This window comes from Primulina eburnea, chromosome 4, assembly GCF_022965805.1.
Source record: "Primulina eburnea isolate SZY01 chromosome 4, ASM2296580v1, whole genome shotgun sequence".
Taxonomy (NCBI): Eukaryota; Viridiplantae; Streptophyta; class Magnoliopsida; order Lamiales; family Gesneriaceae; genus Primulina; species Primulina eburnea.
Window position 1 is genome coordinate 10,320,678 of NC_133104.1, and position 144,179 is coordinate 10,464,856.

The 144,179-nt window shown below is 36.6% G+C and overlaps 3 protein-coding genes, 1 long non-coding RNA gene and 1 other non-coding gene across 7 annotated transcripts; 3 read left to right on the top strand and 2 right to left on the bottom strand.

Annotated features, from left to right (window-relative positions):
- The first annotated feature begins 30,541 nt into the window (after nucleotides 1-30,541).
- On the top strand, nucleotides 30,542-45,270 carry LOC140830875 (polyadenylate-binding protein-interacting protein 9-like). Its single transcript, XM_073194411.1, has 10 exons — nucleotides 30,542-31,265; nucleotides 33,661-33,771; nucleotides 33,856-33,900; nucleotides 35,543-35,615; nucleotides 35,699-35,811; nucleotides 36,233-36,292; nucleotides 36,547-36,594; nucleotides 36,681-36,749; nucleotides 44,880-44,941; nucleotides 45,013-45,270. Exons 1-10 carry the CDS (start codon nucleotides 30,939-30,941, stop codon nucleotides 45,059-45,061), a joined length of 957 nt encoding a protein of 318 aa, XP_073050512.1. The 5' UTR covers nucleotides 30,542-30,938; the 3' UTR covers nucleotides 45,062-45,270.
- Nucleotides 45,271-46,235: 965 nt separating this feature from the next.
- On the bottom strand, nucleotides 46,236-48,498 carry LOC140830876 (uncharacterized). Of its 2 annotated transcripts, XM_073194412.1 has the most exons (3): nucleotides 47,681-48,498; nucleotides 46,792-46,909; nucleotides 46,236-46,703 (listed from the first exon to the last, which is right to left on the bottom strand). In XM_073194412.1, the coding sequence occupies exons 1-3, from the start codon at nucleotides 48,382-48,384 to the stop codon at nucleotides 46,488-46,490; spliced, it is 1,038 nt and encodes a 345-aa protein (XP_073050513.1). In that variant the 5' UTR covers nucleotides 48,385-48,498; the 3' UTR covers nucleotides 46,236-46,487. The 2 variants fall into 2 exon arrangements, with proteins under 2 accessions (XP_073050513.1, XP_073050514.1); XM_073194413.1 differs by lacking the exons at nucleotides 46,236-46,703; nucleotides 46,792-46,909 and adding an exon at nucleotides 46,930-47,470.
- Nucleotides 48,499-76,297: 27,799 nt separating this feature from the next.
- On the bottom strand, nucleotides 76,298-84,992 carry LOC140829776 (uncharacterized). Its single transcript, XR_012117524.1, has 2 exons — nucleotides 84,662-84,992; nucleotides 76,298-76,760 (listed from the first exon to the last, which is right to left on the bottom strand). It is a non-coding gene; the product is annotated as an uncharacterized lncRNA (long non-coding RNA).
- Nucleotides 84,993-90,375: 5,383 nt separating this feature from the next.
- Nucleotides 90,376-92,253, top strand: LOC140830877 (uncharacterized). Of its 2 annotated transcripts, none has more exons than XM_073194414.1 (4): nucleotides 90,376-90,481; nucleotides 91,392-91,497; nucleotides 91,738-91,814; nucleotides 91,981-92,253. In XM_073194414.1, exons 2-4 carry the CDS (start codon nucleotides 91,397-91,399, stop codon nucleotides 92,118-92,120), a joined length of 318 nt encoding a protein of 105 aa, XP_073050515.1. In that variant the 5' UTR covers nucleotides 90,376-90,481; nucleotides 91,392-91,396; the 3' UTR covers nucleotides 92,121-92,253. The 2 variants fall into 2 exon arrangements, with proteins under 2 accessions (XP_073050515.1, XP_073050516.1); XM_073194415.1 differs by lacking the exon at nucleotides 90,376-90,481 and adding an exon at nucleotides 90,609-90,719.
- Nucleotides 92,254-138,476: 46,223 nt separating this feature from the next.
- On the top strand, nucleotides 138,477-138,583 carry LOC140831285 (small nucleolar RNA R71). Its single transcript, XR_012117856.1, has one exon. It is a non-coding gene; the product is annotated as a small nucleolar RNA R71 (small nucleolar RNA).
- Nucleotides 138,584-144,179: the final 5,596 nt, after the last annotated feature.

Here is a 144,179-nt window from a genome sequence, read left to right on the forward strand (position 1 = left end):
GGAAAAGGCCCCAGGACCTCGACAATCGTATTTCCACGGTGGAGCCTGGTGCACACCCCATTGGGTCATGTGGAGCTGAAGACTGATAAGTCGACCGGAGGGTAAAAGTTAGTCACTTTCATGGATAAAGTTAGTCACTTTCATTAAGAAGAAACATTTTGAAAAACTACGGTCCAAAGATGAAAGAAGGTCTTTCAAGAAGAAGAAATATCAAGATTGCTTATTGATGAGGAAAGAAAAAACAAATGGGCTTTACTAAGACTCAGAATAATCCAGTTCAGAAACCTCATCAAGTGAAAGCGACGATAAGAAGGTCCAATGTCATCAAGCCGGTCACAACAGCTTGAAATGGTCACGCAAAAAGCCAAGTATAACTGGACATTACTCTGTGAAAGGTAAATCTAGTTGTTATTACAATTGCTGATCGGTTCAAAAGAGATACAGTTTGGAACTGAAAAATGAATGGCCTAAACAACATTCATAGAGAGAGAGAGAGAACACAATGCACGTCATCTGGTTTTGCACATAACTGCACCATATTGGGAACACACAATGGATAGTCTGTTCATATAATTCAAGAATGAGTACCAAAAGGGTTAATCCATTCAGGACCCAACTAGTCTTGTACCCAAGTCTTATTTTGATTATTACAAGTACAAAAGAAGAATATTAAATATTCTAACTGATTTTTGGACAATGGGTGTTCGAGGCCATGATCAGTGACATTAAACTATTGTAAGAAGTAACTAATTACAAAATACCAAAAATCACATTTCGTGATAATTCTAAAGGTAAGGCCGTTGGTAAGGGTAAGATTATCCTTGGCAAAGTAATAATTAATGTTGTATCATTAGTTGAAAATATTTACTATAACTTGATTAGCATAAGTCAATTACGTGACAATGGATATTCAGTTGAGTTTCAAAAACATACTTGCACTGTAAATTTAAAAACGGTGGTATCATGGCTAACCGATCTAAGAGATCAGAACAATTATAAAGTTAGCTGGAATGATGACAATCTACTACAAGTTTCATAGCTTTTCGTAGTGATAAAAACTGGTTTTGAAACGGATTAATCATCTAAACTTCAAATTTGTTGCTAATCTCAGTAAACAAAAATTAGTATCAGGATTGCCCAACATTTACTTTACTAATATAAAGTCTGTTATGCATGTCAGTTAAGTAAATAAGTCTGATCAACATTTAAAAATAAAGGAAGAACCTCAACGACTAGAAATCTTGAACTCCTGCACATAGAACTATTTGGTCCAATACATGTGATGAGCCTAGGGGGAAAGAAATACACACTGATGATTGTTGATGATTTTAAAGCTTTACATGAGTGATATTCCTCATTTCCAAATATCAAACCGTTAACCAGCTAATCAAACTCTTGAGGAGATTACAAATTGAGAAAACATCTGTAGTGGATAGGATAGAGAATGATCGAGAATTGAGTTTACAAACATACTTCTGGGGATACCCGAAGTATAAGGTCACCTAAAATTGTACAAATGTGGGTATCTAAAGGACTGATAAGGCTTTGACCCAAATAGATTGGGTACCAGTTACTAAAACTTGTGCTTGCAGGAACAGGAGAAGAAAGCCAAGATAAGTAGATGTACATGGTATCTGGACAGTGGATGTTCCAGACATATGACTGAACAAAAGAGTCTACTTTTAGAAATAATGAGTTGTACTGGACCAAAGATAACTTTTGGGAACAACTCAAAAGGTAAAACCGTGGGTAAGGGTAAGATTATCCATGGTAATATTACTATAAATGATTTGCTCGTGATTGAAAATCTTTGTTACAATTTAATCAGTATTAGTCAACTGTGTGATAATGGTTACTCAGTAGCTTTTCCGAAGCACACCTGCATAGTTCAAGATGCCAATGAGTCTATAGTATTAACCGGAATAAGAGAAGGCAACTCCTACAAAGTATCATGGAACAAATATCATGTTAATGTTCCTACGTGTTTAGTTGCCTCCCTTGGTGATAAACATTGGCTATGGCACAAGAGATTAAATCACCTTAAATTCAAGTTTATCAATAATCTCAAGAAGCATAACATAGTTGATGGTTTACCTGATATTAATTTTGTTAAGAATCATGTATGTTCTGCACGTAAACTCGGCAAACAAGTGAGATCTAGATTCAAGAATAAATGTAATAAATCAACATCAAAATGTTTGGAATTATTGCATATGGATTTGTTTTGTCTAATCCCTATCATGAGCTTAGGGGGGATGAAGTATAATCTTGTTGTTGTTGATGACTTTTCTAGATTTACGTGGGTAATATTTCTTGCTGGAAAAGATCAAACCAGTGGCCTCCTGATCAAGCTTCTGAAAAAGATTCAAAATGAAAAATCAGTTTTTGTCATTAAAATCAGAAGTGATCAGAGCACTGAATTTACTAACAAAATTCTTGAGTTATATTTGGATGAACAGGGTATTCATCATGAATATTCAGCTACCAGAACGCCTAAACAAAATGGAGTAGTTGAGAAGAGAAACAGAACTCTTAAAGAAGCTGCTAGAACAATTCTAGCAGATGCAGACATCTCTCAGCGCTTCTGGGCAGAAGCAATCAACACAGCATGTCATACACAAAACAAAACCATGATCAACAAGAGGCACAATCAGACCCCATATGAGATATCGAAAGGGAGTAAGCCTAATGTATCATATTTTCATGTGTTTGGTTGCATATGTTTTGTGCATAATAATCATAAAAATTATTTGTTTGCATTTGATTCAAAATCAGATGCTAGACTATTCCTTGGATATTTAGTAGTAAGCAAAGCATATAGAGTTTTCAATAATAGAACTCTTAACTCTTAAGATAGCAGTGCTCCTAGAATTTCTAACTTGTCAAATCTAAGTAACAGAATAGACAGAATTCATCTGGAACTGGATAGTGAAGATAATGCAGAACCAAGTGTCAAAGATGCTCAAAATCCAGAACCAGACTTTCCTCTGGTGGAACCAATTGTTCAGATAGAGGATGCACCAGAACCAGCAGCTAACATTCCAGAACTTGCTACTGCTTTAGCTGAGCATGATCCAAATCCAGTAAATCAGGACGAAATTTCTTTAAACCCTTATGTTTGGAGAAAATATCACCCTCCATCTTTGGTTATTGTAAATCCAGCAGCTCCATTAAGAACCAGAAGGCAAATGATAAATGAATATATGCATACTGTTTTTATTTCTCAGGATGAACCAAAGAAAATTGAAGAAGCTCTTCTGGATCCCAGTTGGATTGAAGCTATGCAAGAAGAGCTGAATCAATTTAAAAGATGTGTTGTTTCTTGTACCTAGACCATCTCATCAAGCAGTTATTGGAACTCGGTGGATATTTATAAACAAGCTAAATGAAGAAGTTACTGTGGTTAGAAATAAAGCAAGACTGGTGGCTCAAGGTTTCAGACAAGAAGAATGGATATACTATGATGAAACCTATGCACCAATAGCAAAGCTTGAAGCAATCAGAATACTCTTAGCCTTTGCAGCTTTCAAGAACTTCAAAGTTTATCAGATGGATGTAAAAAGTGCCTTCCTAAATGGTCTACTGCAAAAAGAAGTCTACGTCGAACAACCCCCAGGTTTTATTGAACATTTCTTGCCGCATCATATTTTTAAATTACACAAAGCCGTGTATGGTCTGAAACAGGCACCTACGGCCTGGTATGACACTCTCTCACAATTTCTTATGAATCATGATTTTACCATTGGCACAGACAAGACTTTATTCACATTAGTTAAGAATAAGCACATTCTGTTAGTACAGATTTATGTTGATGACTTTATCTTTGGGTCAACTAACTCCAAATTATGTGAAAAATTTGCTAAGATAATGCAGGAACAATTCGAAATGAGCATGATGGGAGAATTGACATTCTTCCTAGGACTGCAGATCAAGCAACTCAATATAGGGATCTTCATAAATCAGGCTAAGTACACAAAGGAACTACTGAAAAAATTTGGCATGGAAACATGCTCTGCTGCTTCCACACCAATGAGCTCATTTACTAAACTTGATAAAGATGAAAAGGAATTTCAGTAGAGAAAACTCAATATCGTGGTCTAAGTGGCTCATTAGTATATCTTACTGCCAGTAGACCTGATATTATGTTTGCTATTTGTATTTTTGCAAGATTTCAGTCTAACCCTAATCAATCGCATTATATTGCTGCTAAAATAATTCTGAAATATTTGAAGGGTACGAAAAATGTCGGCCTATGGTATCCCAATGATTCATCTTTCAATCTTATTGGATATTCAGATGCTGACTATGCAGGTTTCAAACTGGATAGAAAAAGCACCAGTGGTTTTTGTCAATTTCCTGGTGATATGCTGATCTCCTGGTTCAGTAAAAAGCAGACTTCCATAGCCACATCTACTACAAAAGCAGAATATCTTGCTGCTGGAAGTTGCTGCTCTCAATTACTTTGGATGCAACAACAACTTAAGGATTATGGAGTTCAAGCCTCTGAATCACCAATTTTCTGTGACAATACCAGTGCTATATCAATTACACACAATCCAGTGCTTCAATCCAGAACGAAGCACATTGATATCAAACATCATTTTATTAGAGATCATGTGCAGAAGGGCATTAGTTTGGACTATGTCCCTACTGATCAACAAGCAGCAGATATCTTTACAAAGCCTCTGTCTGAGAATAAGTTTTCTTATTTCGTAATGTTCTTGATTTAATTGATTTATCGTAACTACTGATTACTATCTTCTATTTATTTTTTGTTATAATTTGACAAAATAAAATATTTCATTCATGATATGTTATAATAGATAAGCAATTACAATTGTTGATATCAACAGTACTGAGATTTACAGAGGAAACCCTAACTAGAAGCTACTGGAATCACCCACTCTCTTCGCATTATCATGGTTTGTGAAAGGGATGATTCTGCAGCTTAGCCCTTATTTTAGAATAATCTAACTGATTATTCAGATTACAGGTCAAGGAATTTCTTCCAAGGCTTCATCTCTTGGAGAATGATATCTTCAAACATCTTCTTACGAGACGTCGGAAGTTGTCTCTGGAGCTCCTCTGCTGCATCCGACTCAGGAGAAGACTCAGATGAATTACTTGCACTATCCATTTGTTAAGTGACTAAATTGATTTTATTTGTGTGTTTTCAGGTATTTATATTCATTCTCGGGGAAGTCGAAAATCCTAGTGACTGTTCATGTCCTGCACGAATTTCAAGAGTCATATGTCATTCCCTCAGATCTCGAATTTTTGTTTTTAATATTTTTTTATTTGCATTAATTTAGGGGAAATATTTTATTGACTGATATTTTTCTGCCTTGTCAAAAAACAGAAGGAGATGTGTCTTTTCGAAAAAACAATGTGTCTATTGGTTTTCATAAAGATGCTGGATATATTTCAGTACTTTATGACTTTTAGTAGATATTATCATAAAACGACAAACCTTCTTCTAATTTTTTTTGTAACCGCTAAGGACAACCCGCCTTTTCATTGTTTTTCATAATTTATAAAATCATTGGCTTATCTGACATTCACTGTTCAACTTTTCAATTATCTCAACCGTAAACATATTGACACGTGTCCATGTTTACACAGACGGTTGTACATTTTGTATATTAACTGCCTCTTCTCTCTCATTTCAACCTTTATGATTTCAGATTATTGCATACTAGCTATTGCTTTTTCTCGCATTTCTCTACTGCAGAATCTACTTCGAATCCATCTTATTTGCAGAAATGGCTGGAGCTTATACTCTCAACGCTTACCAAGTTAACTTTGCATCAGTTCTGACCATCAAGGATGAGAATCTTGTTAAGATGTTCAAGGCCATTGAGAAATCTGGTCTTAGAAAATTTCTGGAAGCTCCTGCTATCATTTACAAGACTGTCCTCCTGGACTTTTATGCTAAAGCGACCGTTGAGGATGGGAAGATCATTTACTCACAGGGAGGTGCATCCATAACCATTGATGCTGCACTTCTGGGGTCAACTTTATTTCTTCCATTTTCAGGTACTTTTGATGGTTCGAATATTTCTAAGGAGGCGATGTCCATTACCCTTACAACATTCTCAGCTTCTGGAGAGGAACTCTCTCCCTCTTGCTTCAAGAATCTTTTGAAGATATAATACCAAGTACTCGCGGACATTGTGGCAAAGGCGCTTCTGGTCAAGGCTGGTACTTTTGATAAGATGACCAAAGAAAAAGTTCAAGTGATGATCGTCATCACTTCTGAAGCCAAAGTGGATTGGAGTCGTTTTCTGTTCAAAATAATGAAGGATATGATTGTGAGGAAAGGTAATGGTTTTGCTGTTCAGATCAACTTGATGTTCAAGAATGCTGGTTTTCCTTTGACTTCTAAAAAAGATGGTTCATTTGTCACAATGGCCGAAGCTGATAATGTACTTGCTTTAAGGCCGAAGCCAACTGTGGCTGAATTTGTCGCCCTAAAGAAGGAGATTGGCAATGCTCAAATTGAGGCTCAAGCTCCTCAGAAGAAAATCAAGAGGAAGAGAGTAGTTGTTTGACTGATTCAGACAAAATTATTTCGGAAGAGTCTGATGCTCGGCTCAGGGTAAGTCCTACTGAAGTGGGTGCGTACAAAAGTTGTACTGTAATAGCCAAATTTTTTTAGTGATACATTCTGGAAACAGAAGAAGGGGAGAGGTAGAAGATTTCATCTTCGAACTTCCATAAACAACCACTGTCTATTGCATGCTGTTGTATTGTTTTCATCCTCATATCATCATATCGTTTCCGCACTTATTATTGTGATCTACTGAATATTTATTCGAACAAGATAAACTATAATCTCTAACATGATTGTAGCACACTTTGCAAAACGTCCAACAAAGGAATGAGTTCATGCACCCCCCCCTCTAAACTCGATATCGATCCCCAACATCTATATTGAACAATATCATGATTTTATTATTCATATTCATCTTAGTCATGTATAAAAATTGGATAAGATGTATGGCTGGAAACAAGTACATCATAAACGGTATGACACCTTAACTAAATTCTTGCTCGAACATGACTTTGTAATTGTAAGAATCGATTAAACATTATTTAGGTTTACTAAAGGTGATTATTCATTATTTATGCAAATATATGTTGATAATATTATATTTGGATCCACTAATCCTAAATTATGTGAGCGATTATCTAAGATTATGAAGAACATTTTGAAATGAGTATGATGAAAGAATTGACATTCTTCCTCATATTACAAGTGAAGCAGCTTGAAACATGCATCTTCATCAATCAGGCCATATATACGAAAGGCCTACTAAAGAAATTGTGCATGGAAAATTTGCAGTTGATGTCGCACCAATGAGCTCATCAATCAAACTTGACAAAGATAAAGGAGAAATTTCAGTTGATTTCACTATGTATAGAGAATTAATTGGTTCACTTTTGTATCTGATTACTAGCCGACCAGACATTATGTTCGCGATTTGTTTATGAAATGATCGGTTAGAAGGTGATAAATGTTTAGAAGGGGGTGTTGAATAAACACTCACGGATTATATATATTTTTCGAAGATTGGGTTCAGTTTAGTGACAAACTGACACTCGGAATCTCGTTAGTCGATAACAATCAGTTGAACTGAAAAACAGTTGCGGAAGTAAATTGTGGGGACCCAGACGCTAATCGTGTTCTTAATCATCATTTGGACTAATTAATCAATTATAAAACAGGGTCTAATTTTTTTTTAAAAAAATGCGGAACGTAGTGAAATAAAACATATATATACATCTCAGTATATAAAAGTACAAATCCTGTATTACATACATTTATTCAACTAAGGTTTAACAGCTAATGTCAAGTGTCCAACCCTATCTCTAATCCAAGTCCGGAGCCTCCACTCTAATCACGATCTATCTCTTCATCTTCGTGACCCTGAACCCGTCCCACCTGTTGTCATGTACACATACAGACAAGACAACAGTTGGATAATTCCGGTGAGAATATAATCCCAGTATAAATCAACGAAACATGCAATCATATAAACAAATATAAAGCATGTAATAGGTAACAGCATTATGTATCAAAATCTGAAACATCATCAATTACAGACTGTCGACAATGCTGGTAACTCTAAAATTCAAACTAGACTCAATCCTAGCCTAGGGATCCCAGTTTCCAGATGTTGGTATTACTATATCGACCAACAGTAATAGAAAAGACTCCAGTTCTATCCACGTCGATATAGTATCGATCATCAGTAATAGAAGAAGCTCTGATTCTATCCACATCAGTAATAGAAGAAACTCCGATTATATCCACATCGATATGACATCGATCATCAGTAATAGAAGAAGTTATAATTCTATCCACATCGATACGGTACCGATCACCAGTAATAGAAAAAGCTCTAATTCTATCCACATCGATAACCAATCCTCTGGTGAGAGACTATGACACTATTGCCAATACACTATCTTATGACATCGTGCAATGTGCCCGTGGCGATCCCGCCACTATCAGGCACTTCTGTCATAAGATTACTCTTCCAATACCTGCTATCTATAAATCAAGAGAACAAGTACATCAATCAAATCAATGCAAATATCAATGCAATAAAGTAAAGTATGTGATTTAGGGAAACTCAAGTCTAAACCGACTCAAGTTGATCTCCCAATACCACATTGACTTATACCTTTATCTTCTCGCTCTGACGAAGACGAAGTCCTGAATTCAACTCTGTCCATTCTCAATCTGGTAATAACAATACCGAACAGACACAATATCAATATATTTCTCAATTCAGAACCTGTTCTGATCAATACTCAAATCAAAACATAATCTGATCAATGCCAATCGACATATGGTATCACAATACAATCTCAACCAATACCAAATCTGATCAATATCAATTTAATGATGTTTTGACGGCATAAAAATACAGTCTCAAAAATCCCGTCGGTCCCAACATCACAGATATAATACCAGAACTCATAATCAGTATCAGTTCAACTCATAATCTCAATAACAATACACATCTGATATGAAATCTTAGTCAAATCGACTCCAAAAATCATAACAATTACATAACCAGTCTGTTCTTCAATCTGACTTTGATTCTATGATGTCTAATATGACAAGAATATCATATATGAATCCTATTCAATTCTGACAATATCATAATTTCAAATCATGTCCAAACGTAACAAAACTTACGTCCAGTTGTAGCTGTCGTCGCTAGAAACACAATACCGTTCTCGGATTCAAAATCGAACGGATGGATTCTGCACAAGTCCCGCGCATATGCACCGGGCATTCTATCCGAACTCCTCAAGGTTTATCCTTTCGCGCATATGCGCGACATATCTCGCGCATATGCGCGAGAGGTTCTGTCTCGCACAACATTTACTCACGCATATGCGCGCCTTCTGCCGCGCATGTGCGCCGAACTCTCTGCCCTTCTCGCGCATATGCGTCGTTCACGACGCGCATATGCACCGAGCACTTCACTAGGCTACTGGACACCTCGCGCATATGCGCGCCCTCACGCCGCGCATATGCGCGGGGTCTTCTGCCCACTCCGCGCATAACTCCCGCATGTGCGCGAGCACACCTCCTTACACATACATTTTGCGTCTTTTCTCACCTTTTCCGGTCTAATTCTTTTTGTCTATAATTACCTTGCTTAATCAAGAAATCATCCCAGATTAATCTCAGATTACGGCAATCAAATTCTTGGGCCTTACATAAACTGACCGAGAGATAGAATAACTAATTGAAATAAAATGCACATGTTTTGTTTCTGGATGTTCTGAGAATAAAATAACTCATACGTCACCCTTTCTATCACGAAGATAGGATTTTCACTTAAAGACTTTGATCGAATACAAAAGTTTTACTGACCCACTTCAATTTGGACTTAACACTGCCAAAACTGAAACTCTTAGTTCACAAAAACTTTTACAGTGCGTGACTGGATTTAACACGACTGAATGAATCTAACAATGATTTCAAAGTGCTAAAAAGCTCGTAAATATAGCCTTGATTGCTACTGATATATCTGATAAGAGTGAGCTTTTGATATTTGAATATGAGTAGTGATTTTAGCAGCGTAACAGCAAGCTTGAATAGAATAGTTGTTCGTGTTGTTTATTTTCAGCTGCCCTCTTCACCTATTTATAGGCTTCCCTCTCAACGGTAATATTAAATAATATTTGAATCCATATATTCGTTGATTGTCACGTTAATATTCTCTGACATTTGTACACCGTAGATTCTGAAATGCAGCGTTCCACTCCGAGTTACAGTCTGCTTGTACTATTGTCGGTTGAATGTCCTTTTCAACTGATGACGTGTTGTAGTAGCTTGTGTGGTATCGACTGAATATATCGACTAATTGGTTTACGACTGATCAGTCAGTTGACTTGAAAATTCAGTTTCGCTCAACTGATCAGTTTCCAACTGATCAGTCAGTTGTAAATTCAGTTCAGCTGATATCAGTTGCCTTTAATATTATGCACATTAATCTTCAGTTAGGCAACTGATAGTTGATTTGCGAAGCCTGGTTACTTGATCAGTTAGTCCAATAAATTTGATGCTTAGTTTGTCAAATCACTGAAATTTAGTTTCCAACAATTTCCCTCTTTTTGGTGATTGACAAAACTTGGAACTTAATAAACTGATCATCTGAAGTAAAGAGAATACTTTAAAACATTGTAGATAAAATAATTTTTCTAGTGTACAGATTCGTACAAAGAAAACAAAAATATCCTTCAACTAATAACTGAGTTGTTCTTCAGTTCTGATCCTCTCTTATTCATTCATCAATCTAACTGCTTCCCCCTTTTTGTCAAGCACATTGACTTTTCGAGATAAAATCGTAACATCAGCTGCAATATCTTTGACGGCAGAAAATACAGTGGTTTGCAGCAAGTCGATTTTCTTTGAAACAGATGTCTCCATAGATTCTACTCGTTTGTTGATCAAGTCTTGAGTTAGGGAGAGACTCTCAGCTAAGACTCTGTTCTTTTTAAGTTCATCGATTGTAGAAGAGATAAAGGTCACAGCAGTTTGAATTGACTTCAGTTTCCCTGAATTGAATTCACTTGAGGATTTTAGCTTCAGAGAGTGAGCAAGTTGAGTGTTTTGAATTTCCCTGATTTATGTCATTATCTTTGACATGTTGTTTTGAATGTCCTGAATCTCTTCAAGTACTAAGTCCATTTCTGAGGATGAATGAGGAGAAACAGGTCCAGATGGCCCTGGTTCTTGTTCCTTGGTAGTTTGATCAAAGACCACCAAATTCCTGTCAGAAACTTCCGTTTCAACATGTATCTGCTCTTGTAGATTCTGGGGAGGAGAATAGATAGTAGGAGGATCCAATGAAGAAGATGGTTTTTCAGTTTGTTGAACTATTGGTACATCAGTTTGCATATTTTCAGTTGAAACTGAGTTCAGTTGAGCCTCGTCTGTAGAACTAAGAACTGCCTATTCAGTCACAACCACCGACTGAACTGGTTCATTAAATGCTTCAAAATTAGCCATTTCGGCTTGTTCTTCAGTAGCTTCGGTTTGAAAATCTGCTGGTTTTTCAGTTGATGCAACATCTTCAGTTGTTCTAACTGTTTCAAGCTGAATGTCAGTCGTAACTAACTCGATGACCTCATCTAGATTTTGCCAATGTCAATTCAGCTTCAGAGTAAAGCTGTGGATTATCAGTAGGAGGTGTAGAAATTGGTGATGTTGGAGCAATTGAAGTTGAAGGAACAGTTGTTTTTTGAGAAGAAGTAGCAACGTTCTGAGGAGATTCTTGAACTGAATCTTCAGTTGAGAAATCTTGAGTGGATGCTGGGATGATCAAATCTTGATCCATTTCCCAATGTTTGATCTCCGTTTGTAGTTCGATAAGATCCGTTTCCAGTTGAGCATACACTGCTTTGTCATTGAATGTGATTGGACTGGTCGGATCAAAGTTTTGCCACAGCTTAGCAACTAACTTCTGTAGTCTCTGTACTCCTCACAAGATCGAAGAAATACTTCTTCATTTCAAGAACTTGAGTAATGGTCGATGCCTTTACTGTCTTCATCACCAATTTTTCAAGATCAATAAACCTCCTCAGTTTGGATTTCTTCTGAAGTTCTTTGGCAAAGACATGACTCCTGAATCTGACCCATTCATCAAAAATTTTGATCTTCTCTGCTGAAAATTCATTAATCTCCTGCCAAATGAGATCAATGTGTGTCTGTATAGCATTTGTAGGTCTGGGCTCTTCTTGAATCTTTTATTTGCTCTTTGGATCAGTCAGGATATGTGGAATGCTCAATCCTAAAGTAGTTGAATCGATACCTTCTCTGATCACTACTCCTTTTGGTCTGAAAAAAGGTAAAGGACTATATCCGGATATTTTGATAAGGGGAGCCGTAACTCCAACAAGCTTCTTCTTGTCACTAGATTCAGTGACTTTTTTCCGTGGCAGAATCTTGGATAAAGGTAACTGATCCTCAGTTGAGGGTTCAGTTGGGATTGCTTTCAAAGGGAGAGCCTTGATGGGCTGTTGAGTTTCTGATACAATCACCCTATCAGTTGGGATAGTGCCAACTATTGCAGTAGGTTTGATCTTCAAAGTCCGTGGTTTTTTGATGATCTTTGGAGATGGAGTCTTCTCAGATTCAGATTCAGTTACAATCAACTTGCATTTGATTGTATTTTTCTGAACAGCTTTCTTCTTTTGGACTGATTTGGGAGCTTGTTCAGTCTCAATCTCCTTCTTGATCTTCAAGAATTTTTCTGGAGACATTTCCAACTTTGATTTTGGTGGCTGAACGTTTTTGGCATTGAATATTTTCAGTTTTGATGATCTCTCTGAATCATCAGCCACCAGTCCTTTGACTTTCATCAAATAACTCAGCTTTACTGCGAATCCTTTGGACTGCTTGGTTGATTGAAACATATTCCTCAAGATATTGAAGATAAGGTGCTTCCAGTTCAGTCTTCGACCAGCCATAATAACAATAATGGCCTTAAATTTCTCCAAGGTTAGTGCAGCAAATCATGCCTTTGCTAATAGCCTCTTGGCTACAACATCAGCCAGCAACTGAACTTCTGGCTTCAGTTCCTTCTTTGGATCGGAAACTTTTATTTTTCGTCCATCAATAGAAAGTAGAGTTTGCATATCTTCGACATCAGATGCCTTTACTTCAGCAATGTTTGCTAGCCAATCAGAAGGCAATAAGAACCGTTCTCCAAAGATTCTTCAGAAATGGTTAACAACTGACCATTGACAGTAGTAATGATGTTTCCATCAGAATTGACATACCCATTTGAGTAGAAATCATGAAGTTCCTTCGGGTAGATTTCCTGAGAAGATTGTCCCCGAAACGTCCTCAAACCAGCTGCTTCCAATTTTAGAAATACGTTCTTGATATCTGCCTCGTTGATTGATAGAACTGATTCAAAATCAATAGCCAGAGCATTCAAAATGTGTGCTGGAATTTGATTTTCCGTTTTTGAGAATACGAAAACTTGAAAGTTTGCAAGATATAAGTTCTGAGTATGAATTTGCTCTGAAAATTGATATTCGCGTAAGAAAGAACTGAATTGGGGCCGGAAAAGTACATATGTAGGTGATTGTTCAATTTCTAGACATGTTTCAGTCCACGAAAAATTTGAATTTAAAACGTGTGTATGTGTGCTGCAAGCGTGTGTACAATTTCAAATTGTTCAAAAGAGGCCACGTTTTAAAGATGCTATTTAGCAAGTAAAAAACAGCTACATCACTTGATTTGGAATACAATGTGGTTAATTAGTTAACTTATGCGAGAAGATTAGTAAAATAATCAGCTGAACGATCAGTTGTGAAACTGTGTCTTTTCAGTTGAGGATTTACTAACTGCTGTCTTCTCAGTTAACCTTTTAAAACCTATTTCCCCTTAATAAATGCATATATAAATTACGAGAATTCAAGCATGATATAAAATGACTAATTAAAGTAAATTTGATGTTTACTAGGTTAATCGTCTGTCGTAATGATTTCGTCCTTTCAGCTTCCTTAACCCTGGGCTATAAATGAGAATAGCTCGGTTAGTCTCAATCATATTATCCAAAATTATAATGGCAGGTGCAAGTAACTCGAAGACTCCTGATATGACCGAAGCATTTAAGGACTCAGCTTTGGAGAAAAGAAAGACTGCTATGGAAGATGAAGTCTTCCACAAAATTCTCCGATACTGGGAAGAGCTTCAAGAACTCCAGTTCCTCCAGGAGTGTGGAGCGGCTACCATCCCCAAACTGGTGGCAAAAATAAAGAAATATCGGCAACGCTTGCACGTTGCTGATTAGCTGGACATCTCCGCAGATGAAGGTGTCTACCTACTAATGTTCCAGAAGGAAAGGAAGATCCTAGAACAAATTGCTGAATCAGATAGCTTCCTTAAGACTTCCACCGGAGTTTTAACCAATTGGTTGGCCAAGTGGAGGTCTGCTGTTGAGGAAAAATATTTCACTGTACTCCGTGTTTATTTCTTTAAATGAATAAAATGTTTATCAAGTTTATCTTTGTCTTTTATCTTCCTGCAAGAGTTAATCTCAACAGTTTATAAGTAAATCACGAACTGAACATAATAGCTGACAAATAACAAACTGACAAGCTGACGTAAGTTAAAAATTAAGAATTGATAGATGACACAAATTAATTAATAACTGATATATTAACAGTAAAACAGATTAGGATAAATCAATTAATTCAAGTATATTGCGAAAGTAAGAAAACTTGGTCTCGGGAAATGGTTTGGTGAAGATGTCAGCTGCTTGTTGTTCAGTTGAGACATATTCCAGTTTTATGTCCTTCTTCAAGGCATGATATCTGATAAAGTGATGCCTGACATCTATGTGCTTGGTCCTTGAGTGAAAAACTGGGTTGTAGGTAATAGCAAGCGTGCTTGTATTGTCACAAATTATGGGCGATTCTTTGGCAATAACTCCATAGTCTTTCATTAGTTGCTGAATCCATAGCAGTTGAGCACACCAACTCTCAGCAGCAAGATATTCCGCTTCAGTTGTGGAAGTAGCAATGGATTTCCGCTTCTTGCTGAACCAAGAGATTAGTCTGTATCCTAGAAATTGACATGATCCACTTGTACTTTTACGATAAGCTTACATCCTGCATAATCTGCATTTGAATATCCAACTAGATTGACAGAGGAGTCTTTAGAATATCATAACCCAACATTTTGAGTTCCCTTCAGATATTTTAAAATACGTTTGGCAGCTGAAAAATGTGATTGCTTAGGGTTTGCTTGAAATCTTGCACACATACAGACAACAAATACAATATCAGGACGACTAGCAGTTAGGTAAAATAATGAACCTATTAAACCTCTGTAAAGTGTCGCCTCAACTGATATTCTCCTTGATCAGTGTCCAGTTTAATTGATGAACTCATGGGAGTACTTGTAGCTCCATGCCAAATTTCTTCAGCAACTCCTTCGTGTATTTAGTCTGACTGATAAAAATGCCTGTCTCGAGTTGCTTTACTTGTAGTCCAAGAAAAAATGTTGGTTCACCCCCCATGTTCATATCAAATTTATCCTGCATCAACTTAGCAAATTTCTCGCATAATATGGGGTTAGTTGACCCAAATATAATGTCATCAACATATATTTGAACAAGTAAAATGTGATCATTCTTTGAAAATTTGAATAATTTCTTATCAACTGATCCAACAGAAAAATCGTGATCAGTTAGAAATTTTGAAAGAGTTTCATACCAAGCTCTTGGAGCTTGTTTAAGACCATATAAGGCTTTGTTCAAATGGTAGACATGATCAGGAAAATGATGATTGATGAAACCTGGAGGTTGTTAAACATAGATTTCTTCTTGAAACTGACCATTCAGGAATGCACTATTTACATCCATCTGGTAGACTTTGAAATTCTTGAATGATGCATAGGCAAGGAATATTATGATATCTTTCAGTCTCTCAACTCGTGCATATGTTTCATCATAGTCAATTACTTCTTCTTGCCTTTATCCTTGTGCTACCAGTCTCGCCTTGTTGCGCACAACTGAACCATCTTCGTTCAGTTTATTCCTGTACACCCATTTTGTACCTATAACAGTTTTGAAACTGGTCTTGGAACTAGGTTCCAGACATTGTTATGGGTAAACTAATTCAACTCCTCTTGCATTGCATTTGTCCAGTTTGGATCAGCAAGAGCTTCATCAGTTTGCTTCGGTTCCAATTGCGATACAAAAGCTGAATGAATAAATAAATGGAGCATTTGATTTCTTGTTCTTACCGGGTCAGATGGATTACCTATCACCAATTCTGAAGGATGTGATTTCTTCCATCTAAGTTCATCGTTTGTTGCTTATGTATCAGCAACTACTTCTGTAGGCAACTGAATGTTTTCAGTTTCAGTTGGAGCTGTTTCAGTTGGTAACTGAATATCATTTCTTTGCTCTACCAACTGACTTTCAAGAACTACTTACTGTTTACTGTTCAACTGATTGATCCACAATTTCATGTTCAAGTGTTTGAAGGATGTTTCGATTGATATGATTTTCTTCTTCGTGATCATCCTCCAAACTCATATATGTAAATCGATCAACTAGATCAACTGGATCAGTTGGCTTATCAGTTAGTACAGTTTCATCAAAAACAACATGTATAGACTCTTCAACTTTTAGTGTGCTCTTGTTAAAAACTCTATAATCTTTGCTGACTGAAGAGTATCCCAGAAGTATTCCCTCTGCAGATTTAGCATCAAAGGCTTTTCAATTATTTTTTGCCATTTTCTAGAATAAAACATCTGCAGGCGAATATTTTGAAGTAAGAAACCACACTTTTTCTTCCATTCCAGATCTCATATGGAGCTTTCAAATGATTTTTATTAATCATCAATTTGTTCTGAGTATAACACGCAGTGTTTACTGCCTCTGCCCAAAACCTTTGAGAAATACCATAATCAGCAAGCATTGTTCTAGCAGCTTCTTTAAGGGTCCGATTTCTCCTCTCAGCTACACCATTTTGCTGAGGAGTTCTAGCTGCTGAGAGCTCATGCTTAATTCCTGCATTTTCTAAAAAAATTGAAAGAATTTGATTGATGAATTCAGTTCCTCGATCAGATCTGATTCTATCAATTCCAACTGATTTTTTATTTAATAGTATTTTGAAAAGCTTGATCAGTTGTGTAGGAGTTTGGTCTTTGGATTTGAGAAAAATAACCCGAGTAAATCTTGAAAAATCATCCACAACCACCAAGGTGTATTTCATTCCCCCTAAGCTCATGACCGGTATTGGACCAAAGAGATCCATATGTAACAGCTCTAAGCATTGGGAAGAAGATTTACGGTCTTTGTTTTTAAAAGAAGATTTTGCTTGTTTACCAAACTGACATGCTGAACAAATTTTATCTTTAGTAAAATCTATTTTGGGCAAACTAGTGACAAGATCGTGATTACTCAGATATACAATAGATTTAAAGTTCAGGTGGTTTAATCTCTTATGCCACAACAAGTTTTTAAAAGATTTGAAGCAATAAAACATACTGGTGCATAAGGTTGATCATTCCAACTGACTTTGTAAGTGTTTTCACACCGTTTGCCAGTTAGGATGACCTCATCAGTTGCGTCTCTGACTGAACAAGAATGTTTGTCAAACTGAACAGAGAATCCATTATCGCATAACTGGCTGATGCTAATCAGATTATACTTGAGATTCTCAACTAATAAAACATCATTAATGATAAAGTTACCATGGATAAGCTTACCCTTACCCACAGTTTTACCTTTGGAATTATCTCCAAAACTGATGGTTGGTCCAGTGTACTTGATCAGTTGAGATAACAAGTTTGCATCTCCCATCATATATCGTGAGCATCCACTATCCAAGTACCAGATTGATTCCTTGTTTGTACCTGTTACCTGCAATCACACACAAGATTTAATTTTGGTAACCATTTCTATTTGGGTCCAAAACTGATCAGTCCTTTAGGAATTCAGACTTGGATTAGTCTGACTGACTGTCCAGTTGCTGTATTCCAGACGGTCTTTCTCGATTTGTGTGTGCTTGGTGTGTAGTGTGCAGATGAGACAACATGTGATTTGGCTTTGTTCAAATGATTGTTCAGCCGATATCTTTTCTGAACTGGCTTGTTGTTATAGTAATTGGAGTAGTCATTTGAATAATTTCTGCTGAATCTTTTTGACGACTGACTGCGTGAGTCAGCTAAAACTTTTGGGCTTTAACCAATACCATATCTTCTAGCCTTGTTCATACTTACAGTAGGCTGTTCAACCAGTTTACTCGGCTCAGTTTGTTCTTGTACCACAACTGATTTGACAAAGTAAATGTATTTCCCTTTATCCATATTCAGTTTTGGTAGAGTATCATTGGAAGACATTTCATCTTGTTTACTGAACCCTAAACCAGTTTTATCAGTAACTGATTTCTGTGAGTTCTATATTTCAGTTAATGCAGCAGATGATTTGTTCCAAGCCTGAATAAGCTCAGTTTGCTTTGAAATTTCAAGCATCAATCTGAATCATTGATTGATTCTTGCTTCTTTAAGCATTGAGCTCAGCAATCTCCCCTTTTAGACTCAACACATCAACTGATTCATCAGTTTTAGTTTTATTGTTTATGGGATCAGTTTGCTTTTCTCTGACCTTTTCAAAAGACAAGGCAAGCTTGTGGTACTCATTAACCATGTCATGAAAAATTGAAATGAGTTCTTCTCTAGTGAAATCAGTTGAGCTCGAAGTCAAATACCTGTTGACTGCTTGGCTCCACTTCTGTATCACCAGCCATTAGACACTTCACTTCTTCTTCACCATCACTGGAACTGCATGAGGTTTCTAGCTCAGACTCTTTGCTGTCAGTTCTGCCCATTTAGATTTACTTTCTTCAGCTAAGAGCACCTCATGCTTCTTCCTGAAAGACTTCTTGTCATCCTTGGATCTCCTTTTGTGTTCATATGACTTCTTCCTTCTTTCAGTCGAGCCTTGACTGTCCTTCTTAGGTTTGGGACAGTCAGAAATGAAGTGACCAGGTCTGCCACAGTTGTAGCAAGCATTTGATTCCTCTTTAGAATTGTTTCTCTGCTAATGCTTCTGGAAGTTCCCTTGATTTTTCCTCATAAACCTTCCAAATTTTTTGATGAACAATCACATAGCATCATTGCTCAGTTGATCAGCAACCTTCTCGACTGAACCAGTTGGTTCTGTTCAGACAGCAGCTAAGGCAGTTGTGGCTGCTGGAGTAGAAGGTTCTCCTTCTCGAGTTTGCAGCTCAAACTCATAGGCCTTCAGATCAGAAAATAGGTCATGAAGCTCAACCTTGTTTAGATCATTGGACTCCCTCATTGCCATGGTCTTAATGTCCCACTCCCTGGGAAGACCTCTGATCACTTTTAATACAACTTCTTTGTTGGTATACACTTTTCCAAGTACATTTAGCTCATTGATGATACAACTGACTCTTTCATCATACTCATGCATCGATTCTCCAGCTCTCATCTTGATGTTGTCAAACTTCTGAACAACAACAGAAAGTTTGTTCTCTTTGGTTTGTTCATTTCCTTCATAAAGCTGGATCAGTTTTTCCCAAATCTCTTTATCTGTCTTACACATTTTGACTTTTCTGAAAGTTATTTTATCCAGCGTTTTGTACAGTATATCCTTTGCCACATTATCCAAATTTGTTTTTCTTTTATCCTCAGCACTCCACTCATCTATGGGCTTTTCAATTCTATGAGGTGCCCCATCGGTGATTGCAACTGATGTGTTGGTTTTCGATATTTTCATCGGACCTTCAGTAATGACATATCACATGTCATCATCTTGTGCAGCTAAGTGAGCTTGCATCCTAATTTTCCATTCATCGAAGTCTTCTTTGGAGAACATAGGGATTTTATTGAAATATTCCATGATAATCAGTTTGAGTAGAAATATTTTGAGACGAGATACAACCGCTGTGATACCACTTGAAAAGATCGGTTAGAAGGTGATAAGTGTTTACAAGGGGGGTTGAATAAACACTCATAGATTATATATATTTTTCGAAGATTGGGTTCAGTTTAGTGACAAACTGACACCCGGTATCTCGTCAGTCGATAACAATCAGTTGAACTGAAAAATTGTTGCGGAAGTAAATTGAATGAGAGATAGAATAACTGACTGAAAATAATAACTGAAATAAAATGCACACAGTTTTTTTCTGGATGTTCGGAGAATAGAATAAGTCCTACGTCACCCCTTCTATCACAAAGATAGGATTTTCACTTAAAGACTTTGATCAAATACAAAAGTTGTATTGACCCACTTCAGTTTGGACTTAACACTGCCAAAACAGAAACTCTTAGTTCACGAAAAACTTTTACAGTGCGTGACTGAATTTAACACGACTGAATGAATCTAACAATGATTTCAAAGTGCTAACAAGCTCGTAAATATAGCCTTGATTGCTACTGATATATCTGATAAGAGTGAGCTTTTGATATTTGAATATGAGTAGTGATTTTAGCAGCGTAACAACAATCTTGAATAGAATAGTTGTTCGCGTTGTTTATTCTCAGCTGTCATCTTCACCTATTTATAGGCTTCCCTCTCAACGGTAATATTAAATAATATTTGAATCCATATATCCGTTGATTGCCACGTCAATATTCTCTGACATTCGTACACTATAGATTCTGAAATGCGGCGTTCCACTCCGAGTTGAAGTCTTCTTTGTACTATTGTCGATTGAATGTCCTTTTCAATTGATGACGTGTTGCAATAGCTTGTGTGCTCTCGACTGAATATATCGAATGATTGGTTTACGACTGATCAGTCAATTGACTTGAAAATTCAGTTTCATTCAACTGATCAGTCAGTTGTAAATTCAGTTTAGGTGATATCAGTTGCCTTTAATAATATGCACATTAATCTTCAGTTAGGCAACTGATAGTTGATTTGCGAAGCCTGGTTACTTGATAAGTTAGTCCAATAAATTCGATGTTTAGTTTGTCAAATCACTGAAATTTAGTTTCCAACAGTTTATGTGCTCGTTTTCAAGCTAATCTAATGTGATATCATTAAACAAAAACTAAATGTATTCTTAAAATCTTAAAGGCACTCAAAATTTGGGTATTTGGTATCTTAAAAACTCAAGTATTAACACTCTTGGATATTTGGATGCAGATTGTAACATGAAACAAAAAAAAACAAGCGCCTCATGTCAATTCTTGGGAAATAGATTGATATCTTGATTCGGAAAAAAACAAACCTCAATTGCCACATCAACGGCTGAAGAAGAATATCTAGCTGCTGAAAGTTGTTGTGCACAACTACGTTGGATTCAACATCATTTTAAAGATTATGGAATTTCAAGCCGTTGAGTCTCGGATTTTTTGTGATAATACAAGTGACATAGCAATTACCTATGATCTTGTCCTACACTTTTGGACTAAACACATTGACATAAGACATCATTCCATTCGAGATTATGTATTAAATAAGGATATCCAGTTAGAATACATCTCGATCGACAATCAAGCCGCTGATATCTTCACCAAACTGTCACTATGCGCTAAGTTCTTTTATTTTAAAAATATATTTGGCTTAGTTGATTTAAATTAATTCATACATTTAGGGGGAACAAAAGTCAAGTTTGTAACACAAATTTTAGAAAGTACACATTTTTTACCGATATGGTTAGAAAATGAGAAAATTTAACATTATAATATGCTACGACCGCTTCTCTCTAAATCATAGCAATCCATTTTTTGACGGTCCGACTTTTAGCATGCCAAATAATAAATAGTTTTAATTATTTTATGTTTGATTGAACAATTATTATCCATATTTTATATTGATTTAATTTATTTTTTTTAATAAGTAAACAACCAAAAACCACTTTTTGACTTTTAAAATTTAAAAAATTCACCAATGAAAAACAGACATATGGACTGTCTTGTCTCTAAAATAAGATTGTATGTGTATAATATCTGTTTACCATTTCAAAATTTTTGATTCTCAGCAAACCTTTTGCATTCCTTAGCTTTCTGCATTCTCCATGTGCTCTTTGTTTCATAATCATTCTTTGCAGAAAATTCAAGTCATTTTTTCAAACATCAATAATGACTACCTTCTCACAAAACGCTCTTGTTGTTAACTTTGATTCCATCCTAGTCATGAAGGACGAATCTATGGTGAACATGTTCACAATGCTTGAGGCAACTAGCCTGAAAAAGTTTTTAGGCTATAGTTCTCAATACTCAGAGACTAAGTTGAAGGATCTTTTTGAGACAGCCAAAATGCAACACAATTTAGTCATCTCTTAGTCTAAGGAACCAACATCACTATCACCTAGAAGTTGTTTGTAGAAATATTTGATCTATCAACGATTGTCATCATATCCTTCTCAACTATTCCAGAGGGTAATTATGATAATTGGAAGGTAGAATTCTCACTATCCGCCTCTCCGCTATCTGATCCTACACAGTCAAAAGAAATATATGAAGGTGGACTATCGGATGCTGGCAGATATCGTGGCCAAATTGTTGCTGGCCAAAGCAGGCGCATTTGACAAGAAAACTACATAAATATTTCATTTCATGTCCACTGTCACGTCAAATTTGGTCGTTAATTGGTCTGACATTCTTTTCAACATCTTCACAACTATGGTGAAAAAAGAAGATCAGTACCAAGGATTTGCTATTCCACAATGTTATGTCTTGGAGCAGTGAAAGTGAAGGTCGTGGATGCTATGAAGCTCCACAAAGAAAAATTGTTTGATTGTGTTACAGTGGAATCATATCATTTGAAGAACAAACCCACTGGAGTTGAATTGTTGGAGGTCAAGAAAGAAAGGCTTCAGGATGAACAAAAGAAAGTTTCAAGCCATTCAGGACACTGACAAAACAGACAAAGAAGAAGCTAGTGTTGTCCTCATAATTATATTATGAAGAAAAAACCCACGGACAATCCAAAAACAAAGAAGATCAAACTAATCAAGCATGTCTCGGAACTGTTGCTACCAACACCGATCCCATTCATTCCCATTTCTAGCTTGAAGGGTATTAGGCTGGTTGAACCTAAAATTATCGCCAACTAGTCTGGACTGCCTCTCATTGATCCCAAGGCCAAAAGAAAGGATATCCTGGTCAAAGAACCCAATTTATCATCAAATTGACCATGGAAAAGGGCAGATTAAATTGCAAAGGAATGAATGCTAAACTTTGACAAATGGGTGAAACGGAGCACCATTGTTTTGATCGATACAATTTGACAGACCAAGACTTAGAAAGAAGTGGTCGTTCTATAGCTGAAGATGCTCAAGTGGTCAGAAACAAACATTATCTCCGAAGCTCTTCAGCAGTGAGATTCCATTGAATTGAAAGTTAAGGAAAGTATCTTACGATATTTAATTCAAAAAAGAAGGGAAATTTTCATTGTCAATTTTCTAATAGCACAAGATGACACATCTGTGATAAGTCAGCTCGAAATGGATAACACTATCACTATCCATGATTGTGAAGGTTAAAAGACATGATCTTCAACTTCTGGAGGTTAAAAAAATGTTTCTTTTTTCTATGACAGAAGAAAGTCAAACCAATCAATAGCCAGCCTTTGAGACAATCCCAGAAGTTTATGAAAAAATCATAGTCGTTGCTAAGAAGTTCAAGTAGTTGTCAAAGAATGTCAAGTTGCAACAAAGTCAATTCCATTCGCTGCTCAAGCTTAACTGAGATGACTGAGTAGAACCTGGCCGAGAGCTCAGAAGCTCAAATGATTTTGAAAACATTATTAAACATCAATTTCTAGATGAATATTTGAAAAAAACGGAGAATCCTGCATGTGTTTCTCCTACATCTCCTGGTCAAACTCATACAAATCTCTTAGAGATTCCACTAATATCTGTGGATGGATTTGTCCAATCTCTGTCACAACTTGAGCTTGAACAAAATAAAATGGAACCCTCTTCTCCAATGATTAAATATTTTACTACCACAAGAGAGGAAAATCATCTTGAAAAAGAATCACATTTGTAATCTCCCACAAAAACTTCAGCCGGTGATCAAACATTTGAAGACCTCAATGCTTCAACCACACTTTCTGCCTGGCAAAAAAATTGTTATCTTCTTCTGACAGCCTGGCTCAAATGAAGTGGCTGATCCACAGTCTGAAGACTTGAAAATTCCTGTTGCTGACATGACCGCTGATCCTCAAGCTGGTCATTCATCCATTCCAATTTTCCAACATCTGCCTTTTCAATCGGAGTCTCCAATTTTTGAAGAAGAATCTCATTCTGATCTAAATTTGATTATCTTTTCAGAATTTTACTACAATTCTTAAAAATTTCTGTTCGATCAAGTCTGCCCTCAGAGAAGGACCTCTCCAAAATAGTCAACAATGTCGAAATCAAGTTGTTTGCTCATTCTGTGACATTTGAAAATTTTGCACAGACATAATGCATGATCTGGTATCTTTATAAAAGAGCTGCAGACTCTTCACAACCGATCTATCTCTTGTAAAATGTCAGTCTGAATCTTTGGACCTTACCTTGTCAGGATATATCACCATATCCCTACAAGCAATAGGGGCCCAACTAGATCACATCTAGACCACTATTGACAGCCAGTTGCAAGAAATCTTGGTATATGTGCAAAATGGTGATGCCAAAAAAGGTGAAGTATAAGACTATAAAAAATGTGAAGAACAGAAAAGACGAGGAGAAATGGCTAAATTTGAAAAAGATAGGAGGAGGTCAGAAAAAAAGAGAAAAAAAAAGAGGAAGTGGCAGTGGCGATGGCAGACAATTAGTAAAATAAAGGGAATATTTTTTTTGTAATAATTTTTCAAATTTACTCACTATAATCAATAAAAGACCATTCATCTTTCTAATCTACATCGATTAATAACTGATCTTACATGTTTACAACTTAGTTTTGTCATCACAAAAGAGAGAGAAATTATTAGAATATTTTCTGTGCACTTAAGTTTTGGTGATTGACACAATAAACAATATCAACGTGTTTCAAAATCCAACTGCTCATTTTTATTGCAATACAGGTTTTTCAAACCGATGGATTTCTTCAAGCCATTTCAAGATTTCAAGTTGTTCGCTTTAGAAATCAAACCGTTGGACTTTATTGAACTTCAGTTGCTGACATCTTCCGACAAATAACCGATCCAAAATATTGAATGGAGTGCATGACTTCAAACCATTGTTTTCAACCGCATTACAAAAAGGCAAGTATTGAGGATTCCTAAAGGGATGGTGCATTTCTAGCTGCTCAGATAAAAGCTCAATCTAGAAAGAATACATAGAACACTACCAACTTCTGAAATGACAGAAAGTCACTCTATTTGGATATGACATGTCAGCTTTATCAAATGTATGAACTTGAAATAAAGAGAGCATTAATGAGTATTTAATGATAAGTACAGAGTATGTCCATATTATCGGAAATATTATAGATGGACGCTAAAAAGAGATTTTGACCGTTGAAGCACTATGCTATAACTATGCAGTGTATCTCAAAGAAGACGACTACTGTGGGGACCCGGTCGCTAATCAAGTTCTTAATCATCTTTGGGACTAATTAATCAATTATAAACAGGGTCTAATTTTTTTTTTTTAAAATGCGGAACGTAGTGAAATTAAAACATATATACATATCAGTATATAAAATACAAGTCCTATATTACAACACATTTATTCAAACTAGGGTTTGACAACTACTATCAAGTGTTCAACCCTATCTCTAGTCCAAGTCCGGTGCCACCACTCTAATCACGATCTCTCTCTTCATCTCCTGGACCCTGATCCTGTCCCACCTGTTGTCAAGTACACATACAGACAAGACAACAGCCGGATAAACCGGTGAGAATATACTCCCAGTATAAATCAACGAAACATGCAATCATATAAACACTATAAAGCATGTAATCAGGTAACAGATATATGCAACAAAGTCTGAAACATAATCAATATCCAACTGTCGACAATACTTGTAGCTACATCATTCAGACTAGACTCAGTCCTAGTCTAGGGATCCCGATTCCAGAAGTTGGCATGCGTATATCGACTAGCAGTAATAGAAAAGACTCCAGTTCTATCCACGCCGATATGGTATCAATACCAATTCACCAGATAACAGTTACAATCTATAACTCATATCCAATACAATCCGTAATCCAATCACAATTCAAATCTGTCTAATATAAATCAATATACCCTAAAAATTCATAACCATTCCATAATCAGTCCGTTTCTCAATCTGACTTCGATTCTACGATGTCTAACATGTCCAGAACATCATATATGAATCCTATTAAATTCTGACAATAGCATAATTTCAAAGCATGTCAAAACGTAGCAAAACTTACGTCAAAGTGTAGTCTACGTCAATAGGATTACAGTACTGAAGTCGGATTACAATTTGGACGGACGGATTTCTCAGAAAAGGCGTAAGGATTTTCGGTGAACTTCCACTGACCCCTTTTCTCGATTCTTACCTTTCTTTTTCTGAATTATGAGGGATTTATGTATATATATATCAAATGGTTCGGTTGAAGAAACGTGGCATCATTTCACATATTTCGGTCGGCGCTCGGGCGGTAATAAACTACCGCTCGAGCGCGGCAGTTTCTGTCCAACTCCTTTTCTGGTTGCACATTGGCGCTCGGGCGGTCACAATCTACCGCCCGGGCGCCACAGTCTCTGCCCGAAGCATTTTCCTACAGAACATTGGCGTTCGGGCGGTCGTAACCTACCGCTCGGGCGCCACTACTTCTGTCCAAAACTTACACAAGTTATATGAACTCTTATTTCGTGTCCCGATTAATCCTTTCGTAATCATATCAAATTATAAATCAATAATTACCGATTACTAGGATTAAATTTCCGGGCATTACAACTACAAAAACTATTTCAAATCCTTGAAGATCACAAGAAAATAAGAGTTTGCATATTTAAGATTTTTATGCACATTTAAGATTTCTATTTTCTGAGTGCTTCACCAAAGCATATTCATATCAGAATATATCAGATTTACATGGATCGATCTGTTCCACCTCAACCAAGTTAAGTTATCGTAAAGCTAACTGTTGGGTCATCATTATTATTCGTTGTGTTGTTTAATGAACCGAGAGTTATTAAATATTCAAGCCTTGTAAAGCGATCATTAAGAGTTTCAGTCTAGGCAGTGCGATAATTTATAACTAAAGTGAGCTGTTACAAGACATTGTAAAGTCAATGTATTTTAGTGGAAACATTCTTAAGTGGAAGAATAGGTAATATAGGAGTTTTATCTACGATCGTCCATAAAAAAATTTTGTGTCCTTTACCGACACAATTTCACCTCTCTGCTCATTAATATTTTCAGATTGTTTCTTGCCACTGAGAAGTTTCAATTTTCAACTGTCACTGTATATACACACATTAATTTTAAATTTAATTGGGTTAATTATCTATGATTATTAAATTTGTTTGCATTGTTCCCTCTTAATATTAGTGGTCTTATTTAAAAATAAGCATATCTTACATATTTTCTCATTCAACTGAAGTCCATAAAAAAAGCGTTGAGTTCACCAACAGTCAACAGATGTTTGTTCTATTAGAAGGCGGCCGATAGCTCGGGCGAGAGATTTCTTTGTTTGTATATTTATAAGACTTAACATGGTTTAAAGTAGAGATGTTTGTGTCTTTTCATCTACGTCTCTCACTCAGAGGTATTTATCTTTGAGTGATAATATAGACAAAATAATGTCATGATATAATTTTTAAAATCCCAAAATATCTCTATTTATTTTTTAGCCCCTTATTTTTTTAATGAAAAATTAAATTTAAATAAAAAAATAGAAAATTATTAAAAATAAAATAATAATTTTATTTTAAATTTTATTTTTATAATAATACTTATATAAAAAAATCGACTACATATGTACTTAAAGCGTGCACACGTAGCTTGTATAAATTAAATTCCCACGTATTTCATACAATCGAAATATATATCATTTAATAGCATTTCTTTAAATAATTTAAAAACTCTGCCACAATATTATATTATTTATTAAACAATAAATACAAATTTATTAACTCTGCCTATCAATATTATATTATTTATTAAACAATAAATAAAAAATTTATTTTTTCAAATAAATATTGAAAATCCGAAGACAAAAAAAATCTTCAATAAAAACTGAAATATTACAAATATATACAAACTATTAATATCTGCTAAATATACCTCACAGCAAGAAACTCATGCTCGGGTGAGTATCACATATAACTCATATATATGTGTACATATAAGATTATTTTGTGTTACATTTGAAGTATTTATTATCTTATGATGTTGTCGAAATATTAATTATTAAATTATCAATATATATATATCAACTTATATAAAAATGTGACAGATTAACATGATTTAACGATATTAGATAGGAGGACCCGATGTACTTTAGACTAACTCATGTATGTGTGTGTGTTTTTATATATATATATATATATATATATATATATATATATATATATATATATATATATATATATATATATATATATATATATATATATATCACTCCAATTACTATTTGTATTGAATATATCAATTCATTTAATTCAATTTTGAGTTTAATTAATTTTTATATTAATTCAAATGTAATTTATGTATTATATTTTTTTTTTATTTTTTTACTCAAATTGAAACTAAAATCTATCGAAAACATAAATTATATTATAAACTTTGCATTGATTATATCAATCAATTTAATTAAAAACAGTATAAATAAATTTAAAATACAAATGAATTCAATATTTTGTAGCACTCATGAGGTAAATCATTCAAAAATACATTTTGCTATTTTAAGTAATTTCCTGCTCAAATTACTTACTAAAAAGAAATACAATATTTAATTATTTTATTTAATTTTTCTAAAAATAAAATTGGTCGAGTGTTAAAATTTATCACTAACAAGGTTTTCTAATGGACATTAAATTACCATTTAATAATCATAATTTTTTTTTTTATCCCAAATGCATATTATTTCGAAATTACCTTAATTTGAAAGAAGTAATGCATTGTAGTTTTCTTCCAAAAATATATGTACATTGTATATCTTGAATTGTTTTCTTAAAAATTCAAATAAGAGAGCATAAGAAAATTAAAAGAGATAGATTCAAAAGAATTTCAAATGGACATTAAATTACTCTCAATAAACATGTATATTTTCCTCAATAATCAGAAATGTTTAACACCCAATGCATGCAATTCGAGATTTCCATAATTTGAGAGAATTAATGTATGATATAATTTTTTCAAAAGTATCCAATGCATAATTTTTGTCCATTGGGATGTCTTATTTGAATTTTAAATTATAAATAATGCAATATTGCATATTTTATTAGAAATCAATTTTATTCTATTTATCTTACTAAATTTATCAACTCCAAAATTGAATTTTGAAATGATTACTCTTTTCAGCATCATATATGAGTTGAATACTTCCACCATGTAATGTTCGTTTAAATTTAGATTTGTTCGTTGTTATGAATTACCTACATATAGAAACAATAAGAGATTAAGTTTGAAATCTGTCGTTCATTATCGAGAAGTACAAAATATTATTCTTCTGTTTGTACAAAATTTTAATTATTACGTATTACTAATGTGATAATTTTCTTTATTACAAAGTTCACAGACACATGATAACATAAAATGTCCGGTAATAGAAATGATTAAACCAATTCTAAAGAAAGTACACATCTTATTAGAAGTCATTTTATAAAATTTATTGACATTGTTTTGAAATCTACATAATAAATGTTAATAAAATAATTTTTCTGATTTATACATAATTTACTCATGATCACATGTTTTATTTTTCTTTTGGAATAATAGGCTGTTGTTTATATTATGAAGTGATTTTGTAAAAAAAATCACAACCCATTTGGATAAAGTTATTGATGAAACAATTATTATTATCATTCAAATGTGTTAAACACGTGGCGTGTCACAAAATTGTTTGTGAATGTGGATTTAGACGAAATTACTAAATTTTTTAAAAAGTATATCTCATTACTTTTATTGAATGCGATTTAAAAATATTTTTTTTATCAAATGTTAAAAAATAATAATATATAGATTCTCGAAAATTAAAGAATTAAATATGTATTAAAGTTGATGGTCGACATCAATACACTAAACACGATAAGCATTATTGCATTGCCTTAGGGTAAAACAATATAAAATTCTGATATATGATAGTGATTATTAGCCAAAAAAATTAATCGACATGAGTTGTATTTAAAAAAGTTTTTTAAAATTAACAAAAAATAGTTTTTATTTTTAATTTTATAATTATTTTTTAATTTGAATATCTATTTATTTTTCATTAATTTTTAATAATAATATCTTATATATCGTACAGGTTAAATATTTGTATTTATTAACAAAACAGTTTATAAAAATAATTCTCAATTTAAATATTATATTTTAAATTTTGAACAGTTATATAATAACAACATATGGTAGAAAAGCCAAAGCCAAGCCACCTGTTGGCTCCTCCAATGCACCTACACTCGAAATCACTGCCACTTGTGTTGTTTTTCTGTTCGAAAAACCATTGAAAATTCTTGCATTCTTATTCTTAACCTTCTGCCTCACTCTTGCTTTCGTTTCTGTCGTTTTACACCAAATGGGATTACGTACATACTAGTAAATTACGGGAACCCACCAAAGATTGTACATAGAGATTACTCAAATATGAAAGAGAGGGCCATTTGTTGTTTTATGCATTTAATTCTGTATCGGTATAAAGATTAAGTTTTTGCATTGAGGGATAACGATATCATAAAAAGCTGGGTGCTTTCTATTAATCTATTCTTTTTATTCAAAGTTTTGGGCTTGTTTAGTGTGTTTTTTTGGCCATTTCGATTTTCCAGTTGTAGAGATGGATTCCCTTTCTGCTGTTGTTGAGCCTTCATCACCCAAAAAAACCATGGCTGATGATGCAAAAAATGTTGAAGATAATGCTGACACAAACGTTAATGAGTCTGGGGAAACTGAAAACGTTGAGGACTCTGTTTTGAGTGCCAATGCTGATCAGAAATCAGAACTGGAAATTAAAGAAATGGTTGATATGTTGAAGGAACTGAAGCTGAATCCCTTGGCTGAGGAGTTCTTTCCTTCTTACTTTTATCATGGTTCCACGGAGGCTATCTCTGTTGTGCCATCTGATTATGGTTTGGGATATCATGGTTCCTCAAACAATAGAAGGGTAAAAAATCAATGCTGTGTTGAATTGATTTTTATGGTGGTCTTTGTTTAATTATTTGACGTTTCAATGATGATTTATAATCTGTTTTGGTTGTTAATGCAATTTTTTGTTGGAGTCTTTTCAGGTTTTATTGTTTGTGGACTTGATATTAGATCTGTGGAGAATTGCTTGCTGGCTTTTATGACAGTGAGATGAGAGTGATAAGACCTCAATTGGGAATCTTTGCCTCATTTAGTCCTTGATTGTCACGATGGTTGTTTTTTATACTGATGTATCTGTCTTGTTATGTGTTTAACCACACTTGTACGTGGAATTTTCATGATCTGATGTATCTATCAATTTATTTGGTAGTCGAGATGATTCTATAATAATAAATGGTTTAAATCGAAATTTTTTGTTGATGGGTAAAATTTGATGTTTTGTCAAGCGAAATTTGAGGATTGATCATCTCTTCCCGTGCATAAATGTTAAAATATTTTTTTATGCTGTACCTTTTTGGCTGTTAGAATGGTTCAAGTGCTTGAACGATTCACTCTGATGTCATATCGCATAAATATATTGAATTAAATCAGGATCCATGCTTTTTGTCGTTAATTGGATTTTCAACAGTTCGGTACTTCGGTTGTAGAAGTATGATTTTTTAAGATTTTGACGGTTTACAAAGATGATCTGTTGACGTTCTCTTTGCTAGATGGATTACATATTCCAGTTTGTCGTCATAGCATTTAAGTTCAGTTTGTTTTGGCGCTGAAATTCGATATTATTACCAACGGTTGTGCGTTTGACTATTTTACGTCGTTAACTCCTTTGCTGGTTTTTGTTTTTTTTGTAACGAATTATCAAAACGACCAACTTGTCGTCATGCGAATTAATAACAGATCCAAATACTTTTCGAATGAAGAATCTTTGCCAAATGTTTATATCTTCTTAAGACCTCAATTGTGAATCTTTGCCTCATTTAGTCCTTGATTGTCAGGATGGTTGTTTTTTATACTGATGTTTCTGTCTTGTTATGTGTTTATCCACACTTGTACGCGGAATTTTCATGATATGATGTATCTATCAATTTATTTGTTAGTCGAGATGATTCTATAATAATAAATGGTTTAAATCGAAAATTTTTATTGATGGGTAAAATCTGATGTTTTGTCAAGCGAAATTTGAGGATTGATCACCTCTTCCCGTGCATAAATGTTAAAATGTTTTTTCATGCTTTACCTTTTTGGCGGTTGGAATGGTTTAAGTGCTTGAACGATTCATTCTGATGTCATATTGCTTAAATATATTGAATTAAATCCCAATCCATGCTTTTTGTCGTTAATTGAATTTTCAACAGTTCGGTACTTAGGTTGTAGAAGTATGATTTTTTAAGATTTTGATGGTTTACAAAGATGATCAGTTGACGTTCTCTTTGCTAGATGGATTACAGATTCCAGTTTGTCGTCATAGCATTTAAGTTCAGTTTGTTTTGGCGCTGAAATTCGATATTATTACTAACGGTTGTGCGTTTGACTATTTTACGTCGTTAACTCCTTTGCTGGTTTTTGTTTTTTTTTTTTGTAACGAATAATCAAAACGACCAACTTGTCATCATGCGAATTAATAACAGATCCAAATACTTTTCGAATGAAGAATCTTTGCCAAATGTTTATATCTTCTTATGACGAACAATTTAATTCTATTAGCGACGCTCACATGGTTACCTACTTTGACACTTGAATAATGGGTCTTATTTTGCGCAGTGTTCTAAATGGCTTTGTCTAATGCGGTTCGAGGCTATCCGGCGGGCGAGGTGGGCGAGCAGGCGGCCGAGGCGATCATTATTTTAAAATCTTAATCAACTGTCAAAGTCAAATAATTTTTAAAACCAGTCAAAGTCAATCAATTTAAAAAATTCGAAATATAATAAAAACACATCTCAATCTCTTTTGTATTTCCTTTTGGTTTCGAGTATCCTCCACCATCAGCTACCACCTGCCTCAGAACGCCTCCAGCCGCTGCAGCCATCAGCCATCACCTTAATTATCTAGTTAGTTTGCATTCATATATTTATTTGCACTTATCTAGATCGTATTATATTGTATGGATTTATGCATAGACATTATTTAATTATATATATTACATAAAAAAATGATAATTATTTGTAATTACATTACATGATTATATATTTTATGAAAAATTGCTAAAAAAATTCAAACGCCTCGGCACAGTGACCGTGCCGCCACCGCCTCCCTCCATTTACAACATTGATTTTGCGTTACTATCATTGTACTGCGATCTGATTGGACTCCTCAGTACTTAGTTTTTATATGCCAAATGTCATTCCTTCCGTTTGGTTGGAATTCTCATACGTTTAGCTTTACTCAGTTATTGACTCCATGTACTGTGTTTTCAGAGAAGAAACTACCACAACCACAGTCGGAGGAGGATGAGTGGCAGAGCATTTAGAGCTCAAAGAGAAGATAACATTAGGCGCACAGTCTATGTATCGGACATTGATCACAATGTGAGTAAAGATTATAAATTTATCTATCCATTCTATAATCTTAGAAATGACATTGGGACCTTTTTTTTCGTTTTTTTAAATAAGATAACCGAGGAGCGGCTTGCTGCCTTATTCAGTGGTTATGGACAAGTAAGTAACTCTTCCACGAGATAATTTATTTGAATTGTAAAGTTGAAAGCTAGCTAATTACTTCCTTATACATACAATTTTAGGATTGCATTTCTCTTAGATCGTGATATTTGAAGTCTTTTGGTTCTGAATTCTTGTGATTTAAAAGGCAGAGATACAAACACTCATTTATTGTTACAAAATGAGATTCCTTGTTTTAAACTAATTAGTGGGTTGACACTGGAGAATCGTGATTCATCTAGGCTCATTAACGAGGAATACTGATTTTTTGTTGGGGGGAATCTAGCGGTTCCTCAAATAGGAAGTTTCTAGCGAGTGAGATACCCCGTTAATTATTTTCTGTCTTCTTTACTACTAGTACTTCCACAATAGAGATAAATATGCATTTTAACATGTTTCTAAAATTTGTGTTTGTCTACCAAGTACCATCTAATTCTTAACATGTGTGGTTACTTTTGCATCTGATCAAAACTACCGACAATGCCTTCACTTGGTTATGGCTGCCTCAAAAGAGGGAAATAGCGACCACTTTCTTATAAACAATTTGTTTTAGGCACAAATGCCAATTAGTATCTTTCTATTGGGAATGCAAGATGACTTGCAAGATGACTTGAATTGGGTTACAGTTCTTCAGACTTATCAAGTGGAACACTTTCACGCAATTACAGTCATAATCTTCCTAAAAATGGATTGTATTTCATTCACATTTGATGGATCCGAATTCCTCCCTCACTTGAAACCATGAAATAAAAAAAAAGCATGTAAAAAAGTGTAGTATGAACCTTAGTGTCCTTCACTACATTTTTATAACTCCTTATCCTGACCTCTATAGAAATATTTATGTTTTCAAAATAGTTTCTTTTGCAGAATGCGATGAGCTGACCTCTATAGAAATATTTATGTTTTCAAAATAGTTTCTTTTGCAGAATGCGATGATTATTTTTCTACCACAATTTATTATAAAACACCCAGATTTTAGATTGTCAATAATATGATTGACAAACCGGTATGTGGGTCAGGAGCACGTCTTATGCTATGGGAAGCAATGGGGCTAGTTTCTTTGACCTTGAATGAACCTTCTTTGCACAGGATAATTCGCTAAACTCTTAATACAAACTAGCATATATAGCACATGCAATGTATGTATCATATGGTACATGTAATTTTAAATGAGTCACTGAACTTTTAAATTCACACATTTACATAATGGGTTCAACAATCATCCTAATAAAAAGCCTATTAATACAATCCTACATGTTTTTATGTCTTAAAACCTGAATGGGAAATTAGATTATTTATTCAGATGGTTTTTGGGCTTCCATTGTAGCAGAATCACAAAATCATACAATTTACGAATTTCATTTAAATTTTATACCTTTTGAAAATTATGCTAGAATTCATAATCTTATCTATATATGGGAATTTTTAGTCCCTACTGTGAACCATAGTCATGATCTAGTCGTATACAAACACGAAAGCTAGAAGGTGACAAGGAAGAGAAATAATTTAATGACACCCTTCAATCTAATATATACTAATATACAGTAATAGATGAAGAATCTATAGTGCAACTACAGGTTGTTGATTATCAAGTTGGTGACTTTGATAATTGTTTCTTCATGTGGTTTTACTGACTTGGCAGGTTGTTGATTGCCGAGTTTGTGGTGATCCACATTCCCGGCTTCGCTTTGCCTTCGTGGAGTTTTTGAACGATTGTAGGTCTTTTTTTTTTCTCACACTACTTGCTTGGTCAATTTCTATTATGCTAATTGGATCACACCTGAATTAATGTGAACAGATTCTGCTAGATCTGCTCTTCATCTCAACGGGACACTCTTAGGTTTCTCTCGTGTGAAGGTCTTGCCTTCTAAAACTGCTATTCTTCCCGTGAACCCAACATTCCTTCCCAGGGTAAGATCAAATTACTCAATATATTTCTCATTGCAATCGTTTGTCCCAATGCTCAAGCTCACGAGAGTCTGCAGAGTCATTAGTTTTATACTTTAACACACCCACGTGCATGTAAGACGGAGACTAGAATATATTCCTGGAAAAATTACATAAGGTGTATCTATGCAACTTGGTGAAGTACCAGGCAACAAAGACCAACTTAAGAAAATATGGGATTTAGTGCTCCAGCTATCTTGAACTTTTGCCCTCTTGGCTTTGGAATAATAGGTTAAACTGTTTTTACTAGAGGCTCAAACTCCTCAGAGGCAACGCAATCAATATTTATGTTTTTTAATTTATTTTCCCTCTAATCACACACACAGACACACATATATATATATATTTATTTGACATATTAACTGTAATTTTATCCAATATATAGTCAGAGGATGAACGTGACATGTGCATGAGGACAGTGTACTGCACAAATATTGATAAGAAGGTATGCGTACTGCAACGTGATTACTTCAATTCTGTACTTGGTGACATATGATGAATAAATTGATAACACTCCCATGTGGGTACTATATAGGTTTGTCTTTAACCAATCGCAATGTGAATTTTCTTAAGCCTTTTTTCTGGATTATCCTCAAGTGTTCACCTGTGAACAATCAAACCTTGTCATCTTGTTCCCCTCGTGGATAATTAAAAGTTAATTTTTTTAACAATGTCTTGTTATATGACTCATATGGGCAGGTCTCTCAACTTTACGTCAAGAATTTCTTTGAAGCAAGATGTGGAGAGGTATGGCTGAAAGTTTAAGCTTGGGTTGGTTTTGCAAGTTTTTAGATTGGAAGTATTCTGTGACTTGAAGAATATTGTATCTGTAGGTTTCTCGAATGAGGCTCTTGGGGGATCACACACATTCAACTCGGATTGCTTTTGTCGAATTCTTCATGGTATGTTACTTTCATGTCTTGATTTTGCGTGGCTATGTTATTAGGCTTCTTGTTTCCATTCAGGAATTTCATTGTCTTTTCCGAGGTTCTTTATGGTCATAAATAGGCTTATGAATATGGAAAATAACTTCACCATACATTAAGTTTATTTATTGCCTCTAGTCTAGTCATAGACTCTTCTGTCCGATCTAGTTGTTTATCACTCATTGAATCGTAAATAAACTCTGATATCAGATTTTTATTTTATTTTTTTTAAAAGGATCAACGGTCAAATACTTATTTTAGTAAAAATTACCTTTTATTTGTTCCGAGAACTCCAACTACTTCTATTTTATAAAAATATCCATATCTCTACTTATATTAAAGTTGAGCAAAGGAGACTGACAATTTCTTCCGTTGGTATGGTCTTCAATTAAATGACGACATTGCCCTTTTTTTTGTGTTCTGGCCCTTATATTGATACAAAGTTAAATTACCAACTCTTTTACTAAAATTAACTCAACTAAAAAACACTAATAAAAAACCGAATGTTCAAGCGTGCAACACGTGCAACGTGACTCTAACATATCTAAAGCAAGAGACCGTAAAGGATGTCAAGGGTTCACCTATTTCTTTTCCAAAAATACCTCGAACTAACCACAATATCATTATCAATGTCTCTAAAAGACGAAAACAAAATTTAGAGCACAAAAAGAAGAATAAAGTAAACTTAAAAAAAGTAACAACACAAAAATTTATTCAAATATATAAATACATCTAACAGGTATTCAAGAACACTAGCATTAATCATATACTAGTAGATGATTTATTAATGAACCTTATTCTGGATTTTTAATTTAATTTTTTTCCTTGTCTCTTTACCTTAATATTCTAAGACTAAGATATTAAGAACTAATCAGTTGGTAACTGTGAGAGCTGAAATGCCACAAAGTGCTTGAATTTTCTGAGACAAAGTTCAAGGTGACAAATTGAAACGATATAAAGGGGCAGTGGAGATCAAATGTTTTAAAAACTTCATTGATTTTCAAAAGATTTTTTCCTAGTTATTTTCTGTTTTAGACACTCGGTAATTAACTTTTCGAATAAGAATAGAACACAGAGAATTTAGATTGGAACGTTTCAGACAGTGTGCCACTGCTCAAACTAAATTTAAGAACTTATTTGTAAACAACGTTTGGTAAAATATACGAGTTTTGATGAGCGTGGTAATGTAAAGATATGAGGTAAAAACAATAAGGAGACCAAAAGGTAATGAATGTCTGAAGGTGATGTAATCCTTCTTAAACTCGTTTCTTCTGCTCAGAAGGAAAATACCAAGTGACTTTGATCTAAACCAATATCCAGAGCCTCTACCATGGGTAACTTCACACCAATAAATCTCCAATCTTCTGGCACTACATTTATGCCACAACCTTGGGGTGATTACTCTAAATCATTCTAAATACTTCTAATAGAAATGCTTACCCATCTTTTGTGTATTTGAAATCAATTATAACTACTAACAGAAATGCTTATTTGATATGGATTGTATTTGATAGTCATTTGATTTTGTTCCTCTAAACAAATTGAAATTTGAAACCATGGATCTCCAACAATCCAAACTATTGAACAATATGACAGACAATATTAGGAGAAATAATTTTCTTATTTTTTTAAAGTCATGGATTAATATACTTTATATAGATTAAAGGAGTAAAATCAAATCCCTCTAAATCTGGGAAATATTCTATCATACTAATAATTTAGAATCCTAGTTCAAAATTGCTATCAAATCCTAACTACTTCGACACAAAAACGCCCTAGAGTGATTTCTTTAACTTGCACACCTTTGGTCTAAATTGATCAGTAAATCTAGGTGGTGGTTCCATGTATATTTCCTCTTCTAGAGCACATTTGAAAAGGCGTTCTTCACGTCTGGTTGATTTAGTGGCCAATCAAGATTAGCAGCAGCAGAGAGAATAACCGAACTGTATCGAGTTTGGCCACTGGAGAGAAAGTTTCTGTGTAGGCAACTCAAAATGTTTGGGTGAAGCCTTGCAACCAAGCGTGCTTTACACCATTCTAGAGATTCATCAGGGTGGTTTTATTTCGGGGAAAATTATACCCTATAACAGAATTCCCACTTGGTAGGTCAGTCGCCTCCCAGGTAGAGGTTTTTCTCTAGAGCTCTCTCCTCATAATCGCCTCTCTCCATTCAATGATCTCTAGACTCTAGAGCTTCCTGTACATTCTTAGGAATACTGAAGGCATCTAACTGAGAGACAAACGAACAATAGGAGGATGGCGATTTTTTATAAGAGATAAAGTTTGAGATTGGGTGTATTGTGCATGACCGGGTACCTTTTCTAAAGGCAGTGAGAAGATCACTGTTGTTTTCAGGAGTGGTCGAGGCATCATTCTGAGTTTCAAAATCCAGTCCACGAGTTGACTCATGGCATTGTTGAATGAGAGAGTCTCCCCCTTTCTTTGCATCTTTCTTCCTTGTATTAACCAACCCTTAAAATTGTTTCTCACATGTCTCTATTGTTATGTCGGATTGATTAAAGTTTGAAATTTCGTAGTTTTCTAGTTCTATATTAAAATCAGGCTCGGTTAAGTGGTCATCTTCACTATCTTTAGACTCTCACTAAAGATGAGGCATGTAGAAGGACTTGCCTTCAACGAATGTTACATCCGTGGAGATAAAAAAAAATTGGTAATAGGGTCAAAACACTTATAACCCCGTCGGTTTGCTGGATACCCGACGAAGATACATTTTCGTGCCTTTGGCTCCAATTTCGAGGTACCAGGATCAAAGTTATGAACAAATGCTAGACTGACAAAAATTTTCAGAGGGATTTTAGTGAGAAGACGTGTATTGGAAATTTTTTTTTGGAAAATATTCAAGGGGATTGAAAATTCAAAATTCTAGATGGTAGTCTATTTGTCAAATAGGTGGCTGTTAGAACTGCTCTTCTCCAAAGATACTTAGGCAATTTAGTTTCAAAACTAATTGCTCGAGCAATTTCAAGGATATGTCTGTTTTTTCGTTTAGCCACACCATTTTGTTGAAGTGTATGGGGACATGAGCTTTGGTGAATGATCCTTTGCTCTTGAAAAAACTTGCCTAGTATATTATTAAAGTATTCCCGCCCATTATCACTCCGAAATTTTTTGATCCTAGTGTGGAATTGAGTATGAATCATTTGGAAGAATTTTGAAATGTGACCCCTACATCACATTTATATTTCAAAAGGAAAACCTAAGTCAGACGTGAATGATTATCAATGAAAGACAAACTACCGTTTATCAGTAAGTGTTATTACTTTGCAGCGGTCCCAAACGTCACTATAAATCATTGTAAATAGCGTGGACTTTTTATAAGGTTGAGATGATGTGTGGCTAACTCACAATATTCACAATACATAGTAGAAATATTTTTACTGGGGAATTTTTTTTTTCAAATAAGTAAAGTTTGGATGACCTAACCAACTGTGCCATAATAAAATATCATCAACACTTGAGTAGGAAGCAGAATTGAGACACTTGTCAGGATCACGTCTGCCAAGGAAAGAGTTGGCAGCAAGGATGTAAAGGCTGCCATCATGTTTAGCATTGCCAATCATCGTACCCGAGGCCAGGTCCTGAAATTCACAATGAGAGGACAAAAATGTGACTCGACACATAAGATTAAGGATGAGTTTAGTGATTGACAATAAATTAGTCGATAGAGGGGGAACATATAACACATATGTAAGATTCAAAGAAGAGGAAATAACAACAGTTCCTTTACCTGCAACAGACGCAACAGAGCCATCGACAAGTTTAACTTTCTGGTTTCCTGCACACAGGATATACGAGAAGAACACTTGCGATGAACATGTCATATGATCTGTTGCTCCGGAATCTAGAATCTAGCCGCTGTTAGTGGTTGAATTAGCAATATTTCCACAAAGATGAATACCTGTCTGGGCCAAGGAATATGAGGGCTTGGATTTATCACGTCTAGAATAAAACAATTGGAATAGTTGCTCTAACTAAGCCTTGGTGAAGGGAAGGAAATCTCAGGAGGATGAGGGAATTCCAAAATCTTCACCACCTGCTTGAAGACTCGACCACCAACATTCAATCTGTTGGTGCCAAATGTTTTCTTAAGATGGGCTGGTTTCCCATGTATTCTCTAGCAGGTTTCTATAGTGTTCCATGACTTTTTGCACCTCTCGCAAAATGATCTCCCATCAGAACCCGTCTCTCGACTCACAAAGGCTGAACCTTCAGACTCCATGGTGTGTTCAGAATGTTTCTGCATCACTTGGCGTCGAGTTTCTTCATGTCTGATCTCGGAAAACACCACCCGAAGGTTAGGCAGAGATTTGCGCCCAAGTACACGTCCTCGAACCTCATCTAGATCCTTGTTTAATCCCGCAAGGAAGACAAACATCCTGTGTCGGTCTAGTTTTGCCTTGTAGCGGGTGCAGTCCTTGCTACTCTTCCACTCATCTGCATCGATAATGTCCAATTCTTGCCATAGAACTATCAACTTGTTATAGTAAGTTGTGGCGTCTTTCTTACCTTGTTGCATTTGCCATACCCGAGTATTTATCTCGTACAGTTGAGAGTAGTTTTCAGAATTGGAGTAGGTTTCTCGGACAGCCTCCCAAACCTCGTGAGCCGTGGGTAAGAACATGAATGGTTTACCGATTGCTGGTTCCATCGAGTTGATCTACCATGCCGTGACCAATGAATTCTCAGAACGTCACTGCTTATATCTCGAGTCAGTCGAACCCGAGACTTTCACTTCGCTGTTCACGAGTCCTAGCTTTCCTTTCCCATCAATCACAAGTCGTTCTGATTGTACCCACTCCAAACAATTCTTCTCGTTCAATTTGTAGATCGTTATCTGAACAGAAGAATCTGGGGGTGTGACATGCGATTTGGTTCCGCCGTCTGGTTCCGCCGTCACTGCTTGAACTGGTGCCTTCCCTACTAGAACCAGCACAGACCATGGCTGATTTGAAATTCATGGCCGATTCTAAACTAGACACTCCGATACCATATAGAACAATATGGCAGACAACATAAGGAGAAATAATTCTCTTATTTCTTTTTCTTTAAAGTATGGATTAGTACACTTTATATAGATCAAAAGACTAAATCAAATCCCACTAAATCTGGGAAATATTCTATCATACTAATAATATAGGATCCTAGTTCAAAATTGAGCCCATCAAATCCTAACTACTTCGACACAAACACGTCCTAAGTCTTGACGTTTAGTGCAGCTCAAAAGAATGTGGTTTAGATAGTTGATAGATTAAATGCGTTACCTCAAATACGTAAACATAACTCTGAAAAACTTCAGCTTTTTGTAGTACGAATAAGCCTCGTTTATCAATGTTCAAAAATCAACTTGGGTTTGTTGATTCATTTGTCGTTCTTTGCTATAGAGGAGATGTAATATTTTGGCATTGTGAACATTACTATTTTGTAGAGTTTGTTATTGTCCTTCAGCAATAAATTATTATCCCAAAAACTAAAACTTTATCCTTCGAACATGCTAGAGAAAATGTGCATACAGTGCGTTTTCCCCCACCCCATTTTATTTGATTACTCCTGTACTCTAAGATCTACCTCACCATGGTATCTTTGGACTTCTCTAAGCCATTATGCATGTGTAGAAAAAAGATAGAAAAGAACTAGGATTTCTTATTGGTTCAAGGATAACAACGCAAAAGTAAATAGGAATGGCAGAGAGCAATTCAACGACTAATTTAGGCAATAATCTGAACAAAACAATGCATAACCTTTCTAACTAACCTGATTTATTGTAGTTTCCTAATCGTTCTAACAGCAGTCCCTTAATTATCACCATAAAATAACAATCAGTACCTTGATTATCAATGCACCCTCTCAAGATGGTGCAAAGATATCAAATATCAATCATACCCAACTTGCTAACTTGAAGCTCAAATGATTGTCTCGTCAATCTCTTCAAATGGGAATGAAAGAAGTACAAATGTTCCCTACTTCAAGTTTCTTCTTAACAAAATGTTTGTCAATCACAAACATATTTAGTCCCTTCTTTACAAAATGTTATCAATCACGAGCATATTTTGTCCGGTCATGGAAATGGGATCGTGTGCTATATTGATAACCATTTTTTTGTCACAGTACAATCTCATAAGGAGAGTAGAAGACTAATTGACCATTTAGGCTCTTCTAGAACCCTGTCACCCAAGTACTTCACACACTCTTTGAGCTACAGAACGAAATTCAGCTTCTGCACTACTTTTAGCAACCATATATTTTTTTTTGCTTCTCAATGTAGTTAGATTACCAAAACAAGCATGTAGTATCTGGATGTTGATTTCCTATCAATGATTGAACGTGACCAATCTTCATCATTATAAACTTATTCTTGAAAAACAGTCCTTTCTGTGGAGTTGCTTTGCGGCTTCAAAGTGTTCGTCACTGGTAGAATGCATAAACTAACTTAGCATACTTAGAACAAAAGCTATAGCTAGTCGAGTATGAGATTTAAGAATCAGCTTCACATCTAACCTTCGATACTTATCAGTATCCGCATGAACTCTATCTTGTGTCTCCAAGTTTTACATTTGCTTCTATTAGAGTGTCAGTTGGTTCACACCCGCTCGTACTAGTTTCTTTTAATAGTTCCAAGATGTACTGTTGTTGTGACATTACTATATCTCTACTTGACTTTTCAATTTCCATAGAATATCTTGTTACCGATTCAAGATAGCTGGACCGAACCAAAAAAGATAGGCCCATCATCAAAATATGTTTATACTAGTAAGAATAAGGAAGGTCTATATGAAGGAGAGAAATAAATCTGGAGAGTGAGACATTAATTAGTTATTCCATTCATTATATTTTATCTGAGGTTTTACTAGCTTTGGCTCTTGAGGGTTGCTTGTACATGGGGAAACTGTGGGTCATCAATTTCCATTTCAGCACAAGTACATTTCAGTCAAAATTATTTGTTTCCTTGCTCTGTTTTTGTGTTCTTTTCAGCCATATTAATATAACATATCTCAAATCCTCTCATCCTTGATCTCAAACTCCTTGGATAAACTTTGCTTCAATCAGTTTATTTCCTCAGTATCATCTCCTGTTAGAAGTATATCTTCTAACTAATTGATCAAGGTTGAGGTCTTGTCCTTGTTATAGACCTATGTAAATAGAGTGTAATCGGCCTGCCATTGACGGTATGTCAGTATCCTTGACTCTTCACGTACTTTGTGAACCTCTCAATAGAGGCTCTAGGTGACTGTTCAACACCATAGAGTGATCGTTTGTTTACATACCTTGGATCCACACTTGTGAGAAAGACCAGGTGGTCCCTGTATGTAGACTTCCTCTTCAAGATTTCCACTGAGGAAAGCATTCTTTACATCTTAAAAGATTCAAAGTCAAAGACCAGTCAAGTTTTGCAGCAGTTGACAAGAGAACATGAATCATGTTTAGTTTTGGCACCGGAGAAAAAGTCTCAGAATAAACCACTCCATAAGTTTGTGTATAGCTAGCAACCGGTCAAGCATTGTATCTTTCTAAGGACCAATCAGAGTCATATTCCATGGTGGATGCTGATTTATGGCCAACAACTTTTTGTTCTGATAGATCAACATTCTCCCAAGGCCCTTCTCAAGAGCTCCCATCTTGTCAGAAATAGCTTCTTCCCATTTACAAATAGTTAGAGCTTTCTTCATATTATTCTGACACTCGTGAGATGAAAGCACGAAAAAGGGCTGATACATTGTTATAAGAGATCAAGTTGGACAGAGCATGTCTGACACATGACCTAGGGTCCTTTCCTGTGAGCAATTGGAAAATCATCTTGACTTGACTAATTTGACTCGCATTTCCAGTGGAATATTCATATTACGATCCAAACTTTTTAGACTCTCTGTGGTTCTTCTATTCTTTAACAAAAAGGCAGTCCCTCTTTGTAATTTCAAGAAAGTAATTTATTTTCCTTTCTGTTTTGGTTTATTCATGTAAGATGTATGTTCTACCACAGTAAACCATCCGTTTGATATTAATATTTTTCGAGGCAAGATGGATCTGTAAACACGTACATGAATGGAGTTTACAGGTCTAACAAAATCGATACTTTCCACAATTTTGCAGGCTGACAGTGCAATTTTGGCCCTCGACTGTTGCGGTGAAATTCTTGGAACCAAACGTATTCGGTAAGTACATAATGTTATCGCTACTTCCTATTCAGGTGGACAGATTTTCACGAAATCTAATCATCTTTCAGGGTCAGTCCTTCAAAGACGCCTGTGAGGCCAGAACTTCCCCAACCCTGAAGTGCAGTCAGTGATCCCCAACTTTATCTGAGTTATCCCTTTTCTCGAAACTGAAATATTACTCTCCGAGTACTTTGACTAAGTTTATGCTGGGATGGTCCCATTCTTACATGCCTTTATTCGACTTGATTGATACCAAATACTAGCCAACTTCAGTGCTATGAAACTTGGTCCTGGTTTGCTAACTCTCTTTTACATATCACCCTGTGATTTTTACTGTCTCGAGCAACCCAGATAAATGCATCGGTATATAAAATTTTCAATAAACGAAAGCATAATTTTATAATCATATGGGTACACAAAATTTTCGGAAAAAAGGACTTATTTTCAGTTCTTGGATCCCAAAAGTGCTTGTATATTTAAATATTTTTATTCATTACTAATGTAATTAGAAGTCAAATTATAAAAAAATATTATAATTTTTTTAATAACATATATCATTTTCTATACAATTATTTCAGCACAATCCTTTTTTCCCCTCAAAAACACCATCCAATTCCCAATATGGTTCAAGTTATTGGATTATGTAATATAAATAGAGTAGACATGAATTCTATATAGAGCTTTATATTCAAGTCCTGTTAAAATAATTTGTGATTTTCAAGATTAGTCATATCCTAGAAAATTTATTACCACAACTACAGTTATTTCACGTGGGCGAATGTAACCTGAAATACTCATAGAACATCCACCAAAGAATGAGAATAAAATAGTAACAAGTTTATTTGCATCTTTCACTAAATATATATTGCCAAATTCTGTAAGTTCGATTTCGATATGCCTATCAAAATTGGTATCAGAGCCATAGCAATTCATGGACGAGTATCTCATTAATTCTTCATGGCGAGGGAGAGAGTTTCTTGGTCTTGGCTTATTAGCTTATGTCGCTTACTATATCCAAAACATCACAAACTGAACCTTCCTCTCTCAATAAGAGATTCAAGAGGTTATTCGTAACAATTTCCAGTCTTCAACAATACATATCACACAAATACTTAAAACATTCTTCAAATCAAATATTCGTTTTTTAAAATGATTATCGGAGCTACGAGCTCCGAAATGATACCGCATAAGGATGCAAGCGTCATCGGAATGATTGGGCGTAATACTTTAAAAAGTGTTCTGAGTGAATTATTTAAAGCACTATTATTTTTAGGGTCAGGACCAGTGAACAGGTGAGGCATGCATCATTTGGCATTCATTGGTCGATTGTTTTACCTGACACGCTCGCGCAACACATGATTGCAAAACAAATATATTGTTATACAGTACGTTAAGCAAATAAATTACAATTAGAAACCTTTTTAATGTCTCACTTTAATCATTAAAAAAAGTCACCATTGAATCCGTAACAATTAGCCAATGCAACCATTTTCCCTCATGTAACTACACGTACATACTTCAATCGAATAAGTTCTACAGAGTCTCAGGATACAATTCTACTAAGACTAATCGTTTCCTTCAATAATCGAGTGGCGCAATTCTTGATTTTCTCAGGCACAACCAAGTCTTGAGGACTTAACTCCATGGCATACGCAATGAGGACCCTCATCGCAACATGCAGATGTAAGTTGTCAATATGTTTTCGGAAAATCTGACTTTCGTGCTTGCACGACTTTCTAATTGTACACTTTTGGCAAACCTAAGAGGAGCAGGGCACTTAACGATCATACTCGATAACAAACAACAGACAATACACAAAAAAACCATTGCAAAGTTAGGACAGTCACCTCATGTTCTGGAATTTCGAAGAACTTTCGCAATGCCTTAGCAGCAAAGACAGTCTTGCTCTCAAGACATGGACACCCAAAAAGAGCCAACTCCTTGAGATCACTGGCGGACAACCATCTGGCATATCGACTTACAAGATCAGAGTGGAGCTAGTGGTGGGCTGGCAGGGCACCGTCCCATCTTAAATTCTTTTATATGTTCAAGTATTTTTATGTACTAAATATATAATTTCGCCTCCCTTCCCTTCCCCTCCCTCCACCCCATTGAAATTCATATCCTGCTATTGCTCAAGATGATGGAATTATAGCAAGAAAATCAAGGGAGTTTAACGTTAAGGCATTAGTCATTTACATTTCCTCCCATTTTGGGAAAATAATTCGATCGCAGACGACATAAAACACAACAAGTACTCAAACAAGAATTTTCAGGCAGTAATGAGTGTTACTATGATCTTTCATTATTCCTCAACAAAACATCTATTCTTTGCAGCACATACACGTACTGCACTTAGAGAACTCACACAAGCACAAGATTTCGATCATCTAACATATTTTTAACAATGCTACCAAAGTTTAGCAGAAATTACTGGGGAAATTGATACAAACTCAAAACACACCTAACGTTGATATTCAAAGTTTCTTTGGCAGACCAAGGCTGGTGCAGAGATTGCCAATATCCCTAATAAAAAGACAGATGATCATATATGTTTCAGAATAAGCTAGAAGACTCACTCCATCACTAACTTGCAAGAATCTTCCCCCTTGATCTAGCTTTTGGGTTGAGTTAGGTCCAAATTCCAATCTTAACATAGGAGGGACTCAGGATATTTATCCAACCGATGTGAGATAATTAACACAAATAAACGAGACATACTAAACGAATTCTTACTTGGCAATCTCGTGGTGATCTTTTGCAAACTTTAACGCTGCAAACCTCAAGAAACCACGACCATAACCATCCTCAAATAGAGCAACATCAAAATTATATTTGTGCATTAAATTCGCATCCTTTAAATACCCTTCGTTGTACAAATGATGCGCCAATGTTTGCATGTCAAGGGAAAGCCCTCTGTGATTTCTCGAGTCGTCCACTTGCTCCACCAAATTTATCTCCTTTTTCACACTCGCATCAGCAAAAAGAGCCCACAAAGGAATTGGCTTACCGTCGCCTTTTTCAAAATTCAGCTTCAAAGCATCCTGATCGCGTCGTCCTTTTTCCTTGCTCAAACTTTTCACCTCCTCCTCTAAAGTTTTCAGCTTTCCCACTACCTCTGCCTTCTCAGCTTCACATGGGGACTCGCTCCCGCTAATTTCAGTAGGTTCCGACATCCCTACGCATTCTTTGAAGTAAACGCTCAATGGTTTCAAAGATTCTTGGCTCTTCTTTTTTGGGGGTTCTGATCCCCGGGGCTTAAAGTGGGCCGAAAAGGAAAAGGGCACACATAAAATTGGATGGAAAATCCCAAACTCGTGACGAATCGAAGATGTCAAAACGTGATGGTTTTGCAGAGGGTTTTGGGGTCGACTCGATGGATTTTGGATCTGGAAAAGAGCGCGGAAATGGAAATGCCGGACAGACTTGGGGAAGATCATTTCAGGGTTTGATTCGCGAGAGCTTTGGTTTTACGCTCTCAGCAATGGCGCCGCCGCAGACGAGTCGAAAATGGTTTGTAGAGAACATGTTTTTGAATTTTTTTTCTCATTTTACTATCAATTTGATATATGATTTCTTATCAAATACAATTGCAATTTTTGCAATGTCTTTTATATTTTGATATTAAAATGGGATTTTATTTTTATAGGTTTCAATTCTCGACAATTTTATTGTTTTTGCATATTTTTTTCTTACCGGAAGTGCAAAAAAAATATAAAAATAACAAAATAAATCAAACGGGTAAATGTGACTGGGAGTGTTTCAGCCTACTTTATTTAATGGCATAGAATAAAATTTATTTGAAGAGGTATTTCGGATAAAAATATATAGGATTTTTTATGAATATTTTTTTGGAATGAGGTTTTTTTGGATAATATAATATAATAACGTCATATACCATTAATTGTGTACGCAGTATGTATTAAATATTATATTTTTATACAAATTATTTAATATTTACTATGATTATTGGGAATCTCTAAAATACAAATTATTTAATATTTACTATGATTATTGGGAATCTCTAAGGGGGGTGTATTCAACGTTGGAAATTTATTGATTTTTAATGACTTTTGTAGATTTTAAAAATCTAGAGGTATTCAATCAAGACTTTTGCATACTCTATAGAAGTCTTGTGGTATTCAAAATAGACTTTCATGGAGTTTTAAAAAGTCAAGTGGTATTCAACATTGACTTTTATAAACTCTATAAAAGTCTACAGGTATTCAAATTTTCCATGGACTTTTAATAACTCCATAGAATTCATTGACATACAAACATTAAAGCCTAAGGTACAACTACAAATTGTAAAAAATTGTATTTGGTTCACCCCAAAGATTTGAATGGATTTTTAAAACTTCTAACTCTCTCTCTGTCGCTTCACATCACATATCTTCATATCTTCTCTCCTCTCATCTATTTCTATTACTCTCTCAAATTTTCGAAGTGTATCTCTATATATATTTTCATTTTTTTTTTTCAAATTTTTCATTTTTTGGTTGATTGTTCATTTAATAATTTTTTATTTTAATAACACGAGGAAATTTTGAATTATAGAATTGATTTTGTGATTTTTAATTTATGATTTATACAAATTAATGTAATATTCAATAATAATAAAAGATGATCAAAAAAATGTTGTTTAATTCTTAATAATTGAATAGTTTCGTAACAACAATGATTTTTTAAATTCATTTTCGTATTTTTAATTAATAGGTAAGCTATGATATTTTTATACAAAATTATATTCACACAATAATAAATAATATTATTTTTACATTTATATTATCAATTTAAAAATAAGATTACATGTTAATCAATTGATGTATTTTAAAAAATTTACAAACATGCATATAAACCCACATATATATACATGTAAGGATTAAACGATTTAACTTTTAAATAATTAAATTTATTTATTAATATAAATATTAAAAATAATTTCAAATTGAATATGTTATATATGTCAATTAATTATTGGTTCAAAGAAATTAATAAAAAATCACATGTTATAGTTAAGTACAAAATTTATAAAATTCTATAAAAAAAGTCTACAAAAGTCTATAAAAATCTTGCAAAAAAGTCTACATAAATCCACATAAATCTGTTTATAAATCTGTGAGATTCCATAAAAGTCAATAAAAATTTATCAAATCCATAAAAGTCTATCATTTAAAAAAGTCATTAAAAGTCATCAAAACTCTGAATTGAATACACCCCACTAAAACATGCAAAGAGATCTATTTACACACTGCAAAGTCGTCAGAATGGTCATAGTTACGTGGGGGTAGGAGTATGAAAAAGTTAGCTTGGGAGAGGGAGATTTGGAGAAATAGAGAAGAGGATTGACCAGAGACCTCAATCCTTCTCAAAAAAAATTCTTACCACTCCTTTCATACCCAGAAACTTTCTGTAAAGGAAGTGTCTAAAAATATAAACCCAAATTCCAAAGAAATTTCAACAAAGTTGAAGAACACCTAATAGAAGTTGCCCATAAAATCAACAACAAAGTAGCATGTTCCAGTCTTTATGTTTCATATTTCTACAACGGTTTTATATCTAGTCTATACACAAATGGATGACAGTGTTTTCTAGTCCACATTCATGTCGGCCGATCGCCCAAACGGTCACTGGAAGAAGTATTTAACGACGACCAAAAACACGTGATTTGGGCGAAATCGGTTGCGATTTAGGAAAATTTTCTGTACAAAATAGGTAAAAGTCGTGAAGACACACCTCCAGTAAAAATTCTGGTCATGCTAGTGTCCAGAGCTCGGCTATGTGCTGATAAACTGGTGTGTGTACTACATGCTCCAACCGGAATTGAAAAATTCCAGTGGTCGGACATTTTTTTGGTGATTCCCGATTTATTTTACAGGTTTGAGAATTTTTGGAGAGACGATTAAAATCAAAAGTGTATGTATATGCCTTTGGTTTTGTATGAAAATGGTTAAAGGTGAAGCTTTAGTTTCTCACCCTTGCAAACTATTTTTGGACGTAAGTACAAAAAGAAACTTGTTCCCCATGTGGTTGAGTATACAAAAATGCTAGTGGACGTCCCAAAACGTAACCGACAGTAGTATTTGTAACTATCAAAAGAATTTGATATCTCATGAACGAGTCCAGGAAGATCAGGCCCAAATCGGATTTTGGACCTCGGGCTCATCCCTAGCCAAGATAGAAGGCACATGATGGATCTCAGGTATTCTCCTATAAATACCAAGTTTGATAGTCTAATTAGGCATTCACTATATTGATTCTTAGCAGCTCGCTCATTTCATTCTCAATACCTGATTTGAGCATCATAGGGGCTACGTCGGGACATCCTCGTGGCCCTTTTTTAATGGTCTCTTTTGTGGTTTCAGGCCTATAGTAAATTCAAGGTCTGCATTCGGGCTAGTCTTACCTACTGGAACCAAACTCTATATTTCTAGTGAGTATCACTTGGCGCCGTCTGTGAGAAGCTTGAGGTTGAGACGTAGAGATGGTAGGCCGGAGAGGGAGTTGAAGAACTAACTCAATTTCATCACGTCCTCATACGAGACCCGAACAACCTCGTCTCGAGGAGACGAGACTTGAACAACCTCGTCCCGATGAGAATGTGGAGAATTTGACCTTGGAACAGTTAGGCCAATTCATTACCAAAACGGTAAAGGAAGCCATGAAGAAGAACCAAGAATCCATGTTTGCTAAAGAACAAGATCTTCGTGAGGAAGATGAGAATGCGGAGGGTCATAGGAGCATGGTTGAAGGCACGAAGCCCACCACAAATGAGGAGAATCTTGAGATGGATTAGATGTGGAAAGAGATAAGAATGTTGATGCAACAGTTAGGAAACAGAGCTCCATCACCGAAAAGAGTGAGTCCTTTTTCTCCCACCATTTTGGAAGAATAGCTTCCCCCATGTTTTCGACTATCAAGAGTGGGAGAGTACGATGGGCGTACTGACCTAGAAGAATACTTGGGAAGATTTGATAACACGACTTTGTTGCATCGGTACTCGGATGGAGTTAGGTACAAGGTGTTTCTGGGTACGTTGGTGAGATCAGCCCAACAGTGATTTAATACACTGCAACCCAACTCCATACGGTCTTTCGAGGATTTTTTTAGAACTTTCTTGCACCGATTTGCTAGCAGCAATAGGTATAAAAAAAAAATTACCTAAGCCTGTTCGTGATGAAGCAACAAGAAATAGAAACTTTGTGATAGTTTATCCAGCATTTCAACAATGCAGCGCTGGAGATACCAGGGGCTGTCCCTGACATTATGATCAGTGCCTTTACCCAAGGATTGAGAGGAAAAAAAGTGGGGAGACTGAAAATTAAATTTTACCTATTAGGCTGAGCCTAGTAGAGGAGAAGAGGTGGGGAGATTGAAAATTAAATTTTACCTACTGGGGCTGAGCCTAATAGAGCAGAATAGGTGGAGAGACTGAAAATTAAATTTTGGTTGTTGGGCTGAGCCTAGTAGAGGAGAAGAGGTGGGTAGATTGAAAATTAAATTTTACTTACTGAGGCTGAGACTAGTAGATGATAAGAGATGATGAGACAGAAATTTAATTTCACCTAATGGGGGTGAGCCTAGTAGAAGAGAAGAGGTGAGAAGATTGAAAATTAAATTTTACCAACTGAGGGTGAACCTAGTAGAGGAGAAGATGTGGGGAGATCGAAAATTAAATTTTACCAACTTGGACAGAACCTAGTAGAGGAGAAGATGTGAAGAGATTGAAGATTAAATTTTACCTACTACAGCTGAGCCTGATAGAAATGATGAAATGATGAGACTGAAAATTAAATTTTACCTAATTGGGCATGAAACATCTACTAATTTAAAATGCGGAAATATTTTTTTTAAAGCTCACATTTTCGTAATTATCATTTAAATATTTTACATGCATGCAACCCTACTGAAAAATATACAATTTAAAAATAAGCTTAAATATTTAACAATTTAAAATAGTACAGTTTAAAATGGCCAAACTCGTCCAACAGAAAATGCGTAAGCATAACGAGTAAAATTTTTAGTAATCATCATCATAGCAAAACCAATGTATAAAAATGCTCATGTCCTCTCAAATCTCAAAAATCATAATGTGCGGAAGAAACGTGGTCCTCGGGTCGTGCGCGCACATTAAGTCTTGTCTACTCAGAGTTCGGTGCCTCCAGTCCCCTCATAGACATGCTCACATGCATCACACATGCCTAGTGAGTCCAAAGACTCAGTACACCTGTACCGAGATAACAAGTACATATACATAACACACAACAGTGAAAATATACTGTAATCAACATGCCTTTCATGAACTTTAAAAGCGTAAATGTAAATGTGTCATATGAAATCATAACATGTCAAAACAGCTCATCATATCATCATTTTCTTATACATCCTTTCCTTTAATGAATTCATTTAATTAGTTATGACTTTCGTATCATCATTATATGATGGATCCATCTACATAAAACTGTGGTATCCGGCGGTTGTCGGACATCAGTGACATTATTACCCATCCACTGTGCCTAAGCCTCATCATCAGCATTTACGTATACATCTTAAGCATTTACATATACATCGTTAGTCACAGCTTGTAACGTACCGTACTTTTAAACATACTTAAAATTTGCGGAAAAATAAAAAATTTCTTAAATAAGAAATAAACCTTCAAATTCCGATTTAAAATAAAATGTTCATCCAAAAATAATTGCAATAAAAGATCACGAATAAAGTTTGTTAAAACTACTTGTTTAATCAACGTAAACAAATCTCAAGAAAATCAGAGTATTAAAATGTCATGCATAGAATCTTAAAACATGGGCGGTCCTCGGGTTTAGCCTCCAGCGCAATCCAAGCCGGCTCATTGGTCCCCACCTCTCGTATCCTCAAAGTCATCATCACCTGCATCCATTAAGTCTAGTGAGTCTAAAGACTCAACATGTATAAACTGGAGATAACAAATAATATATAATAAAACCACATACATCTTTAAAGTAGAGCGTACATACTTGAAACTTGAACGTAATAACATAAACATAGACGTGCCATCATCATAAAACTTTTCATAAATATACTTGCATCATACATACTTGAACATGCATAAATTTCATCATTTTGCGTAGAGATATGTTTCAAAGCAAGTGACGCATACATAAATGTGTCTGATCAGACTAAACCACAGTACTGGGTTGGCAGGGAAGATCCACTACAACACACACGAGATCCTCGGTCATACTTTACCGGGTGGATGATCTCTGGTCATGCTTTACCGCTTTTCAATCCTGATATAAACCCGGTCATGCTTTACTAAGGTGGAGAGGTCACCGGCTATGTTCACCGGCTTCCAAACCCGTTCATAATTGGTCACAAGACATTTAGCATAGCTAAAAAATAAAATATTTTCTTTTGCACGTCAAACATACATACACAGCGTTGAGGGATTCGTTGGATCTCGCTTGGGGCCATTGCTGCACATACTAACCTGAGTTCAAATACTTATCTTTCATAACTTAAACATAATAGTCACGCTCACACCCAAAAATGAAAAATTTCCGTATGACGTTCTAAATCTCTCGGGACTCGACCTCGTTTAATCATCGTACAAAACCATGACATCGAACCCAAAACAATCCCTATATAAAGTGTGAACCTTTCCCCAAACATGGAATACACGGACCTCGTGTACACATCCAGGTCTGGGTCCGTGTAGCCTCGGCAAACTCAACCTACGGAATTAACAAAGGCACGGACTCCGGGTCTGTGTAGACTCTGGAATTTCACACCACGAAAGAACAAGGGCGCGAACCCCTTGTCAGGGTCCGGCTCCAGGTCCGTGTAGACTCTGAAGATGGTAAACCAACGGAAATCACTACACTTGTGGCGTAATCCTCCTAACTCAATCATAAGGACCGTGAACCAACACCTCGAGACCCATCCTAGGATGTTATGGCAATGATTCATACTCCCATGACGCCTCAAAACAACAATACAAATCATACAACGCAACTCACAACGTGAACACGACATTTTGACACCAAAATGTTTCCTACGACTTCTAATGCAACCAAGTACTATTGACATGAAACGAAGCACCAAAAATCATCCCAACATCATACTCACAATACTCAAAAGCAGCAGCCATCACCAAACAGTTCACAACGAAGCCTGCGACAAATAACTTCAAGAACACGTCAAGAACACATTTTCAGAAAAGTGCAGTTTGAGAAATCCCACGAAAACATTCGTAACTTACTCGTTTCTTGTCCAAAAATTTTGAATTTATTGTTAAATTGAAGGTATCAAAAATTTATACGTTTTATATGTTGAAAGGTTTTCCAAAGAGTCGACCGAATTTTCGCAGAAATCGAAATGACAATAGAATTATCATTTCAAAATCGATCTAACAAATTTTTGCTCAAACTTTGCATAACACACATGAATTTTTACACATAATAATCATAAGAACATTACTATAACGAGATCGATGCATAAACGAAATAATATATATGCATCAACATGTACTATATTTAAAGTTATCAAAACGACGACACCGAAGCGCGAAAGATGCGAGGGTTGATCCGGGAGGAACGTGACAAGATTTTCTTGAAGAAAAGTGGACAAGAATTGCTGGAAAGTTGGAGAGGGAGGGGAGGCTGATGCTTGCTCTAGAACCCTAAGTTTTTTTTATAAAAGAAAATGGAATGAAATGTGTATGTGTGTGTTGTGTGTGCTGGACGTGTGTGTGTATTAGATAGTGGGGAAGGGGATTAGGGGGTTTAATTAGGGAAATTAAATTGATTAATTAATAACTATCATGCTAATAAAATATAGGTCCCACACTACTTTTACAAAAACTCCCCTAATTAAAATAAATGCACAAGTGACAAATCTTTAAAAGTTTAAAGTCATAAAATCACCTATTAATTAAATTAGGCTTTTGAAATACTAAAACATAATAAATAATTTAAAATGCTCCAATCCTAACTTAAAATAAAATAACACATTTCAAAATCGCCAAAAATCATCGTCGGTCTCTTTTTCTCGATCCCGCATCAAATAGTCACCTGATTCATAAAACTCAGAAAACATTTTAACGTGCGTAACATGAACACAAATAATTTAAAATAATGCAAATAAATAAATTACACATTGCTAAAAATCGTTTTAAAATTAATTAAATAATTCAACAAATAAATAAATGCATGAGGTTTACGCGTACTGATTTTTCGGCTCTAGACAACTAATTCTCATCCTTCAAAACATTATCATTTGTATCACTTATCAAAATCATACACATGCGTAAATTTTTTTTAAAATCAAGCATGCAACGTGTATATATATATATATATATATATATATATATATATATATATATATATATATATATATATATATATACATATATCATAATTTCATAAAAATCATGATCATGATGCATAAACATTTAAAAGCATCAGAATTTGTGATCAAGGCGCTGCCAGGACCAAAAACTCACCCGGGTGCAAAATGACCATTTTGCCCCCGGAAACCCAAAATGACTGTTTTACCCTTGTACCTCAAAATTTCGACCCAAAGCTTGCCAAACTCCTTAAAATATGCCAAAACATATTTAAAAGTATTTCTTAGACGTAAACTATAGCTTGTTTAAAAACTTATTCGATTCGTTTTAAAGCTTGGATCGGGGTCCTGGTTCTAACCCGAATCGACCCGGAACTAAACCAAATTATTCCAAACTTAAACCATAACTTAACTCCCCTAATCCAGCCCCTAAACCAATATTTTCAGACCCTCCTAAGATGCCCAAAACCTAGCCGAATTTGCTGGAAACCAACCTTGTGCATGAACCCCAACCATAGTGCACCAACTTGAGTTCACTCGATACTAGCTTTCTCCGACTTGGACCAGACTAGAACAAGGCCACCATAGGACCATGACCAGCCCAAGGGCTCACCCATGGACTAACCCTCAGCCCCCAAACATGCGCACCACTCTAATTCCCAAAAGCATGCATGGCCGCGCCCAGTTCAGAAAACAATCAACCCTAACACAAGCCGCCTCCTTCCTAGCCGAGATCAGCTGGTTAAGGGCCTTCCCTAGCCTAGGTTGGACCCTCCTGGATCGCACCTCAGAATGGTGCAGCCCTCCCACAACCGAGCCTCCTCTATTAATCCACAAACACACATCGAACCCCAATCGATTAGAATAAAAAGCTTCGGCCTTCACCCAAAACCGAGCACACCTAGACTCCCATCATCAAGTCACCTTAAAACACAGCACTATCACCATAATAAACCAGAAGTCGACATCCCCTTGCAAAAAGGATCATAAAAACGTGAGTAGAAACATGAGAGTGCATAAAACGTGTCAAACCGTTACAAAAACAATGATATACAATAAATCACGAATTTTACATGCACGTACCTATTCATCAGCATATATAGCGTGAGTGATGAGTAAAGGAGTGATACAAAGCATGCCTTAGCATTTAGAAGATCGAAAGCTTGAACATACGAGCGTAAGATGAACACCGGAGAAGCGAGGAACGTTTTCTTGAAAGAACCGGGCTATGGCCAAAATTTGCAGCAATTTTTCTGCTAGTTTTCCAGTGAAAAGTTGCTGCTGTAGAGGGGAGGGGCGGCCACTTTAGTTTAATTTGGTTTAGGCTTTAGTTTAGATTTTAATTATTATGCACTAATGGGCCTTCATTTAAAATTAAATGGTTTTATAGATTTTTGAGCTCATTAAGTATTAAAACAAACCCATCAAGCCCAATAACACTCTCAAAAAATATTTCTTTTAGGTACATTTTTGAAAATATTGCCCGAGCCCTCAAAAAGTCTCCCGAATCGTTAAAATTTGTATATCGGCTAAAAATATAAACCGGCGGGTAAAAATACCCAAACAAAGCCTATTTTAAAAATCATACTTAAAAACACCTCATATTAATTAATTGAAAATAAATACTCAATAAAAATATTTTTCCTGAATATCATCGGTCTCTGTTTCTCATACGAGCGTGAAATGTATCTACGAGCCTTAATGCATGAACTTTAAATAAACCATGCATTAAAACACAAATTTATGAAATAATCATGTATTTAATGCTTTCAAACAATTTAATAAATACAAAAAAATTTAATAACTTGCATACATGTGGTTTATGCGGACTTCCAATTTTTCGGGACGTTACAATCTACCACTCTTAAATTGAATTTTGTCCCCGAAATTCACTTATCCTTGATTAAAAAAAAAATTGGACTCTTAATTCTAGTATCCCAATTTCACACCTCCGATGCGCTACTATGATAAAATAAGTGTTAAAATGTCCTTATGTCTCCTCAGTCCTAATTATTTTTCATTGAAATCTTCGTTTGCGAATCTCAACTTAAAACAACTTATGGTGACTTATTTCTATTTTTTCTATGTCCTCGAATTTCTGACTTTTTCGCAATTCCTCATACTAGAAATGGATATCCAAACTTATCGCACTTTATTTTTCTTATACTATACCCATAATGTTCATCGACCAATTACATTAGCATTTTTGCAGTTCAACCTAAGAAACCTTAGCATCAAAATTTACTGATCGACTTCTATCCTCGATAATATACTTAAAATTTAAACCTTATCTCAAAACCCATAATAATATTAGTCTAAGATCCTTGAATCGAATCTTTATCTTACGGTACCAAACTAACGTCACTTACTATTTGCAAGTACATCCCAATATAACGTTGTTGCAAATCTTAAAATCGAGTAATGTTAATCAATAAAACCCAAAATATATGAGACTGATCTTCTACCTAAATAATAAAATCATTCTAGCACCACTTACATGCTTAATCTATTTCTTTCCCAATTACGATATAGTTGAGGTCTCAGACCCTTGGACTTTCCTCATTGGATCGAATATCGTATTCCTACGTATTTTTAATGATTAATTAATTCTAGTGTATAAAACTTAGTAAGCTATCCCATGGTAGCTTTTTACTACTCTAATAAATCAACTTCGCTTATAACCCATAGAGTTCTAGTATCACCATAGCAAGGTTTTAGATTTCTTACTCGATAAAAAGCTTAATATTCGTTCATTGGTAATCTGTGTTGAACACCACTAATTCTCGTTTGGTTATTATTTCATCCAAATTTTTGTATGATAACCTATTTTATAAACTTGAAATTCAAGCTTACTCAACCCAAATAGTCTTAGAAAACCTAATTCCAACACATATATCCACTTATTCTCAATTTTCATAATGACTTTAAAAAATTCCTCAAGATAAGGTGTCTACCTCGCTTCTTACATGCGTCTATCAAAGAACCTAACCATCAGTCATACCCAACTTTCTAGAAAAATTTTAAATTCCATCCAAGATATAGTCCTAACTGTTAAGATCATGACTAAAACTTATGACAAATCAAACTTAAGTTTCCAAAAATTTGTTAACTCAATGTCTACTCCTATAACTTAACTAACCGATCAACTTTACTTTAAATTGTTATTACTCTAAATTCTTAATTTGCCACAACATTATTTCACTAAAGCTTAAATTTTCAAGCCCAATATTGATTTGTCCTACAATACTCTTGATTACCATTCCTTATAACATCATAACCAAGATGTTTCAAGATTCTAAATATCCCTTCAAACCTAAATCATCAAAAATTTCAATCATTTAAACCATTCGATTTCACCTACTGCTAAAATAGTCTCCCAAATTTTTTAAAAATTGCAATATTAATTCTTATTTTTCCTCAAAAAATATCCAATTTGTCCTAAATTTCGAAAATTCCCCAATTACCTATAAGTTCTTGATATTCCTAATTCCACTTTATAAGTTTTTCGTAACATAAAGTTCAATAATTTTAAGCTTATTAAACCCAAAATCAGTTCACATAACATCAAAAAATTACTGATTTAACCCAAGTGTTCCTTAAAAGTTTCGAACTTAATCCTCAAAAATTTCAGAAATTTGCAATTTGGCTCTTATTATTCTCGAAAATTACATATTTGGCCCTCTACCTCTTCGAAATTTGCATTTTTGTCCCCATAACATTTTTGATTTCAGCCCCATTAAACTTTAAAATTCTCGAAACTCAGAATCTAATCCCAAAAATTCAAAAATAGTCCCTTAGAATTTTATTTTTGCACTTCGGTCCTCAAATTATGAGTTATTACAATTAGGTCCTTAAAATTCTCAATTCATGCAATTCAATCCTTAAGTCCAACTCAGTAGAGCATGCATCCTGAATAAATTCTACGTTTTCATACTTCCAAAGATCTTCGTAGTCTTCGAGTTATTATTCCTTACATGTAATCCTCAAAATTAACTCAACTAGTAACCACAAACCGTAAGTAATTTCTTAGAAAATCTACAAGTCCCAAAAGCATTCATAATCTTCATGACTAACTAGTGACCCAAAGAGTAGAAAATCAGTACTTACTAACCAAAAATCAATATAAACAAATCATTTACAACCTTTTGTAATGCCCAATAGCAAAATTCTTGTTCATATCCAATTCCACCACAAAGCAAGCATGCATGAGAATCATATAATTTCTCATTTCATGTCGTAACACGCATAAAAAAGTTTAAACATCTAATCTCAAAACATAACGACTTATAAATCTGCACTGTAAAACGTATGTCATGTAAACATGCAGGTAATAATAGTAAATCAATTAAAACATTTAAAATATCAAGCTTACAGACTCGAGGCTTGAAGACTAAGCTGCAAAAGTTGGCGGTGACACAACCCTATACATGACCCTTGCTCTAATACCAACCGAAACATTTTAAAATGCGCAAATATTTTTTTAAAAGCTCACATTTTCGTAAATATCATTTAAATATTTTACATGCATGCAACCCTACTCTAAAAATATATCATTTAAAAATAAGCGTGAATATTGAAATATTTAAAATGGCCAAACTCGTCCAACATAAAATGCGTAAGCATAACAAGTAAAAATCTTAATAATAATCATCATAGCAAAACCAATGTATAAAAATGCTCATGTCCTCTCAAATCTCGAAAATCATAATGTGCGGAAGAAACGTGGTCCTCGGGTCGTGCGCGCACATCCAGTCCTGCATACTCAGAGTTCGGTGCCTCCAGTCCTCTCATAGACATGCTCAACTTCATCACACACGCCTAGTGAGTCTAAAGACTCAACACACCTATACCGAGATAATAAGTATATATACATAACACACAATAGTGAAAACATATTGTAATCAATATACCTTTCATGAGCTTTATAAGTGTAAATGTAACTGTGTCATATGATATCATAACATGTCAAAACAGCTCATCATATCATCATTTGCTTATACATCCTTTTCTTTAATGAATTCAGTTCATTAGTTGTGACTTTCGTATCATCATTCATCACTATACGATGGATCTATCTATATAGAACCGTGATACTCGGCCGCTGTCGGACATCAGTGACAGTATTACCCATCCGCTATACATATGCATCATCATCAGCATTTACGTATACATCTTAAGTATTTACATATATATCGTTAGTCACAACTAATTCTCATCCTTCAAAACATCATCATTTTCATCACTTATCAAAATCATGCACATGCGTAAGTTTTTCTTAAAATCAAGCATGCAACGTATATTTCATAATTTCATAAAAATCATGATCATGATGCATAAAACATTTAAAAGCATCATAATTTGTGCTCAAGGCGCTTCCAGGACCAAAAACTCACCCCGAGTGCAAAATGACCATTTTGCTCCCGGAAACCCTAAATGACCGTTTTATCCTTGTACTTCAAAATTTTGACCCAAAGCTTGCCAAACTCTTTAAAATATGCCAAAACATATTTAAAAGTATTTTTTAGATGTAAACTCGAGCCCGTTTCAAAACTTATTTGATTCGTTTTAAAGCTTGGATCGGGGTCCTGGTTCTAACCCGAATCGACCCGGATCTAAACCAAATTATTCCAAACTTAAACCATAACTTAACTCCCCTAATCCAGCCCCTCAACCAATATTTTCACACCCTCTTAAGATGCCAAAAACCTAGCCGAAGTTGCTGGAAACCAACCTTGCGCATGAACCTCAACCATAGTGCACCAACTTGAGTTCACTCGATCCTAGCTTTCCCCGAATTGGACCCGACTAGAACAAGGCCACCATAGGACCATGACCAGCCCAAGGACTCACCCATGGACCAACCCTCAGCCCCCAAACGTGTGCACCACTCGGATTCCCAAAAGCATGCATGGGCACGCCCAATTCGGAAAACAATCGACCCTAACACGAGCCGCCTCCTCCCTAGCCGAGACCAGCTGGTTAAGGGCCTTCCCTAGCCTAGGTTGGACCCTCCTGGATTACAACTAAACATGGTGCAGCCCTCCCACAACCGAGCCTCCTCTATTAATCCATATACACGCATTGAACCCCACCGGATCAATTAGAATAAAAAGCTTTGGCCTTCACCCAAAACCGAGAACACCTAGACTCCCATCATCAAGTCACCTTAAAACACAGAACTCTCACCATAATAAACCAGAAGTCGATAGCTCCTTGCAAAAAAAGATCATAAAAACGTGAGTAGTAAACATGAGAGTGCATAAAACGTGTCAAACCATTACAAAAACAATGATATACAATAGATCACGAGTTTTACATGAACATACATATTCATCAGCGTGATGAGTAAACAAACGATATAAAGCGTGCCTTAGCTTTTATAAGACCGAAAGCTTGAAGATAAGCGCGTATGATGAACATTGGAGAAGCGAGGAACGTTTTCTTGAAAGAACCAAGCTATGGCCGAAATTTGCGGCAATGTTGCTGCTGGTTTTCACATGAAAAGTTGTTGCTGTAGAATGGAGGGGCGGCCACTTTATTTTAATTAGGTTTAGGCTTTAGTTTAGATTGTAATTAAGTGAATTATTATGCACTAATGGACCTTAATTTAAAAGTAAATGGTTTTAAAGGGTTTTGAGCCCATTAAGCATTAAAACAAACCCATCAAGACCAGTAGCACTCCCAAAAAATATTTTTTTTGTATGTTTTTTAAAATATTGTCCGAACCCTCAAAAAGTCCCCCGAATGTTTAAAATTTGTGTATCGACTAAAAATATAACCCGACGGGTAAAAATATCCAACCAAAGTCCATTTTCAAAAATCATACTGAAAAACACCTCATATTAATTAATTAAAAATAATTACGCAATAAAATTTTTTTTCCTGAATATTCTCGGTCTCCGTTCCTCGTTCGAGCGCGAAATGTGTCTAGTAGCACTATTGCATGAACTTTAAATAAACCATGAATTAAAACACAAATTCATGAAATAAACATGTATTTAATGCTTTGAAACAATTTAATAAAATACAAAAGAAATTTAATAACTTGCATGTATGTGGTTTACGTGGACCTTCAATTTTTCGGGACGTTACAGGGCTGATCCTAGAAGAGATGAGGAGATTGAAAATTAAATTTTACCTACTTGGGCTGATCCTAGTAGATGAGAAGAGGTGAGGAGACCAAAAATTAAATTTTACCTAATGAGACTGAGCCTAGCAGAGGATAAGAGGTGAGAATGCTGAAAATTAAATTTTACCAACTAGGGGTGAGCCTTTTATAGGAGAAGAGGTGGAGAGATAGAAAACTAAATTTACCTACTGAGGCTCAGCCTAGTAGAGGAGAAGAGGTGAGGAGACTGGAAATTAAATTTACCTACTTAGGCTGATCCTTGTAGAGGAGAAATGGTGAGGAGACTTAAATTTAAAATTTACCTACTTGGGCTGAGCCTAGTTGTTGGGATTATAATTTCGGAGTTTGGATAATTGAGCGTGAAAAATTGAAGAACTGATCAAGACAACTGAAGATAACTAAACTGAAGATGTGTAACTGATAGTTGCCCGAACTGAAGATTAATGCGCAAATAATTAAAGGCAACTGAACTGTTCAAATCTAACTGAAGCTGTGTAGTCAATTGGACGATCAGTTACACAACAATCAGTTAATCCTATCGGCTATAAAGAGCCAACTGATAAATCATCTTGACACGTCATCATTTAAAGAGCATAGCCAACAAACGACAATTGTACAAGAGCAGTCTGCAACTTATAGTAGGAACGCCACATTTCAGAAAAGCTACAGTTTACGATTGTCAGAATAATGTTGACGTGTCTAACGGATATAAAGAATCAAATGCATTCATTATTACCGTTGGAATCAAAGCCTATAAATAGTTGAGAAAGAGTTAACGAGTTACACAGTCAGTTACGAATTTACCAAGTTAGCAAGAACTCTGCGTATATTCATTCTAAGTTAACTTCGAGTTAAAGCTCTAAAAAGCTCACGTTTATCATACATATCCATAGCTTTCAGGCTATATTTCGAGCTTAAGCACAAACATTCATTGTTGTAATATTCGATCTTTTAGAGATCAGTTGTGCTTAGAAATTACATCAATTGAGTACTGATAAAATTGTATTGATAATAAAAATTTCAGTTTTGGCAGTGTTAAGTCCAAAATGAAGTGAGTTTGTACAAAGTATTGTATAGATCAAAGCCTTTTAATAAATATCATATCCTCGAGATAGAAGAGTTGACGTAGGAGCATTTGAAATCTCCGAACATCCACAAATCTCGCGTTCTTTGTTCTTAGTTTTATTCTATCTGTCATTCAATTTATTTCGTACTTTCATTAGTTAACTGTTTAACATTGACAACATGATTCACGAATTCAGTTTACCACTAAACTGATTCATCCATCGAAAAGTTTTGAAAATTGTCAAGTGTTTATTCAACCCCCCTTCTAAACACTTTATCACACTCAACCGATCCTAACACTAGTAGAGAAGAAGCAGTGTGGAGACTGAAAATTAAATTTTACCTATTTAGGTTGTGCCAAATATAGGAGTTTGAGGTGATGAAAGTGAAATATATATTTTTCCTACCATGGCTCGACCCAAGTAGAAAAGCTTGAAGTGATGAGGATGTGAGCTGTAAGTATGGAGTGTGATGGTTCATAATTTTCCTACAAAGACTGGAGCCTAGTAGATGAGAAGATGTGGAAAGACTCAAAATTAAATAATACCTATTCGGGCTGTGCAAAATATAGGAGTTTGAGGTGATGAAAGTGAAATATATATTTTCCTACTAAGACTGAAGCCTAGTAGATGAGCTTGAGATGGTGAGAGTGAAGAACTTGAAGTATGAAATGTGATGTTTCATAATTTTCTTACTAAGACTGAAGCCTAGTAGAGGAGAAGTGGTGAAGAGATTGAAAATTAAATTTTACCTACCCGGGTTTTGCAAAATAGAGGAGTTTGAGGTGATGAAAGTGAAATATTTATTTTTATAACCATAGCTTGACCCATGTAGAAAAGTTTGAAGTGAGGAGGGTGAGGAGCTTGAAGTATGGAGTGTGATGGTTCATAATTTTCCTACTAAGACTGAAGCCTAGTAGAGGATTTTGAGATAGTGAGTATGAAGGATGGAGCCTAATAGATGACTTTTGAGTTGGTGAGAGTGAAGAGCTTGGAGTATGCAGTGTGATTGTTTATAATTTTCCTATTAAGTCTGTAGCCTAGTAGAGCAGCTTGAAGTGGTGAGAATGAAGGATGGAGCCTAGTAGATGACCTTGAGGTGGTGAGAGTGAAGAGCTTGAATTGTGTAGAGTGATGATTCATATTTTTCTTACTATAGCTAAATCCTAGTATAAAATTTTGAAAATGACGGTGAAGAACTTGAAGTGTGGAAACTGAGAGTTCACGTTTTTCCTACTATGGCTTAAGCCTAATTTTGGGGACCCGGACGCTAATAAAGTTCTTAATCATCATTGGGACTAATTAATCAATTATAAAACAGGGTCTAATTTTTTTTTTAAAAAAATACAAAGCGGAAACGTAATGTAATTTACTTCAAATTACATATTAAACATAAACATACAATCTTGTGTTATCTACAAGAGTTCAACTACATATCAGTGCTGAATCCTATATTGCTTCGAAGCCCGGATCTCCACGCTATCTAATCTTCTCTCATCCTCTTCTTGACCCTGATCCAGCCCCACCTGTTGTCATGCACACATACAAAACAAGACAACAGCCGGATAACTCCGGTCAGATATAAATATCCCAGTATAAACAATGTATACATGCAATCATATAGAAGCATATACGAAAGCATATAAGAAATATTCATAACATGTATCAAATCAGAAACATAAATCAATATCAAGCATTCAATAAACATGAATGATATAAACAATGTAAATCAACATATCGTATCAGACTCAACCCAACCGACGCGTCGTCTCAGACTCGACTCCACTGACGCGTCGTCTCAGACTCGACTCAACTCTAACCTAGGGATCCCGATGTCTGGATAATGATAAATATACCGAATCTCAGTCGATAGGAATGAATCAATCCCTAAACGGCATCGATATAATTAATATATCCAGTGTCTGGGCGAAACAGCCGCAGAATTGACGAATCAGTCAAGAATTAGGCGAATCAGCCAATAACTAGGCGAATCAGCCTATAATTAAGCGAATCAGCTAAAGTTTAGACGAATCAGTCAATAACTAGACGAATCAGCCAATAACCAGACGAATCAGCCGGTGACTAGGCGAATCAGTCCATGACTAAACGATTCAGTAATCAATACATGCAGTGGCTATGAATCAATAGTCTACAAACATCAATCTCATCAATTACAAATATCAATGTAATAAACTAAGTATGTGATTTAGGGAAATTCGAGTCAAACCTCACTCAAGTTGTGCAATCCCAATTCAACATTAACTTATACCTTTCTTTCTGATACTCTGACTCTGTCGAAGTCTCGAACTCAAAGCCTGTCAATACTCAATCTGACAATAACGATATCGAGGGTACAATATCAATACACCATTCAATCAATACTGGATATAATCAGAACTCAATCAAATTCCGTTTCAATAATATAATGTCATAATCTCAATATATCCAGCGCTACCATATCAGTCAGATGCCAATCCCAACATCTCATACTCGATAACAATTCAATTCTGATATCAATTCGACTCCAAAACTACTCCGAAAATCATAACAATTTCATATGGTATTTGTTCTTCAATCCGGTTTCAATTATAAGATGTCTAACACGACAAGAACATCATATGTGAATCATATCAGATTCTGACAATACCATATTTTCAAAACATATCAAAACGTAGCAAAACTTACGTCCAGTTGTAGCCTACGTCGATAGGAACTCAGTATCGAAGTCGGATTCAAAATCGGATAGACGGATTTCTCACAAAAGGCGTAAGGATTTTCAACCTTTTTCAGAAACCTTTTTCTCAATTATTTTTTCGTTTCCTTCATTCTGAACAAAAGGATTCGTGTATATATATATATATATATATATATATATATATATATATATATATATATATATATATATATATATATACATCCAAGTACATGCAAGAGGACGAGTGGCTCATTCCGCCTATTACACGTCTCGCGCATATGCGCGACACAATCCGCGCATATGCGCGAGACCTACGGGTCTCGGCAAAGAACAAGTTTAACAACTCGCGCATATGCGCGTATGCGCGCTTCGCTTCGCGCATATGCGCGAATGTTTCTGGACAGGTCGCGCATATGCGCGCCTTATCTCGCGCATGTGCGCCGACGCTTCTGTAATTTTCGCGCATGTGCGCCGATACATGTCGCGCATGTGCGCGGGGACTATTCTTTGCACATCTTTCGATTTTCTTTCATCTTTCCCAGTCCGATCCATTCCGTCTATAATCATATCCATTATCACCAGTCAATTGTAATAATCCTTTCCAAATCGTGTCAAATTAACCGGATAAATTTCTCGGGCCTTACACTAATAGAGGATTTTGAAGATGAGGGTGGAGAGGAAGCGGAAGGGGAGAGCTAGTTGGTGAAGAGAGGAGAAAATATTGGGTGAGGAGAGGAGAATAAAGTGAGGAGGAGGCGAGGCGCTTTGAGAGGGAAGAGGAGGCGAGGCTATGGCAGAGGCGCGCGCTGCACGTGGCGTGTGTGCGAGGTGTGGGCGAGGCTAGGGTGAGTTGTGGCGAGGGACGAGGCGAGGCGAGGCCATGAAGGCTTGGATGAGGGGTTGGAGAGGCATGCGAGAGTCGAGGGCAAGGAGGGGTGAGGCTAGGGTGAGTGAAAGGCGAGGCAGGCTACATGCAAGGGGAACTGGCTAGGGTGACGCTGTGAGGGCATGGACGCGGATGATCGAAGGTGGGGCTGTGGAAAGAGGGTAGGGCGTGGTGAGGCTTCTAGCGTGCGAGGAGGGCGAAAGGCAAGAGCAAGCGTGGGGCGAGGATGCTAGGAGGCGAGGGGCTACAAGTGGCGAGGATGAGCTAGACGAGAGAGAGGCTAGCTACAGGCTGGTGAGGGGAGAAGAGGAGGGGCGGGGAGAAGGCTGTTGGTGAGGGAGAGCGAAGGGCTAGCGAGGGCTGGTGAGGGGAGAAGAGGAGGGGTGGGGCGAGAGGCTACTGGTGAGGGAAAGCGAAGGGCTGGGCGCGAGAGGGCGAGGATGGGGGAGGCTAGAGCAAGGCGTGGAGGAAGGAGGCGCGGGCAAGAGTATGAGCGAGGGAGAGGGGATGAGAGAGAGGGCTAGGGGATGGTGGCGAGGGTGAGTCGTGTGGAGAGGGAGGCTAGGAGAGCTAGAGGGGTTGCAGGCAAGGCGGGCGAAGAGCGAGGCTACGGGCTAGGGCCACGAGTCGAGGTTACGAGGGAGGGGCTATTAGCGAGGCGGGAGAGGGGATGGCTGCGAGAGTGGCGAGGGCGAGGCTACACAAGGAGGAGGCGAGGATGTGGAGTAGGCGAGGCGAGAAGAGGAAGAGGCAGGGCTGTGGAGAGGTGAAGAATGCACGGCTCACATATGGTAGGCCAAGGGTAGCACAATTAATCAAGCGAACCTGCAATTTAGTTCGATTTGGGAGGGGGATACTGGTGATACCCCATGAATGGGCTCATCAAGATCAGACCCGACCTCCGCTCCATCCCTAGCCAGGATAGAAGGCCCATGATGGATCTTAATTATTCTCCTATAAATATCATGTTTGAGAGTCTAATTAGGCATTCACTGTTTTGATTGTTAGCAACGTCCTTAGCTGCTCTCTCATTTTATTCACAATACCTGACTTGAGCGTCGGAGGGGCCACGTCAGGAAACCCTTACGATCCCTCTCTAACGGTCTCTTGTGATTTTAGTCCCAGAGTAAATTCGATGTCTGCATTCGAGCTAATCTCACCTACTAGAACCGAACCCTATATTTTTAGTCAGGGCCGTCTTCAGAAATTTGGAGGCCCTAGGCTATTTTTTTAGGTGAATGCTTTATATAATTTATTTTAAAATTAAATATACAAATATCACATAAAAACTGATAATTAAAAGCCCAAAACTAAAGCCCTAATTATTTTAGAGGCCCTAACAAAAAGAGAGGCCCTAGGCGGCTGCCTAGGGCGTCTACCCCTAGAGCCGGCCCTGTTTTTAGTGAGTATCAGATTATTTCAAAAATATGAAATATGTTCAAATCGGTTGAGATTTTGGAAAAACCTTTTATAAAAAAAGTCATAAGATTCTATGAGATACATCTACCATAAAATTTCCGGCTACGATTGGTAGTCGTAGCTCGGTCACATTCTGAAAGGCAACGCGTGAACTACACGCACATCCCAAAATAGGAAATTCTAAGTGTCAGACGTTTCTTGGATGATTAATGACTTATCTTTCAAATTTCAGGTTTTTGGAAGGGTTTAGAGTTAATAAGATATTTTTTAGTTAAATAAAGGTTTAACAAACTTGAATTTTGTGGAAAATGAACTAAACCGATCACGGATCCATTTACTACGTTAATACACAAAATATCATCAAAATTACAATTATAGGAAAATTTCAAAACATTTGGAGTACTAAAGTATGCCACATAATAACTTGGAAATTTAAGGTTTACAATTTTCCTCTATATAGCCTTTTGATCTGATATTTAAGATAAATTTTCTATCATTTTAACTATTGCATCATATTGTGCATATTAAATTGATAGTATAATCAAGTGTTTGTGGATTTACCAAAAGCTATAGTTGGTGGAAACAATGCGATTCAAAATTTTTAAATCATATAGTAGCTTATGTATCATGTTTTGATTGCTCTACTCAGCAGAGATAATTAATGCACGTAACAATCTATTTTCTAGTTATTGCATTGCCTGCAATCAGGGGAATTGAACCCGTTACCTTGTCTCTAATACAAAATTTTAGAATTGAGCGTTTTTCGCTTTATCAAAAATATATGTGGTGGTAATTATGCAACTCAAATATTTTAAATGTACAATAGATCAAACACAACATTTCAATTTCTCTATCCATCAAGGATAGTTGCACCTAACATTGATCATATTGTCAAGCATGTTCCAATTTTCGGAAATATTAATGATCTCTAATTATTTATGACCAACTTTACTAGTTCACTAAATTCTCAAAAACGTAACTTTTTTTTTTTTCCCATTTATTATAAATTTCAAATACAATAAAACCAGAACTACCACCGGAGGGAAATTAAGGAAGAAAATATGTCGGCTGAAATCATATTATATTTTATATATCAGTTATGATCTGTCATGCTTGTATTGTATATTTAAGTTGTACCATGTAATTAAATAAAATGTACAAAACGCTTCAACTACTATAAAATAAAGATAAACATTATGTTATGATTGGAGTCCATAATCACAATATTAATTATCCATACAATTTCGTCAACCCATCTAAATAAATCCTGGGAAAAGTTTATATTACTCCACTACACTTTTGTTTTAATACAATAATATATAATGTAAAAAAGGTTTATAAAACTACATTTGGTGTCCAATGAAACATTCGGTCTTAATTAATACCAAATAGATATGTGACTGATAATATTTACATTAAGAAATAAAAACTGTATTTTACATTAAAAAATGTGAAATATTAAATTATATACAGCATAGTACTTGGTAATCAGTATCCTTGAAAGCTAGGACAAATCGTGTAGCCCCCAAAAATTTAAATACAGATTTTTTAAAAAAAATAATTTGATTAATTAAGAGAATAATTTATATGGTAAATTGGAGATAAATACCTAAATTCAAACTCAACTTTATCCTAACTCCCTACACCTATAAAACTTTCTTTAAACTTCCTAATATAATAAAAGTACAAAAATACCTTTATTATTTCAAACACACAAATTTATTATTACGATATAATTAAATGTTTGAGGATGAGAATTTTCTCAAATAACATGAATCCGAACTCAGGTTCGAGATTAACTATTTGCAAGATTTATTCCAAATATTTGGAATATTTGAAATAGGAAGATCTAACTAAGTTTAGATATCAAGAAAATAGAAAACTTATCAAAGTCCTAAGGTAAAATTATGATTCAAAATAACAGGTTCATAGAAATAGTACCGGACTCCTCTAAACGTTCAGGAGATCTTAGAGAAATTCAAAAGACAGTACATAATTATGGCAATATGTTGTATTATGTACCACAAAATATAGAAAAAAAATCCTTGAACCCAGGAAGAAATTCTTGGAATATTAAAGGATATTTGAATAAGAATTCAAAATCTAAAACAACAACCAAGTTCTATTAAAAGGATTTCAGAATGAAGGTTAGCATCATATTTTGGTACTGAACCCTTATTACACCAAAGAGAAAAGGCCAAAGTGATGACATAACCTTTAACTGAAGATGAAAAATGATCAATCTAATCAAATTAGTCTCAGAAAAAGAAAGTAATCTGATGACAACTTTATAAAGTATTAGTCTAGAGGATCTATAAGACCTTACAGAATCTTTTGCAAATCTCAAAGTTGTAGATTTAAATATGAACACAACGAGGGGTGAAAAACCTGCCATAACCTGGTCATCTTCTCAAGAACCACCAAGAGAAAGTGTGGGATATCAGAATATAAATGAGAGAATCCCAACCAGACTTTTATACTGGTAGAGAATCGCACCCAGCGGGAACAAGAACAAGGAGAAGTCAAATTCCCTTGCACCAAAGACCTTATGGGAAATCTGTTTTAAAGCCTATACATCCTTACGGGGTTATGCTTAATTTTGAAGTAATATACTTCAAAAACAGAGAAGATCTCATAGATGATTGGACATTCGCTATGAGAATTGCAGCAAGAACACTTGATCTCAATAGTGAAGGATTCATTAAACTATTAAAAATTAGTTTTATGTGTTCAGTAAAGATGGCTTGAGACATGACTTCAGTAGAAACCAAAGAGTCAGTCCTAGCCAGAGAATCTCTAAGTGAGGTAGCCGGAAGAATGACTACCCTATTTAAAGCACAATTTATAGGGGTAGACTATTTTAATAGTCAAGACACAGAGAAAAAAAATATTCTCAAGCTCTGTATAATCTTGAATTACATGATATATGTTTAGTGGATGAATATATTATGTTATTCACTAAATATAGTTGGAATTCAGGGGTTGAAGAATATACAACAATGCAACTTTTCTTCATTAAGATGCCAAGTCATTGGAGACAAATTCTAATAATGGAATATGTCCTGGTAATCCAGATATATTGGCACGAAGAGCCTCTTTTCTCAAAATAAAATTGGCAGAAGGGTGTCATATGACATCATTACAAAAGAATTACAAACGTTTAAGGGGTATTAACAGACGTACTCCTTTGTGTTGTAAGAAAAATGATCTTCCAACGATTATTGGAAGTAAAACACATAGGCAGAAGAGAGAAAGTTTTAGAACTCATCCTTGTGCTAGAAGTGGAAGAAGTTCTTTGAAACTAAGAGCAGTGTGGTCCAGACAAAAGGCCAGATCTTACAAATCTGGGCAATGAAGTGGACAAACAAGAAGTAGGACATCATCCCAAGCATCGAGTACATCTTAAAGCATAGGAAGAACACCTACAAAGAAAACTTTCAGAAGAGCTCATAGCTGAGCTAATAAAAGTTTCAAAGATCATAATTGCTGGACATGTGGAGCAAGAGGTCATATTTCAACTAACTATCTAAAAAAGATGAATAAAATGCTTCGATCCAACCCCAGGTGAAGCAGTTTATTATCAAGATATTATTTAAATATACAGGTTTTAGGATATTGCATCAGATGAAAGTATATGTGAAGAAAAAGAAGTCTTAAGTCAGGAAGAATCTGACGGAAAAAAATCGGAATCCGATTGAAGACGAGCTGTTTCGAAACAAAAGATATGAATATTTGTCTAGTTTCTTCATTCAGACAAAAATATCTCATAGCATGGTCCAAAGAATCATGAGAGAAAATCTTATTCTACAGAGATATCAAGGATTCTCTGCAGGACATGTAGAAAAGTTCTTAGGAAGTCTTTGTCTAAGAAACAGAAAGCATCATCTAATCTATAAAGTTTTCAGAAGGGAAATGACAATCCCAATTGAATTTGCATGAAATAGAATGGAGATGCAGTTAATTCCTTGCGAAGAAATTAAGGGGGAATCACAAAAACTCAAGATAGAAGTAACACGAACAATGTTCTAGATTCATATCGGAGCGATCCAGATTATGATAAAAGATACTTTAAAAAAAAGAATAGACTCACCTATTGATATCGCTATATGCTATAAAAGAATGGGTAACCTTCAAGATTCAGTACTTGGAACAATCTCGGGAAATTTCTGTGCAATGAAAAGTGCAGGAGAATCTTATCCAAAAATTTCTTACAACCTGGCGGATCGAGATTTCAGTCGAGCTTTGACATTGCATCAAGCAACCCAACAACACCTATTCAAGAAACCCAACATGTACTAAAAATCTTTTTGACAATAAGAAAGCTTAGATGTCCAGAAGGGTGGAAGGAAGTAGAAATAGCATTTGATATTACGAAACAAAGAAATCAATTTCCTTGTAATACCATATACTATTTAGAAAAACTTATGATAGGGACTTACTAAAGTGTTATCAACATCAGAGAATTAGAAGTTCATTATCAAAGAAATTCCAAGAAAAGAACCAGATCAATTGGTTCTTGGGCTAGAGTTTCTCAAGGAACATAAACCTTTGAAACTTATAGAGTACGGAATGGAGTTTATGGTTGAAGACAAGTTATGGAAAATACAATGACAACAAGCACATTCTCGATATACATTCCAATAGGGATGTTATACGAACAGTATAAAGCAGAATACTTTGATGCTTATATTGATTCAAGCGCTGGAATCTGTACAGCAAAAAGAGGAGTTATTCAAAATGATTTGGAAGAAGAATTACCAAAGATTGTTGGAAGAGATTTCTTCGAAAGAATCTTAATCTTATGTAAAGGGATTAAGATGACTGAAATATTAATCGGAGATGCGGGACAAATACCCTGGTATAAGGTGAAAACACCATCGATTTATTTTCATGATACATGAGCTGACATTGTTAGGAAATAATTTCTTACAAATGTTTAAATCCTACAAGCAAGAATATGAGATTAGACGATTAGTGTTTACAATATCATGTAATCACAAAATAATAGTCCAGGGACTAAAAGAGGTATTTTACATAAAATTGTCAATTCAGTTTCACAGCAAGCATGGTGATGAAGGAAAACTTCTGAACCCAAAAATGAAGGATTCTATACGGTTTGGAGAGACAATACTTCAATTGAGAGCAGATAAAAAGCTCCAACCTGAAAAAATAGATTTCCTCAAGATAGCTTACAATAGAATGAGGTAGAGTTTGAAGTAAAAGTTTCATTAGAAGTTGATCAAAGAAAATTACAATAAAGATCTCTTGGCATGGTGAGATAAAAATCAACTCAAAGCAGGACTTAAAATCAAGGAAAGAAAAAAGTATGAATTTGTACGATGCAAGCCAATCTCAATGAACATAATTGATCAAAGGGATATGCATATTATAATCAAGCAACATCTGGACCTTGGTTTAATAAGCGGGAATTTCACCATACAACAGTCCAGGATTTCTTGTAAGAAATCATTTTGAGATAAAAAGAAACAAACCCAGACTAGTTATTAATTACCAAGAAATTAATAAGATTATGGAGTATGAAGGGTATTTTATACCGAGTAGAGAACATCTAATTAGTTACATAAGAAATTCAAAACTATTCTCTAAATTTGATTGTAGTCTGGATTTTATCAGATTTAGATGCAGGAAGAAAGCAAGAAATTCATCGCTTTTTTCACACCACAAAGACACTATATTTGGGAAGTATTACCAATGAGACTGGCTAACTCACCCCAGATATTTCAAAGAAAAATGGATAATTTATGTAAAGATTATTTCAAAATTATATTTGTCTATATTGATGACGTTTTAATTGTGTCCAAAAATATGGAAGAACATATCAAGCATTTAGAGATTTTCTCTAAAGTTTGCAAGGAAGAAAGATTGGTTTTATTTGAAAAGTAAGCAGTCATTACCATAAGAAAGATTGAATTCCTCATAATAGAAATCGATGGATCTGAGATAATTTTGCAAGATCATATAGTAGAAAAAGTGCAAAATTTTCCAAACAAGCTAAAAGAAAAGAAACAACTTCAAAGTTTTCTAAGAGTTGTTAATTTTGCTGGGATGTTTATTAAAAACCTAACAAAACACAGGAAAGTATTCAGTTCATTACTGAAAAAAGATGCGAAATTTATATGGACAGAAGAACACACACATGGACTTAGTCAACTCAAGGAGATTTGTAAAAATCTTCCAAAAATGGTTATTCATCAGGATGAATATGATCTGGTATCATATACAGATGTCAGTTATAATTGCTGGGCGACAGTATTAGCTAAACTTATACAAGATGGAGAACAACCATGCAGATATTGTAGTGAACTGTTCTCAGATGCAGAAGCCATAAGATGACAAATCAACCAAAAGAAATTTTATGCAGCAAAAAGGATTTTTGAAAAATGACCATTATTTTAACTAGCATAGAAATTTACTTCGAAAGTTGATAATATACAAGTAAGTTATTTCTTAAGAAATTGAATATAATATAAATCTGAGAAGGCTAGATTACTCAGATGGCAAGCTCTATATCAAAATTATATTTTTAATATTGTGATTATAAAATCTCATGAAAAATATTTTTGCTGATTTTTTAATAAGAGATGGAAAACGGTGACATCGACGCCATCATAAAAATGCAGAGACATTTGATGAAGCGCCTTGAAATGCTTCAAAACGAGTTTAACAATCTTGTCCTAAATGCAAAAGTTGCGTGTAAGCTACAACAAGTAAATAAGAGAATTGTCTCTTATCGAATTACAGGATGTTTACAGGCTTATTGTAACGTTTCGCTCATTTTTAAAATTCTACGGGATATTTTTTTTCTTAAATAATTAAAGCTCGCATTTTCGAAATAACATTTAAAAATGATCTTAAATATTCGACCATAAAAATAACGTCGTTTAAAAATAATCAAACCCATCTTTTAAAATAATCATATTTATTTTAACATAAAAATAGGCATGCTGTCGTACTGAAAATATCATTTAAAAATACTCATAAGCATTTGCCAATAAAAGGGAGTAAAAATCGTAATAGAAAAATATAGTATTTAAAAATGATCTTAAATATTTGTCAGTAAAAATAGCGCATTTTAAAATAACCCAACTCGTCTAAAATCATACGTAAACATAAACGTATAAAATTTCTTAAAATCATCAACGTATGAAAATATTCATCTCCTCTCAATCTCATAAATCGTAATGCGGAAAACATGTGGTTCTCGGGTCGTGTCACCTTACTAGGTCTTCCTACTCAGAGTTCGGCACCTCCAGTCTCCTCATCATTAAGCTCACCTGCACCACACACGCCTAGTGAGTCTAAAGACTCAACACACCTGCACCGTTAATAACAAGTACATATACGTAGCACACAGCAGTGAAAAATATCATACTCAATATATCTTTCATGAACTTAAAAGCATTCGTGTCTGCAGTAAAAATCATATATGTAAACGTGTCCTTTAAAAAAACATGGTAATAATCATAGCATGTCATCTCATGTCATCATATACGTAAACGTGTCGTGTAAAAATCATATCGTGTAAAATCATGTCATCATATATGTTTACGTGTCGTGTAAAATCATATCGTATTAAAATCATGTCATCTCATGTCATCATATACGTATACGTGTCGTGTAAAATCATATCGTGTAAAATCATGTCATCTCATGTCATCATATACGTATATATTTTCTTTTTAATTGAATTCAGTTCATTAGCTGTGACTTTCGTATAATCATGTCATCATGTCAGTCGATGGATCCATCTACGTGTAACCACAGTACTGGGCGGCGGGAACACCAGCGACACTCTCACCCGTCAACTGGGCCTTGGCCTATCATATCATCATATCATGTCAATGGAAATACGATCGTCGGGCTCCCTCTGGGGCCTTCTCCCGTAAACGGTCTCCCTCTGGGGCCTTTTCCCTCACGATATCTCCAATCATATCATCATGTCATCGTATTAGTCACAACTAAATCACTTCCTTCAAAATGTGTCATCATATTCATCACTTAATAAAATAATGCATATACGTAATTTTTCCTTTAAACCAAGCATGCACCATATTTATTATAATTGCGTAAAAATCGTAAACATAATGCGTAAACATTTAAAACATGATAAAATTGTGCTCAGGGCGCTGCCAGGACCAACATCTCACCCCAGGTGCAAAATGACCATTTTGCCCCTGGAAATCCAAAATTACCGTTTTGCCCGTAGACGTAAAATTTCACTTCTTTGACATTTTCTTAATTCCATTGACTCTAACATGTTCCAAATAATTATTTAAGCCTACATAAACTTCCCTATATTTTTATTTGGCTTAAATCTATTTCTTTTAAATTAATCTTTAAATATAACATAATAATGCGTTTTAATCCCGAATTAAACCAAACTTTAGCATAAAATTCCCAAATTAAAAACTTCGACTTCTAATAATTATTTGAGCTTAAGTATAATTTTCCATAATTTTATTAAGCTTAAATCTAAACGTTTCAATTAATTCTTTAATTAATATTTCGTGCGAAGACTAAATCCCGGATAAATCCAAAACTCATTATTTTGATCTGAAACTTACCAAACTATTAAAAATGTCCCAGAACATATTTAAAAGCATCCCTAGACGTAAACTCAAGCCCATTTCATAACTTAACCGAATTGTTTTAAAACTTAGACCGTGTCCCGATTTTTTTACCCGAATCGACTCGAAACTTCCCCAAATTTTACCAAACTTAAAATATGACTTAACAAAAACATACCAGACTTTAATCCACTCAATTAGAACCCATTAGCACCTTTAAAATGTCGCTGGTATGCTGCTGAATTTTCAGAACATACACAACTCAAACTCAAGTTCATGTACCTCCCTTAGTTTCGTTCCTAGCCTTCACCCAACGGCTCAGCCCTTAACCAACCATACCTAGACCACCCTAGGCTCCCACTAGACCTGCTGAACCCACGGCTGCACCTCCATGTAAGCCGCAGCCCCCTACAACTCGCTATTCTCCCCAAACGTCCAAACCAAAGCCAAACTTCTACCATTTCGATCCACAGCGCCTTGGATGGTTCCAGCAAGAGCCGAGCCCTTCCAAGCCTCGTATCAGACCCACCTGTTGGAAATTTGAATAAAAATTACATGTCTTGAATGTGGGAGTGCCTTTTGGTTCTCCACATTCTTGAGTTGGTTGTGGCTCATTATTGTGGAGTGTCTTTTGACTTTCCACATTCTTGAGTTACTTGAAAACTTGTGGCTCTTCATATTCTTGAGTTAATGGGAAGATTAATTGAGTTAATTAATCTTGCATGACTCTTGGTATGATTTTTGGGGGCTTATAAATAGTGTGCTCATTTCCCCATTTCAAGTACATGAAAATTTTTTCTCTCAAGTATTCTCTTGCATTTCATCTTGTTAGCTTTTCATTTGCCTCCGTTAAATCTCGGTGATAAAGTAAAGGTACGCTTTCAGTTCGTCGCAGTAGTGTCTCGTGCTAAGTCACTGCTGGTTGTTCCGTTGTATCCTGGGAAATAGACGTCCAAGTTCATCCTCGAAGCACATCCCGGAGGGGACGAATCTGTTTTAAGGACACTGTATTTTCATACAGGCCTCGGTTTGCTTTATTTTAAGCATTGTGCTACTGTTTTGTTTATACTACTAGTTCGTTGGTTTTAGTATACCTTTCTGTTTATTCCATACATTTTGTATAACAATCTTAAAACAGATTACTTATAACGAGTTTTGTTTCAGATATGGCTACTGAAACTAACGTGCAAAGGGAAACTGTTCATGTTGTCCCTCCTCAAGTTGTCCCTCATGGTACCCCACGTGCTGCTGCGGTTGCTGTTCCAGCAAGTCACGGTGAAAAACCCGAGAAGTTTACTGGTGTGGACTTCAAAAGGTGGCAGCAGAAGATGCTGTTTTACTTGACGATGCTGAACCTGGCTAGATTCCTCACGGAGGATGCTCCTAAACTCAACGAGGGTGAGGGAGATGTTGAATCTGTTAGTGCGGTTGAGGCATGGAATCATTCTGATTTCTTGTGCCGAAACTATGTACTAAATGGATTAGCAGATTCGCTCTACAACGTGTTTTGCGAAAAGAAAACGGCTAAAGAGCTGTGGGAATCCCTTGACAGAAAGTACAAAACCGAGGATGCCGGGGCCAAGAAGTTTCTTGTTGGTCGCTTTCTAGACTTTAAAATGGTGGATTCAAAGCCGGTTATCAGCCAAGTTCAAGAACTCCAAGTGATTCTTCACGAGATTCACGGTGAGGGGATGACTTTGAGCGAATCATTCCAAGTGGCTGCTATTGTTGAGAAGCTACCACCAGCTTGGAAGGATTTCAAAAACTACTTGAAACACAAGCGAAAGGAGATGAATGTTGAAGAGCTCATTGTTCGACTTCGCATCGAGGAAGACCACAAGAGTTCGGAAAGACGATTATTTTCTCCTGTTGTCGCTAAGGCAAATGTTGTCGAGCATGGCCAAAGCTCGAAAAAGAGAACATTTTCCTCCTCCAACAAAAGGTTGAACATGGGACCCAAAGGAGGCGTGTCAGAGAAAAAGTTTTCCGGAAAATGCTACAACTGTGATGGTATGGGTCACAAGGCATCTGAATGTAAGAAGCCGAAGAGAAACCGAGAGACGAATGTGGTAGAGAACATTGCTCATGAGGTTTCGAACATGAATCTCTGTGCTGTAATATCAGAGGTTAATCTGGTGGGTTCGAACACCAGGGAGTGGTGGATCGACACTGGTGCCACTCGCCATGTTTGCTCCGACAAGGAGATGTTTGCTACTCTTGAGGAATCTGAGAATGGGGAAAAGCTGTTCATGGGAAATTCCGCCACTTCTGAAATCAAGGGTCAAGGGAAAGTTGTTCTGAAGATGACATCTGGAAAAGAACTGACTCTAAACAATGTGCTGTATGTACCGGACATTCGCAAGAACTTGGTGTCCGGGTCGCTTCTTAACAAACATGGTTTCCGCATTGTCTTCGAGTCAGATAAGGTGGTTTTGTCAAAGAGTGGAATGTTTGTTGGCAAAGGTTATGTTTGTAATGGTTTATTCAAACTAAATGTAATGACTATTAAGCCCGTGATGAATAAAGTTAACACTTTTGCTTACTTGCTTGAGTCTTCTTGTTTATGGCATGGTAGACTTGGACACGTTAATTATGATACAATTCGTAGATTAATTAACATGAAAAGCATTCCTGCATTCCAAATTGATAAACAACACAAATGTGAAACTTGTGTTGAGGCAAAACTAACGAGATCATCTTTTCGAACTATTGAAAGAAATAGTGAACCACTTGATCTAATTCACAGTGATGTATGTGATTTAAAAGGTGTACAAACTCGTGGTGGAAATAAATATTTCATCACTTTTGTTGACGATAGCACAAAATTTTGTTATGTATATCTCCTCAAAAGTAAGGATGAAGCTATTGACAAATTTGTCCAATATAAGAGTGAAGTTGAAAACCAACTTAGCAAGAAAATTAAGGTGCTAAGAAGTGATCGTGGAGGTGAATATGAATCACCATTTTCTGAGTTTTGTGCTCAACACGGTATTAAACATGAAAGAACTGCACCTTATTCTCCTCAGCAGAATGGCATTGCAGAGAGAAAGAATCGCACATTGAAAGAAATGATGAATGCGTTGCTATTAAGTTCTGGTTTACCACAGAACATGTGGGGGGAAGCTGTTCTAACAGCAAATTACCTTTTAAATAAGGTGCCCCGAAAGAAGCTAGATAAAAGCCCATACGAGTTATGGAAAGGTAGAAGTCCTTCTTACCAATACTTGCGAGTGTGGGGGTGCCTTGCCAAGGTAGCAGTACCCACTCCAAAGAAGGTAAAGATAGGACCAAAAACTGTTGATTGCATTTTCATTGGATATGCTCAAAACAGTAGCGCTTATCGTTTTCTTGTACACGAATCTCAAATACCTGATATTCACAAGAATACGATAATGGAATCAAGAAATGCTTCGTTCTTTGAACACATGTTTCCATGCAAATCTAAGGAAGAACCAAGTTCATCCAAAAGATTATATGAAACAATTGATGAAGAACAAGAGCTTGATCAAGACATTGAACCTAGACGTAGCAAGAGAGCTAGGACTGAGAAATCCTTTGGTCCGGATTTCATCACTTTCATGATGGAAAGTGAACCTCAAAGCTTCAAGGAAGCAATTAGTTCATCTGAGGGACCTCTATGGAAAGAGGCTATCAATTCCGAAATGGAATCAATTTTACAAAACCATACGTGGGAATTAGTAAATCTTCCTCCAAGAAGCAAACCACTAGGCTGTAAATGGGTTTTCAAAAGGAAAAAGAAATCAGATGGAACAATAGATAAGTATAAAGCCAGATTGGTAATTAAAGGTTACCATCAACGTGAGGGGTTTGATTACTTTGACACATATTCTCCTGTATCGAGAATAACCTCTATTCGTGTGATACTTGCGATTGCCGCCTTGCGGAATCTTGAAGTACACCAAATGGATGTAAAGACAGCTTTTCTAAATGGAGATTTAGAAGATGAAATTTACATGGAACAACCTGAGGGATTTTCTGCGACTGGGCAAGAAAATAAGGTTTGTAAACTGGTGAAGTCTCTGTATGGCTTAAAACAAGCACCAAAACAATGGCACGAAAAATTTGATAAGGCCATGTTGGAAAGTGGATTTAAATTCAGTGATTGTGACAAATGTGTATACATAAAAAACACTGAAATTGGATATGTCATTTTATGTCTTTACGTAGATGACATACTTATCATTGGTAGTAATGATAAGATGATCAAATCCACCAAGAAGTTATTGAATTCAAGATTTGACATGAAAGATTTGGGCTTAGCCGATGTAATCCTTGGAATTAAAATCCATAGAACATCAGAAGGGCTAGTCCTAAGTCAGTCACATTATGTTGACAAAATACTTGAGAAATTCAATAACGATGACTCTGCATTGGCTAGAACCCCGATAGATACCAGTCAACATCTATCAAAGAATCGAGGTGAGAGTATGTCTCAATTAGAATACTCTCGAGTCATTGGAAGTCTGATGTACCTAATGAGTTGTACAAGACCAGACATAGTCTATGCAGTGAGCAAATTGAGTAGATTCACGAGTAATCCAGGAGTTGAACACTGGAAAGCAATTATCAGATTGCTAAGATACTTAAGGTACACTCGTGATCATGGGCTGCACTATACCAGATATCCTGCTGTTATCGAAGGATACAGTGATGCAAATTGGATATCTGATATGAAAGACTCAAAATCTACAAGTGGATTCGTATTCACTTTAGGAGGTGCAGCAATTGCGTGGAAATCTTCTAAACAAACTGTAATAGCCAGATCCACGATGGAATCTGAGTTTATAGCTCTTGACAAGTGTGGTGAAGAGGCTGAATGGCTGCGTCACTTCTTAGAAGATGTTCCAGAATGGGAAAAACATGTGCCGGCTATATGCATACATTGTGATAGCCAATCTGCGATTGGAAGGGTACAAAATAATATGTATAATGGTAAGTCTAGGCATATACGTCGTAGACATAATACCATTAGACAACTACTCTCAACTGGAGTTATCACTGTGGACTATGTAAAGTCAAAGGATAATATAGCGGATCCGCTAACCAAAGGGTTAAACAGAGAGTTAGTTGCGAAAATGTCAAGGGGAATGGGGCTCAAGCCTATAGAATAAATTGGTGCGAAGGAAAACCCAACCTACGCTGACTGGAGATCCCAAGAACTAGGTTCAATGGGACAACCTAATCGCATTAATTTGGAGAATCACTGTGGGGGTTATCCCTAGTCCATTCCTATTATGAAACAGTGAATGTTGAGGATAAGCTTACGGCTTTTAATGATTCTGATGAGAAGAATATAGAATCACCTATGTGAGAGAGAAGTGGGGCCGCTTCGAAAGAATTGCAAGGCTCAATTCTAGACCCTCTCGCAGAACCAGGCGTGTGTTCATGGCCAAAACGAACACAATCATGAGAACTGAATAGTATCAGGGAGAGTCTTGTGTGAAATATATCTTAACATAAACAGCAGAACAGTTCAAGGACATCATGTCTACTGGTCAGCTAGTAAAGCAAATATATTTCATAAGGGAAGGTTCAAAGGAAAACACCTACCTATCCTATGCAGGATTCAACTGTAGAACTTTGTCACCGAGATGTATATCAATTTTCATTCATGTGGGAGATTGTTGGAAATTTGAATAAAAATTACATGTCTTGAATGTGGGAGTGCCTTTTGGTTCTCCACATTCTTGAGTTGGTTGTGGCTCATTATTGTGGCGTGTCTTTTTTTTACTTTCCACATTCTTGAGTTACTTGAAAACTTGTGGCTCTTCATATTCTTGAGTTAATGGGAAGATTAATTGAGTTAATTAATCTTGCATGACTCTTGGTATGCTTTTTGGGGGCTTATAAATAGTGTGCTCATTTCCCCATTTCAAGTACATGAAAATCTTTTCTCTCAAGTATTCTCTTGCATTTCATCTTGTTAGCTTTTCATTTGCCTCCGTTAAATCTCGGTGATAAAGTAAAGGTACGCTTTCAGTTCGTCGTAGTAGTGTCTCGTGCTAAGTCACTGCTGGTTGTTCCGTTGTATCCTGGGAAACAGACGTCCAAGTTCATCCTCGAAGCACATCCCGGAGGGGACGAATTTGTTTTAAGGACACTGTATTTTCATACAGGCCTCGTTTGCTTTATTTTAAGCATTGTGCTACTGTTTTGTTCATACTACTAGTTCGTTGGTTTTAGTATACCTTTCTGTTTATTCCATACATTTTGTATAACACCACCAGGGTCTGATCTAAGGCTCGTCTAAGCCCCTGCTCAGCTAGTTGCACCCAGCATGATAGAACCCCAAAGATCGAGCCAACCTATTGAAACCTTGCTCTTGGTCTCTCACCCTACACGATCTGCATTTGGTTTAAATCTTTATACAACATCTTGACACTATTCTCAGCCCCTTATCAACACCTCACAGCAGCCCCTTGCACAGATTATCAGAAACGTGAGTATCAAACTAAGGGTAGCATGATCACTTGAAAACCGAATGCATAAATGAAGCAACAACGGGTTTAAACATTTTTCGTATGCGAGCACACATGTAACAGCATATAATGGCGTGAATGATGCAGAAAGAAGGATACAAAGCGTGCCTTAGATAGTTGATGAACGAAACAAGAAGAGGGAGACCCGGATGAATTTCTTTTGCAAGAACAAGAGCAAACCGATGGAACCTCCAGCTGGAAATGATGAAACCGTGGGGAAAAATTTCTGAAAATGAGGATAAGGAATGCTGAATGGGGGTGTCGGTTGTTGAGAAAAGGGTGATAATGTTTGTAGGGTCAAATGTGTATTATTTAAATAGTTAATAATTAGGTTAATGGCCCTTATTATAAATTAAAAGGAATTAAAATAGTTTAAGTCAATTAAGCTTAAAAGTAGGCCCATTAAATCAAAAGACACTCTCGAAAAATATTTCGTGTTGGAAAGATTTTAAATATATTAACCGAACCCTCAAAAAGTCCCCCGATTCGATAAATTTTGAGTACCGATAAAAATTAAAATCTTGCAGTTAAAAATACACAATAAATCCCAATACCTGAAAAATACCTTTAAAACATCTTAATTTAATATTTAAAACAAATCATGTAATTAAAATAATTTTCTTGAAATTTCCCGGTCTCCATTCCTCGTTCGAGCGCGAAATGCAACCTAAAAAATCTTTAATGCATGAACCTTTAAAATTTCATGAAATAAATTCTATTATGCAATAATAATGCATAAAATACATACAAATAAATAAACCCATAATTTATGAAATAAACATGCATTTAATGCTTTAAAACAAATAAATAAAATACCAAGAAATTTAATAAATTGCATGCATGTGGTTTACTTGAACCTTCAAATTATCGGGACGTTACACTTATACTTACTATGGTTTTTTATAAAAAGGCATATCCTCCAAGGTATTGAGAAGCCACTGGTTTTCCAAATGGAGAGTTTTCGAGTATAGGACTCTATACCTAGAGCAGGAGATTCAAATACCCCTAGCACAAGTGTTAAGTTGGGATCATCTCCAGATGAGTCGGCTGAAAAAAAAATTGAAACTCCAGATTCTTATCTTGAGTCTTCAATTCAACCCTTTACCTCAAGGATTGAAGAGGGAAAGATCAAACTTAGAACTAATATAGACAAGGGTAAATCTAAGGTTGATACTAATGAAGCTACGATTTCTCCATTTCAGGTTTATCAACAAATTTGGGAGAAATTAAAAAAAAAATAGGCATTAACCCCGCCACAATCAGGGTTGATGTTTCAGGAAAATATCCTAGGGTATTGATGTAAAAAAATTCATATCCAAAGGAAGTAAAAGACTGGTATGAATTCGGGGCTCTTGCCTCGGTTTATACTACATCACCCTGCTTCACAGAAATTTCAGGACTACCTAAATGGATTCAGGAAGCCGTTCATGAACCATCCCTTGTTGCTTCAATAAGTGAAGATAAGATTTTTTTCAGAAGAGGATGAGGTCTATGGGTCTGTCTAACCGAGATGAAAAAAGTAAGGTTTATATTAAGTTTTATAATAATTTGACAAGGGCTTCAGACCTCGATCGGATATAAAGCATCTTGCAGAAACAGGACCAAGTGGTGAGAACCACAATCACATTTTTCTCGGGAACACCAAGCTTCTCCGACAAAAATAAGTGAACATATGACCAGAATCACTTTTCATTGGGGATAACAAAAGATAAAGATTTCTCGACAAAAGCAAGTAGGCTATAAATTTTCCGACTAATCAAAAGACTTGGACCCAAATACGCTTATAAATACAGAGTAAATGGGAACAAAAAAATCACACAAGAATTAGAACGAAGTTTGGAACCAAATAAAATGTATTCTACATATTTCAAGGTTTCCAAAAGACGGATTATAGCGATAAGAAATCATCTGGTAATTTTCATTGATCTATACAAACTGTTAAAGAAGCAGATAATGAGATTTCAGCTGATATGATCCAAATACAAATCTACTGGTTATGCCATAAGATAAAGATGGAAGAACAAGTTGTTTCTAGATTAATGATCTAGAAAAAGACAATTCAAGAAAAAGTGGAGGGACCATTCAACCACCCACTCAAGAGATAATGCCAAACACAGCTGGAAGACATTAAAAAGTCAAGTTTTGAAGTTCGGAATTTACATCCGCAAAGGGCTTTTATAAATACCAAGACATAAGGAAGATGAGTGCATCATTCAACCTCTTCATTTTCTTTCAAAACATTGTGATATTTTCTCTTTCTACTTTATATGTGTTTTAACTTCGGCTACTATGAGTAGCTAAATAAGTTCCTCCTCCTCTACAGGAGGTTACTATCTAATAATAATTTGTTATGTTTGAATAAAATACCAAGACTTTTGCCCCTCTCATGTATTAGTTTCAAATTGAGCTTTTTACTATACACCCTGAGGTAGGAAATGAAACAGGGTTGTGCTAAGTGCTGTTGAAGGAATCTGCGTCAGGAACCATCTGTTGCGACTGTGTGGTTAGGCTGTGAGAAGCAGTCTGTAAAACCCGGTGGATATAACCCGACAGCACTTCGGTCAAAGAGGTAAACTGTTCAATTTATTATATAGAAGTATGATGAGCCATTTATAAAAAAATCGATCATCTAAATATGGTATATAAGCTGTAGAGATGTAAATGAACCAAACCGTTTTCGTGCTAAAAAGCTCGTTTGAGTTCGTTTGTTAATCATATCAAGACAAGCTCATGATTGATTTCGAGCTCGAAAATTTAATGAAACCAAGCTCATGCCTAACGATAATCGGCTCTTGAGCTCGCAAACATGTTAGATAATAGTCTCGCGAGCTCGAGCTCAGCTTGTTTAGGTGGCTCGTAAGCTCGAACTTGGCTTATTTGTTGAGTTGACAAATAAAAATATGTACTAATGTCAATGGAAGGAATTGAACACAAAATATATTTGAAAAAAAAAAGATAAATTTACATCACATATTCACAATTATATTTTTAATCTTACTTGCATGTCATTATGCTAAATATTTTTTACAACATAATAAATTAACATAAATACACCAGCTTATTTTTCCCCCCAAAAATTTACATCACCAACTCATATACACGTTGAGTAATTTTACAAATTATTATCTTAAAATATTATATTAAATTGAATATAATGAATTTATATTGATTAAAAAATAAAATTTATTTGGAACACAACGAATGGAGTATTAAAAGAATGACATTATTGCAATATTATTTATATGGTGATATCAGTGTATGACGAATATTTGTTATCTGGATGCTAGATGTATTATTTTGGGATGTTCGATAATATAATGAGTTTATGTTTTTTCAGTTGTTATTTTTGTCGGTTTGGTTATTTACTTATTTATGAATGAATTTATATTTTTATGTTTGATTTAAAATTAATTCATAGATATATTTAAATTTTAACAAGCTCGAATCAAATTCAAACTCGAGCTCAATTTTATTCTTTACGAGCTCGAAAACGAGCCGAGCTCAAGTCAGACTTGTTAAACATGATAAACGAGCTATTAATGAATCAAGCTCGAGCTCAGCTTTATTAACATGATAAACGAGCTTTTAACGAGCCGAGTTCAAGCTTTTCTCGTGCTTAGTAAATTCAATACAAACCGAACTCGAGCCTGATAATAGAAGCTTCAATCGAGCTCGAGTCTCAAACAATTTTAAACGAGCCAAGCTCAAGCCTGATACTGTTTGATTTGGTTTAGATAGTTTACATCCTTAATAAGCTAGAAATCTTGCGTAGCTATACGTCTTGAGGCTATACGTCTTTAAAAATAGGCTCGATTGGTAAAATAATGTCATGTACCATAATTATGAAGAGTAAAGGTAATTTGAGAAATTTTAAAAAAATTGGGGAGTTAAAACAAAGATTTGAAGGGATGAGGCGTAAAAAGAAAGTTGAGCATGAAGATGGAGATTTATTGTAAAGTTACCTAATTTATGTTGGGGTTTTTTTAAAAAATAATATATTTTTAAAACTTATTTATTAAAATATTACAGATTGTAAAACTTTATCAAAATATAACAATCCGGTAATTAAAGTTCCGGATTTTAATTTTTTTTTAAAAAAGGGACATCGGCGACGGTTTAATCAAAACCCGACGCTATTCCGACGGTTTAATAAAACGTCGCTATTGGCGACGGTTTTACCAAAAACCATCGCTAACGACCGTTACCCTACTTTCTTGACTCCGCCCTTCCATTCCCGTGACTCCTCTTTCCAATTTAAATTGCGCCGAAGACGTAACAATTCGAACACATTTTCTCAGCAAGTCTTCTTTGTTTTTCTTCTTCTCTAGATTCACTCATTTTTTGTTATGTTTTTTGCGGCGACAGTTTCTATTGATAAAAATTCGTCTTGATCGAACGTTGTGTTGATAAGCTTGTTTTTATCGAAAATTATCATGTATAAAATTATTTTATTTTTATTGAATTAATGTTGTTTTATAATTTTTGTTTTTGTAATAAAGCTTAACTTTTTGACATGTTATTTCATACAAGTGAATCTTCAGAGGTAACGTTATTTTTTTTTAAAAATTTAATATATTATTGTTTTGGAATTAATTATACGAGTGAATTAATTATTCTTTTAATAATTGTATTGTAGATGTTGTGTTTTATAAGTTTAATTTTTTAAAAATAATATAAAAATTCTCATAATTAACATAAAGTATTTAACAATAATAATAATAATAATCCATATAATTATTTGTATCAAAGAGTTGTAAACAAAGAGAATTTAATTAAATATATAGATAAAACGTCAAAAGGCATTTCGGGTATGTTAGGTGGTTGCGGGCAAGATTGAGTAATATTAGGGACTTTTTAACTGTTTAACGTGTTAATTATAATAAGATTAATGACTCTTTATAATTATTTCAAAGTTGCATGTCCCGACAGTACATGTATTAAATTATCAATAATAATAATAATGATAACAATATTTTTTCAATGATATATTTTGAATTAATTTACTTAAAAGACTTTTTTTGTAAGTAAATTAAGTTTTAAGGTAACATAAATTTTATATGTTGTAAAATAATTTTGAAAACTATTAATTTATCTTGTAAATTTTTCATTTGTTTTTGTTTATTATGTTTTTTTTCTTTTTAATTTATTTATACTCTTAATTGTTAAAATTGTTCATTTGAAAATTTAATATATTTGAAAATTGTAATTACACATATTTAAAAATCTTAATTTTTAATACTATTATTATCTAAATTTAATTACTATAAATAAATATATGTAAATTAATGTCATTAGTATAAATAATGTAATTGTTTAAACTTAACAATGAAATGGACGTTTTTGGTAAAACGGTCGGATATAGCGACGGTTTTTGTAACACCGTCGCCAATAGCGACAGTTTTGTCGCCAATAGCGACGGTTTGTTAAACCGTCGCGGATAGCAACGGGTTTTGACTAAATCGTTGCCGATCTCTTTTTTTTTAAAAAAAATTTAAAATCCGGAGAATGGATTGGGCACGGATTCTTAGAATCCATGCCAGTCTGTTCTGGATTCTGAATCCGGAATTTCAATCCCCAGATTGTTATATTTTGATAAAGTTTTACAATATGTAATATTTTAATAAATAAGTTTTAAAAATATATTATTTAAAAAAAAAACCCATTTATGTTGGTGGGAATATAAATTATTTTATGGTGTGTATTTTTTCCACCTAATTGGAAGTATAAGTTTCTAATATTTAAGCTTCTCAACAAATAAATTTTAAAATATAATTATAATAATAAAAAATAAATACATTAAAAGGAAGAGACCATTACTCGTGGGCTTCAAGCCCTTGCAATTCAGCGTGAAAAAAACTTTTCTCCCAAAAACGGCGAACAGGCAAGGGAAAAATCTTGCAAGGGAAAATCATCCTACGGCTACACCAGGTGAGAGTAATATTTTATTGGATTTCCTTATGTAGATTGAGTTATGTTCAAGAAATCTACTTGGTATGATGGTATAGAACATTTACATTCTAAAAGAGATGCTGAGACATTTGTTGTTGTGATTACGATTTCATAAATTGGTTTTAAGGGTTTTGTGTATTCCCTCAATTTCCTCATCCAATTCCAGAGGCGAGGTGCGATGGGTTTTGTCCAGCTTTTGTTGGGATTCGTGTAAACTGTGAGTAAAATAGAATGTCCTTGTCCGATTGATAGAAAAAAAAGAACTGATTTAGAGTTATATGCTAATTGTTTGGAATTCTCGATCTTTGCTGCTCTGATTGGCGTATGAGGTCTATCACAACCCATTTTAACCAGGAATAATAGGGAAATAACAAGATAACACTTACGTGTTAATGAATAAAGTTTCTTACTGGAAGAAAAAAGGTTTTGTATTTTGTTCGAGATATTGTGTTCATAACTATGGTTGAAGCAATGGATATTGTGGGGTCATAAGGATGTGGTGATTTCAAACTGGATGTCATGTGTCTTACAGATACTTGTGGAGTGTGGACATGCCATTGTAGTCTGTATATATGCTTCGTGCTTTTGTTTTGAAACCTTTGTTTTGGCTTATGATGTTTGAGTGGGTTCTTAATGTTCTTTCATGGATGTATAAAGAATGCTGCAGAGTGGAATTGGGGTTACAAATGTATGTTAGTTTTATGCTGCAGAGATGCGGTTAAACTTGGAAAATTTCATGTCTTTTGAACCCCATTTACTCGACAAATCTAACATTTTCAGTTATATACATGAGATTGAAATCTTTGAGTTGCTGCATTTGTTTGTTGAATTTTATGCTATCACACTGTCGTTTAATTTTGAGTAATAATTATTTTACTTTTTTTTTCAGATTAAATGGAGCTCGGGTCATTCAATGATAATTCACAAGCGACATTTTCGTTGACTAATGAGGATCATACTCTAGCCAATACTCTGAGATTTAGTCTAAATCAAGAGTGAGTTCTACATATAATTGGTCTATACACCGAAACTACCCAAACATCAGATGTTAGCAAGAGCATAGGTGATATCATACTTTCCAGCAAAAATCCTTGTACTCAATCCCTGTTGTTTAATAGCTGGTTTGTTCCAATTGTGTTTCTTCTAACTGTTGGTTCAAACGTCTTGCATGATTTTTTCTCACTAAAATCATATCTGTAAAGGTAGATGTTAAGTGGTATAATGATATCTTGCAGCCCCAGAGTTTCATTTTGTGGTTACAGCATTCCACACCCTTCTGATGCTCGTGTTAACATTAGGGTGCAAACAACCGGTAATGTTACTGAACCCTTTATTTGTAAGAAGATACTGTCGATATCAATACTACAACTTTGAAAATTGCCTTTAGCGCACCCCAAAGTTTCGCGCTTGGTGACCCTTCGAAGGCTAAATATTACTTGATTTCTACTTAAAAGCTGATCTTTGTGTTCTGGTTGTAGGTGATTCGGCGCGAGAGGTACTCAAAGATTCTTGCCAGGATCTAATGCTAATGTGCGGACATGTTAGAAGCACCTTTGATCAGGCTATTATGGAGTTCAAGAATCACAAAGGTCTTAAATCCATGAAAATCGAACAATGATCTATCTATTTTTACCTTATTTCTCGTAGATGTAGTATCAATTTATCAACTCTGATTTCCAATATTCTGATTCTATGAAGTTGAACTCGAGTGTGAACTTCCTATATTTCGAAAATGAGACTTCTGCTATCCTCTTACTCGCTCCAACCATATCTGTACATCGATAGCTGCCACCGAAATTTTATAATTGGCCTACAAGAACAGGGATTAAAGGTTTGTTAAAGAATCAAGCCACCCAAGATTATCATAAACCTTCTACAACACTTACTCAAGCCCTCATGCTACATGGAACGATATTCACCACATTTTCCACACAATTGACTAAAAGTTTGCTATATATTATATGATATGATAATTGTTGAAAATGTAGCCAATCCGACAAAGAATGCAGAATTGGGTACGACGTTTGAGTAGAACCTTCACAGCTGAAATGAATGATACATATTTCATATTTGTGTTGTCGACTTTATATAAATTTTGGGAAAATGATTTTTTTTGCCCTTCAAATTGTGGTTTTGATTAATTAAGTTTACATATATATTAGTGTACATGCTCACGTGCACGCACCATTTTTTTCTAATTAATTTGATTTATATTTAAAAAAAAATAATAACATAGTTATAAAAGTCATTATTTTTTTCTAATTAATTTGATTTATATTTAAACAAAAATAATAACATAGTTATAAAAATCAATGACTGATTCTAAAGTCGTTTGAATTGGTTATATTTATACGAGAGTTATATCTTATTTTTTTAGATTTCAACCTTCATTGCTTTTTATATTTTCTTGATTGACACCAAGTATTTCATATAGAAAACTCAAAATTCTATAAAATTTTCATTCAAAAATCTAAAATCAGTTTAAAACACTAGAAAACTGTTTGGTACACAGTAACGTGACTGTACAGATGTGATACAACAAGGTATTTTACAACTCCAATTATATATGTGTCGCTCATCCTATTTTATATACCAAATGGTTTATTATAAGTATTCGAAAAAAATAAATTATTCCCGATTTATATAATAAAAGTACTTTAATATTACATACATGATCGATTGTAATGTTTAGAAGTTGGCGAATAAACACTAGACACAAAATGATTCTTTAAATTTAATTTAACCGGGTTGGCAATGAATGATATATTATCGGTTGTCATGTCAATTGTCTAACAAATATGTGCGGAAATAAGCCAAACTGACATATTAAAGCAAATAAATTTTGTTTTGGCTATGCAAACTGAATGGTAAACTAGAAGTCGAAAGTACGCAAATTTGTTTCTGGATGTTCGGATAACTCAAGCTCCTATGTCACTCATTCCTCTTTTTGGAAGGCTCACACTAGAAGGCTTTGGATATTATCAGTTCAGCTAGGACTTAAACATTACCAAATTGAAAATTCTAATACACACAATTGAATTAATAACAATATATAGACTTGTATTTAATAAAATAAATTATAATACTGCAATATCCTAGCACTTAATGATCTTCAATAATTAGGTACAATTCTTTGTCAAGTGTGCTCGCTAACTGAGTTTAGTTACATACTTGAAAGCTTGAATGCTTGAAGTTTTTGTACAATTCGTAGAGATTTACTAAATTGAACTCCTTATCTATTCATAGACTCTGAATCCAACGATTTTGAGTTTCAATAAGGATCCGTTCCAAAAACAAATGTCTGTTAGCTTATCTTTTATCCACGTCAACATCTTCTGACAATTGTACACTGCTGCAATCTGTTTTGCACCGAATTTTTTTTTCCGAAAATCATTTTAGTTTTCCTAGATGTACTATGTCCTTGAGAATGTATGAAGAATTCATCGACAGACAGTTTTGGAAAACTGATAAATTTTAACTCGCGTCATTTTAGCCTTGACTTAGTCCAGCTAGTTAATTTAGTTTAGCTTGTGGACTTGGTTACTTCAGTTTAGCATAGTTCATTTTTTCCTTAAAATTTGTTTACAACCGACCTAAATTGATCCAACAATTTCCTCTTTTTTGGTGTTTGACAAAATTAAGCACTAAGTCCATTTGTCTTCATTCAAAACTTGTATTGATATAAATTCTGATGAACTGATAGAATTAATATCAGATAATACTGAAGAAAAATTATGTAAACTGATAGAAGCAAATACAACTATTTTCTGTCTTCCCTATTTTTATCAGACTTCTTTGAAGAAGATTCCTCTTTAGATTTATCAGTTTTGTCCTTGAGGCTCTCTTCCCCCATTTTTGTCAACACTAAGAGCAGTCACATATCTTTGCAGAATATGTACGAATGAAGTCATTTGTGTCGATATAGTATCGATTTTACATAGATCTTCGTGCGAATTGAATCTATCTTCGAATTCAAACTGTCATGCACTACATCCATCTTCAAGACTGATTCAGGGATTGTGACTGTAGCAGTTAGGACTTCAACTACTGAACTGGAGTTGGAACTGATCATGGTGCTAAGGAAACAGTTTCGTGAGCAAATTCCACTACTACTAAAATACTGCTTATTTTTTTTCTTTTTTTTTGCAAGCTAATTTTGAAAATACTCATACACATACATGCGAATGAAAACAGTCTACCATGCGTAATAAAAAGTTATTCGATCACTGAATAAAAATAACTGCAGTTAAAAATAAATCCTAAATATCATGAACTTCCTAGACTACTGTTTGAAAAAAACTCAAACGCAACAATCCAAGCCTGACGTATCATCAACATATAAAAAGATATAAAATGTATAAAAAAACAATGTTCATCCATGACCCATAAACATATAGTGCAGAAAAATGCAAGGTCCTTGGGTCATCGTGCGCACTCCCAGCTTCACCTACCCTGTAAGGTCCAGGAATTTAATTCACGTAACCTGAATACATGCAATATAGGATTTTTATTTAAAATTATGTGTTTAATTATTTTTGTGCATTTTATGCATAATTATTAGGGATGTAATCGAGTCGAGTCGAGCCGAGCCGAACTCTTGAATGTTTGAGCTTGGTTCGTTTATAATCGAGCCGAGCTCGAGCTTTATTTAACAAATATATGCATGACTCACGAGCTTATTCAAGTCTTTATCGAGCCTAAACAAGCTTAATAAATATGAATTATACATTTAAATTTTCATTAAATTAATTAAAAAATAAATTATATATTTAAAGAAAAATATATTATTATTAAAATTTGTAAATTTATTATAATAAATAAATTTAATAGATTTTTCTATATAGTTCATAAATAATATGCAAAATCAATAAATCAAATATCAAAACTATTATTTTTTCATCTAAAATATTACTCATGAACTTACTAACGAACATGTTCACGAGCTAACGAGCCGAATACTGTAAAGCTTGAGTTTGGTTTGTTTATCTTAATGAGCCTCATTAAACGAGCTCAAACGAGCTTTTATCGAATCGAGCTCCGAATAGCTCACAAACGGTTTGGTTCGTTTACATCCCTAATAATTATTGCAGGGTAGAATTTATTTCATGAAATTTTAAAGGTTCGTGAATTAAAGATTTTTAAGTTACATTTCGCTCTCGAACGAGGAATGAAGACCGGTTAATTATCAGGAAAATTATTTTTTGTTAGATATGAATTTTATTGTGGCGATGATAAAAACCAGAAGACCAGCAGACCAATTCAACAGAATAGCTTATCAGTAGCTGCTGCTCTAGTAAAACTAAATCAGTAGAAAAGAGATAACAATACAAACCAGTAGAGAACGTTTTCTAACGTTGCTATCTTAATTGTTACCGTTAAAGAGTTCCTAGTACTAGTATTAATTGCAGCATTAAATACTATACGGAGTCATTTAATGCATATTACCCAATTAAGTATAAAACAAGACTGATTGTTTTATAGCTTTTCTGCAGGAACCTATTTCGGTAATAAAGCTGATTGTATCAGTTATCTGAAGACTTCTCTGATTATGAACGTTGAACTCAGTCAATTATATATACTTGGATCAAATCCTTGTTCGACACGACACTTCGCATAATATCATTTTTCAAGGAACAAAGCTACTCTCTTATCTAACGAATATCAGTTTCCTTGAGTATTTTAAAAGTTCAACACAAAGAAAAGTAGCACACGCTTCATAGCTTATATCTGATTTTTTGTAGATCATCTTGTGCTACTGATTCTTACACTCTTCACGATCTTTACTGCACTAATATTTTATCAGAAGAGTCTGTAATCTGAAAAGAGTCTTTTCAGAACTTTGTGTTTCGCATTTTTGTAAGTTGAGAAACTAAGAGTTTCAGTAGGCTGAGGTGTAAGTCCTTCTGAAGTGGGTGTGTACAAGTGTTGTACTGTAATATCCAAAGTCTTTTAGTTATTCCTTCTGGAAACAGAAGAAGGGGAGACGTAGAAGAGTTTATCTTCGAACTTCCATAGACAACTGCTATCTACTGCTTTATTGTTGTTTCAACTACTTCATCAGATTGTTTCCGCACGTTCTATTGTAATCAGGTGAAAGTATTCACACAAGATCGACTACTATCCTTAACAGGATTCTAGTACCTCATCAAAACGAGTAGAGTTTATTCACCCCCCCTCTAAACTCAACTTCGATCCTCAACAATTGGTATCAGAGCAGGTTATTCTTGTTTGTGAAAAACTACAACAAATGGCACACTTCAGCAAGATCCCTATGTTCTCTAAGGAAGATTTTGACGACTGGAAGATAAGAATGCAAGCTCATCTTGCAGCACAAGATGATGACATGTGGTATGTCATCACAGATGGTCCACTGAAAATCTTAAAGCCTAACACAGCTGTTGCTGTTACTGACGGTGCACCACAGATGGTCGAAAAGTCAAGAAGTGAATGGACCAGTTAAGATAAGAAAAAGTCCAATCTTGATAATGTGGCAAAGGATATACTGTATAAAACTCTTGACAAGAACACTTTCAGCAAGATAAAAATGTGTTCTACTGCAAAGGATATTTGGGAAAAGCTCATCCAGATATGTGAAGGAAATGAGCAAACGAAAGAAAATAAACTGTCTGTAGCAATGCAGAAGTTTGAAAATCTGAAAATGAGATCTGGTGAAACTCTAAATGAGTTTGATGAAAGATTCAGTAGCTTGGTCAATGAGCTAGCTGCTCTGGGTAAAGAGCATAGCAACAGAGAAATAGCCCTCAAGGTGATGAGAGCCTTACCCAGAGAATGGGATGTTAAAACAATGGCTATAAGAGTATCCAAAGATTTGAACAAATTGGAACTGCACGACTTATTTGCAGATCTAAAGGCCTACGAGTTCGAATTGGAAGTGAGAAGTGGAGAAGAGCCTTCAAACTTACCCACCAAGGCCCTTGCTGCTACTGCTACTGCTACTGCTTTTACTGCTACTGACTCTACCTCTTCTACTGCTGCTGCAGTTGTACCTCAGGCATTACCTGCTGTGATCACCGACAATACAATGGAGAAGACTGCTGAACAAATCAGTAGTGATGCTATGTCCTTATTCGTAAAGAAATTCTCCAGGTTCATGAAGAAGAACCATCGAACCTATCAAGGACCCAATCGCAACTTCAAGAAAGATTCACCATCTGGTGATATGGGATGCTTCAACTGTGGAAAGATAGGTCACTTCATTGCTGATTGTCCTAAACCAAAGAAGGATGATCAAAAGAGAAAGGATTACAAGAGGAATGACAAAAATTCCAAAAGAGATCGAAAAGCGATGATTGCCGAAGAAAGCAAATCTAAGTGGGCGGACTCTAGTTCTGAGTCATCTGACTCAGAAAGTCATTCCAGTGACAGTGATGCAGAAGAAGTCAAATGTCTAATGGAAGACAATGACTCAACCTCGACATCTGGAGAGGTATTTGATTTTGACTCTAGTGAATTTACACGGAATGACTTGATTGATGCACTGCATGAAATGGTAAAAGAGTATTCCAGACTTTCTCAATCATTTGAAGAAGTTAAGATCGAAAATCAGAACTTAAAAAATTAGAACAGTAAGTTAACTTGCTTGCAAGTAGACAGCTGCAATGATTTACAAGTTAAGATGAGTAAATTAATAACTGAGAATGAAAGAGCCAAAGCAGATTACCAGAAAGTGCTTTCTGAAAACCAGAAGTTGTCGCTACTGGTAAATGCTTGGAACAAGTCTTCTGTTTCATTGGAAAAGATGCAAGAATTACAAAAACAGTCAGGAGATAGGAGTGGTCTCGATTTTTGTAATAATGAAGGCACTTCTGAAACGAATACTAAGCCAACACTGGATATGTGCAAAGGGAAATACATTCACTTTGTAAAATCCAGTGTGGTACAGGAACCAGAAGAACCTACTGCTTCAGTTGAAAGGAATGTAATCTGACGAACAGAAGAATGCACTATGGTCTGGGTTACATTAAACCTAAGGAAAAAGTTGACCAGAGTTCTAGATTCAGAAAAGAATTCAACTCTGGAAGACAACGTCCTATGAAGGTTAAAAACTACCAGTACTACAACTCTAAACCTGTTCAGAAGAGATACAGACTGGAAAACAGAAACAGAAGGGAAGAACAACATTTTGGTATGCATACTGTTAGAAATAACAGACCCTATGTTGCACACACATCTTTGGATACCCGAAGTACAAAGTCACCAAGAATTGTACAAATGTGGGTTCCCAAAGGACTGATAAGGCTTGGACCCAAATAGATTTGGGTACCAGTTACTAAAATTTGTGTTTGCAGGAACAGCAGAAGGAAGCAGAAATCAGTAACTCTACCTGGTATCTGGACAGTGGTTGTTCCAGACACATGACTGGACAAAGAAACCTACTTTCCGAAATAGTGAGCTGTACTGGACCAAAGATAACTTTTGGAGACAACTCAAAAGGTAAAACCATGGGTAAGGGTAAGATTATCCATGGTAATATAATTATTAATGATGTGTTATTAGTTGACAATCTTTGTTACAATATTATCAGCATTAGCCAACTATTTGATAATGGGTATTCTGTGGCTTTTCAAAAGCTTTCATGTATTGTTAGAGATTCTGCTGGAACTACTGTGTTAACAGGAAAAAGAGAAGGCAATACTTACAGAGTCTCTTGGAACTCAAATCATGTCATTACTCCTACATGCTTAGTTGCTTCTCTTAGCAATAAACACTGGCTATGGCACAAGAAATTGAATCATCTGAACTTCAAGTCAATCAATTATCTCAAGAAGCAGAATTTGGTTGATGGATTGCCTGACATTAATTTCGTTAAAAATCATATTTGTTCTGCCTGTCAGCTTGGAAAACAGATAAGATCCAGCTTCAAGACCAAAGATAGCAAATCAACTTCAAGATGTCTGGAACTACTGCATATGGATCTATTTGGTCCTATCCCCATCATGAGCTTAGGAGGAATGAAATATACTCTTGTTGTTATTGATGATTTTTCTAGATTCTCTTGGGTAATATTTCTCGCAGGAAAAGATCAAACTAGTTGTCTCTTGATCAAGCTTCTGAAAAGGATTTAAAATGAAAAATCTTCTACCATTATTAAAATCAGAAGTGATCGGGGCACTGAATTCACTAACAATTATCTTGAGTTATATCTGAATGAGCAGGGGATTCATCATGAATATTCAGCTGCCAGAACTCCTCAACAAAATGGAGTAGCTGAGAGGAGAAATAGAACTCTAAAAGAAGAAGCTAGAACAATGCTAGCAGATGCAGACATTTCTCAGCGCTTCTGGGCTGAAGCTATCAATACTGCTTGTTACACGCAAAACAGATCTATGGTCAACAAAAGACACAACCAGACTCCGTATGAAATATGGAAAGGGAAGAAGCCCAACGTATCTTATTTTCATGTGTTTGGATGCAAATGTTTTGTACTAAATAATGGCAAAAATCATTTGACGGCATTTGACTCAAAATCAGATGCTGGTATATTTCTTGGTTACTCAGCTGTGAGCAGAGCTTTTAGAATCTTCAACAATAGAACTCTTAATGTTGAAGAATCGGTTCACGTTGTCTTCGATGAAGACAGTAGTGCTGAAATTTCTAACACATCTGATTTAAGTAACAGGTTAGACAGGATTCACTTGGAGATTGACAGTGAAGATGATGTAGAAGCTAATGCCAAGGATATTCAAAATCCAGAACCAGACATTCCAATAGTGGAACCAGAAGTACAGACTTTGGATCTACCATTACCAGCAGAAGATGTTCAAGAACATACTACTGGTTCTGTAGAAGACAATCTGAACATACCAAATCAGGAAGATGTCCACTCAAATCCATTTATCTGGAGAAAATCTCATCCTCCATCATTGGTTATTGGTAATCCAGCAGCGCCATTGAGAACCAGAAGGCAAATGCTTAATGAATATATGCATGCTGCTTTTATATCTCAGGATGAACCAAAGAAGATTGAAGAAGCTCTTCTGGATCCCAGTTGGATTGAAGCCATGCAAGAAGAGCTGAATCAATTCAAACGTAATGATGTTTGGTTTCTAGTACCTAGACCATCTCATCAAGCTGTCATTGGAACTCGATGGATATTTAGAAATAAACTCAATGAAGAAGGCACAGTGGTGAGAAATAAAGCTAGATTGGTAGCTCAAGGCTTCAGACAAGAAGAAGGCATAGACTTTGATGAGACTTATGCACCAGTAGCAAGGCTCGAAGCAATCAGAATATTCTTAGCCTTTGCTGCTTTCAAGAATTTCAAAGTTTATCAGATGGCTGTGAAAAGTGCTTTTCTAAATGGTCTTTTACAAGAAGAGGTTTACGTCGAACAACCTCCAGGTTTTATCGATCATTTCTCTCCGCATCATGTATTTAAATTACACAAAGCATTATATGGTCTAAAACAGGCACCTAGAGCTTGGTATAACACTCTATCACAATTTCTTATTGATCATGATTTTACCATCGGAGCAGTAGATAAAACTTTATTTACTTTAGTCAAGAATAAGCACACTCTTTTAGTACAGATCTATGTTGATGATATTATTCTTGGGTCAACTAACCCCAAATTATGTGCAAAGTTTGGAAAATTGATGCAGGATAAATTCGAGATGAGCATGATTGGAGAATTAACATTCTTCTTAGGATTGCAAATTAAGCAACTGGAGACTGGAATTTTTATAAATCAAGCCAAGTACACCAAGGAGCTTCTGAAAAACTTTGGAATGGAAGCATGCTCTGCTGCTTCTACTCCAATGAGCTCATCTATTAAGCTTGATAAAGATGAAAGTGGTATTTCAGTAGAGGTAACTCAGTATCGAGGTCTTATTGGTTCTTTATTATATTTAACTGCCAGTAGACCAGATATCATGTTTGCTGTTTGCATTTGTGCTCGATTTCAATCTAACCCCAAACAATCTCATTATATTGCTGCTAAGCGTATTTTGAAGTACTTGAAAGGAACTCAAAACGTCGGCTTATGGTATCCCAATGATTCATCGTTAAATCTTATTGGATATTCAGATGCTGATTATGCAGGTTGCAAACTAGACCGAAAAAGCACAAGTGGTTTTTGTCAATTTCTTGGTGATAGGCTGATATCCTGGTCTAGCAAGAAACAGACTTCCATAGCCACATCTACTGCAGAAGCAGAATATCTGGCTGCTGGAAGCTGCTGCTCTCAGATACTGTGGATTCAACAACAGTTAAGAGATTATCGGATTCAAGCCTCCCAATCACCTATATTCTGTGACAATACCAGTGCAATTGCAATCACACAAAATCCAGTACTTCATTCCAGAACGAAGCACATAGACATCAGACATCACTTTATTAGAGATCATGTGCAGAAGAAGAACATTCGTCTGGAATATGTTTCTACTGATCAACAAACAGCAGATATCTTCACGAAACCCTTACCAGAAAATAAGTTTTCTTACTTTCGTAATTCTCTTGGTTTAATAGATTTAACTTGACTATTTTCTGATATCTAGTTAAACTTTTATTATTACTTGTTTGTTACTACGTTGAACTAACAGTAAGCTATTTGCAGAAAAGCAGAAGAGAAAAGTCAGTTAAGCAAAACTCGAATTTCATTAGAAACCATTTCAGTACTTTACACGATGCAAAAGGAAAAACAGTAGATCTTCCTTGCTATTTAACCAGTAGCGTTACATATAGTGCTTGTCTTCTGTTATAGGAGCTTTCTGACATTTGCTTGCAAAGTACTTCAACAGGAAAAAGATGGTCTTCTTCGAAAGAGAAAGGCCTAGAAAGAATCTAGCAAGCTTAGGTCTTGACAACACTAATGTAATTTTTAGATGCCTTACAAGGCATCAGAGAGGATTTCAGCATCATCAATCCACCAGCACTCTCTAATCGCATTAGCATGCTTCTGGAAGAAATTGATGCAATATTTCAAACTCAATCGAAGCAAAAGATCTGCATAACTGTGGAAACTACAACTCAAGGAGTGTATTTCAAGGATCTTTACAACATTTAGGAAACCCTCAAACTTCTCTCTGAACATTATTGCTTCATCTCCTGAATCTAACTCTAACTCTCTTCTTACTTGAATTTTCATTGTTCTTGCTTACCTTCGTTCAAGCTTTGCAGGTATTTATAGAGGGAACAAAGACTCTTGTAAATCACACGATTGCGACTGTTCATTTTCAACGGCTCAGATTGAGAGATGGCCAAGAGTCACTTGTCGCAATTATGACTACTTATTAATTGCATTTACCGAGGGGGAACAGTATCTTAGTCAGACTAAGAGTTTGACGCCTTTTCAGAAAACAGATATGATATTTGTCTTCTCGATAAAACTACAAGTCTGCTGGTTTTGACAAAGTGCTCGCTTATTTCAGCACTCTGAAACTTCCAGTAGACGTTATCATAAAATGACAAATCCTTTTCTGATTTCCTTTAGTAACCGCCTGGACAGCCCGCTCTTTTTCAAAATTTTCAAAATCATTCGTCTTTATGACAGTTTCTGCAAAACACTCAACCAAGAACATACTGACACGTGTCTTTATGTTTATTTGACGGCTGTATATCTATTTCATATTTCTCATTTCACCTTTACTGTTTCATAACTATCGTTATTCAGCTACTGCTTTCTCTATATCATAACTAATTACTGCAAATTTTTCTGCTCTCATCTGCATACAGAAATGGCTGGCGCATATACTCTCAACGCTTATCAGGTTAACTTTGCCTCTGTTCTCACCATTAAGGATGAGAATCTATTGAAAATGTTTCAGGACATTGAGAAATCAGGACTCCGGAAATTCCTGGAAGCACCAGCAGTTATCTACAAAAATGCTCTCCTGGAATTTTACGCCAAAGCAACAGTCCATGAAGGAAGGATTGTTCATACCCAAAGAGATGCTTTTATCTCCATTGATGCCGCACACCTAGGAGCAACCTTCCTCCTTCCACTTTCGGGTATTTCTGAACTCTCTGATATTTCAAAAACAGATATGTCTGTTGCTCTCACCTCCTTCTCCGCATCTGGAGAAGAAGTGTCTCCTTCCTGCCATAAGAAATTTCTCAAGATAGAGTATCAGATTCTGGCCGATATTGTGGCCAAAGCTATTCTGATCAAGGCTGGCACCTTCGACAAGTTGACGAAGGAGAAAGTTCAGGTCATGACTGCCATCACCAAGGGGATTAAGGTGGATTGGAGTCATTTTATTTTCAGAATTATGAAGGATATGGTTACTCGGAAGAGCTCTGGTTTCGCGGTTCAGATCAGTGTGTTGCTCAAGGATGCTGGTTTCGCATCTACCAGTGATCTCGATGCTACTTCTGTTACCATGATTGATGCAGCTAATGTTTTGGCTCTAAGGCCTAAGCCAACAGTGACGGAGTTTGTTGCGATGAAAAAGGAAATTGGGGAAACTGCCTCTGAGGCTCCCAAACCTCACAAGCAAATTTCAAAGAAACGATTGATTATTTCGACGGATTCCGATAAAACAGCATCAAAAGAATCTGTTGCTGCTGCTCGACCAACAATACCGACCCCAGCCAAGAAGAAACCGCGCACCATTCTCAAGATGAAAAAGACAGCAGCACTGTCTGAGATTGAGAAAGTACCTATTCGACAGGTCTTTCCAGAAGTGGTTCCTTCTGTTCGATCGACTGTTACTTCAACTGTACTCGCTACTGCGTCCATCTCAGCACCCTCTTCTGTTACTGCTTTTAAGCCATCATCTGGAGTTGTTATTCGGGAACCAGCAAGCAGGTCTTCTGCTTTCCGACCTATTGCGCCCATTCCATCTACTGACAAAGAAAAAGGGAAAATGGTTGAAGAACCACCTACTTTTGGTCACAAGACCACTGTCACTACAGGCGTTGACCTTCATCTAGCAGAGATTGAGACCTCTGCAAACGAGGAGATAAAATTCTTTGATGAATGGCATACTGTTCGATTGTTCCATTCTTTTGACTACTTCAAAACAAAAGGGAACTACAGCAAGATGATGAATGCCGAAAGGAGGACTTTTCAGCTGGCTAAAACAAAGAATGTCATCGAGGCCTTGGGCAGAAGGAACTTCATCCTCGATCAACTAAAATGTCAGAAATTAGAATCAGTTTTGAAAGTTATTCAATCGAATTTTGATCCTGCCGTTCCTACTGCTGCTCAGGATCAAAATGTTATTTTGATTCTTTCTGATAGACTAAAGCAGATGAATGAGCAACTTCTTGCTCAAGAACAAGGCTTTGGAGAGCCTACTGTTTATCATGTTGGCCTTGTCCCGATCTTTCAGCAGAATCAGACAGTTGAGGAAAATACTACCGCCTCCCCAAAGGCTTCTGTTCTTAGTACTCCTGCATCTCCGACTAGGCCAATTCAGTCCTCATTGCTTTGTCTGTGCATGAACTGGCTTCAGTTGAGGAAGTCATTGAATCAATTGTCCCTACTGTCTCTACCACTTTGGAATTGCCGGCTTCTGGATCTCCTACCCCAGGGCAACAAGTCGCAGAACCAGACACTACTTCTCTACTGCCGAACTTAGAGTTGTTTTCTGCTGAACATCAAGCAGAAATGACCGTTCTTCTGGAACCACCCTCTGCACCTTCTATTGAAGCATCTTCAGTTTCACAGGCTGCTACTGTACCTATGGAAGAAGTTTTGGCTTCTGACTTGGCTATTCCTACTGAAGATACTACTCCTCCTCTGGTTGCTGTTGCGCCTACTGTTTCTGCACTTCCAGCAGAAAGCACAGCAGACCTGTTCCTTCTACTGCATTAATAGATGCTCCTCATGTTTCTACTGCGTTGACTGTCTCCCTACCTGTTGTGACTGCGACGACTTCTCGTCTTTCTGAGATCAAACAACGCATTCTTGAACGAACTCCTTCCCCGGAATTAGATGCTTTCAACCTCGAACATCAGATTCAGTGTCTACAAACCGACCTCAACAACATCTCTGAGTTAGTAAAACGTATGTCTTGTGAAAACCTTGCGGAATTCAGTGGTGCTCAATCTTTCCGAGAGCGAATGGGAAAACACATCTATCTCACTAAGGAGACGACAGACAAGATGTATGCTGAAGCCTCTGTTTTCAGAACAGCTATATCAAGAACTCACAATGCCATCCTACTTGCTCAATCTGATATACTCAATCGAATCATTGAGCATGATGATATTTTTCGATCCCTATCTACTTTTGTGGAACTTTTGGATGCCAAGATTGACTCTCAAAATCAATCTATCACTGCCTTAGATAATCGCATCTCTTCTCAGACCCCGTATCTGGAGATGTTAACCGATGGCATTCAAAATATTTCCGGCAGACTGAATGATCTCTTTACCCATGTGGTGGCCGCTGATGCCAAAAAAGGGGAAGATAGAGGAGATAGAGGAGATCAAGCAGGAGTTAGGCAAACAGAAGACGAGGCTGAACCTTCTAACAGAAGAGATCAAGAACCTCAAAATGAAGAAATCATTTACAGGGACATTGGAACCGATTAATTTGTTTACTTTAATGCGTTATTAACTTTATCCGCTTGTTTAAATGATTATCTGTTTTATTTAATGTCTTTCTACTGTTTAGGTTTTGGCATCACCACAAAGGGGGAAATTGTTAGATATGAATTTTATTGTGGCGATGATAAAAACCAGAAGACCTGCAGACCAATTCAACAGAATAGCTTATCAGTAGCTGCTGCTCTAGTAAAACTAAATCAGTAGAAAAGAGATAACAATACAAACCAGTAGAGAACGTTTTCTAACGTTGCTATCTTAATTGTTACCGTTAAAGAGTTCCTAGTACTAGTATTAATTGCAGCATTAAATACTATACGGAGTCATTTAATGCATATTACCCAATTAAGTATAAAACAAGACTGATTGTTTTATAGCTTTTCTGCAGGAACCTATTTCGGTAATCAAGCTGATTGTATCAGTTATCTGAAGACTTCTCTGATTATGAACGTTGAACTCAGTCAATTATATATACTTGGATCAAATCCTTGTTCGACATGACACTTCGCATAATATCATTTTTCAAGGAACAAAGCTACTCTCTTATCTAACGAATATCAGTTTTCCTTGAGTATTTTAAAAGTTCAACACAAAGAAAAGTAGCACACGCTACATAGCTTATATCTGATCTTTTTGTAGATCATCTTGTGCTACTGATTCTTACACTCTTCACGATCTTTATTGCACTAATATTTTATCAGAAGAGTCTGTAATCTGAAAAGGGTCTTTTCAGAACTTTGTGTTTCGCATTTTTGTAAGTTGATAAACTAAGAGTTTCAGTAGGCTGAGGTGTAAGTCCTTCTGAAGTGGGTGTATACAAGTGTTGTACTGTAATATCCAAAGTCTTTTAGTTATTCCTTCTGGAAACAGAAGAAGGGGAGACGTAGAAGAGTTTATCTTCGAACTTCCATAATTAACTACTGTCTACTGCTTTATTGTTGTTTCAACTACTTCATCAGATTGTTTCCGCACGTTCTATTGTAATCAGGTGAAAGTATTCACACAAGATCGACTACTATCCTTAACAGGATTCTAGTACCTCATCAAAACGAGTAGAGTTTATTCACCCCCCCCTCTAAACTCAACTTCGATCCTCAACATTTTTATTACATGATTAATTTTTATTAATTAATTTAAGGTATTTTAAAGGTATTTTTCAAGAAATGGGCTTTGTTGGGTATTTTACCTGCCAGAGCATAATTTTTATCGGTACGTAAATTTTGTAGAATCGGAGGACTTTTTGAGTGTTCGACTAATATTTTCAAAAACTTTCCAACACGAAACATTTTTTGGGAGTGTGTTTCGATTTAATGAGCCTAATTTTAAGCTTATTGGGCTTAAAACTCTTTTTAAACTTTTAATTAGCAATTTAGGGCCTATTAGCCTATTGTATCTATTTAAATAATGTAAACACCCTTTTAACCTAAAGCTAATTATCCCATTCGGCCGACACCCCACCTCCACTCAGTTTTCTCCCGTTTTAAAAAATTCCTTAGTTGCAAGGCACGACCATAGCTTGTTCTTGCATCAAAGACACTCTGGCGCTTCATCGTTGCTCATTCCTTCGATTTTCTTGCATAAAACTCATCAAGGCACACATGTATTCTCTTTTATTTATCATTCACGCCATATTTATGTTATATGTGTTAAACAACGTAAGAAATCTCGATCCATTACCCAGCATGAAGATCGAACGTTTTTGGGTTGCTTTTCTTTCATTTTTTACAACTACTCACGTTTCTTGTGTGCTTGCAAGGGGCTGCAGTTTTGTTGATGTTAAGGGGCTTTGCCGGAGAGCATGTCGAGGACTTGAGGTTGGTGTAAGGTTGGGTGTGTTAGGGAGAGGGCCGAGAAGAGTAGGGGCGAAAGGGGTCCTCGTTTTCTTGTAGGAATCTGGTGAGAGTTCAAGCCATCAACGCAAGGAACTAGCCGAGCCTTATACCAGACCCTGGTGGGTTTGAAACAAGGCTTGGAAGGGTTCCACACGTGCTGGAACCATCTTTTGGCGCGGTGGATCGTGAAGGTAGGAACTAGGTGTTAAACAAAATGTATACAAATGTATACGCACAAACAGAAAGGTACACGTAAAAGAGAACTAATATTGCAATAAACAAAACAGTAGGACAGTGCAAAAATAAAGCAAACCGAGGGCTGTATGAAATACAGTGTCCTTAAAACAGATTTGTCCCCTCCGGTGTGTGCTACGAGGATGAACGTGGACGTCTGTTTCCCAGGATACAACGGAAAACCAGTAGTACCATAGCACAAGGCACCACCACGGCGAACTGAAAAAGTACCTGAACTTTATCACGATGCAGAGAAACGACAGGGAGACAGCAGCCGGTGGGAACAGCAGCAGCCGAGACAGCAGAACAAGAAAAGCTTCGAAAATATCAGAATGCAGGAGAGTGTGTTGGATGTTTTTGTTGGTTGAGGCTGCCTCTATTTATAGGCACTCCGGTTCCATATGACTGTAACTGTTGGTCATCCGAAAAGCTAAAGACCAGCCCAGCTGGAGCACCAACCGTCACCCAGCTGGAGCACCAACAGTCACGCGAGCCATATGAAGAGTCAGGCAGCTGGAAGGTCATTCATAACTGAAATTTCGAAAAAGAAAATTAGCAAAAGCCAGGTGAACCTTGGTGGGAAATTTTGCCTTGATCGGTCCGACATTCGACGCGCCCAGGTCGCACACGTACGCTTGCACACAAGTCAAGCCTTTTTCCACTGCAAATCGGGCCCATGATTTGCACCCCCCCTGCGCCTGTGCGCGCGAGAGAGAGCCTCTTGACCAATCTTACTTACACCTCTACAAAGTGTAAATCAATATAAGCTCACCAATGCCTTGTTCTTTTTCCTATGTGGGACACTTCTCACTTACCAACCACAAGCTAGTCCCATTTCTCATTCAAATGGACCAAGCCCAATACTACAAAAGTCCAACTAGTCCATTAATCCCCCATATGAATGGAAATTGAAAGATATTCAGCGGTTTTCGTGATAAAGTTCAACAGTTGAATCTTGCATAGGATAGGTAGGTATTACCCTTTGAACCTTCCCTTGTGAAAGCATAATAATTCACTGGTTGACAGTAGACATGATGTCTTTGAACTGTACAGCCGTTTGTGTGAGTTAAGATATACTCCACACAAGATTCTTCCTAATACTATTCAGTTCTCATGATTGTGTTCGTTTTGGCCATGAACACACTCCTGGTTCTGCAAGAGGGTCTAGAATTGAGCCCTGCAATTCCTTCGAAGCGGCCCCACTTCTCTCTCACATAGGTGATTCTATATTGCTTCTCATCAGAATCATTAAAAGCCGTAAGCTTATCCTCAACATTCACTGTTTCATGATAGGAATGGATTAGGGATAACCTCCACAGAGATTCTCCAAATTAGTGCGATTAGGTTGTCCCATTGAACCTAGTTCTTGGGATCTCCAGTCAGCGTAGGTTGGGTTTTCCTTCACACCAATTTATTCTATAGGCTTGAGCCCCATTCCCCTTGACATTTTCGCAACTAACTCTCTGTTTAACCCTTTGGTTAGCGGATCCGCTATATTATCCTTTGACTTTATGTAGTCAATAGAGATAACTCCAGTTGAGAGTAGTTGTCTAATGGTATTGTGTCTACGACGTATATGCCTAGACTTACCATTATACATTGTATTTTGTGCCCTTCCTATTGCATATTGGCTATCACAATGTATGCATATAGCCGGCACTGGTTTTTCCCATCCTGGAACATCTTCTAAAAAGTGACGCAGCCATTCAGCCTCTTCACCACACTTGTCAAGAGCTATAAACTCAGATTCCATCGTGGATCTGGCTATTACAGTTTGTTTAGAAGATTTCCACGCAATTGCTGCACCTCCTAAAGTGAATACAAATCCACTTGTAGATTTTGAGTCTTTCATATCAGATATCCAATTTGCATCACTGTATCCTTCGATAACAGCAGGATATCTGGTATAGTGCAGCCCATGATCACGAGTGTACCTTAAGTATCTTAGCAATATGATAATTGCTTTCCAGTGTTCAGCTCCTGGATTACTCGTGAATCTACTCAATTTGCTCACTGCATAGGCTATGTCTGGTCTTGTACAACTCATCAAGTACATAAGACTTCCAATGACTCGAGAGTATTCTAATTGAGACATACTCTCACCTCGATTCTTTGATAGATGCTGACTGGTGTCAATCGGGGTTCTAGCCAATGCAGAGTCATCATTATTGAATTTCTCAAGTATTTTGTCAACATAATGCGATTGACTTAGGACTATCCCTTCTGATGTTCTATGGATTTTAATTCCAAGGATCACATCGGCTAAGCCCAAATCTTTCATGTCAAATCTGGAGTTCAATAATTTCTTTGTGGATTTAATAATCTTATCATTACTACCAATGATAAGTATGTCATCTACGTAAAGACATAAAATGACATATCCATTTTCAGTGTTTTTTATGTATACACATTTGTCACATTCACTGAATTTAAATCCACTTTCCATCATGGCTTTATCAAATTTTTCGTGCCATTGCTTTGGTGCTTGTTTTAAGCCATATAGTGACTTCACCAGTTTACAAACCTTATTTTCTTGCCCAATCGCAGAAAATCCCTCAAGTTGTTCCATGTAAATTTCCTCTTCTAAATCTCCATTTAGAAAAGCCGTCTTTACGTTCATTTGGTGTACTTCAAGATTCCGCAATGCGGCAATCGCAAGTATCACACGAATAGAGGTTATTCTCGATACAGGAGAATATGTGTCAAAGTAATCAAGCCCTTCACGTTGATGGTAACCTTTAATTACCAATCTGGCTTTATACTTATCTATTGTTCCATCTGATTTCATTTTCCTTTTGAAAACCCATTTACAGCCTAGTGGTTTGCTTCCCGGAGGAAGATTTACTAATTCCCACGTATGGTTTTGTAAAATGGATTCCATTTCGGAATTGATAGCCTCTTTCCATAGAGGTCCCTCAGATGAACTAATTGTGTAGTAACCCGATTCCTAATTTGAGTTAATTATCGGATTAATTATATTTTCGGTGGGATCGGAAGGACCGAACAAGTTCGGATCGTCCGATGAGTTTGGATCGTCCGATGAGTTCGGATTGTCCGAGCCAGTGTCGGACCGTCCGAGACAGGTGGCTGGACACGTGGAAGGGTTCTGGACACGTGGTAAGGTTCGGATCATCCGATTGGGGTTCGGATCGTCCGAGACAGGTGGCTGTACTCGTGGAAGTCATGCAAGGATCGGATCGTCCGATCAGAGTTCGGACCGTCCGAAGTGTGCCGGATCGGAGCTTCCGAAATGGTTCGGATCGTCCGAACATTAGCTATAAATAGAGGCGCGAGGCTTCATTTGTGACTCGCCAATTCAGAGAGTTCCATAGCATTTCAGTCGTTTCTATGAGATTCTAGTCCTTTTTCCGTGGTTCGGGCACTAGCGGGGAGCTGCTGGTCTTGTAGCGGAGCTGTGCTCTAGTTGGGAGCTAGCGGCATCAGTGGGCTAGCGACGGACGAAGGTTTGGAATTGTATCAGTATTATCTCAGGATTATCTAGTTAAGTCTGGTAGATAAGTTTTAGTGATGGTTTTCACTTGATGCATAGGCTTGGACTAGACCTGTTGTCTGGTTATTCCAGTGGATTAGGATTGCTGTGATAGAGGTACGAAAGTACTATCCGAGATATCCTGGTCGAGTATACATTCTTATATGTGTTGCATGATTATGTGGTGCATTGATATATGTCATATGATGCATGCTATTATGTCACGTTTATTACTGCATGTTGCATTTCATGTTGAGCCGTATCTCCTTCGAGATAGCCTTTACTGTTGAGCTGTATCTCTTTCGAGATAAGCTATATATCTTGTGGGGCCGCTCAGCCCTGTCTTGTCTTGTGGACGCATGGACACCGAGAGTACACAGTGGCCGACGGGTCGGGAGGGCTTCGGTGATCCGGGACATTTTAGGTCCACGTCTGTTCTTGCAGTGGATGCAGTGACCCAGAGGTAGGACCGCGCGGCACTATCCACTTGGCGCCTCTAGACTGAGCATTTTGAGATCTTTTGTGATTCCTGTTTCTTGACTACCCTGGTATCATATCATAGCATGTGCATTTCATATAGGTTTGTATACTCATGCTTTTGTACTGGGCGTTCTTATCGCTCACGTCCTCGGTTTTGTTTATCTTGGACACCCCATTTCCACGGGGCAGGCCTCAGGTTGGATGGCTCAGGAGGAGGAGGAGGACGTTGAGTAGCCGGTGGAGTTATTTATTCAGTACTCTTTGATTCGATATGGTTGTACCGTATACTTTCTTTTCATTCTGAGTTGTTATGGATTTTCGATGGGGTTGTATAACTATCATTTGTTGACCTTTTCCGCTATTATCTCTGATTGTTATTAATTAAGTTAAGTTGCATGCTTAGTTCTTGATTAGTAGGTGATTCTTGAACGGGTCACTACATTTATGGTATCAGAGCATGCTTATGATTTTGGGATATAGATTTCTGTTTTGGGACTTTCGTTGACCATTTTACCCCATTCTATCTTGTAGCGATGGCTGATCACTTTGATGACGAGAGTAGTCAGGGGAGTGTAGGTCGTTGGGGCGACCAGGATGATCATAGGCGTCATCGTGAGCATCGTCATCGTCGGGATGGTCCTAGGCGTTTTGATTTGCATCGTTTTATTCAGATGGGGCCTAAGCCTCTAGTCGGTGGAGAGACTCCCGATGATGCTGAGGACTGGTTAGAGCGCATGGAGAGTTGTTTCCGTGCATTTCAGTGCACCGAGGAGCAGAAGATAGAGACCCTTAGCTTTCTTCTCGAGGGCCGTGCGCGCAAGTGGTGGCGATCGACTTCTGCGCCGATAGTCCAGTCCCAGGGTAGGGTGACTTGGGCCGATTTCCGTGCAGCTTTCATGCAGCTGTATTTTCCTCCAGCCCTTCGCCAGGCGAAGACGATTGAGCTCCTGAACCTTAAGCAGGGGAGTATGTCTGTTGATGAGTATCAGCAGAAATTCTTCGAGTTGTTACCCTTCGCTCCTCATATCAGTGGCAGTTCTGAGGCCAAGTATGACCATTTCCTCCAGGGTCTTAACCAGGAGATCTTTGACCGAGTCACTGTCTGTGATAATCCTACTTCTTATGATGGGTTAGTGAACCGGTGTCGCCAGGCAGAGATCAGTCTCCAGCGTGGTAGGGCTATTCTTTCTTCTAGACCTCCGAGTACTCTGAGGCCTCGATCTCAGTCGTTCAAGAAATCTGGTTCGTCTTCTTCTGGATCTGGATCTCGATCTAGCGGTGTTTTCCGTTTTGGTAAGAAGAAGGAATCTTGTGCGCATTGTGGGAAGAACCATCCATCGGAGCAATGCCGAGCAGCCGCAGGAGCATGTTATCAGTGTGGAGAGATGGGGCATATTAAGAAGAATTGTCCTCAGTTGCGAGGTGGAGCAGGATCCAGTACTGGATCTCAGACGACTGTTCAGCAGAGGAGGCAGGGTCAGACAATGGGTAGTTCGAATCTTCGACCTCGTGCCCAAGGTCAGGTGTTTGCGCTGAACCAGGATCAGGCTGCAGATGAGATCGGGAGAGTCATAGCAGGTACTTTTTGTTTATGCGGTATTCCTGCTTTTGTTCTTATAGATACCGGAGCATCTCATTCATTCATTTCTGCACGATTTGTTAAGCGTCATAAGTTACCGTATGTTTCTCTAGACGTTATTCTTTCTGTTTCTACCCCGATGGGTCATTCGGTTTTAGCCAAGCGTCTAGTGATGGGTTGTCCTTTAGATTTTGAGGGTAACGAGTTGACTGCAAATCTTATGATTCTGGAGATGGAAGACTTTGATTGTATTTTGGGTATAGACATTTTGACTACCTACCGAGCTACTGTGGATTGTTATCAGAAGCTTGTTCAGTTCCGTACGACTGAGAGCTCTAGTTGGTTTTTCTATGGTGAGGGAGCGCGACCTCCGATGCCAGTGGTATCTGCTCTGAAAGCCTGTCGTGCTTTAGAGGCGGGCGGGGAAGGCTACCTCATCTATGCGATTGATACATCCACAGGTAGTGTTGGTATAGAGGATATTCCAGTGGTTTGTGAATTTCCTGATGTTTTTCCAGATGAGATTCCTGGTTTTCCTCCGGTTAGAGAGGTGGAATTTGGTATTGAGTTAATGCCAGGGACTGCACCGATTTCTCGTGCCCCTTATCGTCTTGCGCCGTCAGAGATGAGGGAACTGAAGCAGCAATTGCAGGATCTTCTTGATAAAGGTTATATTCGCCCGAGTGTTTCACCTTGGGGAGCTCCAGTTTTGTTTGTCAAGAAGAAGGATGGATCGATGCGATTGTGTATTGATTATCGCCAGCTGAATCGTGTGACGATCAAAAACAAGTATCCATTACCTCGTATCGATGACTTGTTCGATCAGCTTCAGGGTACCTCTGTTTACTCCAAGATTGACTTGCGATCGGGTTATCATCAGATGAGAGTCAGAGATGATGATATTTCCAAGACTGCATTTCGTACTCGTTACGGGCATTACGAGTTTCTAGTTATGCCATTCGGATTGACGAATGCGCCAGCGGTGTTCATGGATCTGATGAACCGAGTCTTTCGTGATTTTCTAGATCAGTTCGTTGTGGTTTTCATCGACGATATCTTGATTTATTCTCACAGTGTGGAGGAGCATGTCCAGCACTTGAGGATTGTGTTGCAGATTCTTCGCGAGAAGCAATTGTATGCTAAGCTGAGTAAGTGCGAGTTCTGGATTGATCGTGTAGTATTCCTTGGTCATGTGATTTCCAAAGAAGGAATTTCTGTGGATCCCAACAAGATTGAAGCAGTGCTGAATTGGTCACGTCCTACGACGGTGGCCGAGATCCGTAGTTTTCTAGGTCTGGCCGGGTATTATCGTCGCTTCATCGTGAATTTCTCCCAGGTAGCTAGACCTTTGACGCAACTTACTCGGAAGGATGTTCCATTTGAGTGGTCATCTGAGTGCGAAGATAGTTTCAGAGAGCTTCGTCGACTTCTGACTTCTGCACCTGTTTTGGCGTTACCGTCAGGATCTGATGGTTTCAGTGTTTACACCGATGCCTCTTTCCAAGGCTTAGGGTGTGTGTTGACACAGAATGGTCATGTGATCGCTTACGCTTCCAGGCAGCTGAAATCTCACGAGGAGAAGTACCCTATTCATGATCTAGAGTTGGCAGCTATAGTGTTCGCACTGAAGATCTGGCGTCATTACTTGTACGGGGTTAAGTTTGAAATCTTTACTGATCACAAGAGTCTGAAGTATCTGTTCACTCAGGCTGAATTGAACATGAGACAACGTCGTTGGATGGATCTACTGAAAGATTATGACTGCGAGATCAAATACCATCCAGGTTCTGCGAATCTCACAGCCGATGCTCTTAGTCGTAAGGTGAGAGCCTCTGCACTTCAGACCAGTGCTATGATTAGTACTATTCAGGATTGTTGTTCGTTGGGATTTAACTTCAAACATCGGAAAGGTATGGAGAGCATTCGTGTTGCTACCATTTTATCTGAGCCAGCTTTGTTCGCTCGGATTCGAGATGCTCAGATGTCTGATCTGAAGACTCAGAGATTAGCTCGGTTAGCGGGTGGAGATAGCGGTTTCCATTATCAGTCTAATGGCCTTTTATGTTTGTCTAATCGGGTTGTAGTACCAGAGGATGATAATTTGAGGGAAAAGATCTTGTCTCAGGCTCATCGAAGCAAGTTGAGTGTCCATCCAGGAAGCAATAAGATGTATAAAGACTTGAGGACACGATTTTGGTGGAAAGGGATGAAGCGCAGTGTTTATCAGTTTGTTTCCAAGTGTCTTGTTTGTCAGCAGGTTAAGGCAGAGCACCGTCGACCGGGAGGATTATTGTTGAACTTACCTATTCCTGAATGGAAGTGGGAGCATATCACGATGGATTTCATTACTCACTTGCCATTGTCTTCGAGGAATAGTGATGCTATTTGGGTAGTGGTGGATCGACTCACCAAGTCTGCTCATTTTCTGCCTTATAACCGTGACTTCACTTTCGATCGGATGGCTCGCTTGTACATTCAAGAGATTGTACGTTTGCATGGAGTGCCAGTCAGTATTGTTAGTGACAGGGATCCTCGTTTTACCTCACGATTTTGGGGTAGTTTCCAGTCAGCATTGGGCACTTCACTAAGTTTGAGTACGGCTTATCATCCAGAGACCGACGGGCAGTCAGAGAGGACTATCCGTACGCTTGAGGATATGTTGCGAGCCTGTGTTATGGATTTCGGACCCGCTTGGCAGGATCAATTGCCTTTGATTGAGTTCGCGTACAACAACAGCTATCATCGTAGTATTGGTATGGCACCATTTGAGGCGTTGTATGGGCGACGTTGTCGTACTCCATTATTCTGGGACGAAGTTGGGGAACGACATGTTGAGGGACCGGAGTTAGTCCAGCAGGCTATTGATAAAGTTGCAGTAATCAAGAAACGGATTAAGATCGCTCAGAATCGACAGGCTAGTTATGCGAACACCAAGCGGCGACCTCTTTATTTTCAGCCAGGTGAGAAAGTGTTTCTCCGAGTTTCGCCTTTTCGCAGGATTTTGAGATTTGGTCTCAAGGGTAAGCTATCTCCGAGATTTATTGGTCCTTTTGAGATTCTGGAATGTGTGGGAGATTTGGCTTACAGGTTAGCATTACCTTCGTATCTGTCTGGGATTCATGACGTGTTTCACGTATCCCTTTTGCGACGATATGTGGCAGATGAATCACATATTTTACATCCATCTGAAGTTCAACTTGAATCGGATTTGTCTTACGTGGAACGACCAGTTCGGATTCTCGATCGCAAAGATAAGGTGTTGCGGAATAAGATCATTCCTCTTGTCTTAGTTCAGTGGCAGCGTAGAGGCACTGAAGAAGCCACTTGGGAGCTAGAGAGTCGTATGCGTTCGGAGCATCCAGAGCTCTTTTGAGTTGTACTGTAGTTGTACTATGGATGTAAGCATGTTTTCCGTTGTAATCCAATTATCAGTTGTGTTTGGCAACAATTGAGATGTAATAACAATGTTGTTATTTCAGTTTTGTTCATCCTATAAACTTGATTTCGAGGACGAAATCTTTTAAGGGGGGGAGAATGTAGTAACCCGATTCCTAATTTGAGTTAATTATCGGATTAATTATATTTTCGGTGGGATCGGAAGGACCGAACAAGTTCGGATCGTCCGATGAGTTCGGATCGTCCGATGAGTTCGGATCGTCCGAGCCAGTGTCGGACCGTCCGAGACAGGTGGCTGGACACGTGGAAGGGTTCTGGACACGTGGTAAGGTTCGGATCATCCGATTGGGGTTCGGATCGTCCGAGACAGGTGGCTGTACTCGTGGAAGTCATGCAAGGATCGGATCGTCCGATCAGAGTTCGGACCGTCCGAAGTGTGCCGGATCGGAGCTTCCGAAATGGTTCAGATCGTCCGAACATTAGCTATAAATAGAGGCGCGAGGCTTCATTTGTGACTCGCCAATTCAGAGAGTTCCATAGCATTTCAGTCGTTTCTGTGAGATTCTAGTCCTTTTTCCGTGGTTCGGGCACTAGCGGGGAGCTGCTGGTCTTGTAGCGGAGCTGTGCTCTAGTTGGGAGCTAGCGACATCAGTGGGCTAGCGACGGACGAAGGTTTGGAATTGTATCAGTATTATCTCAGGATTATCTAGTTAAGTCTGGTAGATAAGTTTTAGTGATGGTTTTCACTTGATGCATAGGCTTGGACTAGACCTGTTGTCTGGTTATTCCAGTGGATTAGGATTGCTGTGATAGAGGTACGAAAGTACTATCCGAGATATCCTGGTCGAGTATACATTCTTATATGTGTTGCATGATTATGTGGTGCATTGATATATGTCATATGATGCATGCTATTATGTCACGTTTATTACTGCATGTTGCATTTCATGTTGAGCCGTATCTCCTTCGAGATAGCCTTTACTGTTGAGCTGTATCTCTTTCGAGATAAGCTATATATCTTGTGGGGCCGCTCAGCCCTGTCTTGTCTTGTGGACGCATGGACACCGAGAGTACACAGTGGCCGACGGGTCGGGAGGGCTTCGGTGATCCGGGACATTTTAGGTCCACGTCTGTTCTTGCAGTGGATGCAGTGACCCAGAGGTAGGACCGCGCGGCACTATCCACTTGGCGCCTCTAGACTGAGCATTTTGAGATCTTTTGTGATTCCTGTTTCTTGACTACCCTGGTATCATATCATAGCATGTGCATTTCATATAGGTTTGTATACTCATGCTTTTGTACTGGGCGTTCTTATCGCTCACGTCCTCGGTTTTGTTTATCTTGGACACCCCATTTCCACGGGGCAGGCCTCAGGTTGGATGGCTCAGGAGGAGGAGGAGGACGTTGAGTAGCCGGTGGAGTTATTTATTCAGTACTCTTTGATTCGATATGGTTGTACCGTATACTTTCTTTTCATTCTGAGTTGTTATGGATTTTCGATGGGGTTGTATAACTATCATTTGTTGACCTTTTCCGCTATTATCTCTGATTGTTATTAATTAAGTTAAGTTGCATGCTTAGTTTTTGATTAGTAGGTGATTCTGGAACGGGTCACTACAAATTGCTTCCTTGAAGCTTTGAGGTTCACTTTCCATCATGAAAGTGATGAAATCCGGACCAAAGGATTTCTCAGTCCTAGCTCTCTTGCTACGTCTAGGTTCAATGTCTTGATCAAGCTCTTGTTCTTCATCAATTGTTTCATATAATCTTTTGGATGAACTTGGTTCTTCCTTAGATTTGCATGGAAACATGTGTTCAAAGAACGAAGCATTTCTTGATTCCATTATCGTATTCTTGTGAATATCAGGTATTTGAGATTCATATACAAGAAAACGATACGCACTACTGTTTGAGCATATCCAATGAAAATGCAATCCACAGTTTTTGGTCCTATCTTTACTTTCTTTGGAGTGGGTACTGCTACCTTGGCAAGGCACCCCCACACTCGCAAATATTGGTAGGAAGGACTTCTACCTTTCCATAATCATATGGACTTTTATCTTGCTTCTTTCGGGGCACCTTATTTAAAAGGTAATTTCCTGTTAGAACAGCTTCCCCCCACAAGTTCTGTGGTAAACCAGAACTTAATAGCAACACATTCATCATTTCTTTCAAAGTCCGATTCTTTCTCTCTGCAATGCCATTTTGATGAGGAGAATAAGGTGCAGTACTTTCGTGTTTGATACCGTGTTGAGCACAAAACTCAGCAAATGGTGATTCATATTCACCTCCACGATCACTTCTTAGCACCTTAATTTTCTTGCTAAGTTGATTTTCAATTTCACTCTTATATTGGATAAATTTGTCAATAGCTTCATCCTTACTTTTGAGGAGATACACATAACAAAATTTTGTGCTATCGTCAACAAAAGTAATGAAGTATTTATTTCCACCACGAGTTTGTACACCTTTTAAATCACATACATCACTGTGAATTATATCAAGTGGTTCACTATTTCTTTCAATAGTTCGAAAAGATGATCTCGTTAGTTTTGCCTCAACACAAGTTTCACATTTGTGTTGTTTATCAATTTGGAATGCAGGAATGCTTTTCATGTTATTAATCTACGAATTGTATCGTAATTAACGTGTCCAAGTCTACCATGCCATAAACAAGAAGACTCAAGCAAGTAAGCAAAAGTATTAACTTTATTGATCACGGGCTTAATAGCCATTAAATTTAGTTTGAACAAACCATTACAAACATAACCTTTGCCAACAAACATTCCACTCTTAGACAAAACAACCTTATCTGACTCGAAGACAATGCGGAAACCATGCTTGTTAAGAAGCGACCCGGACACCAAGTTCTTGCGGATGTCAGGCACATACAGCACATTGTTCAATGTCAGTTCTTTTCCCGATGTCATCTTTAGGACAACTTTTCCTTGACCCTTGATTTCAGAAGTGGAGGAATTTCCCATGAACAGCTTTTCGCCATTCTCAGATTCCTCAAGAGTTGCAAACATCTCCTTATCCGAGCAAACATGGCGAGTGGCACCCGTGTCGATCCACCACTCCCTTGGATTCGAACCCACCAGATTAACCTCTGATATTACAGCACAGAGATTCATGTTTGAAACCTCCTGAGAAATGTTCTATACCACATTTGCCTCTCGGTTTCTCCTTGGCTTCTTACATTCTGATGCCTTGTGACCCATGCCAACATAGTTGTAGCATTTTCCCGAGAACTTCTTCTTTGAAACGCCTCCTTTGGGTCCTATGTTCAACTTTCTGTGGGAGGAGGAGAAGGTTCTCTTTTTCGAGCTTTGACCATGCTCGACAACATTTGCCTTAGCAGCAACAGGAGAGAACAATCTTCTTTCCGAACTCTTGTTGTCTTCCTCAATACGAAGTCAAACAATAAGCTCTTTAACATTCATCTCCTTTCGTTTGTGCTTCAAGTAATTCTTGAAATCCTTCCAAGCTGGTGGTAGTTTCTCAACAATAGCAGCCACTTGGAATGATTCGCTCAAAGTCATCCCCTCACCGTGAATCTCGTGAAGAATCACTTGTAGTTCTTGAACTTGACTGATAACCGGCTTTGAATCCACCATTTTAAAGTCCAGAAAGCGACCAACAAGAAACTTCTTGGCCCCGGCATCTTCGGTTTTGTACTTTCTGCCAAGGGATTCCCACAGCTCTTTAGCCGTTTTCTTTTCGCAAAACACGTTGTAGAGCGAATCTGCAAATTCGTTTAGTACATAGTTTCGGCACAAGAAATCAGAATGATTCCATGCCTCAACTGCACTAACAGATTCAACATCTCCCTCACCCTCGTTGAGTTTAGGAGCATCCTCGGTGAGGAATCTAGCCAGGTTCAACATCGTCAAGTAAAACAGCATCTTATGCTGCCACCTTTTGAAGTCCACACCAGTAAACTTCTCGGGTTTTTCACCGTGACTTGCTGGAACAGCAACCGCAGCAGCACGTGGGGTACCGTGAGGGACAACTTGAGGAGGGACAACATGAACAGTTTCCCTTTGCACACTGGATTCAGTAGCCATATCTGAAACAGCACGTAATGAGTAATCTGTTTTAAGATTGTTAAACAAAATGTATACAAATGTATACGCACAAATAGAAAGGTACACGTAAAAGAGAACTAATATTGCAATAAACAAAACAGTAGGACAGTGCAAAAATAAAGCAAACCGAGGCCTTTATGAAATATAGTATCCTTAAAACAGATTCGTCCCCTCTGGTGTGTGCTGCGAGGATGAACGTGGACGTCTGTTTCCCAGGATACAACGGAAAACCAGTAGTACCGTAGCACAAGACACCACCACGGCGAACTGAAAAAGTACCTGAAATTTATCACGATGCAGAGAAACGACAGGGAGACAGCAGCCGGTGGGAACAGCAGCAGCCGAGACAGCAGAACAAGAAAAGCTTCGAAAATATCAGAATGCAGGAGAGTGTGTTGGATGTTTTTGTTGGTTGAGGCTGCCTCTATTTATAGGCACTCCGGTTCCATATGACTGTAACTGTTGGTCATCCGAAAAGCTAAAGGCCAGCCCAGCTGGAGCACCAACCGTCACCCGCTGGAGCACCAACAGTCACGCGAGCCATATGAAGAGTCAGGCAGCTGGAAGGTCACTCATAACTGAAATTTCGAAAAAGAAATATAGCAAAAGCCAGGTGAACCTTGGTGGGAAATTTTGCCTTGATCGGTCCGACATTCGACACGCCCAGGTCGCGCACGTACGCTTGCACACAAGTCAAGCCTTTTTCCACTGCAAATCGGGCCCATGATTTGCACCCCCCCTGCGCCTGTGCGCGCGAGAGAGAGCCTCTTGACCAATCTTACTTATACCTCTACAAAGTGTAAATCAATATAAGCTCACCAATGCCTTGTTCTTTTTCCTATGTGGGACACTTCCCACTTACCAACCACAAGCTAGTCCAATTTCTCATTCAAATGGACCAAGCCCAATAATACAAAAGTCCAACTAGTCCAACAATAGTCCAACACTAGGATTCGGGTTAGACGTTTTGGGAAGACTAGCGGTTGTGTTGAGTTGTTGCGTGCATGGGAGGTTAGCCGTGGGTTGAGCATGTCCAAGGGAAGCCTAGGGTGGTCTAGGTGTGTTCGGGTAGGGACTGATTCTGTTGGATGAAGGCTAGGAGAGAAACTAAGTGGGGTTCGTGAACTAGGGTCTCGAGTCGTGCATGTTCTGAAATTCCAGCAGCTTGTAGGGTAGGTCCGACATGTTTAAGTGATACGTTTAGGTGGTTTTAGGGCCTTTTAAGTGTTTATTAGGTGTGGAAAAAAGTTGGAAAAAGTTTGGTTAAATTTCGATCGATTCGGGTTAAAACTTGGACCCAGTCCAAGTTTTAAAACGAATCGTTTAAGTTATGAAATGAGTTCGAGTTTACGTATATGAATGCTTTTAAAGATATTTTGGGACATTTTAAGGAGTTTGGTAAGGTTCGGGTCAATTTTAGAGGTCTAGGGGTAAAATGGTAAATTTTGGGTTTCCAAAGGCAAAATTGTCATTTTGCACCCGGGGTGAGATTTGGGTCCTGTCAGCGCCCTGAGCACAATATTATCATGTTTTTAAATGTTTATGAATCATGGGCATGGTTTTTATGAATTAAAATAAATACGTTGCATGCTTGGTTTAAAGGAAAAATTATGTATATGCATGCTTTTATTTAAGTGGTGAATATGATGACATGTTTTGAAGGATAATAATTTGTTGTGACTGACGATGTATATGTATACGACGACATGAGATATGATGAGCTAAGGTCAATGCTCAGTGGACGGGTACTGCTGTCGCTGATGTCCCCACCGCCCAGTACCGTGGTTACATGTAGATGGATCTATCGATAGAGCTGATACGAAAGTAACAACTAATGAACTGAATTCAATTAAATGAAATTGTATACGTATATGATGACATGAGATGACATGTTTTGATACGAGATGATTTTACACAACACGTTTATGTTATGCTTTTAAGTTCATGAAAAATATGTTGAGTATGATATTTTTCACTGTTGTGTGCCATGTATATGTACTTTTTATTCCTGGTACAGGTGTGTTGAGTCTTTAGACTCACTAGTCATGTGTGATGCAAGTGAGCCTGAGGATGAGGGGACTGGAGGTGCCAAACTCTGAGTAGACAGACCTGGTGCGGTGACACGACCCGATGACCGAATTGTTTCTGCATTATGATTCATGAGTTTTGAGAGGAGTTAAACATTTTCATACGTTGATGATTTACGATTTTACTCGTTTATGTTTACGTTTGATCTTGGATGATTTTGGTTATTTTAAACTACGCTATTTTTATTGTCAGATAATTACGATTATTTTAAATGTTATTTTGAAAATGAGAGCTTTTAAAAAATAAATTCCGCACTTTTAAAATGAGTAGATGTCACATACTCAGTCTTCGGAGCCACCAGTCTCAAAATCATCGTGCTCACCTGTATCATTCACACCCAGTGAGTCTAAAGACTCAACACACCTGAATCGCTGTAACAAATACATATACATAATATGCAACAGTGAAAAGTATTATAATTAACATACATTTCATTATCTTAAAAGCATGAACTTAAACATAACATGTCAAAGCATAACGTATCCATAACATATCTCATCATATCAACATATACGTGTTCATCTTCTTTATTTGAATTCTGATCATTATTTGTGATTTTAGTATAAGCTCTAGTCGATGGATCCATCTACGTATAATCGCGCGGTACCTGGCGACGGGGACCTCAGCGACAGTATTACCCATCCACTGAGCCTTGGCCTTACATGCCCGTGTTCGTGTTCATATTAGTGACAACAAACTTCATCTTTCAAAACATATCATCATATTCATCACTTATAAAAATCATGCATTTACGTAAATTTCCTTAAAATCAAGTATGCAACGTATTTTTTTATTTTCATAGAAATTCATGTTTATAATATCATATATATTTTAGACATGCAATTTTGGTGATCAGGGAGATTTCAGGACTGCTAACTCGACCTGGGTGCTAAATGACCATTTTGCCCTTGGAAACCCTAATTGAACCTTTTACCCTTGGACCTTAAAATTTCGACCCGAAGGCAACCAAACTCATCAAAACACCTCAAAACATATTCATGATTATTTCCAAGATGTAAACTCGAGCATGTTCCGTAAATTTTACGATCGTTTTAAAACTTGGACTGGGTCCTGGTTTTAACCCGAATCAACCCGAAACTTAACCACAACTCATTCACACCCTACTAGACCATAAACTACACGATTCCAGTCATTTTGAAGCCCCTAAAACCGGCTGCCTCTTGCTGGAAAATTTCTGTACTTAGAAACCTACCACCCTAATGCACGAAACCCTAAAACTTTCGACCCTAGGCCTAACCAACTCGAGCCAGCCTTGAACCAACATTACCTAGGACCAAGGTCAGGCCATGGGCTCTCTCCTGGACCAACCCTACTCACGACTACTGCCCATGCATTCAACCCTATGTGAATCACCTGAAAAAACAAGCCAAAGTTCTACCCTACTCGGCTCTTGTGCCTCGATCGCCTCCTAGATCGTGACCATGCGTGGTTGAGCCACCCTGGACCACGTCTCAGACACCTTATAGTTCTAAGCTTTAGGTTGACGAGTTACACCATTTTGTTTTTAAAAGATGACCTAATTTGCTTCCCAAACTGACAGACTGAACACACTTTGTCTTTTGAAAATTCAATTTTGGGCAGACTAGTAACCAATTCATTCTTGCTTAGATTTTCAATGACTGAAATTTAAATGATTTAACTTCTTATGCCACAACCAGTTCCTTAATAAGTTAGAAGCAATGAATCACACTGGTTCACTAGGTTGAGTAGTCCACCTGACTTTGTATATGTTCTCACACCTGTCACCTGTCATTATAATGAATCAAGAGTTTTTTTACAATATAAATATACTTATTGAACTCAATTGAATAGTCATTATCACACAACTGACTTATGCTAATCAAATTATATTTAAGATTTTCAACAAACAATACGTCTTCAATGATAATGTTACCACGAATAAGCTTACCCTTTCCAACTTCATGGGTTAATCTATATCTTTTCTGAACATGCTATCGATTAGACTTGCTTTTCATCGAGTTATGCCTAGCTAAACTGGTTTGATTGGGAATCCAGTTTCTCTTAGCATTGGAACTCTCAGACACATAATCAACACCAAGCTTTATGCCTTTACTTATATTTTCAACATGCTTTGCAACTTGAGGAATATGTTCTTGATGTTTATATACCAAATTGGATTTAACAAAATGAATATATTTATCTTTGCACATATCCAGTTTTGGTCGAGCACTTGTATCATGAATGCTTTCATCATTGCTTAAATCGATACTGATTTCGTCTCCAATGGGCTTCTGCAACTCTTGCATTTCAATTAGGGCAACTAAAGACTTGTTCCAGGATGAAACTAGTTTAGTTAGCTTCATATTTTTAAATTTTTACATCTGGTTCTCCTCCTATATTCTTTCATTCTCAGTTTTCAATTTAGGAATCTCTTATTTAAAACTCAATATTTCACAATCAGTTTCTAGTTTTTTGTCTAGCAGTTCAATTGGCTTTGCTTTAACTTTCTCGAATGATTGAGAAAGTCTTTGGTACTCATTGACCATGTCATAAAGTGAATTGACAAGGTCCTCTCATGAAAAATCAATTGAGCTAAAATCAATATCAGCTCACTGGTTGATTCCAGCTCAGCATCATTGGCCATCAAGCATTTCACTTTTCATCATCATTGAAACTACTTGAATATTCTGATTCAGATGATCCAGAGTCTAAGTCAGCCCAATTTTACTTGCTTTTCTCGGACATCAGCACCTTCTGATCATGCTTCTTTTTGAAAGATTTTTTTTCATCCTTGGATCTCCTTCTGTCAAAAGATCTCTTGCATTTCTCATATGACCTCCTGTCATCCTTCCTTGGTGTAGGACAGTCTGCTATGAAGTGTTCAGTCTTGCAAACGTTGAAACATGCATTGAAGTCACCGGTTGACTCATTATTTTAATAAGATATTCGTTTGGAGCTTTGAAAATTGCATTGTTTCTTCCTTAGAAACTTGCCAAACTTCTTCACAAATAGTGACATGACATCACTGCACAATTGTTTATTTTATTTTTAATGTGAAACTGATGGTTCCAGTTTCACAACAGTTAGAACCTTAGTCAACTGAGAGGTAGATTGATCATCTTCTCTTATTTTAATTCTAGTTCATAAGATTTTAAGTCTGCAAACAAATCATGGAGTTTCATCTTGTTCAAATCTTTGGATTCATGCATTGCTATAGTCTTGACATACATTCTTTTGAGTCTTCTCATTACCTTCAAGATTACTTCTCGCTTGTTGTACACTTTTCCAAGTACACTGGGTTCAATCGCAATTCCCCCGACTCTCTCTCATCAAATTCAGACATTAATTCTCCAGGTTTTATCTTGATATTGTCAAACTTCTGTATAGACATATAGAGTTTGTTTTCTTTGGTCTATTCATTACATTGGCACTATTGAATCATTTTTTCCCAATTTTTTTGGCAGTGTTGATATTTTGATTTTGCTAAATGTGTTCATATCAAGAGTTTTATACAGAATTTCCCTAGCTAGATTATCAAGATTGGCTTTCTTCTTGTCATAATTTGTCCACTCACTCCTTGGTTTTCCTATCATTAGAGGAGCATCGTTAATGACATGGTTGTATTGGCTTTCAATATTTTCATTGGTCCATCCGTGATAATGAACCACATATCATCATCCTGAGCAGCTAAATGATTCTACATTCATATATTCAAATCATCAAAATCTTACTTGGAGAATATCAGAATTTTGCTGAATGAACCCATTTAAAAAGAAATGTTTAGATTCGAAAATAAACCTTGCTCTTATAGCACTTGATAGGATCTGTTGTAGTCTTTAGAATGGGGTTGAATAAACACTAGAAACAAATTGCTTCTTTAAATTTAATTTAGTCCGATTGGAAACTGAATTATATATTATCAATGTCATTTTACTAACAAATATGTGTGAAAAGAAGTCAAACTGACCAATTAAAACAAATCAAATAATGGTTTGGAAACGTAAAATGAAAGTGAAAGTTATGCAAGTTTGTTTCTAGAAGTCTACGTCACCCCTTCTTCTTTTTGGAAGGCTCACACTAGAAGACTTTGGATAGTACAAGTAAGTTGCAGAATCTCAGTTCAGTTTGGACTTAAACACTTCAAATTAAAACTCCTAATACACCTCAACTGAATGAATATCAATATACAGGCTGTTATAAAATACAATGAATTATAATATTGTGATATCCTAGAAATTAATGATCCTCAATGATTAGGTACAATTCTTTGTAAAGTGTGCTCGATTGACTGAGTTTAGTTTAGTTACTTGAAATTTTGAATGCTTGAAGCTTTTGTAAAAGTTGTAGAGCTCTGCTAAACTGAACTCCTTATCTATTTATAGACTCTGAATCCAGCGGTTTCGAGTTTTAAAAAGGATCAATTTTAAAAAAAAATGTTTGTTGGCTTGTCTTTTGTCCCCGTAAACATTCTCTAACAATTGTACACTACTATGGGCAATTTGTACAGAGAAACTTATCCGAACATCATTTTAGTTTTTCTTGACGTAAACTGATGTCCTTGAGAATGTATGAAGATTTCTTCTACTGATTAGACTTGGTAAACTGATAAATCTTAGTCTGCGTCAGTTTAGTCTTGACTTAGTCCGGTCTAGTTAATTCAGTTTAGCTTGTGGACTTGGTTACTTTAGTTTACAATATCTCAGTTTTGTCTTAAAATTTATTTAACAACAAAACCTTAATTGATCCAACAATATATTTTTCAAAATATTTTCAAAGCACTGCAAGCTTTTATATTCATGTATATGGGATTTTTATAATTTCAAACACGATGTTGGGTGTAATAATTGTCTCTGCTGGAAGAGCGATCAAATTGTAGTGCTCGAGCTGCTGTGTGATCTAAAAGATTTGAATTGCACTGTTACCACCTGCTATAGCTTTTGGTAAAGCGGCAAGCGCTCGATCCTACAATTGGTATCAGAGCCAAGGTCACGGATTCGATTCCCATTGATTGCAAGGAATGCAATTATTGGGAGGGAGTTGTTGGGTGCAATAATTGTCCCTGCTGAAAGAGAGATCGAATCGTGGTGCATGAGCTCATGTGCGGTTTAAAATATTTGAGTTGCACCGTTGCCACCGGCTATAGCTTTTGGTTAAGCGGCAAGTGCTCGGTCCTACAATTGGTATAAGAGCAAAGGTCACGGGTTAATTTTCATTGATTGCAATGAGTGCAATTATTGGGAGGGAGATTGTTGGGTGCAATAATTATCCCTGCTGGAAGAGCGATCGAATCGTGGTACTTGAGCTGCTGTACAGTTTGCAAGATTTGAGTTGCACAGTTATAACGAGTTATAGCTTTTGATAAAGCGGCAAGCGCTCGGTTCTACACACGATTTCATGTGTTCTCAAATATTTTATCAAAACTTCCGTAATCGTTAGTTGAAAATATAAAAATGCACATGTTAAGTGATATTTAAGGAGGTGTATTCGTTACAACAATTTGATAATTTATTTAAATAATAAAATTTTGTGTAGTTGATAGATTTCTACTCATTTTTGTAGAATCTGACTGATTCCTAGATATTTTCACATATTAGATTTAGTTTGCAGTACCTTTTTTGACATTTGTAAAATTTTTAAAAGAACTTATATATTTTATAATTTATTATTGTTATTTTTTTTATTTATTTGAATTAACAGTTGAATATGAATAACTTGTATTTATTTAAAATTTAATCTAATACTATAAATATTTTTGATTGATTTAATTTATGAAAGAAGATTAAATCAGTACTAAATTTATTGCAATTAAACGTGAACTATTCAAGTAAATTCAACATGTTATTTAATTAATTAATGCTTTTTAAAAATACGTAACAATAATTTTCAATATTAGTAAATAATCAAACATTGTAATTTCATTCATTTTAATAAATCTTTGTATGAAAAATATGTCTATTTTGTTTTTGTCAATATGTCTAAAATTAAAATAAATAAGATAATTATTTGTACTTGAAAATAGAGAATAAATATGTTAAAATATTTGTAATTAGTTTAATTTTATAAAATTTAAATATATTTAATTTATTATAATTATATTTATTTATGTTTTCATAAATTTTTAATAGTATATTAATGTATCATATAATAATTAATCACAAACATTAAAATTTTTAACAGTATATGTAGAGCCCCAAATCAGTACACGTAAAACCCATGTATTTATTTAAAATTTTATATTATTTATTTAAGTTTAAAATGATTTTAGAGATGCATGATTTATGAATTTGCATTAATTAAATTTATTTATATTTATGTGATGCACGTTAAAATATTTTTTTGAGTTTCATGTTTCATGTAATTATTCGATGCAGTATAGAAGAAAAGAGATCGGCGACGATTTTGGAATTTTAAAATGTGGCATTTTATTTTAGGTTAGGATTAGGGCATTTTAAATAATTTATTTAGTTTTAGCATTTTAAAAGCCTAATTTAATTATTAGGCGATTTTATGAATTTAAATCTTTTAAAGTTTAGCAATTGTGCATTTTATTTTAAATTAGGGGATTTTGTTTAGTTGGTGGGAATTAATACTTTTAATAAAAATTTTAATTGTGTAATTAAGCAAATTTTATTACCTAATTATTTAAACTCACACACACACACACTCTTACACACACACCACATCGTTTTTACATCTACACACACATCCTTGAAATTTCATTTTTTTAAAAGAAAAGTTAGGGTTTTTAGTACTAGTAACAGCCGCCCCTTCCTCTAAAATCTTCCAGCAATCCATCGTCCATTTTTATTCAAGAAAATCGTGCCACAAATCGTTCCGGATCAACCCTCGCATTAGTTCCGCTTCGGTATCTTCGTTTCAAGAATTTTGAAAGACCAAGGCATGTATATTCTATTATTTCTGCATCGATCTCGTCATATTATGTGTTTGGATGTTTATTATGTGTGAAAATCCATGTATGTTGTCAAAACGTTTGAGCAAAAACATTTGAAATGATTTTTAGATACAAATTTTTAGATCTAAAAAAGTGTCTGCTGTCATTTCGATTACTGCAAAATTCGATCGATTTTCTGGAAAGGTTTTAAACATATAAAATGTAGTACTTTTTAATAACTGCGATTTGACAGTAAATTCGTAATTTTTGGACAAGAATCGAGTGAGTTATGATTGTTTTCGTGGGACTGCTCAAACTGTGATTTTATGAAAATGCGTTCTTGATGTGTTTTTGAAGTTTATTTGTTGCAGGCTTCATTGGGAACCATTGGGGGCGTTTATGTATGTTGTGTATGAGGTTGGGATGATTTTTGGTGCTTCGTTTCGTGTCGATAGGCATTTGGTTGCATTAGAAGTCGGAGGAAACATGTTGGTGTCAAAATGTCATTTTCATAGGTTGTGTTGCGTTGTTTGTTGTGCGTCATTGTTTTGGGGCGTTGTGTGAGTTAGGAACATTTCCATAGCGTCTTAGATTGAGTCTTGTTGCATTGGTTCGAGTCGATTGGGCATGGCATAGAAACTTCATCAAAAATATGTTCATTGTGTGGGTGTGCGTAGGGTTAGCGCCGCAGCGCCCGGTCCTGCGCAGCACTAGCGCCGCGACGCTGCCATTGGGGCGCCGCAGCACTAGGGCTGCGGCGCAGCGCTGCCGCACAGCAAGTCCCAGCGCCTAGGCGTTTGAACATGATTTTTAAACCACTATTTTAGGCTCATGTCTTCTATGTTTTGGGAAATGCTCATACATCATTTTAGGATTTGTGTCGGGGGTTGATGTCATGGTTTAGTACGAAGATTAAACGAGTTCAAGTACCGAGTGATTTGAACATCATAAGAAAATCGTCATTTTTGTGGTGAGCACAATTATTACGTCTAAGTATGGAATTTAAGTGCATGAAATTGAGTTAGTATGTGCAGCAGTGGCCCCTAGCGAGATCCAACGAATCCCTCAACACCAGGTAAGTATGTTCGACGTGCAAAAGAAAATATTTTATGTTTTTGAGGTATTCTAAATGTCTTGTAACCAATTATTAATGTTTTTGAAAGTGGTGAACGTGGCCGAGGACCTCTCCACCCCGGTAAAGCATGACCAGGTTTAGATCAGGATTCGAAATTGGTAAAGCATGACCAGGGACCAATCCACCCGGTAAAGCATGACCAGGGATCTCATGTATGTGGTAGTGGACATCTCTGTCAGCCCAGTAATGTGGTTTAGTCTGATCAGACGCATTTATTTATGGGTCACTTGCTTTAAAACATATCTCTACGCAAAAATGACGATGTTTATGTATGTCCAAGTATGTATGATGCAAGAATGTTTATGAAAAGTTTTACGATATGTTGGTACGTCTACGTTTATGCAAGCACGTTCAAGTTTCAGTATGTACGTTCTACTTTAAAATGCATGTTATACATGATGAGTCTTTATACTCACTAGAATTGATCGATGCTGGTGAGAACGAGTATGAGGAGACGAGGGGTGGGGACCAATGAGCCGGCTCGATCTGCGCAGGAGGCTAAACCCGAGGACCGCCTACGTTTCAAGAACTTTATGCATGTTTTAAATACCCTGTTTTTCATGATATTGTTTACGATGTTTAAACGATTACCTTTTTGAAAACTTCGATTGTAACTTTTTTATTTCATATATTTTTAGACGAGCAGTTTATTTAACGCAATTTGAAAGTGTATTATTTATTTAAGAAAATTTTTATTTTTCCACAAATTTCAATTAATTTAAAAGTACGGTATGTTACAATATATTAATGTATCATCAATCACATACATTAAAAATTTTTATTCACTAACATTAAAATTGTTGGAAACTGAATTTCGGTAGATTGACAAACTGAATAGTTAATAGATTGGACTAACTGATCAAGAAGACTGATACTAACTGATCTAATATACGCAAACTATCGGTTGCCCATAACTGGAGATTAATGAAAAGATAATCGAAGTCAACCGAACCAGCTGACTGAACTACGCAGACAACTGGCTGATCAGTTGGAATTTGATCAATCGCTACATCAGCTATGAGCTTATCAGCTATAACCTATCAGTTGATCTTTCAGATGTAAACGTCATCAGTGAAAAGGACGTAGCTCAACCACCGACAAATTGTACAAAGAATAGCAGGAATGCCGAATTTCAGAAATGCTACAGTGTACGACTGTTTGAAGAATGTTGACATTGAAAACAACGGATATAAAGATTCAAATCACATTCAATATTATCGTTGGAGGAAAAGCCTATAAATAGCAGAGAAGAGCAACTGAAAGATACATCAAACACTATTTTATTAACCAAGATGTTACTCTGCTGAAATCTTTGCAAGCCTTCTATTCATTCAAAAGCTCACACTTATTGTATACATTCATAGTATTTAAAAGGCTATACTTTTAGCTTACAAGCACAAACTGATATTGTTGTAATCAGTCGTGCTAAGTTATTTCAGTTCAGTTGAGTACTGTAAATCGTTTTCTAACTAAGAGTTTCAGTTTGACATTGTTAAGTCCAAGACTGAAGTGGGTCTGTACAACTGTTTGTATTGATCAAAGTCTTTTAATAAATGTCATATCTTCGAGATAAGAGGGGAGACGTAGGAGTGATTGAAATCAACAAACATCCGTAAAATCTTGTGTGTTCGTATTTCAGTTTTTATTCTATCTATCATTCAGTTTATTTCCGCACTATTACTATTAACTGATTGATATCGATTGACAAGATTCTCGAGTTTCATTTTATCACTAAACTGATTCATCAATATTCGAAAAGGTTCAGAAAAATTGTGAGTGTTTATTCAACCCCCCTTCTAAACACTATTTCACCCTATCACCTATCCTATCAAAAATACAGATTAACTAAAATTATAAAAATAATTAAACATCAAGTATCATATAATAATTAATAAAAAAAAAAATTAAATCAACTTATAAAAATAATAATAATTATTATTCTAAATTTATGGAAAAATAAATATTATAATTTTGTTATATAATTCAATGAATTTTTTAATAAATATAATTCTAAATTTCACGAGTTTTGTGATCAAAACTTGAAATATAAAATAAACGGTGTTAATAATTTAATTTTTAAACTATTGTTATTAATAAAAAAAATATATTTTTAGAAAGTCCAATGATAAAGAAAAGCATACAAAGGAGGAAAGAATGAATTAGTTATAACATATTTATTGATATTGTTTTTAATAGAAAGACAGTGAGTGCGAGAGTTTGGGATATTTATCGATTAAATATATTTCAAATCTTTAGGTTGAACTAAAGACATTTCTTAACGTTCTGTAGTTTACCTTACTCTTTAATTATTGTACTTAAAAAAATTTCATATAGTCATTAAAAATCTATTGATATTTTGAATATCTCTAGACTTTTGTATAATTTTTAAAGTCAAATTTGAATATCACGTAACTTTTGGAACATTATGCCTCCTAGACGTATAGTTTCCCATTGAGCAAGGGATGAGGATAGAGAGCCTCGGGATGGAAAGAGGGCCACTCCTCCTCGTCCACCACCAGATATGCAGGCTCAGATTCTTGCAGGAATGACTCAGTTCTTCGCACAGTTTGCGGGGAACAATGCTGCAGTGGGTACAGGGGCGAGGCCCATACGAGAGGTAGTTTACGAGATGTTTAAGAGGATGGATCCGAAGGAGTTCTCGGGGACTGATCGAGCAAAACTTGCACAGTGAATGGTCCCAAAATTTGTTGTATAATTAAAAGCTCGATTTAAATATCGCAAGTGCACGATAGTCAAGTTATAATAAACGTAAGTGAATACGAGTATCGATCCACAGGGACTGCATTACACTATTTTTATTCTCACGTAAATTTCTTTAGCAACGATAGATTGAGTTGGTGATTAAACTAAAGTGAATTTAATAACTAAAATAATTAAAGTGCAAGAAAAAGTAATCAATAAATCAATGATTAAATTGGATTAAAATCAAATGAGAAACGAATTTGTTGGGAATTATCAGTTCACCTACCGCTCGTGTTCAAAAAATTATACTCGACTTTTACTCGTGCATTCGACGGAATTCCCTAGACTAATTAATATACTCTGTCGAGCTATATTAATACTAATCATAAAAATGCAGTAATCAAGTATCCTCAATTATTTAACAGTTCACGATTGCATTACGTTCTATGGAATCCACTAGCTTTCATCCAGGTGAACTATCACTATCGACACGTACCCAATTCCGTATATCTACTAAAATTGTAAATCCGTGGTTTATACTATGTGATCTTATTGTTAATTATTCTCTCGACATCATTAACAACATGAAATAATTAAAGGAAGTTAGCTAAGCTTCGATTGAAATAAGAATGAACAATAGCATAAACAAATCACTTAATAAAAACGTCGAGCAATAATGTTAAACAACGAGTTCGGGTAGGATCCCCTCAAATCCCAACAAATCTAGAGTTTAGCCACTAAAATTCATGCTAGAAATCAACAACAATCTAAGAAATAAAAACTGAGTAATTAAAATACTAAGGTTGACGATGGATGACGGCCACGACGCTTGGAAATCTCGATGTCTTCGAAATCTCTTTGCTCCTAGCCTTCCTCCCAAGAAAAGTGATGGAAAAATATGGTGTCAGTCTCCAAAATGGCGCCCCCTCTCGTGTATTAGGTCTATGGTGTAAGATAGAGTCCACAAAACTTGGAAACAAATCTTCTTGGATCTCGTCGCTCGCTAGGGCGGCCACTTTTGACCGCTGGGGCGAGTGGTTCTCGAATAAAAATCCTCGGCCATGTCTCTGGTCTCGCTGGGGCGGTCACTTTTGACCGCCCTAGCGAGACATTCGCGCAAAAACTCCTCGGCGAGATTAAAATGCTCGCTGGGGCGGTCACTTTTGACCGCCCTAGCGAGACCTCTTCGCTGCTTTGACATATAAAATACCACTTTTTGGTCCAATTCCTACAAAACAACCACAAAATACACGAGATCAGTCATAGGCTAAATAATGCTAAATAATTGCTAAATTAAACTAAAACAAACTAATATGATGCATGAATGCGACTCAAAACCAACACTAAAAACACGTAAAAACGAGTCCTATCAACCCCCTCATACTAACATTTTGCTCGCCCTCGAGTAAAATAGGTTAAAGCACGAGATACTAAACAAACTTAACAATCACAAAATTACTCAAAAAAGAAATAACTAACACCAGTAAATGTCAATGGTGAGTTAACAACGTTTATGTTCATGCCTCAGTTTACTTTCCCACTACCAATCGAGTCAAATCGCAACCGAGTACTCATTCTCATCTACACATAAATCTCGACACTAATTTGAACGTGTGTGTGTGTGTCATGATGGGTCTAGTCATTCGTACTTCAAATAGATCAATTATCAAATCATGCGAGTCACTCAATTAACACTTCAATACAAGTCTCACTAGCATGCATCCCCGTGTCCATTTATCACTAGCCATAAATTGAACTTTATTTGACTCTTAAGTGCAGAGAAAGGTATCGAAAAGAAGGAAAATAGGCTCAAGTGGCTAACAGTCGGGAGTACACCGATCATTTTCATTATGCAATCGTCAAGACTTTTCGTCTGACTTTCCTCGTCTCCTTACATCTCCAACTTTTAGCCTAAGAATAGAATTTCATTCCTTTTATTTCGGCTCCCCCTCACCTTACATCTCCTTCTTTCTTCTCTTTTTCTTTTTCTTTTTTTAAATGCACAATTTTCACACATGTACTCCTTAGGCTAAGAATATAATACTTTGGATTACAGCTGGTTAGGAGTATGACATTTTAATTCAGTGCATTGGAAAGGAGGTAAATGTAAAGTTCAAGGCAAATTAAATTTTCTCATTCAAGGTCCCAATTAGCGACTTATTTTCACGGGTTTACATGCTAAATCAACTCATAAATGGTGCCTTTCAAGTTAACCACACAAAACTTTCAACTTTCACCATTATTCATAAAAATTCTAGTCCCCACACATGTGTGCTCAAAAAGTTCAAAATTTATACCAAAATTTATGCTTTAACAAACACGAGTACCATTCACGAAGTGACCCAATCAATACTTTTGTAAATTCTCAATTCAACATCATCATTGGCTCATAAACTATGTCTTCTCACCATAAACGACACCAAACAAAAGAAATGCAACGAAACTAAACCAATTAACTAAACAATCTACCCACCCCCTCATACTAGAGTTGTGCAATGCCCTCATTGCACAAAAGACTCAAAACACAGAATGCAAACACGAATGGAGACACACAAATAAATGCAAAAATAAATGCACGAATGAAACAACAATCGGAAATAAACATAACACAATAGAAAAAGAAAAAATAAATAAAAAATACAAAATAAATAAAATAAAAATAAATAAATAAAAAGAAAGGACAGAAGTGACTCCCCTCTCAAATGCGCTTGTCAGGTGCTAGCTTTTTACGCTCTAAGTACACGTACTTCAGGTGTGGAGGCCATGGTTTTAGCTCATGTGTTGGCGGTTCCTCAATGCTTGACTTCTGAGTGGTCAAATCTCTTCGATTCCCCATGTCCTCCAGTTTCATCCTTTCTGGCTTCTTCCATTGATGGTTGGCATTATAGTGTTCCACTCTTGCAGATCTTTCTTCATCAAATTCATCCTCCTTCAATTCAGTGGTGAGCGTGGCTTCCAATGAGTCTTTCATAGCATCCTGAACAAATTGACACACAAGTGAATCCGATGAATCAACTATCGAACAATCATTAGTGTGCAGTGTGTGCTTAGGAGCGTTAAAAACATTAAAAGTGATTTCTTGCTTTCCCACTCTCAATCTCAACTTCCCTTCTTGCACTTCAATCACGGCCTTGCCAGTTGCAAGGAACGGTCTCCCTAAAATCAAAGGCATTTCCCTATCCTCTTCCATGTCAAGCACCACAAAATCTGTAGGAAATGTAAACTTTTCCACTTTCACTAACACATCTTCTTTGACTCCTCGTGGAAGTTTGACGGATCCGTCAGCTAGTTGCAAGGACATCTGTGTCGGTTTAGGCTCGCCCAATCCAAGTTTCCTGAATACAAATAAAGGCATAAGATTAATGCTCGCACCAAGATCACATAAAGCTTTAGAAAAAATAACATCACCAATCATGCAAGGGATAGAAAAACTCCCTGGATCCTTTAGCTTTGGTGGGATCTGGTTTTGTACCAATGCAGAACAGTTTTCAGTCAATTTTAACGTCATGTGATCCTCCAATTTCCTCTTATTAGCTAAGATGTCTTTTAAAAATTTAGCATAACTAGGCATTTGCATCAAAGCATCAGCGAAAGGAATATTGATGTGTAACTTTTTAAATACCTCAAGAAACTTACCGAATTGCGCATCAAGTTTTGCTTTTTTCAATGCTGCAGGAAAAGGAGGAGGTATAACAATTTTGGATTGTGCGATGGGTGTTGGTGTAGAGTTAGAAGACTTAACTCCTTGATTTTTCACCTCATCCTCACCGTGCTTGGTCTTTTCCTCATTAGACTCGAGTGCTTTTCCACTACGCAATTCCACCGCCTTCACATGTTCTCTTGGGTTAGTTTCCGTGTTGCTTGGCAAAGCTCCTTGCTCCCTATTAGCAATCAACTTAGCCAATTGTCCAATTTGATTCTCTAACCCCTTTATGGATGCATCTTGGTTCTGAAATCTCGTCTCTGTTGCAGAAATAAATTTAGTCAGCATTTGCTCTAAATTGGACTTCTCCTCCCGAGGCGGTTCTGGCTTGAAACCTTGGTGCATCCCATATGGTGGACCTCTTTGTTGGCGATTTTGGCTGTTTTGGCCTCCCCACGAAAAGTTTGGGTGATTCCTCCATCCCGGATTGTATGTATTCGAATAAGGGTCATTTCTAGGACGGTTCTGGAATCCCACTTGTTTTACCGGTGCTCCCTCAGGCACATAGAATGGATTGCTATCTTGGCAATCCTGCACGCCATGCTCACCCCCACACTTATCACAGAAAATTTCTTGCAGACGCATAGCCGACCCACTCATGCTCATTCCATCAATCTTTCTATTCAAAGCCTCTAACTGTGCTGAAACCGCCGACAAATCATTAACTTGATTAACTCCAGCCCCTCGTCTCTGCCTATCAGACTGAGGATGATAGCTACTCGCAGCCATCTCCTCCAATAACTCATATCCTTCCTCAGCCGTCTTTCTCAGTAAGTTACCACATGCAGCAGCATCTATCATAGTACGGTTAGGAGTAATCAGACCATAGTAGAAAGTTTGAACAACTAACCCAAGCGGTAGCTCATGGTGTGGACATCTCCTCAACAAGTCCTTGTAGCGCTCCCATGCCTCGTAAAGTGACTCGTTCTCATATTGAGCAAACGTAGTAATGTCGGCTCTAAGCTTCATAGTCTTCGACGGAGGAAAGTACTTGATCAGGAATGCCTTTGCCATATCCTCCCATGTAGTGATAGACCCTACAGGCAAACAGTTTAACCACGACTTAGCTTTATCTTTCAGTGAAAATGGAAATAAGCGCAAACGAACAACATCATCAGACACGCCATTAAACTTAAAAATATCACAAATTTCAAGAAAGTCAGCTATATGAGAATTAGGGTCGTCAAGAGCACTTCCCCCAAATTGAACAGTGTTCTGAATCATCTGGATGATAGCTGGCTTGATCTCAAACTGATTAGCTCGGATGACTGGTCTTACGATGCTTGGACGTGCTCCATCAAGAGACGGCTGTGCATAATCCAACATTGGAGTGCGACGTGGTATCTCAACTTGTCTATTGTCACGCTGTTCCTCTCCACGTTCTTGCTCGTGTCTTTCCATCTGTTCTTTGAGTCTTTGTTGTTGTCTTCGACGTCTAGCTGTGCGTTCAATCTCGGGGTCAAAAGGCTCAAGCTTAAATTCGAGTGATCTTCGCATGCACCGCAAGAAAGATCTGCAACACAATGAGAGTATCAAATAACAATAAAATAAATAATACTAAAGAATTTAAACGAGAAATAAAAATTGTGAATCAACAGTCCCCGGCAACGGCGCCAAAAACTTGATCGAGCAAAACTTGCACAGTGAATGGTCCCAAAATTTGTTGTATAATTAAAAGCTCGATTTAAATATCGCAAGTGCACGATAGTCAAGTTATAATAAACGTAAGTGAATACGAGTATCGATCCACAGGGACTGCGTTACACTATTTTTATTCTCACGTAAATTTCTTTAGCAACGATAGATTGAGTTGGTGATTAAACTAAAGTGAATTTAATAACTAAAATAATTAAAGTGCAAGAAAAAGTAATCAATAAATCAATGATTAAATTGGATTAAAATCAAATGAGAAACGAATTTGTTGGGAATTATCAGTTCACCTACCGCTCGTGTTCAAAAAATTATACTCGACTTTTACTCGTGCATTCGACGGAATTCCCTAGACTAATTAATATACTCTGTCGAGCTATATTAATACTAATCATAAACATGCAGTAATCAAGTATCCTCAATTATTTAACAGTTCACGATTGCATTACGTTCTATGGAATCCACTAGCTTTCATCTGGGTGAACTATCACTATCGACACGTACCCAATTCCGTATATCTACTAAAATTGTAAATCCGTGGTTTATACTATGTGATCTTATTGTTAATTATTCTCTCGACATCATTAACAACATGAAATAATCAAAGGAAGTTAGCTAAGCTTCGATTGAAATAAGAATGAACAATAGCATAAACAAATCACTTAATAAAAACGTCGAGCAATAATGTTAAACAACGAGTTCGGGTAGGATCCCCTCAAATCCCAACAAATCTAGAGTTTAGCCACTAAAATTCATGCTAGAAATCAACAACAATCTAAGAAATAAAAACTGAGTAATTAAAATACTAAGGTTGACGATGGATGACGGCCACGACGCTTGGAAATCTCGATGTCTTCGAAATCTCTTTGCTCCTAGCCTTCCTCCCAAGAAAAGTGATGGAAAAATATGGTGTCAGTCTCCAAAACGGCGCCCCCTCTCGTGTATTAGGTCTATGGTGTAAGATAGAGTCCACAAAACTTGGAAACAAATCTTCTTGGATCTCGTCGCTCGCTAGGGCGGCCACTTTTGACCGCTGGGGCGAGTGGTTCTCGAATAAAAATCCTCGGCCATGTCTCTGGTCTCGCTGGGGCGGTCACTTTTGACCGCCCTAGCGAGACATTCGCGCAAAAACTCCTCGGCGAGATTAAAATGCTCGCTGGGGCGGTCACTTTTGACCGCCCTAGCGAGACCTCTTCGCTGCTTTGACATATAAAATACTACTTTTTGGTCCAATTCCTACAAAACAACCACAAAATACACGAGATCAGTCATAGGCTAAATAATGCTAAATAATTGCTAAATTAAACTAAAACAAACTAATATGATGCATGAATGCGACTCAAAACCAACACTAAAAACACGTAAAAACGAGTCCTATCAGGGACTACTGACCCGATGATAGCTGAAGGATGGATTAAGTCCATCAAGGTAATTTTTGTGTTTATGGAGCTGTGGGATGCAGACCGGGTCAGGTGTGCCACATTTCTTCTAACAAGAGACGTCAGACTGTGGTGGGAAAGCGCATCAGTCTCAGTGAACTTGCAAAAACTGACGTGGGATGGTTTCGAGGAGGTTTTCTACTCCAAGTAATTCACTGAGGAAGTACGCTCCCACCTGACCAGGGAGTTCATGACGTTGCGACAGGGAGATCAACATTGTATAATTTGTCAGAAAGTTTGAGATGGGGTGTAACTTTGTGCCCCTGATTGCAAATGATGCCCAAGAGAAGTTGAGGCATTTTATTGATGGGTTGCGGTCAATCTTGAATCGTGATGTGAGAATTGCTTGTCCTACTACCTATGTCATTGTTGTGTTTAGAGCTTTGGCGACAGAACAGGACCAAAGGGACATCGAGTGTGATAGACAGGGCAAGAGGCCCTATCAGGCACCTCAGCAGCAGCAATAGTAGTGACCTCAGTTTAAGAGGCATTTCCAAAGACAACAGGGGAAGAGGCCATTTCAGGGACCACCGAAATCAAGGGTCCCATCCCTCGGCAGAAGGCTCCTCAGAGGCTCGGAGAGCACCCGGTGTGCCCAAAGTGCAACCGCCAGCATCCGGGACAATGTTTATGTGGATCGAGCAAATGCTTCAAATGTGAAGCTAGCGACCATGTGCTGAAGGACTGCCCACAGTGGAGGCAGCCGACCTAGGGGAGAGTTTTCGCCATGCAGGTAGAGGAGGAAAACCCAGACACGACCCTGTTGACTGGTAACTTATTTAATTGAGCACTGCATTATTTTGCTATGCATGTTTTGAAATTTTATTTGGGATTATTAGTGTGCTAGATAGTATTTTGGTGACTTGTGCAGAGAATTTTCTACTATGTTTGTGGTTAAGATTAAAATTTTGGGATATAAGTTTTGTGTGTTTTGCTAACGTCTCTCAGGAAATATTTTCATAAAGAGAGTCGCCACGAAGGCCTTGAAAAATTCCGGGGCCACTCAATCTTTTATTTCGGAGACGTTCGCTAATCATCTGACGTCCAGTCTATTGGACTCGACGTGAGTTATTCAATGACAGTCCAATTAGGAGTAGAATTATCAGCTACTACCGTGGTCAGAGACATTGATCTAGAACTGCAGGGCCACCTAGTTTTTGACGATCTGATTGTTTTGCCAATGCGAGAATTTGATATTATCTTGGAATGGACTGGCTGGCGAAGAACAGAGTTCTTATTGACTTTCAGAAGAGGTCAGTGTTGGTAAGACCGTTGGGCATGGAGAAGTTTCTCTTTGAGCCGGATAGATGGAGGAGTTTCCCTCGCGTAATCTCTTGCATCCAGGCACAAAGACTTATTCATAAAGGGTATCAAGGTTTCTTGGCCAGCATAATTTCCGCACCTGATGTACCCACTTCATCAATATCTGATGTACCAGTAGTCAGAGATTTCCCTGACGTTTTTCCTAATGATGTCACAGGCCTTCCACTAGAGAGAGAGGTGGAGTTTGCCATTGATCTCATGCCAGGCACCGTGCCAATCTCTAAGGCACCGTACCGATTAGTTCCAGCTGAGATGTTAGAGCTCAAGCAGCAGATTCAGTAACTCCTAGACAAAGAATTCATCCACCCTTGTTTCTCACCATGGGGCGCACCAGTGCTCTTTGTAAAGAAGAAAAATGGGAGCATGAGACTGTGTATCGATTACCGAGAGTTGAACAAGGTGACGATCAAGAATAAATACCCACTTCCAAGGATCGAGTACTTGTTCGATCAGTTGCAGCGAGCTACATCGTTCTCTAAGATAGATCTACGATCTGAGTATCATCAATTGAAGGTAAAAGATACAGATGTTCATAAGACAGCCTTCAAAACCAGACATGAGTACTACGAGTTCTTAGTGATCTCGTTTGGACCGACGAATGCTCCAGCGATTTTCATGGACCTCATGAATTGAGTATTTCAGCCCTATCTAGATCAGTTTGTCATAGTGTTCATTGAAGACATTCTTATCTACTCGAAGAGCCATGAGGAGCACAATTAGCATTTGGGTACAGTTTTGCAGTTCTGCACAGAGTCACAAGTTGTTTGCAAAATTCAGTAAGTGTGAATTCTGGTTGGAAAAAGTAGCATTTTTGGGTCATATAAAATTTAGCAGTGACATTGAGGTGGATCCAGCTAAGGTAGCAGCAGTTAAAGGATGGGTCGAGCCGAAGAATGCGTCAGAGATCCACGATTTCCTAGGCTTGGCAGGCTACTACAGGAAATTTATTCAGGGGTTTTTCTCGATTGTCGTGCCACTCACTTCATTGACTAGAAAGAATGCTAAATTCGTATGTAGTGAAGAGTGTCAGAAGAGTTTCGATACTTTGAAGAAAGCTCTTATCACAGTGCTAGTGTTAGCCATACCAGCAAGGCAATGTAATTTTGTGCTGTACACTGATGCGTCTAAGCTCGGTTAAGGCACAGTATTGATGCAACATGTTTGGGTTATAGTTTATGCCTCAAGACAGTTGAACGTGCATGAGAAGAATTATCCGACTCATGACCTTGAGTTAGCTGTCGTTGTCTTTGCATTGAAGATATGGAGACATTATTTGTACGGCGAGAAATACCAGATATTTAATGATCACAAGAGTCTCAAGTATTTCTTCATGCAGAAAGGGCTGAATATGAGACAAAGACGGTGGTTGGAGTTAGTGAAATACTACGATTGTGAAATTAGCTACAATCTAGGGAAAGATAATGTTTTCGCAGATGCCTTGACCAGAAAGGTTTCAGTCGTAGCACAGTTGTCAGTGCAGAGATCTCTTCAGTCAGAAATTTAGAGATTTGGTTTAGAGGTTTATCCTATGGGCAGGGCTCCTAAGCTGTCTAATCTGACAGTCCAGTTTTCGTTGCTAGACCGAATCCGTAGATGTCAGCCTTCGGATGAAAAGTTACATAAATGGAGACTGAAGGATGAGGCCAAGGGTAGTGTACTCTACACAGTGCCTGATGTTATTGTGAGATACAGGGGAAGGATGTGAGTGCCTAGTGTTGATTCGATCAGAGAGGATATTTTGACAGAGGCACATACATCTCCGTATTCTATCCACCCAGGAGGTACCAAGATGTACAAGGATTTGAAGATTCTGTATTGGTGGCCAGGTATGAAGCGAGACATCTGCCGATTTGTATCTGAATGTCTCACTTGTCAGCAAGTGAAAGCAGAGCATCAGAAGCCCGCATGAATGCTTAAGCTGCTCCCTATCCCCGAGTGTAAATGGGAGAATATTAGCATGGACTTTGTTGTTGGTTTGCCGAGGTAAGTCAGAAGATCCAATGACATTTGTGTTGTAGTGGATCGACTTACTAAGTCAGCACATTTCTTGCCAGTGAAGACGACTTTCTCCATTACTCAGTATGCAAATCTCTATATCAGGGAGATAGTTCGATTGCACGGGACCCCAGCTTTTATTGTGTCCGACAGGG

Coding starts and splice junctions, on each gene's coding strand:
- LOC140830877 (XM_073194414.1), top strand. CDS start 91,397: ATGGAGCTCGGGTCATTCAATGATAATTCACAAGCGACATTTTCGTTG. Junction 91,498..91,737: donor AGATTTAGTCTAAATCAAGA/GTGAGTTCTACA, acceptor GATATCTTGCAG/CCCCAGAGTTTCATTTTGTG. Junction 91,815..91,980: donor CATTAGGGTGCAAACAACCG/GTAATGTTACTG, acceptor TTCTGGTTGTAG/GTGATTCGGCGCGAGAGGTA.
- LOC140830876 (XM_073194412.1), bottom strand. CDS start 48,384: ATGATCTTCCCCAAGTCTGTCCGGCATTTCCATTTCCGCGCTCTTTTC. Junction 46,910..47,680: donor GATCACCACGAGATTGCCAA/GTAAGAATTCGT, acceptor TCGATATGCCAG/ATGGTTGTCCGCCAGTGATC. Junction 46,704..46,791: donor TCGAAATTCCAGAACATGAG/GTGACTGTCCTA, acceptor TGCTCCTCTTAG/GTTTGCCAAAAGTGTACAAT.
- LOC140830875 (XM_073194411.1), top strand. CDS start 30,939: ATGGATTCCCTTTCTGCTGTTGTTGAGCCTTCATCACCCAAAAAAACC. Junction 35,616..35,698: donor CGTGGAGTTTTTGAACGATT/GTAGGTCTTTTT, acceptor TAATGTGAACAG/ATTCTGCTAGATCTGCTCTT. Junction 36,750..44,879: donor CTTTTGTCGAATTCTTCATG/GTATGTTACTTT, acceptor ACAATTTTGCAG/GCTGACAGTGCAATTTTGGC.